This window comes from Megascapheus bottae, chromosome 25 (assembly GCF_031878675.1).
Source record: "Megascapheus bottae isolate mThoBot1 chromosome 25, mThoBot2.hap1, whole genome shotgun sequence".
NCBI lineage: Eukaryota > Metazoa > Chordata > Mammalia > Rodentia > Geomyidae > Megascapheus > Megascapheus bottae.
Genome location: NC_143533.1, coordinates 9,344,161 through 9,474,245, shown reverse-complemented (window position 1 = coordinate 9,474,245; position 130,085 = coordinate 9,344,161). Strand labels below are relative to the sequence as shown.

Here is a 130,085-nt window from a genome sequence, read left to right as displayed (position 1 = left end):
CTGGTCCTGGGGCTTGAACTCAGGGCCTAGGCACTGTTCCTGAACCTTTTTGCTCACAGCCAGTGCTTTACCACTTGATCCACATCTACACTTCTGGCTGTTTTGGTGCTTAATTGAAGATAAGAGTCTCATGGCCTTTCCTGTCCAAGCTGGCTTTGAATCTCAATCCACATATCTCAGCTTTGTGAGTAGGTAGGATTATAGGCATGAGTTACCAGTGCCTGGCAGGGTTTTGTTTTGTATTTTGGAAGCAAATATCTTATGAAATACTAGGATGTTTGGGGAACCCTGTGTTTAATATAAAGCCTGTGATGTAAAAAAAAAAAAAAGGCGTTGAACAGATTTTCTGCTTTTATCCAACATCTTTTCAAGTGAAACCTGAATAATCCTTACTGACAAATTATTGTTTTGGAAAGGATAACTTTAGTTTATCCTTTAGTTTGAGAAGCCAGGAAGGATACAGAAAGATCCAGTTGGGAAGAGGTAGAACTACCTGCTAAGGCAGCATGAAGCTGCCTTATTTATATCATTGGTATTTCAAAAGAATTACTCTAATGGGACAATTAGAAACAAACTGGAAACTGGCTGGGTACCAGTGGCTCATGCCTGTAACCCTAGTTACTGAAGAGGCTGAGAATTGCAGTTCAAAGCCAGCTTGAACAGGAAGGTCTATGAGATTTTTATCTCCAATTAACCACCTAAAAATCAGAAGTGAAGCTATGATTCAAAGTGTTAGAATACTACTAGTGTTGAGCAAAAAAAAGCTCAGGAGGGCCAAGAGTTTGCCCAGTGGTAGAGTGCTTGCCTAGCATGCACAAATTCCTGGGTTCCATTCCTTGATACCGCATACATAGAAAAAAGCTAGAAGTGGTGCTGAGGCTCAAGTGGTAGAGCTCTAGCCTTGAGAAAGTGCTCAGGACCTGCCTGCTAACTACTCAAGAGGCTGAGATCTGAGGATCATGGTTCAAGCTTGCCCAGGCACTAAAACTGTGAGATTCTTATCTCCAATTAACCACTAGAAAACCAGAAGTGGTGCTGTGGCTCAAGGGGGTAAGGCAGTAAGTACCCTTGAGCTGAAGAGTTCAGGGACAGGACCCAGGCCCACAGTTGGAGCCCCATGACTGACAAAATAAAAGGGAGGGGGAAGGAAGAGGAGGAGAAACAATTGAAAATAGAATCTCTTCAGTAAATGCATCCAAACACCCCTTAAATGCTGAAACCAAGTCTTTTTTTTAGTCATCCACATCCCAACAAGCTACGGCTTTGGAAAAACAAGAGGTTTGTTTGAAAGATTTCCACTGGTTCATCTAGTCCTACTTAGTAAAGCACTTTTCAGTCTGCTCTGAGGAGCTGTCAAAATCTCGGTTGCTGGCATCCTGAGGAAATTCATGGTCTTAAGTATGTGTGTTCTGCTTTTTATAAAACAACTCTACCACACGGGAAATTGGACTCCTTCCAGGAGTTATGTGCATGACTTTAAAAAAAAGAGAGCAAGGGAGAGGAGGAAAAAAAGTGTTCTGTGTTATGAAAAAGATTAATTTCCCCTTTCTTTACTCCTTCATATTCAGTGTTTATTTGCATTGAAATACCTCCACTCATTGTACATTGATGTTCACTCAACTGTGAACTCTGCTTGTTGCATAGCATTAGTTCTCTAGCGCCTGATCACTCTGGATTCCCAGGGAAAATACACCAGATTCTTCTGGTGTTGTATTCGGCATTCTCTCTCTCTTTTTGTGTCTAGCCCCTGTAAGGAAAGAGGAAAGGATGCTAATGGAACTTCTCTAGATAACTCCTAGGCTCTTACAAATCTTACTGTTAATGAAAGCTTGTTGGGTTCACTGTGCAGTATATCAAACAAGAGTTGCTTGAAGTCTTTTGCTGCCCTCCCACGTGTGTGTGTGTGTGTGTGTGTGTGTGTGTGTGTGTGTGTGTGTGTGTGTGTGTGCGTGTGTGCGTGCACTCAAATATTAGTCCCAAAACTTAGTGCCTGCGTTTGCTGTCCTTTAGCTTTTCTCAATCAAAGCTGGTGCTCTACCACTTAAGACACAACTCAATTCCTGGCATTTTATTAGTTAAATGGAGGCAAGAGTCTTATGGACTTTCCTGCCCAGCTGGCTTCCTGCTGTGATTCTCAGATCTCAGCATCCTGAGTAGCTTGGATTACAGGTGTGAACCATACCAGTGCTTAGCATGTCTGTCTTTCTTTAATACCAGAATAAAACTGCAAAGGCAAGAAGTGAAAAGCTTAGGGAGGGGGGAAATTGTTTTTCTCTGCCTTTTATTTGAAGACAATGTGCTCACCAGAGGCTAGGTTGATTTTTCCACTTGGATAGATTGTGAATGTGCACCTAAAGAAAAACATGAGAAACTACAACAGATCAGGTTATGCAACCATTTTGTATGCCGTGATAAGAAAGTTTACAAAAACTTCACAAGTTTACAAGAACCCACCCACCTCAGCATCCAAAATATGCATCTGGAGCCACATGAATAAATGGCACCTTGGAGACTTCTCCTTTTCATGGTCAGGCTGTGAAAGCCTGCCTGTCTTCAGTTCACATGGTAGTGGTAATATAAGGTCTCTCTTCTATTTGCTGAGACACCAGGGAGGAAGTGTGGGAGAAGCTTGCGGGTAGATGGCCCTCAGTTTCTCAGTGATGAATAGCATAATTTAAAGTCTAGTGGAAATTCTTAGCAGTCTGGAGTAGCAAACATGCTCAGGAATCGCTGTACAACAAGTACTTCATTCTGACCCTGTAACTCTTAAGACTGTTTGGCCTGAGGAAGTTTTTATGTTTTGAAGTCAGTTTTCTGTTGCAGCCTTAATATCGATGCCCCTTTTTGGATAGTACCTTAAGGACTCAGTTTATTTGTGTTGCCAGGCAGGACTCAGTCTTCTTTATATAAATGTACAGTAGGACAGTGTGAAACTAGAGATTGTCAAGAGTTTATGAAGCCTTGGCCTTGCAATGAGGTATTTGGAATAAAGGCATTCGGGTATTTTTATTTGCTTGCTTGCTGTTTTGTTTCCTATACCCAACTAGGTGTTTTCTTTCTTTTCTTCCTCCCTTCCTTCCTTCCTTCCTCCCTCCCTCCCTCCCTCCCTCCCTCCCTCCCTCCCTTCCTTCCTTCCTTCCTTCCTTCCTTTCTTCCTTCCTTTCTTCCTTTTCTTTCCTTTCTTTTTGCCAGTCCTGGAGCTTGATCGCTGGATCTGGGCACTGTCCTCGGGCTTTCCTTAAGACTAGAGTGCTACCACTGGAACCACAGCACCACTTCTGGCTTTTCTCTATATATAGTCTGGAGGAATCGAATCCTGGTCTTCAAGCATGCTAGGTAAGCACTCTACCACTAGACCTAACTCCTGGCTCCTCTCTCTCTTCTTTTTAAACTAGAAGTTTACAGACTACCCCCCCCCCTTTTTTTTTAGGTGTGAAAAAGTTAACACTTTAAAGATTACTTTTGAGCCCAGGTGCTAATTGCACATGCCTATAATCCTCGTTATTCAGGAGGCTAAGATCTAAGGATCATATTTTGAAAGCCAGTCTAGGCAAGAAGATCTATGAGTCTCTTAACCCCAGTTAACCACCAAAAGAACAAAAAGCTGGAAGTGGAACTGTGGTTCAACTGGCAGAGCTCAAGGACAGCACCCAGACCCTGGGTTTAAGCCCAAGGCTAGCACAAAAAGAAAACAAACACAAAAACATTAATTTTGAAGTTAGATATGGTGGCCCAGTATGTCCAGTTAGCTACTCAAGAGGCAGAGACAGGAGGATGAGCATGGCTCAAGGCCAGCCTGGGCAAAGTCAGCAATACCCTATCTCAAAAACAGGCTTATGCCAGGCACAGTGGCTCATGCTTGTAATCCTAGCTACTCAGGAGGCTGAGATCTCAGGATAAAGATTCAAAGCCAGCCTGGGCATAAAAGGACCTGAGACTCTTATCTCCAATTAACCTATAGAAAACGGGAAGTGGGGCTTGGCTCAAGGGTAGGGTGGTGGCTTTGGTTGAAGAGCTCAGGGACAGTGCCCAGGCTGGTTCAAGCACCATGACCTTAAAAAAAAAAAAAGCTTATTCAGGAGGTACAGACCAGATGGAGATTTGGCTAGGTAGGACAATTAGAGGTTTTATCTGAAAGACAAACCCAAAACAAAAGGACTAGAGTAGGTATGAGGTCCAGAGTTCAATCTCTATTAGCACCAAATATACATAATTACATATAATTATAAAACAATGGATTTTTTGAGTTACAATCCTTAATCTAGTCATTTTATCTACTATCTCTACTAATCTGCATTTATGTGAATTTCATTTAATTCAGTAAAATATCTCTGCTACAGTTCCTAGCCAAGCCTGAGAACATGGAAGTTTTCTCTCTACCAGCTAAGAAACTAAGAACAACAAAAAGCATCTACTAAATGGAAAAAATCAGTGAAGTTTAGTTTGTTAGGCCTGAATGAGGAAAGGCAGGCCAGTGATGAGGAATTTTTTCCTTGAGGTTCAAATAGCACTTTTGCACCTGCTGGTCTCAGAATATGTTTAGAGGGAGGTGACACATCTCATAGGCTCTAGCAGTGCATGGAGAGCTTTCCTTCTTTTGAGAAAAAATAGAGTCACAGTGTCATCCTCTGATGCAAATGAGCTTGCATAAATGCCTGTCCACTTGTGTATATGCTCACAAACTGGCTTAGTTCATGGGATGAAGTGTGGTAAACACAGCAGATACTAGTTTTGAGTTGAGGTATGAGAGAGCCCACAAAATATCCTATGAAAGGAGCCTAGAACATGGATGGCATAGTGGTAGAGTGCTTGCCTAGCATGCATGAAGCCCTGGGCTCCATTCCTCAGTACCATATACACAGAGTAAGCTGGAAGTGGTGGTGTGGCTCAAGTGGTAGCGCTCTAGCCTTGAGAAAGCCCTGAGTTTAAGACTTAAGACTGGCCAAAAAACCTAGGAGAAAATATCCTAGCTTAGGATCAGGAAAATGGCAGAGTTTGGAGAATACTGAGGTTCTCATTTGGCATGGAAAGGCAATGAAATCTTAAGGGAAAGCAAATGTCATTACATAAGACTTGAAAAGAGCCTAGAGTTGTGTTGTCCACAGGACACATAATGGTTAGTTAAATTTCATGTTAACCATCTCTGAAGTGCTCTAAATGTCTTATGTGACTAGTGACATCTGAGTTGAACAGCAAGATAAAGACTTGTTTTTGGATCAAGAGTTGGCAAACATTGTCTATAAAGTCCAGATAGAAAATATTTTCAGTTTTACAAAGCATGTATACTGTCTTTTACACCCATTCAACTGTACTATTGTAGTACAGATGCCTTAGATAATGGAGATAAATGAGCTTGGATATAGTCTGTAGTTTTTCTCATTTTCCTTTTTTTTGGTTTTGTTTTGTTTTTGGGTTGGTCATAGAGCTTGAAATTCTGTTTTTTGAGTCACAATACTTGAGTTATAATTTTGAGTCATAATATTTTTTTCTTCTTTCTTTTTTTAGGGTGCTTGGGTCTGGGTGCTGTCCTTGAGCTTTGTTGCTTAAGGCTAGTGGTCCTCTGCTAGCCACAGCTCCACTTTTAGCTTTTGGTGATTGGAGATAAAGAGTCTCAGGGACTTTCCTGCTTAGGCTGGCCTTGAATCATGATCCTGAAATCTCAGCCTTCAGAGTAGCTACAGGGGTGAACCACTACATCAGTGCCTGGCCTGGCCTGTGTGTTTGTGTGTGTGTGTCCTGCACCCTGGGCTTTGTACTCCCTCTTGGCTAGTCACTTATAGCTGATGTGCTACCACTTGAGCCACAGATCTTCTTCTGGCTTTTTTTTTTTTTTGCCAGTCCTGGGCTTGAGCTCAGGGCCTGAGCACTGTCCTTGGACTTTCTCAAGGCTAGAGCTCTACCACTTGAGCCTCAGCACCATTTCCGGCTTTTTTCTATGTATTTGGTAGTGAGGAATCAAACCCAGGTCTTCGTGCATGCTACGCAAGCACTAGGCCAAACTCCTGGCCCTACTTCTGGTTTGTTAAGGGTTAATCAGAGGTGAGAGTCTTTTGGGGGCGGGGCAGGGAGAGCAGTTTTCAAATCTCAGTTCTCAGATCTCAGCCTCCTAAAAGTGCTAGGATTATAGCTGTAATTGTTTTTTTGAAATTAATTTGAATCTTATTTATTCGTTTTGGATACTGGGTACAATCTCTTAGCGTCTTCATTCAAAGACGGTTTTCTACCACTTAAGCTACAGCTCCACTTCTGGTTTTTTGGTTTGTTTTTTGTTTTTTTTTGTTTTTTTGTTTTTTTTGCTGGTTAATTAAAGATAAGAGTCTTTTGGACTTTCCTGCCTGGCCTGTCTTCAATCCCCAAGCAATCCTCCCATCTCAGTATCTCAGTTTACTGATTACCTAGGAATACAGGTATGAGCCACCAGCACTGAGGTTGTTTTTTGTTGTTGCTGTTGTTTTTGTTTTTGCTGAAGGCTAGTACAGTACTCTACCACTCTGAGACACAGTGCCACTTCTGGCTTTCTGGTGGTTAACTAGAGATAGTCTCATGGATTATCCTGCTTCGGTTGGCTTGGAACCATGATCCTTATGTCTCAGCCTTCTGAGTAGCTATGATTATAGATCTGAGCTACCAACACCAGGCTTCAGCTTCATTTCTAACTTTAAAAAATACAAAACCTCACGCCAGGTGTTGTGGGCTTATGCCTGTAATCCTAGTTAGTCAGGAAGCTGAGATCTGAGGATTGTGGTTCCAAGCCAGCCTGGGCATAAAAGGACCCTGAGACTTTTATCTCCAATTAACCTCTAGAAAACTGGAAGTGGTGCTGTGGCTTAAGGAGTAGGGTGGTAGCCTTGAGCTAAAGAGCTCAGGGACAACACTCAAGCCCCACTACCGACACAGACACAGACACAGACACAGACACACACACACACACACACACACAATTTGGGCTGGGAATGTGGCTTAGTGATGGAATGCTTGCCTAGCATGCATGAAATCTTCCCTAGGTTTGATTCCTCAGAATCACAAACAGAAAAAGCCAGAAGTGACATTGTGGCTCAAGTGGAAGAACAATAGCCTCGAGCACAGAGAGGCTCAGGGACAGAGCCCAAACCCTGAATTCAAGCTCCAGGACCAGCAATGATAATCATCATATAATAATAATAATAATAATAATACAGAACCTACTTTTAGTTCAAGGGACATGCCAAAACAAGGAATGTGTCTGAGTTTTTCTCTGGGCCATACTTTGTCAATCCTTGGTCTACAGGTAAATCAAAATTTAAGATTCTTTTATTTTATAGTACATTTGATCACTTGAAAAATTTTAGTCATTTTTTTTTCCATTGTAGAGATATTTTTCCCCCTCTACTTTTGCTGTCTGTTTCTCTCCAGTGTGACAGTCAGGCTTCACCAATGTAAAGGGATTTTTAATTCTTAAGTCACACATAGATCTAAAATACTAAGCCCTCCTCTTTCTCTATTTTCACGGTAGCTAACTTTCTGTAACTTCATATAAAACACTGTCACCAAGAATCATTGCTGCACCTCTATTACCCCTAAACAATGAATATTGGCCACTGTATCTTTATTTCCTAGCCTTTTCACCCTTATTTTCATTTTTGTGGAGATGGATAGTAAAGGGATTTTATAACTCACTCTATCTCCACGTGGCATGCTATCTTGTGTAGCTCTCCTGAAAGATGCCTCAGGAAAACGGAAGAAAGGAGAGATAATGGAAAAGCCAAATAAAATGGTCAAGGACAGAGGAAGGACAAAATAGGAACTAAGTGGGGGAGCCTTGAGGATTATGGTAAGTTTTGTTTGTGCTAGGAGGTCATGAATGTGTTTCACAAGTGATTAGTGAAGATGATTCCTAAAACTTGGCCTGTGGGAGCTGGGCTACCAGGTGAATGAGACAGGGAAAGATACAAAAAAAGTTACTCTTCAGCCACAAAGTGGCGAGTTGGGAGGATAGAGTAAGATTTGTGGATAATAAAAAGCAACAAGGTTTAGCGAAATCGAACGGTGAAGTGAATAAGAACATATACAAAGATTAGACATGGTTACTTTGTAGAGGAAAACGTGGCAATCCTTTAAAAAAAAAGTCCTGGAGAACAAAGGGTAAAAAGCTAGCGGGGGGGGGGGGGTGAAGTAGGAGTTAAAAATCAATGAAAGTTCCCCAGACTGTGCTCGGTGCTCGGTTCTCGGTGAAGGTTCACGTTCAGATCTCCGGTGGGCCTTTTCTCTCCCCACGGTTGAAGGACACGTATAGAACTAGTGAATCTTCTTTATTTAAGGGCCATACTTCTCTAGAGACCTCTGTGCGAGAAGTCTGGTGCAGCGAAGGTTCTGTCCGCGAGGAGAGAGCGTTAGATTCGAACTGTCCAACCCACGTTTCTCATTTTTATCTCTTTTCCAACCGGCTCACCGGGTTTTCCTGCATTCCCCAAGCGACGATTCTAAGGACTCCGGGTAACCGCGCCGCCACTCGAGCCGTGTGTAGATTGGACTCTCCCGTCCGGGCTCCGGGTTTTCCCTGCGCTCACCCGCTCCACGCTCCACACCAGCCCTGGATCCAGATCCGAGATCCCTGCAATCCAGCATCCGGGTCTTCCAGGTAGCCCTGGTTGTCCCGGATCGCGGCGGTGGCGGCGGCGGCGGCGGCGGCGGCGGCGGCTGAGGGACCCGCGGCCCCGGACAAGGCGGCACCGGCCGGGCGGGGCGGAGCGGCGCGGGGAGGGGGGCGGAGAGCCGGAGCTGGGGTGGGGTGGGGGGGGGAGGGGCCGCAGGAACGGATGGCGGCCTGGGACCCCTAACAGCGGCGGCTTCTACGGCCCGGGGCCCCCGGGCGGGCGGAGGTGGCGGCTCCCGGGACCGGCCGCGCGGTGAGTGCGAAGCTTTGTGTGGAGCCGGAGCTGCGGGAGGGAGGGGGGCGGCGGCGCCGAGGAAGCCGGGGTGTGTGTGTGTGTGTGGGGAGGGAGGAGAGGGGAACGGGGGGGGGGGCCGGGGTAGCGGCGCCTGACGGAGGAAGTGGGGGTTGGGGGGGCCGGGGCGGAGCGAGGGGAAGGTGTGTATGGGGGGGAGGGGGTCGTTGGGTGGGTGGGGGAGGGGGCGTCGAGGGGAGCCGGGTGAAGTTCAAAGCGTGGCCGGGGCGGGTCGAAGGCACGGGGTAGAGCGGGGCGGGGGGGGGAGAACTGGGGGGGTGGGGGGTCTGGCAAGGTTGATTGTGTTTGTGTTTGGGGGGGGCCCAGGCCCAGAGAGTTTCTGAGGCGAGTCTGGATAGGTCGAGGGGCCCTGGGCGACCAGGGACCAGTCAGGGTTGGGGTGTGTGTGTGGGGGGGGATTCGGAGCGAAGGGTGGGAAGCGGGACCGTGTGCGCGGCCCGGGGTGGGGGGAGGGCGGAGGGAGCGGGGTGAGCCAGGTGGCTGGGAGCGTACCGTAGGTGGGTGGTGGGTGTGTGCCCCTTCCAGCCTCCGGGTCACGTTTACTACTGTCCTTGTCTTCAAGATGGAGGGATGTCCTGGGGTCTGACTTTTTTTAACTGTTCTCCTTGCAACACCCCCCCCCTCCACCACCACCACCCCTCTCCACTCACCCTCTCCCCGGGAAGCGTCTGTGACCCTGTCCTGTTTGGAAACCCCACGCTGCCCTCTTTTTCCCTTTATGTGTAATTACGGTTGGATCATCTCTTGTGCTTTGCTCAGATTCTCCTTCCTCCCTCTGGGGTTGAGGAGGAGGAGACACATCTGACCAATTAATGTGTGTTTGTGAAACAGGCAGCAGCAAACAGTCATTTCGGCTTCTAAGAATTAGGCTCACACAGGGTGGAGAGATCAGAGCCCTTCAGGGGGAATATTTCTGAACAAATCACAGATGATTAAATTCTCTTAAGGAAAGCTTCTTAACCTAAATGAGAGTGGGAAAGACTGGGGAGAAAGCCTGTCTGGTTTCCAGCCATGTGTCCAGAGCCCCCCCCCCCCCCCCCCCGGGGTAGAGGAGAGTCCCTAAAGCCCCAATAGGCCTCTCTGTGCTGTATTAGGCTTTGCTCTACAGCCTTGAGTTAATTTCACCCCTGCTGCTTTGTCTGGGGGGGGGGGGAGGGAGGGAGTGCTGGTTTAGGCTGTTGTGTGGAGATGACTGTTCTGCTGTCACACACAATAGTCGTGTCATTTTATCAGGAGTGCTACCCCAGGGCTGAGAACTGCTGCTGTAGAGATAAACCCGGTCTCTCTCACCCGCCTATTGTGTACACAGTGAAGGTCATAGGTTCAAGTCTTGTCTGAGAGCTTTGGATATGCTCCATCTCCCAGGCTCCTCAGTGTCATTTTCTTCCTTTTCCACACTGGTGGGGCTTGCCATTGGAGGAGGCCAGAAAGAAAGGCTCTTCTTTTTTGAGTGAGGAACAATGCAGAGCTCATTGGCACACATTTTTTTTTTTTTTCAGAAGAATAGGGGGTGCCAGCCATGTTGTGCCTGCCTCTTTGGTTAGCCTGTACTAAGTTGTGGAGGATTAGTGTCTGGGACAATCAACCCTGATGTTTTGTGTCAGATCTCTAAAGAAGACTGCAAATGGCGGGTTCTACACTTAAATCATCATATTAAAATTAAAATAAAAATAGAAATAGAACATGTATGTCATGATTTTTCTAATTGGCTTAAAAATACCGCTTAAACTCTGTGCAGAGCTCAGATAGGGAGTCAAGGACCAAGTGCCTTTTTTTTTTTTAATGGGGACTTCTTGGTCAATAATAATTGCACCAGAGAAAAAGCCACCCAATTTGCTTAACCAGACAAGCTGTGGAAACAAACCAACTTTCCTTTTATAATTTCACTCTGATGAAAGGAGACGACTTGCTCATTGTGTTAGGAAGAAATTTGCCAAAGGGATAAACATTAAAAAATCATTGAAGTCTTGGGGGTTCTTAATGAGAGAAGGAAGAAATCCTATCTTTTATATGCTTCAGAGAGTGCCCAAATAATATTTAGGTACTGTTTTTGTTTTTTAAAAAATTATGTAGGACATTAAAGAAAAGTTTTCTCTAAAAAGATTAGAAATAAAATGCATTGTAAGAGGAGACTTGTATATAATATACCATACACACAGTAGCCATCCAACCATTTTCCCTAGGGTATTGTTGAGTAGGAACTTTAACCTTTGGTTTTGGTAAAGGTCTTTCAGTGGCAATGAGTGACATGTGCTTCCTTCATTCATCTATTTCACTGAGTTTCTTAAAATAATGGTTTGTCACATAGGTGTTAAGCTTTTGATAGGAGAGAACAGATTATATCCCCCCCCTCCCCACAGTGGAACTGTCTTTAGGCTTACTGGGGGTGCTGTCTTTGGATTATCTGTGCTAGGTCCCTGAGTGAAGCCTTAGTTAAACTAAATCTAAAGCCTTTTGTTCTTGGGTTGTTGGCATTTGTATCTGAGTATTGTCAGGTGACTGTAAAGACACATGCCTCAGATTAAATTTGCCCTGATTAGATATAGTAGTTTCAAAGATGGGCCTCTTCAACTAGGAATCTTATGAGTCTTCTGATCATGACTTTATCTCTCAGAGATCATTTACATCCCCCCCACCCCCCAGTTTCTCAGTAAAATAATTCCTTGCCATAAGTCTAGATAGGTGGACAGATTACTACTTATTTTGTGTGAGGATATAGTAGAAGCATAATTTTGGCTCCTGGTTGTAATTATGTTGCAATTAGCATATAGCAACTAAATGACTGGAACAGGATAATTTGTTGAGGGGTTTACTGATTGCTCTGTCATGGAGAAGTGCCACTCCTTATTATATGACTCCCAACACTACTGCCTGAGACTAGGAACAGAAATAGTGGTTCTCTAGATGAGTTTCCACTCAGTCTCCCTTCCCCTAGTTCTTCTCTGCCAGATACTTTAATACTTCTGCCTCTCTGACCTGATCAAAAGGCAGCTAAATAATCGTTATTCCCATTGTGGAAAATTATCATGGAAGGAAGTATTGCCAAGCAGGCAGCCTTCTGTTGTGTGGTAAATTTTCTTTGCGGCAGCTTAATTTTCACTTCTGTTTGATTTTTTAGAAATCAGTTCCATTTTAAAAACAAAGAATGTCAAAAAAATTGCACAGAATGCAAAACGAGTGTATTAAATATGCCTTTACATTACCTCTCTTGTAAAAGTTGGTTGTGACAGGCAAAAATGAAGATGGGTGATGCTGATTGGTAGGTTGTGGGTCCACTTAGTGTCAGTGAAGGGCTCTTTACTAGAGAACAGGTAATTCACCAGAGCACCTGCCTAGCAAGGCATGTGGAATAGGCAGCAGCTGTGCAGCTGAAGAGGGATTATTGAGCAGGTGGTTGAAGAATCATATGCCACAGTGACAAGAAAATACTTGGTCCTCTGTGGTTTAGGTTCAGTTCATATGTGTGAAATGGCACTTTGTTTCACATTTTTTTTAATACTATTGTTGATACGTTGGTGAAATGATAATGGAATAAAGGAAAGAGAGTCTCTGTTTTAGATTACTAAGTATTATGCCCTCTCTAGACATGGTCTTACATAGCCCTTTTGTATTTCTGGGAGTTCTGGCTTTCTGCCCTATGAATGGGAAAGAAATAGTGGTAATTCAGTGTTTCTAGATCTTGTTTATTAGAAAGGAATAGGAAGCAGAAAATTCTTTGCGTTCAGTGTGGTGAAACAGCTTCAGTCCACTGGTTGGATACCCAAGCTGGTTTTATGCAAAGGATGATGTTTTGTGTTAGTCTACCTGACATGCCTTACTGAAGAAATTTGCATGTGTTTTTATTTTATGAATGTAATTCTCTACATGAAGTCTGCATCTTTCACTTGTTATATTAATCAGTTTTTAGCTTTGCCCAGCTTCTATGTAACTTGTCCCCAACATTCTAGCATCACGTGTTAAAACTAAATCATTACCAGAGGCCAAATGATGTCAAGGAAATACTTGTATGAAATATTTTTCTATGTGTGTGTGTGTGTGCATGCATGCGTGCATGTGTATGCACATATGTGTGCCTGTCCTGGGGTTTGAAGTTGGGCTGGGTGCCATCCTAATCTGCTTTTGCTGATGCTATACCACGTGAGCCAGACTTTTTTTTTTGGTGGTGGGGGAGAAGGTAGTCCATTGGATTTCAAATCATGATCTTCAGATCTCAATCTTCTGAGTGGCTAGGATTCCAGGCTTGAGCCACTAGCTAATTTTTTTTTTTTGGTTAGTCCTGGGGCCTGAACTCTGTCCTTGGGCTTTCTCAAGGCTAGAGCTCTATCACTTGAGTCACAGCACCACTTCAGGCATATTCTCTCTCTCTCTCTCTCTCTCTCTCTCTCTCTCTCTCTCTCTCTCTCTCTCTCTCTCTCTCTCTCTCTCTCTCTGTGTGTGTGGCTTTTTTTTTTTAAGATAAATATTTAGGTCAGGCACCCTCTCTCATGCCTAAAGTCCTAGCTACTCAGGAGGCTGAGATCTGAGGATCACAACTAGAAGCCAGTTGAGGCAAGAAAGTAGATGACACTCCTGTCTGCAGTTAAGCAATGAAAAAGCTAAAAAAGCCAAAGCAGAGCTGTGGCTCAAGTGGTAGAGCACTAGCCTGAGCAAAAAAGCTCAAGGACAGTACCCAGGTCCTGAAATTCAAGCCCCAGGACTGGTACCAAAACAAACAAGGGTTCTATAACTTGGAAGAATGCTTTCTAATTTAAGGCTTGCTGAAAATTCACAGACTTTTCTTCTTTTCTTTAGATTATCATTTTCTGTTAAGAATATATATATATATATTTATATTTGAGTATATTTCTTTCCCATGTTCATACCATGTTAGTAGGTAGTTGAAGGTTTTTTCTTTTTTCTTTTTCCTTTTCTTTATGGGTCATGGGTCTTGAACTCGGCCTGGGCGCTGTCCCTGAGCTCTTCAACTCAAGGCTACTGCTTTACCCTTGTACCAAGCCCCATTTCCCATTTTCTAGAAGAGTCTCAGGTTCTTTTGTGCCGGGGGCTGGCTGTGGACGTGGACCTTGATTCTCAGACCTCACCCTCCTAAGTAGCTAGGATTACAGGCTTGAGCCACCGTGCCCAGCATCTTTTCCTTTTTCATCTACACTAGGTTTTGAACTCTCATGCTTGCTTGCTAGGCAGGTGCTTGAGCCACAACCCAACTCTCTCTCTTTTTTTTTTTTCTTTTAGTTATTTTTGAGGGATAAAGGCTTGAGGTTTTGCTTGAGCTATCCTGAATGACAAGCACACATGTCACCATACCCAGTGTATTGGCCAAGATAGGGTTATGATCTCTGCCTCTTAAGTAGCTAGGATTACAGGTGTGAACTACCTTGCCCAGCTCCCGTGTGCGTGCTCTCTCTCTCGCTCTCTCTCACCCTCTCTCCTCTCCTCTCCTCCTCTCTCCTCTCTCCTCTCTTTCTTCTCTCTCCTCTCTCCCCTCTCCTCCTCTCCTCCTCTCTCCTCTCTCCTCTCTCCTCTCCCCTCTCCCCTCTCCCCTCTCTCCTCTCCCCTCTCCTCTCTCGAAAAAGTCTTACTATGTAGTACTAAGCTGGCCTCAAAATTACAATCTAACTTTTGCTGGCATGTACCACCACATCTAGTCCTAAGCTTAAGTTTATGAGCAAGTACCTTGATATTTGTTTTCTGACCTTACTTGTGTCCTCTAATTTTCTGTATTAGGCTATTGGCAATGTAACAACAAACATACTCCCCTTTCTCTCTCCCTTTTTCTCCCTCCTCCCCCCTTCCCTTCCCTTTCCCTCTTTTCCTCCCCCCACATAATGGACTAAGGGAATTCTGGGGAAGACTAGTTGAAGAGAAAGTTACATTAGTTGTTTTGAAGTTTTGAGATTTAGCAGAGATTTGAGGGAGAGACAAACTGACTGAGCCTAGGACTCTTGGACACTGCTAAACAAGGACATTTGTAAAGATCTGCTTAGGTCTAGTTTGTAATGTGACTTCAGGTGGTAATAGTAATTAGTAACAGTTAATACTTTAGTATTCACCTTTTTTTTTTTTTTTTTTTGCCAGTCCTGGGGCTTGAACTCAGGGCCTGGGCACTATTCTTGGGCACATTTTGTTCAAGGCTAGCACCCTGCCACTTGAGCCACAGCACTAATTCCAGCTTTTTCTGAGTGTGTGGTACAGAGGAATCGAACCCAGGCACTCTACCATTAGGCTACACTCCCAGCCCTAGTATCCACTTTTGAGAAAGAAAAGAAACTTCATGATTTTATTCATATAAAGCTATCAAAGTTTTTTTTTCTAACTGTCCACAAATCATCATTCTTTTCTAGCATTCTCAACAGTTTGCTTCAGTTTGGCTCTGAAGACTTCTCTAGCAGCTTGAAAACACTCTTTAATTATTGTAGCTATTATAGTCCAGATCCTCCACCTCCCTCCCTTTCACCTCTTTCTGTCTTCTTCCCCCCCTCCCCTTGCTCTAGCAGCAGGAGTTGAACTACAGTCGCATGAACACAGTCAGATCTATGAATGAGCTTTATATCTTGTCAAGGCAGAACTCCAGATCCAGTAGGGCTGATTTTTCCATGGTTCTCTCGCTGTTTGTTCTTGGATCAGAGTCCCAGAAAGAAGAGATGGCAAATACCTATTAGGTCATATGTACCCCATCATTCAGGGGCAAAGCTAGAAGTCTCTTGTCTGTGAGAATTTCTCCTGCTTTCCCTTGCATGTGAGAGCTGTCTGGTGCCAGGCAAGCTTTGAAACTGTCCTCCCCTCTTTGTTTTTAAACTGTGCTCTGGTCATTAATTAATGTCTAGCCAACTTCCTTCTTGGATTTTTATTATTTCATTTTCAGAATTACTTGGCTTGCAGCAATATCTCTACTCCTTTAGCATCAGTCCTTTCTTGATGGTTGGCTTTACATTTGTGGTTCTTGTACAGTTATCTAGTCAGAAACACCAACTTTTCATGCACTTATTACCACACCTGTTTATTGGGGCTTCTCCTTAAGGAGACACATGTGATGTGCACACAGGCGACACATTTTGGTAGCTGCTAATTTAGAAAGTACCTCAAAAATATGTGCCAGATTACGTGTTTTTTTTTTTTTTTTTAAGTTGGTCATGGGGCTTGAACTCAGGGCCTCGGAGCTGTCCCTGGGCTCTTTTGCTCAAGGCTGGTGCTCTGAATCATAGCTCTACTTCCAGTTTTCTGGTGACTAATTGAAGTTGAGTTTCACAGGCTGATCGAAGTCAGCCCAGGCAGAAATGTCCTTGTGAGACTCTTATCTCTAATTGACCACTCAAAATCTGGAAGTGGCTCAAGTGGTAGAGCTGTAGCTTTGAACACAAAGAGGCTCAGGGACAGTGGCCCAGGCCCTGAGTTCCAGCCCCACAATCAACAACATAAAAAAGTCTCACATGCTGGGTACAGTAGCTCATGCCTGGAATCCTAGCTACTCAAGAGGCTGAGATCTGAGAATCAAGGTGCACAGCCAGCCCCCAGCACAAAAGAACCTGAGACTCTTCTAGAAAATGGGAAATGGGGCTTGGCACAAGGGTAGGGCAGTAGCCTTGAGCTGAAGAGCTCAGGGACAATGCCCAGGCCCCTAGAATAGAGTGGTAGCCTTGAGCTGAAGAGCTCAGGGACAGCACCCAGGCTGAGTTCAAGCCCTATGACCCCCCCCCCCCCCCAAAAAAATCCCAGATTTTCCTTCTCAGGCTGGCTTTGAATCATGATTCTCAGATCTCAACTTCCTGAGTAGTTACAGGGTTAGCTACCAGCACCTGTCAGGTTGTAGGTTTTTTTTTTTTTTTTTTTTTTTTTTTTGCCAGTCCTGGGCTTGAGCTCAGGGCCTGAGCACTGTCCTTGGACTTTCTCAAGGCTAGAGCTCTACCACTTGAGCCTCAGCACCACTTCCGGCTTTTTCTATATATGTGGTACCAAGGAATCGAACCCTGGTCTTCGTGCATGCTAGGCAAGCACTTTAACCACTAGGCCAAATTCCCGGCCTTTGTTTTTGTTTTTTTAAATACAGTTTTATTCTTATTACTAAGGTGTTATTCAGGAGCTGAGAATGTAGCTTAGTGATAGAGTGCTTGCTTACCATGCATGAAGCCCTAGAGTCAATTTTTCAGTACCACATAAGCAGAAAAAGCCAGAAGCAGCACTGTAGCTCAAGTGGTAGAGTGCTAGACTTGAACAAAAGAAGCTCAGAGACAGTGCCCAGGCCCTGAGTCCAAGCCCCAGCCCTGACACACCCACACACACACAAAAATAAATGTGTTGTTCAGAGAAGAGTTATCGTTTAAGTCAGGTATTGAGTACAGGCAATGCCTCACCTTCTTTCGCTTTCCCCAGTTCCCCCTCCCATCCCTGCCCACAAGTTACATAGATCATTTTCCACATAATGTAGACTGAATAGCATGCATTTGTTCCCAGGTTGTACTTTCACAATGACCCAATGTTATATAATCACATCACCAAGTGTATTACATTATAAACAAATGTTGCTTCTTTTTGTTGAGTTTGGGAGGGGTGTGTGTGTGTGTGTGTGTGTGTGTGTGTGTGTGTGTGTGTGTGTGTGGCGGGGGGAGAAGGGGGTCCTGGAGCATGAACTCAGGGCCTATGTGTGCTATCCCTGAGCTTTTGCGCTCAGGTCTAGTGTTCTACACTTGAACCACATGTCCACCTCTTGATTTTTGCTGGTAAATTCAAGATAAGAATCTGTAGACCTTCCTGCCTGGGCTGATTGAACTGCATCTCAGCTTCCTGACTAACTAGGGTTACTGATGTGAGCCAATAACAAGGCTTGAACTCAGGGCCTCAAGATCTCACTTGCCTTTCCCTGCTTACACCTGGTTTTCTACCACTTGAGCCAGTACTTTATTAATTGGAGCGAAGAGTCTCTCAAACAATTTCACCTGGACTGGATTAGAACCTTAATCCTCAAATTCTCAGATCTCAGTCTCCTGAGTAGCTAGCCAAGCTTTTCAACCTGAGCCACCAGAACCTTCCTGGGTGGTATTTGTCCTAACACTTCATTCTCTTCTCTTAGATGAATTTTGTTTACAAAACCCAGGACATGGTGGTGCACACTAAGCAAGTATTATGCTACTGAACTAAACCTAGCCTAGGAAATTTGTGTGTGTGTAGCTTAGTTATAATTAAGATATTGTCTGAACTAACACTATAAATTTTCAAAGCATAGAGAGAAAACAGAATTGAAAGGTATAACATTCAGGTTCTGGTCATTGCTATGCCTCTAGCTGTGTAACCTTATGAAAAACACTTCTCTGCTTTTACTTTTCTCACCTATATAATGAACACATTGGACAAGAAGATCTCTAAGGTTCTATTTATGTGTAGAATTTCTAGTAATATGGCTATTAATTACAATAAAAATATATGAAAAAAAGAATTTCTAGTAATATGGAAAGGTTATGTCAGTATTCAGGAAGGCACAAGAATGCATCTTTATTTCTCTGAGGTTTGATTCTGACTTGTCATTGATATTTTGGAAAGTTGGGCTTTTTATTAAGCTTCCTTTTTTGGCAGGCTTTATATCTTCAATCTTCAGGCAACATATATACATATATTTGTGTGTGTGTGTGTGTGTGATTAAGACATAGAAGTGAGAAAGTTGCAAATGAAGCAAAACAGCAATATAGAAACCTCAAACAAAGGTTTGTGAAAAAAATCATTTCTGGAAGAACTTAACATATATCAATATGAAGAAGCCAGATGCATGTGGTTCATGCCTATAATCCGAGCTGTTCAGGAGGCTGAGATAATGAGGCTCATGGTTGAAAGCCAACTTAAGCAGGAAAGGTGGTGCAACTCTGATTGCTCCTTAAGCTATGTGGCTCATGTGGAAGAGTGCTAGCCTTGAGCAAAAAAAGCCCAAGGACAGTATACAGGCCCTGAGTTCAAGCCCCAAGACTGCTACAAAGAAATCTAATAATTCCTTATATCCAAATGTTATTGAACTTAAATTGCAGAGGCTGGTTGGGTATTTTTCCATTTTCAGCCAATCAATGAAAACCCTGCCTTGAATTAACTTGTTGATGCAAACAATATTTTGTTCGGAAAATGAATTTATGGATTATTTTGTTTTTCATCCTAGGGCTCAAATCCAGTGTCTCTCAGGCATGCTGAAGAAGTGCTTTACCCACTAGCTATATATCTCCAAGCATTTATTTCTGCTTTTGTTGTTTATATGAAGGAGTGTGTATGCATGCACACACGCATTCACACGTGAACCAATATTGAGGCTGGAGTTCTAGTCTAAGAATTCAAGCTCTAGGCTGCTGCTCTACCATTTGAGCAATACCTTCACCTCGGAGATAATCTTCTCTCAAGGACTTTTCCTGCCAAGGCTGGCTTCAAATCTCCATCCTCAGATCTCAGCCTCTTAAGTATCTAGGATTGCAGATATGAGCTATCAGTGCCCAGATGTTTTATGTTTCATATTTTGGTGGAACGGGGGTTTGAGCTCAGGTACTTGCTTGTTAGGCGGGTCTACCACTTGAACCAAGCTTTTAACCCTTTTTTTTTTTAGGTAAGGTCTTGTGTTTTTGCCTGAGCTAGTCATGATCCTCCTGCCCTTTGCCTCCCAGGTAACTGAGATTATAGGCATAAAACATTGTGCCTGGCCCCATCCAACAGTTTTGTTTCTTGCCAGTCCTGGGGCTTGAACTCAGGGCCTGGGAACTGTCCTTGAGCTTTCTCAAGGCTAGCACTCTACCACTTGAGTCATAGCACCATTTCCATTTTTTTCTTTGTATGTGGTAGCAAGGAATTGAACTCAGGGCTTCATGTAAGCTAGACAAGCACTCTACTGCTGCTAGGTCACACTCCCTGTCCCACTCTACCACTTTGAGCCACAGTGCCACTTCTGATTTTTTGGTGGTAAATTGGAGATTAAGGGTTTTACAGACTTTCCTGTATGGGCTGTCTTTGAACCATGATCCTCAAATCTCAGCCTCCTGAGTAGCTAGGATTACAGACCTGAGCCATCAGTGCCTGGGATTTTTTTTTTTTTTTGTCAGTCATGGGGCTTGAATTCTGGGCTTGGTGCTGCCCCTGAGCTCTTCAGCTCAAGGCTGCCACCCTACCCCTTGAGCCACAGCCCCACTTCCCATATTTTAGTGGTTAATTGGAGATAAGAGTCTCACATTTAGTGCCCTGGCTAGCTTTGAACCACAATCCTCTGATCTCAGCCTCCTGAGTAGCTAGGATTATAGGCGTGAGCCACTGTGCCCAGCTTGTCCAACTTTTGATGTACTTTGGAATATGGGAAATATCATTCATTATTATTATTATTATTTTTTTTTTTTTTTTTTGCCAGTCCTGGGCTTGAGCTCAGGGCCTGAGCCCTGTCCTTGGACTTTCTCAAGGCTAGAGCTCTACCACTTGAGCCTCAGCACCACTTCCGGCTTTTCTATATATGTGGTACCAAGGAATCGAACCCGGGTCTTCATGCATGCTAGGCAAGCACTTTAACCACTAGGCCAAACTCCCGGCCCGTCATTCATTATTTTTGTTTGTTGCTGTTACTAGGGAATAAATTTATGCCCCACAGTTGCTAGGCAGATGTTCTACCACTCAAGCCTCACTTCTTAACCCCTTTGTGTGTTGAGTAGTTACAAGTTAGGGTTTTGTTTTATACCTGGCTGTGATCTTGTGCTTCTCTGCATTGCTCAGATAGCTGGTATGTGCCACCATATTCAGCCAATCTTTGAAATTGTCTCAGAGCGAGCTTTAAGCCTCAATCTCTCAATTTTCACCTTCCAAAGTAGCTTTTAGTGGGCACCAATGGTTCACTCCTGTAATCCTAGCTACTCAGGCGGCTCAAAGTCCTTGAGACTTTTAGAGAATTAACCACCAGAAAACCAGAAGTGATACTGTGGCTCAAAGTGTTAGAGCACTAGCTTTGGGCTGAATTGCTCAGGGACAGTGCCCAGGCCCGGAGTTCAAGCCCCATGATCCACCCCCCCTCCCACACCCTCCCCCTCCCCTCCCCCCAGCAAAAAAGGAGATACCATTACAATATTGAGCTGCTGTGCTCATTCAGTTTTATATTTGCATTTATAGCATCCATTGATTTGAAATAGGAAAATTTGGAGGATGGAACTGTCATTTGTTTTGGCTCCTAAGAAGTCTTCAGATTGCTTTTCTTTATTCCCAGCAACCTGCCACATATTATTAATTTTTAGGCAATCTAAACTTTATTTGGGAATACTGTTCTTGAATGTGAGATTTTTATAAAGATATATATATATATATATATATATATATATATATACTTTTTTTGAGATAAGTGTTAAAGAAAGTGTCATGTGGCTAGAGTAGGCCACATAGTCTTCGAAAACCAGACCATATCCTGAAATCCAGGTTCCCATTATATGGCATATTGTGTGCTTGTGCCTTTTTTTTTTTCCTGTACCAGTGTTAGGGCTTAAACTCAGGGCCTGGGCACTGTCCCTGAGCTGCTTTTTGCTCAAAACTGGCATTCTACCACTTGAGCCACAACTTGACTTCTGGCTTTTTTTTTTTTTGCCAGTCCTAGGACTTGAACTCAGGGCCTAAGCACTCTCCTTGGGCTTCTCAAAGCTAGAGTTCTACTACTTGAGTCACAGCACCATTTCTGGTTTTTCCTATGTATGTGGTACTGAGAAATCAAACCTGGGTCTTTGTGCATGCTAGCAAGCACTCTACCACTAGGCCAAACTCCTGACCTGTGTGTGTGTGTGTGTATACACATATAAATATATGTATACATATGTAAATATATATGTATATATACATATATTTTTTTTATTAAGTGTGTGTATAGAGTTTCCATGTAACAGTAGTTTAAGAATGCAATGCATTTTGATCTATGTCACCCCTTTTCAACATTTTCACACATCCCTCCAATATCCACCTGGTACTTCTCTCTTTTTTTGTAGCAGTTTATTGGACAAAATTAAAACCAATAGCAAGAAAAAACCTGTCAACCTCATGGAATTTGCATTTTAGAAGGAGATAGAAATAAAGAATAACTTTATAATGTTAAGAGGTTGATAAATGATACAAAGGGAAAAACAGCAGAGTAAGAAGGCATTAAAAGTGTAGAGGAGGGTAAGTATAGGAGATTGAGTGGGTACAGCTTTCAGTAAGATTGGTTGGTCCCAGTGTGATTCTGGCCAGTTAGGCACTCCCCCTGGAGTTTATATATGCTTTTCTGCCTAGCAGAGAGAAAAGGGCAGTGTCTGCAATTGTTCCCAGTACAGCTGACACTGAGGGGAAATAGCTCGTCATTGTGTTCTTTTCTCCTGGCTACTCTTCTAACTGGCATTCCTGGAAGTTAATCAGGGTGAAAATTGCAGTCAGTCATATCTGGAAGCTTCCCGAGTAGCTTGGGACTATGGGCATATGATCCTGCAGTGCAATCTCCATATTTCTATAAATAATAAATATTGTATTCTCCTATTACCATCTCCTTATTGAATTTTCTTAATAAGTATATCACACCTTTTGATTAGATCCATATTTATTATTTATTATATTGACTTAATATTTTTCATAGCCATTTGATACACTATTATGTTTTCGGGACAACTCTCATTTTTTTTTTTTTTTTTTTGCCAGTCCTGAGCTTGAGCTCAGGGCCTGAGCACTGTCCTTGGACTTTCTCAAGGCTAGAGCTCTACCACTTGAGCCTCAGCACCACTTCCGGCTTTTTTTCTACGTATGTGGTACCGAGGAATCGAACCTGGGTCTTCATGCATGCTAGGCAAGCACTTTAACCACTAGGCCAAACTCCCGGCCCCACAACTCTCATTTTTTTGTGTGTGTGTGTGTTCTTTTTTGTTTTTTAGTTGTGAGGCTGAGCGTTTTTGCTAGCACTTTGAGCAATGGCACCAGTTTTCTGGTGGTTAATTGGAGATAAGAGTCTCATGGACTTCAGTACTCATGCTGGCTTTGAACCTCAGATCTCAGCTTCTTGAGTAGCTAGGATTACAGGAATGAGCCACCAGCACCCAGTTCCCCCAGAATTTAATATCATTATTTTTTACTTATATCTTAGCATTAATCATTTCTTGAAGATTATCCAGTAGATCTGTAATTCTCACAATGAAGTTGAATATTGAGCAATAGATTTGTTAGTTAGTTTCTTCTGTTCTTTTTCTTCTCATTAGCTTTTCTTTCCCCTATCATTCTCTCTGTAATTTATGATTCTCATGATGTCACAGTTGTAGCTTAATGGTAGAGCCCAGGGCTCCATCCTTTTTTTTTCTGCCAGTCTTGGAGCTTAGGTCAGGACCTAGGCACTGTGCCTGAAGTCCAAATCTATCCATCTCTTAGCTGTTTCCATTTCACCTATGTACACTGAATATTGTGGCATTTCATCCACCATTTCTCTCTCTGTCTTGAAAAATCTTATGTACATCCTGGGTGGTGTGTGTGTGTGTGTGTATCAGCATCAGCCATAATATAACCACAATCCAATTCCAGATACAAAGCATTTCTAATGCAAAATTTCCCTGTACTTGTTAATATAACCTTCTGGACATGACCACTTTTTTTTTTCTTTTGTCAGGCCAAGGTTTGAACTCAGGGCCTGGGTACTGTTCCTGAGCTTTTTTGCTCAAGGATAGTGCCCTACCATTTTGAACCACAGTGCAACTTCTGGTTTTCTGGTTAATTGGAGATATGAGTTTCATTGACTTTACTGCCTGGATTGGTTTTGAATTGTGATTCTTAGATCTCAGCCTCCTGAATAGCTAGGATTAAAGGTGTGAGCTACCAGGGCCCAGCAAGATGCATTTATTGAGCTGTAACCCCTTCATAGGTTAAGAAGCATATCTGCACTTGTTGCTTCCCAAGAGTTGGTTATATTTGGGACACCTGGTTTGTAGACTAACCCTGTTCTGGAAGTCATTGTGTGTAGATGAGAATGAAAGCAAAGGCAGTATACTGGAGCATTTTTTTTTTTTCAGAAATGTGTCTAACCTTTCCTTAGACTTTGTAATAATTTATTGTTTTGACATAGGATCTCTGGGTTGGCTTGGAACTAGCTGTGTAGCAGGAGCTGGTGTGTGTGTGTGTGGGTGTGTGTGTGTGTGTGTGTGTGTGTGTGTGTGTGTGTGTGTGTGTGTGTAATGGGGCTTTAACTTGGCCTGGGCACTGTCCCTGAGCTCTTCAGCTCAAGACTACTGCCCTACTCTTGGGCCAAGCCCCACTTCCATTTTCTAGAGATTAATTGGATTTAAGAGTCTCAGGTCCTTTTGTGCCCAGGCTGGCTTTGAACCTTGATCCTCAGATCTCAGTCTCCTGAGTAGCTAGGATTACAGGTGTGAGCCACCACACCGGGCTTGGGTTATTTCTTTTGAGACAGAGTCTTATCGTGTAACACAGGCTGGCCTAGAACTTTCAATCCTTCCTCCTGCATGTACTGCCAGGCCAGGCAGAGAATTAGTTAAGTATATTAAGGATTTTTATGGCTAGTATAGACAGTGTCATTTATAAAGAATTTTCTTAGCTTATAGTATAGTAGTCTTTGTGTGAAATATCTGAAAGGGGAGATGAATATGAAAAATAATTCCTTGCATTTTCTGAAAAATGCTAAGTTTTTCCTTTACCTCAGTCTATGGACTTGACCATAGTTTAGAGATGACAGGTTGAGAAACAGAAGAGCTAATGCTTTGAAAGAGCAGGCAGGTTTCTTACACCTATTTATTCCTAGCTATCACCACTATTTACAGGAGGAATTCCTGATGTTTGAATTCAGGACCTTGTGCTTGCTAATAAGCAGATGTTCTATCACCTGAACTACATCCCCAGCCTTCCCTATTCACACCCCCCCATCTGTCTTTTTGTTAACATTTAGGAAAAAAAAAAACTTTATGAAGTTTACCTTTGGGGATAATAATTAAATTATAAAGGGCTGTTGTAACCCTCCAATTAGAAGAGGAAGAGGTAGAGCAGGGTTTTTTTTTGTTGTTGTTGTTGTTGTTGTTTAAAGCTATTTACTTTAGAAAATCGTTACCTTCTGATTCTCAGTCCACTTAGACACCTACCTTAGTAGGTTTTGTGTGGGGATCAGTTTCACCAAGTAAGTCCCTGTAGAGTTAGGACTGAAATATTTACCGACTCAGTATGCTGTTCTGCTAGAACAGAACAGTATTGATAAACTCCAAGGTTCTAAGCCTGAGTTGAGTAGCTTTGTACTAGTGGAAATGTCAGTTGCTTTTGTGAAATGAAACAGGTCAAGTCTCATAACCCTTGCCTGAAAGTAGCAGCCCTTTAAAGACCACACAACTATTATGCATGAGCTGTTGCATGTAAGGATGTGGAGGCAGAGATGCCACACTGTTCTTCCTCCATCAGTATATGACGTGTATGGTCAGATGAACCATGCTGAATTAGACTTGTTTTCAAATTGTCAGTTATTCTGTTTTTTATCTAATCTCATTGACAGTATAGGCAGAGAGTTATGGTACTTGGAAGAGATGACACAGTTCTTTTGTTACTGTAATTAATGTAATAAATTAAGGGAGAGGCCCAAAGGGAAGTTGATTGTTTCTTGTTAGAGCCCTAGGTGGAAACTCGATTGATTAGTGAGCTGCCAGGAAGTGTGGCAGGTTGAGAGGGAGATGCCTGTTCTTCCAGCTGGCTAAGCTCAGCGTCACTAAGGATGGTTTACATGTTGTACTACCTTCACCTGAGGCTACTGAAGTATGAAGAGATTTCAGGGCAGCATCTGGAATTCAGAGGAGATAATACAGTGTGGGGTTTTGTTGTGTCCCATTGGTTTATTTGCAGTACTTCTAGGACATCAAACCCCATTTCAATTTAACATAGTTTAGATTTGAAGGCCTGTCTTTTCAGATCCTAGGAAGATTGGAAGAACTGATAAGGAGGAGAGTCTATATGTTAAAACCTTGAGCATTTGGCTGGGAATATGGCTCTGGGTTCAATTCCTGGGTACCAAATACACAGAAAAAGTCTGAAGTGGTGCTGTGGCTCAAGTGGTAGAATGCTAGCCTTGAGAAAGCCCAAAGACAGTACCCAGGCCCCGAGTTAAGGACTGAGGACTGGCCAAAAGAAAAAGAAAAAGAAGCAGAAGCTCAGGGACAGTGCCCAGACCCTGAGTTAAAGCCTCGGGATCAGCATAAAACAAAACAAGACAAAAAATTGTTGTGTGTGTGTGCTCAGGTATGTCCCTGAGGTATTGATTGATTGATTGATTGATTGATTGCCAGTCCTGGGCTTGAGCTCAGGGCGTGAGCACTGTCCTTGGACTTTTTCAAGAGTAGAGCTCTACCACTTGAGCCTCAGTACCACTTCCGGCTTTTTTCTATATACGTGGTACCAGGGAATCGGACCCAGGTCTTCGGGCATGCTAGGCAAGCACTCTACCACTAGGCCAAACTCCCAGCCCCAGCCCTGAGCTTTTGTGCTCAAACTATGTAGTGCTCTATTATTTGAGCCACAACTCCACTTCTGACTTTTTGCTGGTTAACTGGAGATATGAGTCTCAAGAACTTTTCTGACCAGCTGACTTCAAAATGTTATGCTCAGCTCAGCCTCCTTAGTAACTATAATTACACGTGTGAGCCCCTGAGATTGGCTTTACTGCCCTTTGTACTTGTAAAAAGCATAGTTGTTAAACAGCCCTATTTAAGTTCAGATATCACAACATATAATGACATTTAGCTCATTTTTAAATTTTTGTATCTTTAGAATATGCTTAAATAAACATTCTTTCTCTGTTACAATGTGAAAATTAATATTTAATAAAGAATCTTGATTAATGTATGAAAACTTGAATCCAGGAATTACATCTCAAGCTGGGTGCTCATGGCTTATGCCTATAATCCTAACTACTGGAAGCTGAGATCTGAGGATCATGATTCAAAGCCAGCACAGGCACAAAAGTCCGTGAAACTCATCTCCAACTAAACACCAGAATACTGGAAGTGGGGATGTGGCTTAAGTGGTAGAGTGCTAGCCTTGAACTATAGAGCTCAAGAGTTCAGGCTGAGTTCAAGCCCCATGACTGACAAAAGAAAGAAAAAAGAGAGAGAAAGAAATTATATCTCTTAATTCAGATTTCGTGTTCTCTTTACCATGTAAACTTTCCTAGAATTATATATAGATTTCTATTCTCCCTTTCAGCATGTGGCTTTGAAAGTGACTACCTATCTAAACAGGCCTAATATGTGTATGACCTGAGGTTTTGCAAGCAGATTATTTATAATTACACGTAATTGTCTCTTGCCTAGGCCAAAGCCTTTTAAGATTTATTCAAAACCTATAAGATGAAAAGATGGATAATTTACAGTACAGTAGTACTACCTGGATAGTTACCAATTAAAGAAATTCTCTCTTTGAAACCTTCTAGGATGGATATACAGCTCTTATCTGGTTGGAAAGAAAGCTGCTAGTTTCATTGTTATGCCTGAATATAAGTAGGGCCCATGGCTGATTTTGCTCTTCTTTTCTCTTGATTTTCTAGGAGAGGCATTTGTGATAAATGCCTCAAAAGGGCCAGTAATCTGAAATGTGTAATTTATAAATGTGTCACTGTGGACCTAATCGTCCTGGAGCTGAATTTGGGTTCCACATAGTTAACTGGGATCTGAACTTGGGTGGTTATGATCTGGTACTTTTGAACGCTAACGAGTGGGTACAGAGTATGGAGCACAGTTGTCATGACCTGTTGTGGTCCTTTGGCCATATCCAGAGAGGAGTGCCTTCGTGATGAAGTGCAGTAACAAAGCACACATAGGACTGACACATTATAGTGGACAAGTGATTCTAGAGTTTAGAGGATGGTAGCTCTAAATAGGGAAGAGGAAAAGAAGAAAAGGGAGAAAATGACTCTTTAAAGAGGGTACATTCAAAGTATAAGTGCCTTCTAATGGTCTCCGTAAGATATTGGTTATCCTGATCCTGTACTTCCCCAGTTTATGCTTTTCATTTCCACCTAGTGTGAGTTATCTTACCTCCTGAGGTTGAGCATCTCTACAATGACCTGTCAGAGCCTTGCCTGCTGTGGGGAAGAAAGAAGTGGTTTGGCTGCCATAACCAGGCTGATTAAAGAATCCTTGGCAGTTTTACAGTTTATTCCACCAAAGTTATAGACTGATTAGTTTGGAAATAGTAATTTCTGATAAGTCATGGGTTAAAAAAATAGGACAACAGCTCTCTAAAAGGACATCACTAACTAGATACATTTTATTTGGCACATTTATCTTGGCACTTCAGATTTGAAGTCCTCTTCAACTTTTTTTTTTCCTTAGTCCTGGGGTTTGTACTCAGGGCTTGAGCACTATCCTTGGGCTTTCCTCAAGGCTAAGCTGTACCACTTGAGCCTTAGCACTACTTCCAGATTTTTCTGAGTACTTTATTGGAGATAAGAGTCTTAGGGACTTTCCTGCTCTGGCTGGCTTTGAACTGCAATCCTCAGATCTGAGCCTCCTGAGTAGCTAGGATTAATGGGCAAGAGCCACCAGTGCCTGACTTCCAGGACACTTTTGTTTAGTGGATTTTTACTTAAGATATGGATACTGGATATGAGCACAGACCATCAAGTGTTCTTTTTTTGTCTCCAACTCCCATTTTAGAAAAAGCAATCAATATGAGTGTGTGTGTGTGTTGTGTGTGTGTGTGTATGCATGCGTGCATATGCATGTGTGCACACACACATGCTTATATGCATACATGCTGGTCCTGAGCTTGAACTCAAGATGTTAGCACTATCCTTGAAGTTTTTCACTCAGGCTAGTGCTCTGCCACTTGAACCACAGCTTTACTTCTGGCTTTTTGGTGGTTAATTGGAAATAAGACTCTCAAAGACTATCTTGCCCAGACTGGCTTTGAACTGTGATCCTCAGATTTCATCTCCCTGAGTAGCTACTAGGGTTACAGGCACCCAGCAACATGAAATTATTTTAATAGCTTAATTACATGCTGATGATAGTACAGATTTGAGGATACTTAGAATAGTGTGGATTGTATACTAAACCGAGACATAATTGCAGAGATTACAGAGGTGATAAATTATGATTTGAGAAAGAACTATAATAATCCTATGTAGTAAAGATTCAACTTAACATTCCCTTCCTAGAAATGCTTTAAGTTCCTTAAAGAATTACTTTCCGGGCCGGGAGTTTGGCCTAGTGGTTAAAGTGCTTGCCTAGCATGCATGAAGACCCGGGTTCAATTCCTTGGTACCACATACATAGAAAAAAGCCGGAAGTGGTGCTGTGGCTCAAATGGTAGAGCTCTAGCCTTGAGAAAGTCCAAGGACAGTGCTCAGGCCCTCAGCTCAAGCCCAGGACTGGCCAAAAAAAAAAAAAAAAAAAGAGAATTACTTTCCATACCATGTTCCACTGCCTGATTCATGTTTTACATGCTGTATTCTAGCATTTAGTTCAGTTCTTGGCACATAGTACTCCATAAATTTAAAAAAATTCAAATCCCCTCTTTGTGGGGATTGTGGGTAATTGGGGTTTGAACTCATAGCCTAGGTACTGTGCCTTGGCTTTTTCATTCAAGGCTGGCACTCTACCACTTGAGGCAAAGCTTGAGTTCTGGCATTTTGGTAGTTAATTGGGGGAAAGAGTCTCAAGTACTTTTGTGCCTGGGCTGACTGCAAGCAGGCTTCAAATTGTGATCCTCAGATTTCAGCCTCTCTGACTAGCTAGGATTACAGGTATCAGCTCCCTTTCCCTCTTCAAATGGTTGTTCTTGGAATCTAGTTATTCTTGGCTTCTAAATGAGAATTCCAAACAATTCATTGTAAATTTAAGAATCTTGACCATCCTTCTGACTCTTCAGGGATTGGATTTCCTTATTTTTGTGGATAATGTTTTGTTTTGTTTTCTCACCAGTACTATGACTTGAAGTCAGGGCTTGGAACACTCACTTGGTTTTTTCACTCTCTCCCCTCCCCTCCCCTCCCACCCCTTTCACTGTCCTGGGCTTTGAACTCTGGGCCTGAGCACTGTTCCTGAGCTTCTTTTGCTCAAGCCTAACACTGTACTATTTGAGCTGCAGTGCCATCTCTGGGTTTTTCTGTTTATGTAATACTGAGGAATTGAACCTAGGGCTTTATGCTTGCTGAGCAAGCACTCTACTGCTAAGCCACATTCCCAGCCCTTTGGCCTTTTCACTCTTGACTGATGCTCTACCCTTTGAGTCACACCTCTGCTTCTGGCTTTTTGCTAGCTTTTTGGAGATTAAAAAAAAAAAACCAAACCCTTGCCCATTTGTCAGCCTGTACTGTCTTCAAATCTCCATTCTCAGATCTCAGCCTCCTGATTAAAGGCATGAGCCACCCAAGCCTGGCAGTGTCTTGTGTGTTTTTATTATTTTTTTCATAGTTCATACATCTTATTTCTCCCCCTACTTTTGCTCATCCTGTAAGGACGTTCTAGGTAGATTTGACATTTGCTAATAAATGGTAGTTGATTGTTCTATTGATAGTAAGTTTTATATTAACTTACGAATATATTTTCTCAGACCTACACTAAGAAGCAAATTAATGTACATACCTTCCTCTTTTAAATCCCAATTGTTAGCAAGGCATTCATCTATTCACTTTTACTCTTTTTGCCTTTGTACTCTGGTTTGTTGACACTTTTTTTTAGCCGGTGCTGGGCCTTGAACTCAGGACCTGGACACTGTCTTGGACTTTCTCAAGGCTAGAGCTCTACCACTGGAGCCACATCACCATTTCTGGCTTTTTTCTATGTATGTGGTACTGAGGGATCGAACCTGGGTCTTTGTGCATGCTAGGCAAGTACTCTTACCACTAGGCCAAACTCCTGGCCCTGTTGACACTGTTCTAAGGGAGTAGGTAAAAAGAATAATTTGTCTTGTTTGTCGTATCTTTAGCAATTACCTGTTAGCCACTTTTCCTGATACATTCTGGCACCACTGATTTGTTCTTTCAACTCTATTATCTTACAGAAGTTTATTTTCTAAATGAGTGTAGAAAGATAATATACAAAGGCAAAAAAGAAAGTAAAACCAGAACTCTTTGGCTTTATCTTAGATGCTGTATGTTGACTGTCTGGTCTTCCTTCTTTCTTTGTTTCTTCCTGGCTTATTTTTTATTTATTTTTGGCTCATCTTAGGGCTTAAGCTCTGGGCCTGAGCACTACTATTCCTGAGCTCCTTTTGCTCAAGGCTAGCATTTTACCACTATAACCACTGTGCCACGTCTGGCTTTTTTGGTGATTAATTGGAGATAAAAGTCTCAGTGACTTTCCTGCCCAGCATGGCTTCATACTGCAGTTCTCAAATCTCAGCCTCTTGAGAAGCCTACGATTATAGATGTGAGCCACTGGTACCCGGCTGTAAAGTTTTCTAGGCAATGTTTCCTAGGCCTTATGAGTCAGGAGCCAGGCCCTATAAATACTTCCTTGACTCTTTTTTTTTCCCCCAGTCCTGGGGCTTGAACTCAGGGCCTAAGCACTGTGCCTGGCCTTTCTCAAGGCCTAGTGCTCTACCACTTGAGCCACAGCTCCATTCCAGCTTTTTCTATGTATGTGGTGCCAAGGAATTGAACCTGGGTGCTAGTCAAGCACTAGGCCAAACCCCTGGCCCCTCCCTTGACTTTTTTTTTTTTTTTTTCTTTTTGCCAGTCCTGGGCCTGAGTTCAGGGCCAGAGCACTGTCCTTGGACTTTCCTCAAGGCTAGTGTTCTACCCTGAGCTACTGCACCACTTCTGGCTTTTTCTATGTATGTGGTACCGAGGAATCAAACCTGGGTCTTCGTGTATGCTAGGCAGACACTCTACCACTAGGCCAAACTCCCGGCCCCTCCTTGACTCCTTTTTAAGCTAGACTCTGTTCCATGTGATATAGAGCCCTGGTATTTGTACAGTGTCATTTATATAAAAAAGTGGAAAATTATCCTACATCTTGGGGGTAGGTTTTTGAGTTTTCTTTGATAGGGTAAACTGTTGTTTTCTCTATTTTAAGTTTTAGTAAAAAGTAAAAAAAAAGTCTATGCTAAACCCTACACCCCTGCTTTTCTGTTGTTGTTGTTAGTCATGGGTCTTGAACTCAGGGTCTGGGTACTGTCCTTGAGTTTTCTCAAGCCTAGAGCTCTACTACTTGAGGCAAAGCACCATTTCCAGCTTTTTTCTATGTATGTGGTATCAAGGAATTGAACCTGGGTATTTGTGCATACTAGGCAAGCACTCTACCTCTAGGCCAAACATCTGACCCATCCTTGGACACTTTTTGCTCAAGGCTAGAGGTCTGCCACTTGAGCCACAGCACCATTTCCAGCTTTTTCCTGTGTATGTAGTACTCAGGAATTGAACCCAGGCCTTTGGGCATGCTAGGCAAGCCCTCTACCACTGGACCATACTCCTGCCTGCCCCTGAACCCTGCCTTTTTGGTCATTATTTGTAGCCTGGAGTTTGATAAGTAGGTATAACTTCTCTTAAGAGATAGATTGAGTCCTTTCTGAGAATTCTCTCTCTAGTATCAGCCTTTGTCCCTGTCCTGAAATGGATTTTCACCAGTTCTTGCTTTTCTGTTTAACTTAATCCTAACTCTTTTGTCCTCAGTGTAAGAATTTTTACAGAGTTTGTACTGTTTTTAGTAGGGGAATGTTCTGTTAGTGGAGGGCTATTGAAGCTTTTGCTAGGTCACATTCTGAGTATCTGATAATTCCAGAAGCAGGGAGAAAAGAGTTGTGAGTAAAGTTGCGCTATAGTTTGAATCTGCCATATACCAAGGTCTCTACTGACTGAACCAGGATTGCCAGTTGGTAGTGATAATAGAAATCAAGTCTTTCAGAGTGGGGAAATTAACTTTCAAGGACTCCTACTTAAGACTCACCACCAAAATCTCTGGGCAGTTGGAACTACCCTCCCCGGGGGAGCTGGAGTGGGAATTAATTTTCCCCTGGATCCAATGTGACTATGTTAAAAATACAGTTGAACCTGTTTGTCTTGTCCACTGTGAGGTGATAGCCACACAGGAAGAGTCTGCTTTGTTGGGGAGTTTATTTCAGGCTGTCTCCTTGCCTGTATTGTTTCCTTTAACAGCTTTTTAAATTTTCTTTTTCCAGCAATGATGTTGTCCGCTGGGCATGTACTGACCAAGGTGGCAGGTCTGAGAACATAGCTGAAGCTGAAAATAGGAAAGCTGGGGGCAAGGAAGAGCCTTGAATCTTGAGGTGGGACGTTGACTCTAAGATGTCCTTGAGCAGTGGAGCCTCCGGAGGGAAAGGAGTGGATGCAAACCCGGTTGAGACATACGACAGTGGGGATGAATGGGACATTGGAGTAGGGAATCTCATCATTGACCTGGACGCCGATCTGGAAAAGGACCAGCAGAAACTGGAAATGTCAGGCTCAAAGGAGGTGGGGATACCGGCTCCCAATGCTGTGGCCACACTGCCAGACAACATCAAGTTTGTGACCCCAGTGCCAGGTCCTCAAGGGAAGGAAGGCAAATCAAAATCCAAAAGGAATAAGAGTGGCAAAGACACTAGCAAACCCACTCCAGGGACTTCCTTGTTCACTCCAAGTGAGGGGGCAGCTAGCAAGAAAGAGGTGCAGGGACGCTCAGGAGATGGTGCCAATGCAGGAGGCCTGGTGGCTACTATTGCTCCCAAGGGTGCAGAGAAGGCGGCTAAGACATCCCGCAGTGTAGCCGGCTCCAAAAAGGAAAAGGAGAACAGCTCTTCTAAGAGCAAGAAGGAGAGAAGCGAAGGAGTGGGGACTTGTTCAGAAAAGGATTCTGGGGTCCTCCAGCCAGTTTCTTTGGGAGGACGGGGTGGTCAGTATGACGCAAGTGCAGGGGTGGATGCAGGAGCTGTGGAGCCGCTTGGGAGTATAGCTATTGAGCCTGGAGCAGCGCTCAATCCTTTGGGAGCTAAACCGGAGCAAGAGGAAGGGGAGAATGAGTGTCGCCCGCTAAAGAAAGTCAAGTCTGAAAAGGTAAGAGGCGGCCAGATCTGGCTGCCCATTGCTAGTCAGAACTGCCCTGGACCCACTGCCAAATGCTGTGCTCACTGTGGGAGGCTCATTACTTTGTGGGTAATGACCGGTTATAAGGTCAGAGCAGCTGGTAATGATAATGTAGTTTTGTTCCAAATTAGAGGATTCCCTACAGACTCATTTGCAGCAAGCCTGGACATTTTGGCATAGGATATCCCTTGTTGGGGGCAGTTACTTGGTAGAATGAATGTTCTTCTACTTTGTTATTGACCCACCTTAGACACTGATTGCTGGAGGCTGGTATCAAGTATCTTTACATGGTTTCCAGCCTGGCTGACATTTCATCATCAGAATTATAAGAGTTGATAAGTTCAATAGGCTTTTTTTTTTTTTTTTGGAGTACATGTTGAGTGCTGTTCTTAATGGGATAAATGGTACTGCTGAGTCACTAGAAGAATAAAGGGTTAATTTACCAAGTGTTTATTGGTGGCTCCCAAAGAGCAAAGGGATATGGTTACAGAGCTGGTAAATAAGGGGTAGGAGGTACTAACTACACTGTGAAGTACTCAGGTCGTAGTTGCTTTTGTGACTATGAAAGTTTGGCCTAGAAAGATTCTTTGGCCCATGAAAGTGTAGCTCTTTGCCAGCTATCTCCTGCAACTGTTGGAAATCAAAGTCTCCTGGTGGCTTTATAGCTGCCAAATAGTGTAATGATACCCTGTCTTCTGCTTGACGAGGAAGCATTGGTGCCTGTAGCTCCAGGAAAGGTCAGGACCAAGTCCCTCCTCTGGGAAGATAATCTTCACTGATGTCGCAGGAAATGGAACTTGCAGGGCTTTAAGCAGAGTAGGTGTGAGTCTAGGGTCAGCTCAGGTTGCCTTAAATTCAACAGCTTGCCCTGTGATGAACTGTTTAGTAGCTCTTGATGTTTCTGCTCTGCCTACCCAGTGCATTTAGCTGATCTTAGCAGATGTAGTCAGAATAAATTGATTTCTCTGTAATTACATCAGCTGCAGCAGGGAATACTTATTTCCATATGTAAGTGTTAATAAATAAAGGCTGAATGTGTATGTCTGGGTGGTGGTACCCTCGCAGTGCCTGGATTTTAGAGGTAGCTCATGCTTTCATTGCTGTAGGTATTTTGGTCTTTGCCTCTGGCACATCTGTAGCTTTTAGCAACATCTGGGCATCTCTGGGTAACAGGGCTATGAATTTCTTCCAGTAATAACACAATGGCTCATTCCTGTTTACCAGTGGCAGCTGCCAGAGAGCTGTCTGTGTTCCGGCGGCAGATGCTGTAGTCCACCTCAGTAGAGTCAGGTTCCAGCTGGTTACGGGCATGGTTCATTCTGTGCTGGCTGTGATTTGCCATTTTCTCTGGGGTGCAGATGGATAATACTCTTTTAAAGAGGCCTAGGAGTACCAGGAGTTCTTGATTCTGTTCCAGATTCATTAGATTGTTCTCTACATCTGGCTTCTGGAAACTTTTGCCATATATTCATGTTCATAACCATTGTTCTTCCTGTGCTAAAAAGCACATCAGACAGTAGTCTTCATTTTCTTTTCTCTTTAGACTACTTAAGTTGTAATCTGCTAAGCCCAGTTGTAGCCTGTGGGTGAAAGGATTAGCTTTAGCTTAGCTTCATATTGGATTTAAGTCTAAATGTCCATGATTATCTCAAACAAGGAAGCAAGTGGAACCTATTTTCTCCCCCATAGGTGCAGAGACTAGTTGGGTAGCTGCCCTTCAGTTTATAAGTGGGCTGAAAGATGCAGAACATTTAGCTAAGAATATACCTTAGTGCTAGGAAGTTTTTCCTCTTAATCATATAGCTTTGCTTTACGTTTTACCTACTGGAAAGACAAAGCTATAGGATTTAGCTACTGGAAAGACAGAAAATGAAGCAATGAAAGGGAAGATAAAAGAAAAAAAACGAAGTATCTGGGAAGTGCTTTGAGAAGCAGAAGGTTTACTGTGCAGTAAGATCAGCAAGGGCCTGATTTCTAAAAAAAAATTAATTTTTAAATTCCTTTTCTGTGCCTGAATCCCTTTGGACACACTGATTCTAGGGTGCATTACCATATTGTCTTATATGTAAGTAAATGTTTGGAAGTTGCTAGGAGATGAAAATACTGTGTAGGGAAAAAACATTTGTGGAATGAAAGGAGAGCAAGAGGTAAGATGAAAGAAAGGAAAAGGACTGTGGGGAATGTGGCTCAGTGGTGGGATTCTTGCTTAGCATGTATGAGTCCTTCAGTTCCCAGCAAAATGTTCCCTTCACCCCATTAAAAAAAAAAAAGGAGAAAAAGGAAAAGGAGACTTGGAGTGGAGTTGTAGCTTTGAGAAACAAGGGCTCCCCCAGAGTGCTGGACGTAGTTCTTAGTCCTCGTTGATGGTTAGTTTTATAGTTTTTTTTTAAATCTTAAAATTTTTCTCTGAAATGTGGGCTTGCCTTTAGCCTAACTGGTTTGGAATGTTCCTTTGTAAGGACAAGCCACAGAACCAGAACAGCAAAGCAGATGTTTTGATGCAATCTGGAGTTGTATACTCTAAACTAGGAGAACCTCATAAAATTCGGAAAGTGTCTTAAGAAGAGTGTTCTGAGCCCTCCCTGGCAAATAGGGAAGAGGACTTGTTACAAGTTGAGTACTAGCTAATGAAGGAAATTTGAATATTCAAATTAATATCTCAGGAGCCTTCTCTTTCATCCCAATAAGCAAGCATCACAGACTGTGGCTGAGATTTTCTGTCAAGCTGAGGATGTGGATTTCTCTTCATGGAATCTACTTTAATTCCACCACACTTCTCTGGCAGGGCTCACTGTGCTGTCTAAATTCTAGGGAAGACCAGAGATGGCTGTTAGCAACTGTTCCTGCTCGGAATTGTTGAACACTCCTGCCTCATACTTTCTGCCAAGGGAAGAAATGGGGGAGGGGATATTGGGAGAGGAATAAACAAGACAGAGCACTCAGGCTCCTGCCTGCTTGCTCCCTTGCCTTTGGTTTGATTGATAGGTTGTTAGGGATAGAAGGAGAGAGGAGGAGGGAAGGAGTCTGTCTTGAGTCTCCCAAGCACAGTGCTTTTTGTTGTTGATCTGGCAGACAAGGGGGAGAAAAAGGAATTTACAAACCACAGACTATGGTGATCTGTCTGTGCAGACTCTGTCAAGGCTTCTATCTAGGAGTTTAAAGAAACCTTCCCCCCTTCCCCTCCAAATCACATAAGGTAGGCTGTAATGGTTAAAGGGTCTAGAATTTTGCAATCCCAAACTTGCTTCTTTTAGTAACTATTTTTATTTTTTATTTCACTGTTTTTGTTTTTAACATTGTTGAAAATCAGCTTCTACTCTTTCAAGGTGCTGCATCTATTTACCCTATTAGTTTAGGATGTAAAAAAGAAACTATGAAGCGTGCTCTTTGGTCTTTTTCTTTTTGGTCACATATGCTATCATATCTGTGTTTTAAGGCATCTTCTTTTGCCCTTTCGTGTTGTAATCCTTCATTGCCCAACCAAGGTCAAACCTTTTTTTATTCTTTCTCATCTAAGGCTTTCTTAACACCTTCTGCAGCTATTGGCACTGCAGTCAGCCTTGCCTCCTGAAGCCAGATGCCCTCAAGCATTTTCCTTCTTGGAAAAATAAAGTTACTACATATATGGGGACAGAGTTAAACATTCTCTTAACTTTAAGCTTAATTTATTTTTTCATTCTGTAGCTGTGTTTTCTTTCTAGGTGCTGTAATTGAAGGAGTGCCTAGAGAACCAATATCTTGTCCATTTTCCTCATTTTATACAAAAAGAAGCTAAACCTGGGGAAGTTATGTGATTTGCTAAGCGTTAGGTAGACAAGGCTGAGCATAGAAAAGTCAGGATTTTGGACACCAATTTCTTACGTCATATTGTTACTCTGTTTCCTACGAGTCTTTGTCACAAAGAATTCTTACATGTCCTACCTTAAAGAACATAGAAACATTGACTCTAAATGCCCTTATACCATAAAACTGCTTGCTTTTATGCCAGTACCGGAGCTAGAACTCAAGGCCTGAGCATGGTCCCTACCTTAAGACTACTTAATCTAGTTACCAGTGGCATATGCCTATAATCCTAGTTTCTCAGGAGGCAAAGATCTGAGGATCGTATGTTCAAAGCCAGCCCAGGCATAAAAGTCTAAGAAACTCTTTATCTCCAATTAAAAGTTGTAAATGGCACAGTGGATCAAAGTGGCAAAGCACTAGTCTTGAGCACAAGTGCTCAGGGATAGTGTTCAGGCCCTGAGTTCAAGCCCCAGAACCACCACCAAAAACTACTTATACTTGGCTTTCATAGTGACTTTAGCATTATTAACACACAGATGGCAAATAAATTTTGCGTGCGTGCGTGTGTGTGTGTGTGTGTGTGTTAGTACTGAAGTTTGAATTTCAGGCTTCATTCTTGTTAGGCAATCACTGTATCACTGTACCCTGAGCCATGCCGAGCCCTGGTTTTTGTTGTTGTTGTTTGTTTGTTTGTTTTTTTGAGATGAAGTCTAGTGAAATTTTCTCCCCAGGCTGACTTTGAACATTGATTCTTCACATCTCCATCTCCTAAGCAGCTAGAATTGCAAATTTGAGCCACCAGAGCTCAGCTTGGGACAGATGATATTAGCAAAGAATGGCCATTTACAGCTGGAGCAGTACTTACCTTGTATACAGAGAAGGAAAATTATTTTTAAAGTTTATGTGTACTTAATTTCTTGAAGGGCATGTATGTGTTGGAATATATTTCATTCAACCAAACTTTCACTATTATCACTAAGGTTTTGCTTGGTCTTTATATTAAGTTGGTATACAGCAATTGCATATTTATGAACTGTAATGATCATTTGATACATAGGTGTAATTGAATGATCAGAGCCAAATAATTACTTTTTTTTCTTTTTGCAAATTCTGGGGCTTGAACTCAGGGCCTGAGCATTCTCTTGGGACTTTCTCAAGGCCTGGTGCTCTACCACTTGAGCCACACCACCACTTCCGGCTTTTTCTATGTATGTGGTACCAAGGAATCGAACCCAGGTCTTCGTGCAAGCTAGACAAGCACTCTACCACTAGGTCAAACTCCCGGCCCCGGTAATTAAGTTTTTTATTTCCTTAAACATTTATCATTGGGAACCTTTGAAATCTTAACAGGTTTTTAAATAAAATGTGTAATAAATTGCTGTGTGCTGTAGTAACCCTACTATATTAGAACTGAGAACTTATTCCTCCTACATAACTATAGGTGTTATATATAACTACTACACCTAGTGCTTCTCATTAAATAGATATGCAGATATATTGTGCAGTCATTTTTTTTTTTGGTCAGTTGTGGGACTTGAACTCAGAGCCTGGGCACTTTCCCTGAGCTCTCTTTCCTCAAGCCCAGCTCTCTACCACTTTGAGTCACAAGAGCACTTATGGTTCTCTGGTGGTTAATTGGAGATAAGAGTCTCATGGACATTCGTGCCTGGGCTGGCTTTAAACTGTGGTCCTCAGATCTCAGCTTTCTGATTACCTAGGATTACAGGCATGAAACACCAGTGCCCAGCTGTGGATATTTTACTGAGTGAATTTACCATTGGGTATTGTCACTTTTCATTCTACATATTAAATGAATGTAGCTTAGATTCTAGGTGCAATACTTGGTGTTGGATTAAGAAAAATAGGAGTTTGGCCTAGTAGTAGAGTGCTTGCCTAGCATGCAGGAAGACTGTGATTTGATTCCTTGGTACCACATACATAGAAAAAGCCAGAAGTGGTGTTGTGGCTCAAGAGGTAGGGCTCTGGCTTTGAGAATGCCTGAGGACAGTACTTAGGCCCTGAGTTCAAGTCTCAGGACTGGCAAAAAAAAAAAAAAAGAGATGACTCCCCCCCCCCTTTCTTTTTTTTTTCTGTGCTGGTCCCAGATCAGGTCCTCCGTGCTGTCCTTGAGTGTTTGTGTTCAAGAATAGCCTTCTATCATTTGAGCCACAGCTCTACTTCTGGCCTTTTTGGAGGTTAATTGGAGATAAAAGTGTCACAGACTTTCCTGGCTGTACTAGCTTCAAACCATATCCCTCAGATCTCAGCTTCCTGAGTAGCTAGGATTATGGGCAGGAACCATCAGTGCCAAGTTATCCCTTCATTTTTGAGAGCTTATAATCTACTAACAACCTGAATAAAAGCACCTAAAAGTGAGTTCCATAATAATATGTGTGTTTTTGTTTTTGTTTAAATACAAGTCCTTGGGACCTACCCTAGATGTGCTAAATAAGTTTTAGGGATATGAGCCCTGAACTCCATACATTAAAGTTTGAGAACTCTTGTGAGCTTTTTGTATAAGGTATATGTTGGGAGACACTTCTACTTTTAAATATAAACCTGTACAATTCTAGTTTCCTTCCTTTTTTTCTATCTTTCTTTTTTTTCTTGCGAGTCCTGGGGCTTGAACTTTGCCTGGGCACTGTCCTTGAGCTTTCTCAAAGCTAGTGCTTTTACCACTTGAGCCACAGCACCACTTCCAACTATTTCTGTGTATGTGGTAGGAAGGAATTGAACTTAGGCCTTCATACATGCTAGGCAAGCACTCTATCTCTAGACCATACTCCTGGCCCATCCAATGTCATATGTTTCTTATGTTTGATTTAGTTGTCAAGATTGTACTCTGACCAGGAGCCAGTGATTTAAACCTATACTGTAATCTTAGCTACTCAGGAGGCAGAGATCTGATGACTGGATTTCAAAGCCAGCCTGGGAAGAAAAGTCCTGCTTACTCTTCAATTAACTAGCAAAAAGCTGGAACTAGAGGTGTGGCTCAAGTTGTAGAGTTCCAGCTATAAGCAGAAAAAATGAGGGAAGAACATGAGACCCTGAGTTCAAGCCCCAGTACTAGCATGTAAACACAAAAGTGGAGTGTACTCTATAGCCAGACTACCTAGGTTTGTAAACAGCTCTTCCATTTAGTAAATGACCATGATAAGTTACTTCACTGGTCTGCCTTAAGTTTTCTTATTCTCAAAAGAGAGAAATAATAGTATGTATATAAGGTTGTTGCAAGATTAAATTAATTGAGATAAAATCTTGCTGCCTAGTATTAGGAAGCACTTAGAAAATAATAGACATGTACAATTTATGTGAAATAGGTCTCAATCTGAGGCAATAATGATACTAATGACATATAACAACATTTCACTGGATAGGAAGCTTATCTGGTATGAGCAGGCAAACATGTTGACTAAGACTTTTAGCACTAAGCTCAAATGAGGTCTCACTCCTAGGCTGGGAAATTTGCATGCCAGTGCTAGTGTACTTAATGTCTTGGTAATTATAGTTGGAGGTGAAGAAGGTACCAGAGACCACAAATAGGCTTCAAAGGATATTGAGATGCCTCATTGAATTTCAGATTTTTTATGAACTTTTTTGGACATATCCCCCAGACTGGGGTTGAATATGTTGGGTGGATGTTGCTATGGGTTTGCCATCATATGCAATTTTCCTGGATGCTTGAAAAGCAGTAAGTGTTTTTATTTCTACACGAGAGCATGGAAAATTCTAAGTCCTAGTCCTTAATTTTCCTCCCCCAGTGTGAACTTGTATTTCTGCCATTTGGATATAAGAGCTTTTACCATCAGAGCTTATCCAGGATGGCAGCGGGGCTTGGGCTTTCAGGCTGGAGATGGCAGTAACTCACACAGCTGAGATCCTGCCACTGCTGATTGTCTGAGCACTTCTCTCTGTGGTTTTCACTCTTCAAGCCATGCTTGAGTAACCTGCCTCCAGAGCTGCTGACAGAGCTGTGTTCAGAGGCCTTGGAAATTACACTGTTTATTTCCTTATCATTCCCTGACCTGCAGTGCAGAAGCCTTCTGGTGCTGGAACAAGGCAGAAAAAAATCCAGACGGCTCCTAGCCAGCATGTGTCAAGAGCTACAAAGAAGGAAATTGGACTTACTCACTTAAAGACCATGGGGTTAGGCTTTGATTTTTGGTTCCTGCAGAGAGTTATTTATGTGTGTGAGCGTGTTTTATCTCTATGTATTCGTATAGAATGAGTCTGTGCATGCTAAAGCTTTAGAGGAAGAGCATCTGAAAGTAGAGAGCAGAGGGAAGATTGCTTTTCTCTTCATTTAATTTCCCAGTTGTGCCATTGGGATGAGCTTCGGAGGCATTAGCATCAGGAAGGTGCCAGACCATATTCATATTTTAAAATATATTTCTCTTGGTACAGTTTAGTCATGGTTGAGAGCACCCACACAAGAAGCTTCTCTGGCTGGCTGAGGAGACATTTTTAACAAATCCTTTTCCCTGAAGTTGTTTGCCCTAGATGACACTGGCATAATTAATACTTAAGCTGACTAGGAGAGGATGGACTTTGGATGAACTATGGGTACAAGAAGTAGTTCTTTTGAGATGAAAGAGAAAGACAAGAATTTAGAGCATTTTTGATATTTTCTATTTATAGGATGACATTTTTATATTTTAAGGCCTATCTTCATTTTAGGGGTTGGTAATACAAACAACCTATTTCCTCCTTGGCACTGGTAATTTACACCTGTAGTCCTGGCTACTCAGGAGGCTGAAATCTGAGGACTGAGGTTTAAAGCCAGTCGGTTCACAAAAGTCTGTGAGACTCTAATCTCCAGTTAACCAGCAAAAGGCCAGAAGTGGAGCTTTGAGGTGCAAGGTCATTGCAATTAAAAAGACTATAGACTTTGAAGAGTTTACCCCCTGAAGTCTTTAGACAAATAATTTATTATAAGTTAATAGCCTATGTCTTACTGATTTCCAGGAAGGCTTGAAGGAGGAATTGATTCAGAGCATTTAAGAGTCATTGAGGTTTAGGGTTTTTTTTTTTTTTTGCCAGTCCTGGGCTTGAGCTCAGGGCTTGAGCACTGTCCTTGGACTTTCTCAAGGCTAGAGCTCTACCATTTGAGCCACAGCACCACTTCCGGCTTTTTTCTATGTATGTGGTACCAAGGAATCGAACCCCGGTCTTCGTGCATGCTAGGCAGGCACTTTAACCACTAGGCCAAACTCCCGGCCCTGTTTTGTTTTTGTTTTTTTTTTTTTTTTAAATTGGTTGGTTGGCTTACTGGCTGGTTGACTTAGGTGTGTGTTTGTGTGTGTGTGTATTTTAAATTCTTTTTGATAGCAGGCTCATATCAGTTTGAAAAAGCCTTGGCTCCTGCTAAACTAGCTTCTATTAAGATTTGTTTCTTTTTTGTTTAACCAGCTCCTTCTGATTTTCCTAAGGTTTGAAATGGAGATAACATGATTGTTTTAGTTAGAAAGTATGTGTCTTTTTTTGCTAGTCTTTAAAGTATAGACTTTAGCCTTTTGAAGGATTAGCACAGGTATACGAAACAATTAGGAAAAGAATGAGGATTGAGATACTTTTTGTGAATTTATTCCTAGCTGCAAGAAAGGGTAAAACAAGACAGTTTTTAAAAGACAGATTCTATCCCTGGAGCCAAATCTCTAGCTCAGTTTGATTATTTCGAGATGAAAGTCTCACTTTTTATCCAAGCCTGTACCTGGACAGTGATTCTTTTTCTCAATTGGGATGACAGGTGCATACTAGTATACCCAGCTTTTGTTGAGAGAGGGAATCTTGTGACCTATTTTTTTTTGGGGGGGGGGGATTCGGGGAGTCTGGCCCATCTTGCAACAGCGGTCCTCTTTTTGGGAAAACCTTGAACTCAGAGCCTAGACACTGTGTTCAAGGCTAGCTGGCAGTCTACCACTTGAGCCACTGTAATCCTCAGATCTAGAATTACAGATATGAGCCACTGGCACCCAGCCTGCACTCCTTTTAATTTTACCATCCCATCATACCACTTCTGGCTATTGGTTGAGAAAAGATCTTGTGAACTTTTTATATGGGCTTACCTTGAATCTCTGTCCTCTCTGCCTTCCTACTAGCCAGGATTAGAAGTATGAGCCACTGAGTCCAGCTGCCCAGCAAAGGAAATTGCCTGCTTTTTGCCATTTCCAGATGGAGCTATGCACAATATTTTAGAAGTCATACATATCTTAAAGCATACTCAATATTCTCCAGCTGTCCATTCTACCATATATTGGATGCTTACGTTAGGGTTAGTCATTTAGGAGTACCATTATAGTAAACCTGAGTTCTCAATTTCTTCTTGATTAGGATAATTTTTGTAATCCATCCAGTTAAAAGCCTTTAAAATGTAGCATCCATATCAACATTAAGGTTTCAGTCTCAAAATAATATCTTAGAATTTGGGGTCAAATTTGAAGAAAAGTCTTAAAAATACATCTGTTTGGGCTGGGAGCATAGCCTAGTAGTAGAGTGCTAACAGAGCATGCACAAAGCCTTGGGTTTCATTCCTAGGTACCACATACCAGAAAAAGCTAGAAGTGACCCTGTGGTTCAAGTGGCACTTGAACCTTTGCATGAAGCAAAAAGTGTCCAAGGACAGTGCTCAGGCCCTGAGTTCCCAAGTATGGCAAAACAACAACAACAACAACAACAACAACAAAAAGTACATCACATCTATTTGCCATATATTGGTATTGTGATTTTGTAAATGTAGGTTAATAGGGGGTATATAATAAGAACTTACCACTAATCTCAAAACAGGATCTTTTTCTCATTAGCTTGTTGAATGTATGTTTGTCCTTATTGGATAAAGGTATCAATGATTTTCTGGAAATTTGTGATATTCCAGAATAAATGGCTGCTGCTATGCATAGAAAGATCTTATTCTTCAGTCTGCTTCTGGACACATCCAGTGAAGTATGCGTTTTAGGAAAAGAGAACATTACTTCACAAAGATAGTAGAAATCTCTTGTGTTTTAGTTTTCTTTTTTTTTTCCTTGAAGTCCCATAGAAAATGTCTTGAAGTTAAAAATATTCCCAACTTGTATTTAAGTCTCATATCTCATACTTAAGGAAGATTAAAGAACTCTGTTATCAGAGATGAACACATCCTTGAATGTGAATTTTAAAGTATTGTAAAATTTGGGGTGTATTTGGAGTGAATTAATATCCTCACATAAAATTTTAAATAGGAGTTTTCATAGTAGTACACATATTACTTATACTCAAAGATTTGTGCTACTTTGTACTTCAGTTTTGTTTGTTTGTTCTTATTGTTGTTGTTGTTTTTGCCAGTCCTGGGGCCTGAACTCAAGGCCTGGGCACTGTTCCTGAGCTTGGTTTTGTTCAAGACTTTGGAGTAGCTCAGATACAAATGCCACTGAGTATGAGGACAAAAAATTGGCAAATATGAGGAAAAAGTTCTCATATGGTGACTACACATTTCTATACACCATTTCACACTAGGTCTTAATTCCTTCACTATGCAAATTTCTAAACATCTGGTAGAGTGTCTGTTTTAGACAAAATATGCCATAAGGCATTTTTCATTTTGATTATACATATGTGCTTGCATGTAGAATATAGGGATTTGAAGTCAAACAAGCTGATTGCTTAATACAATTCAGAAAGAGACTGAGAAATGTTATCTCTTTTCTGTTTCTTTCTCTCTTTGTGCCAGTCTGGGGGCTTGAACTCAAGACCTAGGTGTTGTCTCTGAGCTTTTGTACTCAAGGCTAGCACTCTACCACTTGAGCCATAGCTCCATTTCTGGCTTTTTGGTGGTTAATTTGAGATAAGAGTCCCATGGACTTTTCCTGCTAGGGCTGGCTTCAAACTGCAATCCTCAGATCTCAGCCTCCTGAGTAGTTAGGACTACAGGTATAAGCCACAAGCACCTGGCTTCTTTCCTATCTCTTATAGAAATCAGGATCTATGCCTCAGAAGTACCTAAATGACACTTGTTCGAGACTAATATACTGGCTCATTTTTTTTTTCTTTAGTATTGAGATAAGCCACTATTTCTTCAGTGGCAGTCTCATCTAAAACCTAGTCTATGTTGCTAGTCCTGGGGCTTGAACTAAGGGCCCAGGCACTGTTGCTGAGCTTTCTCAAGGCTAGTGCTCTACCACTTGAGCCACAGCATCACTTCTGGCTTTTTCTGTGTATGTGGTACTGAGGAATTGAATCCAGAGCAAGGAAATGCACCAAGGGATATTGAAATAATAGTGTAAAGCAGTAACTGGAACTCCTTGTGTTGGAGAGGAAGGACACTGGTTACAGCCTTAGGTATAATCTGGGAATGATGAGGACTATCTAGGACATACAGGAGCTTATTTTCTCTGTTCATTTTGGCTATTAGAGAGTTTGTGTGTGTAAAAAGTCAGTGACCTTTGGGGCTTAGTAATTTTTTGTTGTGGAGGCATTTGTTATGTATTGTAGGGTATTTAGCATGTTCTCTATTTTTACCCACTAAGTGCTAATAACATCCCCAGACTCTTAAGTTGAGACAACCAGAAATATCCCACATTGCCCTTGGAGAGCAGAATCTGTGAGAACTAACTGGCTAGATTATATTTTTGTTGTCGTTATTGTTTTTTGTTTGTTTGGTGGGGGGAGGGGTGTGCACATGTGCATGTACCTGTGCCTGTCCTAGAGCTTGGACTCGGGATCTAAGTGCTGTCCCTGAGCTTTTCTGCTTAAGGTTAGTGCTCTAGTGCTTGAGCCCCACCTTCAGTTCTGCCCTTTTCTTAGTTAAGTAGAGGTAATCATGGATTTTACTGCTGGGGCTGTCTTTACAAGATCTTCAGATCTCAGCCCTCTGAGTAGCTAGGATTACAGGTGTGAGTCATTGGCACCCAGCTTATAGCACTTTTTCTTGATGTAGCTGTAGATGATTATGTTCGGTTTATGAAAATTAAGAGGGTTACATATATGATATATTCAATTGTCTGTCACAAATGTAATGTTTTCATAGAAAATTAAAGGCAGTAGGAAATCAGGCTCTTTGACCTACAACTATGTTTAAGTTTTTATCTTCACTAAATCCCTAAGAAACAAAGCTTGTGGTATGATAGAAAGGTAGCATAAAAAATGATTTGATTATCTCACTTCACGTTTTTTTCCCACCCCCTAATTTATAGGGCATATAGTTCAACTAAAGAAAATTTCTCTTACAAGATTTCAGAAATAATTTATAAACTTATGAATTCACATATGAATTTTCAGCCAAACACTATCTTCCTTTCCAGCTTCTTGGCTATGGTGATCACAAAGGAAAGAGAATCACCTGATTTTCATTGAGTCAACTCACATCTTCCTTTATTGATGACCACTGGTTACTTCTGAAAGGGTTTTACTTTTGCCTTTAATATAAAACCTCTCAATTTGTCTTTACATTTGTTGGTGTTGAGTCTTTCTATATTAGATGATGTTGACTGCTTCCTGAGAATATAATTCACAGAGAAGTTTCGGGCAGGGGCCAGGCTGAAAGCAATAGGTTAAGTAACCTACTTCAGGATGTGGAGAGGAGTCCAAGAAAAGGTACTTACTATTTTGACGTTTGTAAGATCCGGTAAATAGGGGCAGGCTTTGGGCCAAGCAGTCTTTGAGGTGGTAACCGGCTCATAAACAAGGGTGGGCATGTGCCAACAAAGTATCTCATCGTGGCTCTAAAATTGGCTAAAGAAAGAAATGTGTAGAAGGCTGTGCAAGCAAAAGGATTGTTTTTGGCTTTGGCTGTTGTATGGCTGGAAGTTGTGTGAAATAAGGAGAGAATTTGGTCTGGATTTTGCCTTGAGAGAGGAAGGATTTTTTTCTTTTGTTCTCTTCCCCTCACTCCCGCTTAGAACTAACATTTAAAGATACAGGAGGGTTGGGGCTATGGCCTACTGGTAGAGTGCTTGCTTAGCATTCATGAAGCCCTGGGTTTGATTCCTCAGTACCACATATACAGAAAAACAGCCAGAAGTAGTGCTGTGGCTCAAGTGGTAGAACTAGCCTTGAAAAAGCTCAAGGACAGTACCCAGGCTCTGAGTTCTAACCCTAGGACTACCCCCCCCCCCAAAAAAAAAAAGGTACAAGAAGTAGTTAGATTTTGGGTCTTTTTTCTCTTAGCTTTTCAGGACAACCATTTCATGTTCTGATCTGTTAAAGCTAAAGCTAGAAGGTTAACTAGGTAGACTCAAGGCTTATAATCTTGAAATATTCATAAGTGTTTAGGTCTTACTAAAATTTTTATTCTCAACTGTGTGTGTGTGTGTGTGTGTGTGTTGTAGGTAGTATGATTTTTTTCTTTTTTTTTTGGCCAGTCATGGGACTTGAACTCTGGGCCTGGACAGTGTCCGTGAGCTCTTCAGCTCAAGGCTACCACCGTACCCCTTGAACCTTAGCACCACTTCTCGTTTTCTGGTAGTTAATTGGAGATAAGAGTTTCATGGGATTTAGTGCCCGGGCTGACTTTGAACCGTGATCCTCAGATCTCAGCCTCCTGAACATCACAGAAGGATCACAGGTGTGAGCCACCAATGCCTGGCCTTTTTCTTTGGGAGTGGGGAGAGGGAGGGACAGTGCTGGGCCTTGAACTCAGGGCCTGGGCACTGTCCCTGAGCTTCTGTTGGTCAAGGTAACACTCTACCACTTGAACCACAATGTCACCTCTAGCTTTTTCTGTTTTTATGGTGCTGAGGAATCCAACCTAGAGCTTCATGATTGACTAGGCAAACATTCTATCACTAAGCCACATTCCCAGCCCCACTCTACTTTTTTTTTTTTTTTTTTTTTTTTGCCAGTCCTGGGCTTGAGCTCAGGGCCTGAGCACTGTCCTTGGACTTTCTCAAGACTAGAGCTCTACCACTTGAGCCTCAGCACCACTTCCGGCTTTTTTTTCTATGTATGTGGTACCGAGGAATCGAACCCGGATCTTCATGCATGCTAGGCAAGCACTTTAACCACTAGGCCAAATTCCCGGCCCCCTCACTCTACTTTTTGAGCCAGACTTTCACTTCTAGTTTTTTACTACTTAGAGAGATGAGTTCCTAACTTTTCTGGCTGGCTTTTTGTTGTTGTCTGTTGGTCTGGGGACTTGAACTCAGGGCCTGATTCCTGTCTGTTTTGCCCAAGGCTATTCCTCTATCACTTAGAGCCTCAGCTCAAATAAGAATCTCTAGGACTCTTCTGCCTGGGCTAGCTTGGAACCATCCTCAGATCTCAGCCTCTTGAGTAGCTAGGATTACAGGTGTGAGCCACTAGCACGTGGGCTCATTATTTTTGATGGTGTTGAGATTTGAACTCAAGTCGTTGTACTTGTTAGGCTGGCATTCTATCACTTGAGCTATGCCTCCCTCCATCCCTGCTTTTTGTTAAATGAAATCTATTGAACTTTTCTGCCTTAGGCTGACCCAATCTCCGTTTCCTGAGTAGGTAGGATTATAGTTTTAGGCTACCATCTGCAGGCTTGTCCCTCGTTATTTACTCGTCTGACAGGTGCCACGGTTTGCTCCGTAAGAGTTGTGGCCTGGAGATGGTTTCTTAATCCATGAATAGGAGTACCAAGCTCCAGTTATATTATCTAGGCTCTGGCCTCTGGCATTTAGCCTACTAACTGTAAGGCATCTGGTGTTTCTAGACAAAAGCCTGTTTTGTTAGGGAGAAGATTGGGGCAAAGTACAAGCATTGTTATCTCTGCTGCCCTCAGGGTAAACTGTCTTCTTTGCTTGTTGGGTAAGCTTTGACCACATGAGTTGGCTGCAGCCTGTCTGCTTAGTCTTAGGTTTATTATAGGATTTACCATTCTAGCTTCTAAATCTTTAAGACAGACCATTTAAATTTTGTTTAAAAAAATAGTTGCTCTCATTGTAAAGAATTTGAAAAATGAAGAAAAGTAAAAGGAAAGCAAAAACCTACTTTATGCTTCCATATTCTTTCTTAAGGGAAGAATGTCTTTAATGTGGAACTGGCTGAGATTATTGGTTCAAGACTGGTTTGGGCATGCATGATCTATATAATTTATGAATCTCAACACTCTGCCTTCAATCAAGCTTAATCTTCCCATTAAGAGAATTGACCTGGTTTGACCTTGCTTGGCTATTACATTTGATGAAATCACTCTGGAGTATGAAAACTCATTTTGTATATTTAAGTTTCTTATAATTGTCTTAAACCAAATTCTTAGTCATTGGTGATTTCTTAGAAATCTGGGTGTTTTTTAGTAAGGGGATGTAGAGGGTTTGTGTTTTGTGTTTTGTGTGTGTGTGTGTGTGTGTGTGTGTGTGTGTGTGTGTGTGTGTCTGTCTGTCTGTCTGTCTGTCTGTCTGTGTGTGTGTGTGTGTGTGTCTGTCTGTGTGTGTGTGTGTGTGTGTGTGTGTGTACACGCACGCATGCACTGGTCCTGAGGCTTGAACTCAGGACTTGGGTGTTGTCCCTGAGCCTTGTTGCTCAAGGCTAGCATTTTACCACTCGAACCACAGTTCCACTTCTGGCATTTCTGGTAGTCAATTGGAGATTACTGTCACGAACTTTCTGCTTGGGCTGGCTTGGAACTTCAGTGTTCACATCTGAGCCTCCTGAGTAGCTAGGACTGCACTGGTTATTTTGAGATAGAGTCTTTCTCTAAGTCCAGGCTGGCCTGTGATCCATTTTTGCTTTTTTGAGTCAGTAGGGAAAATACCTTTGAGCCCAGGCATAGTCATGATACAATCTTATTGGCTGTTTCCCTTGTCTCCATTTTCTAAGTAACCGCATTAGAGGCTTGAGCCACCATGCCCATCTCCATTTTTTTTTGCCAGGCCAGGGGCTTGAACTCAGGGCCTGAACACGGTCCTTGGGCATTCCTCAAGGCTAACGTTCTACCACTTGAACCATAGCACCATTTCCAGCTTTTTCTGTGTATATGGTATGGGGGAATTGAACCCAGGTCTTCATGCATGCTAGGCATGCACTTTACCACTAGGCCAAACTTCCAGCCCTCTATTTTATATCTGTGTAATTTTGGACACTTATTCTCTGTGCTTTCATTCATGCTTTTCTGCTTGTTATATATTTACTGAAAATTCAGTTTGCCAGGTTTTTAAAGGATATATAGATTAAAAGACTGATTTTTATCCTAAGATACTAGTTTACAGTCTATTCCAACAACACCTTGTTTTTGTTTTTGCCAGTCCTGGGGCTTGAACTCAGGGCCTGGGCTCTGTCCCTCAGCCTTTCTGTGTTCAAAGCTAGTGCTCTACCACTTGAGCCACAGTACCACTTCTGACTGTTTATGTAGTACTGAGGAATTGAATCCAGGGCTTCATGCATGCTAGGAAAGCACTTACCATTAAGCTACATTCCCAACCCCTATAGCATATTTTTATTAGCCAACCTTCTCAGGTTGGAAGTCTCTGGACTTCCATGTGAAATTAAACACTTTTCTCTCAATGTTAGAAGGTATTATAGCATCATACAAACTTGAGTTTAAATCCTGACTCTAAATAGCACTGTGACCTTGAGCACATTACTTAGCTTTTCTTAGCCTTGGTTATCTTAGCTACAAAATAAAGCCAATAAAGCTGAAAACTATAGAGCAGAAATGAAGAAGAATGTCATTCTGAAGATGATATTATATAGTCATAGCCACAATATAAAGCATATTATTATTTGCTAATACTCTGCTAGGTATGTTCCTCATTAAAAGCAGTCATCTTAGGACAGGTATAGTAGTATATACCTGTCATCTACCTACCCTGTAAATGATCAGGAAGATTACTTGAGCCCAGAAAATTGAGGCCAGCCTGGGCAACATAGCACATTTTAAAAAGAAAGAGAGAAAAGATAGTCTAATTTATAGTAGGGATTCATTACACAAGAAGTTAGTATTTTCATGTGTTTCTTAAACCCAACGTAACATGTTTCATTTTCTGATGGCATTGATGTTTAAACTGAGACCCTTGTGCTAGGCCAGGCAGACATTCTACCACTTGAGCCATTCTTCCAATCTTTTTGACTTTAATGTATTTTTCTTTCTCAGGTAATGTTTTAGATTTATTCAGGTTAGCCTCAGACAGTGAGCCTCCTGCCTCTCCTTCCCCTATAATTAGAAATACAGATTAGTGCCAGTATGCCTACTTGTTGTTTCTTGCCTAGATTGACCTGGAACCATGATTTTTCCATCTAGACTTTCTCTGTAGCTCAGGACTTGGCATTTTAAGCACATAAGCCATGTCTTATTTTGGTGACTGATAGTGTGTTGACTACTCAATAAACAGCTGTTGAGTCTGATTTTATTTAGTGTGATTTGAGGAAATGCCATGAAGTATTTCTTTGGAGTAATATTCTCTACTATCTTGACCGTAATTCCTTTGGGATTTGAAGGTTTTCTATTTCCTATTACAGCACACGTACCCCTGGAGAGAGATAATACTTGGAGCTATTATCCACAGTGTCTTATGGGAAATTGTTGTTTATCAGGTGCTTTCTAGTCTGAGAAAGACGTTGTAGGATGAGATTTGAATAGGAAAAAAAAAGTGGGGGAGGGAGGGAGAAGAGAAGAGAACTAAACATGGTATCATTAAGGGAACCAAATTGCTATTTTCCATTTGCCTCAGAATTCCTTTTTTTTTTTTTTGCCAGTGTGAGGGCTTGAACTCAAGGCCTGAGCGCTGCCCCTGTGCTTTCTCAAGGCTAGAACTCTACCACTTGTGCCACACCACCACTTTCCTGCTTTTTCTGTGCATGTGGTACTAAGGAATCGAACTCGGGTCTTTGTTTATGCTAGGCAAGCACTCTTATCATTAGGCCAAACTCCTGGCCCCCCTTGTTAACAGCTATATATTGAGAACTGAGAAATATTATTCTAGACCTGATTCCCAATTTTGGCTGTTTTGTAAATGAATGGCAACTCTCATCCTGACCTCTACTTAGAATTGTTGAACAATAAATGATAAACCTTGAAAGCACTAAGTGTAAAATGTATTATGACAGATTTTAATGCATGACATTAGAAAACCTACATAACTTTATGAACTAGAAGACATGGAAAAAAGTTATTTTCTAGGAAATGATGCTGTGGCTCAAGAGGTAGGCTAGTAGCTTTGAGCTTAAGAGCTCAGTTACAACACCCAGGCTCAGAGTTCAAGTCCACAACTGACAAAAACAAAAAAGTTATTTTCTAGGCCTTTGTGAGTGCTGAAGTTTTGAGATTCTATTTCCTTTCTCCTTACATACATACTATGCCTTTACTTGGGACTTAGACAAGTTTCATCTCAAATCAACAGCCATAATGTTTTAAACTGTCCAGTGGTACTTTCTGAACCCTCATGGGCTCTTCAGGTCATTTAGAGAAAAGCCTATTGTCTACAAGGTTCTCCGTGATCTGCACCACAGTACTCGTGATACTTCTGTGGTCTTATCTCCTAGTTTTCACCTCTCTTCTCTTCATCATGCTTCTACATTACCACCCTCACTTCTCCCTGCCCCATTTTTTTTTCAAACCCCTACTCTCCTTTTTTTTTGCCAGTCCTGGTGCTTGAACTCAGGGCCTGGGCACTGTCCTTGGACACTTTTTTTTTTTTTTTGCTCAAGGCTAGCACCCTCCCATAAGCCACAGCGCTACTTCCAGCTTTTTCTCTGTATGTCGTTCTGAAGAATCAAACCCAGGGCTTCATGCATGTTAGGGGAGCACTCCTTCTAGTTTATAATATCTGTATTTGTATTCATTGTCTGATTGTACCTGCTAGAATATAAGCTGTACTAATGCAGAATTTTGTGTTTTATGTTGACCATCTCTGTTTTCCAAGTACCTATCATTAATATGCATTAATTAACATGAACGAGGGAGACACATTAAACGGCGTGGAGTTTTTAATCTCTGGATTGTAAATCATACTTTCTCCTTGCTATCAAGCTCTTAAGTTGTTGATGTGCTACATATTTCATTCATGGATATTGGACCGTGGCAAGATTCCTCCTTCACTATTGTGAGAGGACTGTGTACGTAGGGGTTTTATCATTCTGATTAGCAAATGGTAAGAAATTAAGACTGACAATTTATCAAGATTAAATGAAACTAGAAGCTCATTCTTTCTTGAAATCTTTGATGTTCTCTGGCTATTGCTTTGCAACCAGATCTACTTGGATTAAAGACTGGAGAGAGATTGGTATGAGAAGACTATCCAGAGTATGTGTTTGGTGTATGTGTGTACACTTACAGGTACATCCTGTTCCTAGGACTTGCACTCAGGGCTTTACTGCTGGTTTTTTGGTAGTTAGGAGATAACAGTCTCATGGATTTTTCCATGCTAGCTTCAAACTGCAGTCCCCAGTACTAAGTCTGGATCCAGATGTTAAAGTTGTTTTGTTTTTTTTTCCCCCCAGTCGTGGGGCTTGAACTCTGAGCCTGGGCTCTGTCCCTGAGTCTCTATGTGCTCAAGGCCTAGTGCTCTACCACTTGAGCCATAGTGCCACTTCCTGCCTTTTCTGTTTATGTGGTACTGAGAAATTGAACCCAGGGCATTCTACCACTAAGCCACCTTCCCAGCCTCTGTTTTTGTTTATTAGTGTGTGTGTGTGTGTGTGTGTGTGTGTGTGTGTGTGTGTGTGTGTGTGTGTTGTTTTCAGTATGGAGGTTTAAATTCAGGGGCTTATACTTACTAGACAGGTGCTCTGCACTTGAGTCAAACTTTCAGCAAGGTTTTGTCTTTAGTGGTTGGTTTTTTTTTTTTTTCTTTTTGACAGTGCTGTGGTAAGATTTTTACTTTTTTAATCCATTTATCAACGGGCACTGGTGGCTCATGCGTGTAATCTTAGCTATTCAGGAGGCTGAGAGCTGAGGATCATGGTTTCAATCTAGCTCGGGCAAAAAGTCCACAAGACTCTTACCTTGAACTACCAGAATACTGGAAGTGGCACTGTAGCTAGCCTCAAGCATACACAAGAGACCTCAACCAACATCTGGGTGCAATAGCACATGCCTATCTCATCCCAGCGACGTGGGAAACTGAGATCAGATAGATCGCCATCCCAGGCCAGCTCAGGAAGAAAAATCCATGAAATTGCATCTCCACAGAACCAGCTGTGCATGATGACACACGCTTATCATCTAGCTTCAACAAGAAACATAAAATAAGCAGTTGAGGCACGTGAGTGGGCTGGAAATAAGACCCTGTCTTCTTAAAAATAACAGGTGCAAAAAAGGACCAGAGGTATGGCTTAGTAATAGGGTGCCTGCCTGATAGCAAGTATGTCCCCTGAATTAAAATCCTAAACTACCAAGACAAAATCAGATTTTAGGTTTATAGTCTAATGTCCTGTACAACCCCCCCTCCACACACCCATACACACTTTGATCCTTCTACCTATACCTCCTATCTAACTGGTACCAAGCACCATGCCCATTTTTCATATTGAGGTGCAATCACATAAACTTTTTTTTCCCCACTGGGTCCTGGAGCATGGCCCAGTGGTGGAGTGCTTGCCTAGCATGCATAAAGCCCTGGGTTTGATTCCTTGGTGCCACATACACAGAGAAAACTGGAAGTGGTCTGTGGCTCAAGTGGCAGAGCGCTAGCCTTGAGCAAAAAGTGTTCAAGAACAGTGACCAGGCCCTGAGTTCAAGCCCCAGCACGAGCAAAAAAAAAACCTTTTCCCCCCAGGTCTGACATCCAGCTAAAATCCTCCCAATCTCTACTTGCTGAGTGGCTGGGATTATAGGTGTAAGCCACCATGCCTGGCCCCAGGTGAATAATTTTTGACAAATGAATGCACTACCCAAACCAGATATAGAACATGTAACACCCCCCTAGAATGTTTCTTTCTCTTCCTTTGCAATCAGCCCCTCCACTATTGTCATCCTGATTTGATCAAATTTGATCTCCAGCACTATAGATTTGTTTTGCTATTGTCTGTTGTACATAGAAGGAATCATGCAGGCCGGCCATGGTTGTCCTTCACTGTAATTCCAGTCCTGGAGGCTCCTGTGTATGGCCTCATTACTGTCATTTAGTTCTAGGAATTGGTTTTACATTTCTTAGGATTTTCTACACCGCATAGTTCTTATATTCTGGATATTTGAAAGGCTCGTCTTTGAAGGCCTCCTGCGTACACGCTGCAATGATGTAATGGAAATGTAAGCCATGAGTTTGAAGTGGATGAATATGGCTTACTGACCATGTGGAACTGGCAGATCAAATAGCAAACAAGATGGTTTTGTCCTCTGGGCTTTCGAAAATTTAGACAAGAGCTGTGATGCTCTAGAGAATTATAAATTTGACTGTAGTCAAAAGAGACACTTTCCTAAAACCACATTACTTAAGAGTTCAATAATCTTACCTCTAGTAATTTTATAAAGCCCTCTACCATTTCATTCATTGGATATTCAGTGGGTGCCTGTTAAGTACATGCACTATTTTGGCCCTTGAGATAAACCTATAAGCAAAATAGAAGTCCCTTTTTATGGTATGGACCTATAATCTAAGTGACTTTGGAGGCGGAAGCCAGAGGATCTTGAATTTGTAAAGACTACCTTGCAGCTTGAATTCAGGTACTGTCTTTTGATCAGGCTTAATGTTGTGCCTCTTTTGCTTTTTTTTTTGTGTGTGTGTGTGGGGGGGTGGTAATGGGGCTTGAACTTGACCTGGGGGCTTTCCTTGAGTTCTTCAGCTCAAGGCTACAGCCGCACCCCTGCTTTGGTTTTTTGAGTCAGAGTTTACCAGGAAACAAACTAGCCTCAAATTTGTAAACCTTCTGCCTTAGCCTCTCAGTTGCTAAGATTTATAGGTATATACTACCATGCCTAACTAATGACCTCTTTTATGAATTTATTTGACAGCTGTGTACCTTCTTTAATGAAGATCTGTTAGGTGTCTTATATTTGTTTGTTTTGTCAGTTGTGGGAATTGAACTCTGGGCCTGGGAGCTGTCCCTTAGCTCTTCAGCTCAAGGCTACTGCTCTACACCTTGAGCTATAGCACCACTTCTGGTTTTCTGGTGGTTAATTAGAGATACTCATGGACTTTAGTGCACTAGTGCACAGGCTGGCTTTGAACCTTACTCCTCAGATCTCAGCCTCCTGAGTAGCTGGGATTACAGGCGTGAGCCTGTTTATTTTGTGTTTGTTAGTTCTGGGACTTGAACTCAGTGCTTTTGGCTCATGGCTGGCACTTTAACCACTTCAGCCACACTTCTACTTCTGACTTTTTCTTAATTAATTGTCCATAAGTCTTGTGGACTTTCCTGCCCAGACTGGCTTTGGATCAAAATCTTCACATCTCAGCCTCCTGAGTAGCTAGGATTATAGGTGTGAATTATTGTACCACTAGTGCCTGTCGTTTTTCTTTTCCATGTAGCTTGCTGGGCTGAACCCATGATGTCCCATATACTAAGCTCCCTATTCCTTTACCACCTATATCCTGAGCCTCCAGTTTCATTTTGTGGATTGCTGTTTTAATAACTCTCGTGGATTCTTTGTTAATATTATTAATCTCTTAGTAACAGCACTTAACTAAATTCTAGGCACTATTTTGGGTTCTTCATATTTATTAATTTGCTTAACCACCAGACAGTCGAGTATTATCCATTTCATGGATAAGGAAAACCAATAAAAGCTTAAGTAAATGCTCAGTTTTCCAAATCTAATTAGAAACCTAAAAGAAACATTTCTCTTTCTCTCCTAGGCACTAATATATTGGTCTTTGTTACAATGCCAGTGTAGTTAGTTTATAACTTCAAGACATGTTGACTGACTGATTTTCATATTTTAATATTTGTTTCCCTTCCAACTTTAACTTCTTTACTGATGTTGTAACATAGGCTTATTTAGGCTTTTTTTTTTTTTTTTTTGTAGGTCATGGGATTCAAACTAGGCCTGGGCATTGTCCCTGAGCTCTTCAGCTCAAGGCTACCACCCTACCCTGGAGCCAAGCCCCACTTCCCATTTCCTAGAGGTTAATTGGAAATAGTCTCAGGTCCTTTTGTTCTGGCTTTGAATCTTGATCCTCAGATCTCAGCCTCTTGAGTAGCTAGGATTACAAGCTTGAGCCACCGTGCCGACTAGATTTTTTTCATAGTGAATAAATTCATAGTTCTCTGTTACTACTTGACATAAATTGTTGTGTTTTTGTTTTTTGTTTTTCTCGGTCCTGGGGCTTGAACTCAGGGCCTGAGCACTGTTCTTGGGCATTCTCAAGGCTAGAGCTCTGCCACTTGAGCTACAGCATCATTTACGGCTTTTTCTATGTATTTGGTACCAAGGAATCAAACTTGGGTTGTTGTACATGCTAGGTAAACACTCTACCCCTAGACCAAACTCCCAGCCCTTGTTTGTCTGTTTGTTTTTGTCTTTTCTTTTTTGGTACTGAAGATCGAACCTGTTTGTCTTTTCTGTTCTTTTTTTCTTTCTTTTTTTTTTTTTTTTTGTGCCAGTCCTGGGGCTTGGGCTCAGGGCCTGAGCATTGTCCTTGGGCTTTTTCCTCAAAGCTAGCACTCTGCCACTTGAGCCACAGCACCACTTCTGGCTTTTTCTATGTATGTGGTACTGAGGAATCGAACCCGGGTCTTTGTGCATGCTAGGCAAGCACTGTACCACTAGGCAAAACTCCCTGCCTCTGTCCTTTCTTTTTCGTTACTGTAGATTGAACACAGGATGATGTTATACTTGCCAAACAGCTGCTTTGCCACTGAATTACATTCCAGTCCGCTTGATACAAGTATTATATCCTGCTTTTTTTTGGGGGGTGGTGGTGGTGAGGGGAGAACCAAGTTCTAGTACTTGAACTCATGGTTTGGGTGCTGTTCCTGAACTTTTATTGCTCGAGACTAGTGCTCTACCACTTGAGAAATATCTCAACTTCCTTATATACTGCTTTTTGAAAGGATGTAACACAGTATGTAACAAATGAGATATACATAGGATTAATATTAAAGCTCAAAATCTTCAAGGTGGAAACAGGATAATCATACCCCTAGGCTCTCTTAATAATCATTTAGTATTAATTTATAGTTCTTGACATATCTCAAGATTCATTTATCTGAAGTTACCTGATTTGATATGTAAGGTATTATTCTAAATGCTAAACTTTCTGCCACTGAACAAACCTGAAGTAGAGGGGTTTGGTGGTGTGTGTGTGTGTGTGTGTATGTGTTTGTTTTACCAGTTCTGAGGCTTGAACTCTGGCCTTGGGTGAGGTCCTTGAGATTCTGTGCTCAAGACTAGCGCTTTACCACTTGCACCCCAGTGCCACTTCTGGTTTTTTAGGGGGAGCTTATTGGAGATAAGAGTCTCACAGACTTCCCTGCCTGGGCTGGCTTTGAACTGTGATCCTAAGCTTTCAGCCTCCTGAGTTGCTGGGATTATAGGTTTGAACCAGCTGAAATAGTTTTGTTTTTGTTTTCTATATAACCTTTAGCAATTGTCAGGAATATACAAAGCAATTTTGATTAGCGTGGAGAAATAGATATTAATAGAATTAAAGAAATATCTCTGTACAAATTTTCTGTTCTATTCCTTTCTCTGAATATCCACTCAAAATTGTGAGACTGTAGAAGTGGTTAGACACAGGTTTTGAAGTTTTGATGGTTTTGCCTTTTAAACAATGTCTAAAAAGAAATGTACTCACTTTGTTACATATATGTAACTGTAACTCCTCTGTACATCACCTTGACAATAAAATTAAATAAAAAAGAAATATTTATTTTTAAGGAGTTGTACAAAGGGATTACAATTTTATTAATGAGGTTATGAGTATAATGCCTCCTGGGCATTTTTACCCCTTTCTTTGCTTTTCTCCATTTCCCCCTCCCATCCCTAACCACAAGTTACATAGTTCATTTTTAATATAGTGTTTGTTGAATACAGTGACTGCATTTGCTCACCCTCTTCCTTCCATTCCTGTGCCCCACCCATCACTCATCCACCAAAAAAAAAAAAAAAAAAAAAAAATCAAAAACAAAGTAAAACCAAACAACAACATAAGAAAAGGTTTCCATTTCTTGGAAATAGTTTTGATAAATAGTACTTTAGACATTAAGAGGAGTTACTTTTGGATTCTTTTCTTTCATATACCTTCCTTGGGCTTGAACTCAGGGCTTGGGCATTGTCCCTGAACTTATATTTCTTAAGGCTGGCACTCTACCACTTAAATCACAGTACCACTTCTGGCTTTTTCTGTGTATGTGGTACTAAGGACTTGAACCCAGGGCTTCATGCATGTTAGGCAGACACTCTACCACTGAGCTACTTTCCCAGACCCTTAGTTGTATTTTACATATGAGAGAAAGCATGTGCAATTTATCTCTCTGAGCTTGGTTTACTTAACCTGATTTGTTCTGGGTCCACCCATTTCATTTCAAATGACATATTCTTTCTGATAGATGAGTGAAATTCCATTGTATATATGAACCACAACTTATTAATCCACTCATCTGTTCTAGAGCATCTGAGCTCTTTTCATAACTTGGTTATTGCGAATAATGCAGCAATCAGCATGGATGTGCAAGTATCTTTATGGTATTTTGACTTGTGATGATCTGGGTAGATGTCCAGGAGTGGTATGACTTGGCTCACAGGGTAGTTCTACGTTCAAAAAAATTTTTTTTCGGTCATGGGACTTGAACTCTGGGCCTGGGCACTGTCCCTGAGCTCTAGCTCAAGGCTACCACCCCTTGAGAGTCTCATGTTCTTTAGTACCTGGGCTAGCTTTGAACAGCGATCCTCAGATCTCAGCCTCCTGAGTAGCTAGGATTACAGGCATGAGATGGTGCCTGGCTCTATGCTCAATATTTTGAGGGATCTCCAGACCCCCCTCCAGAGTGGTTATACTAGAACAGAATAGACCACCATCAAAATGACAACTAGCAAAGGTTCATTGATAAGGTGATTTTTTATTTTAATTATTTATTTTATTGGTGCTTGTCCTGGGGCTTGAACTTTTGTTGTCCCTGAACTTTTGTGATAGGACTCTGAGAAGCTAGGATTATAGGCATGAGCCACCAGTGCCCAGTTTCTATGTGATTCTTATCATTGCTTTTTAAGAAAATTGAGAGAGGAACAATGTCAGTATTAAACATCTGTAAATATTGAACTGAGTTTTATATAAATTTCCCCCTAAAATTCACCAAGTATTTTAGTTTTAGCAATAAGTACGTAACCTGACACTGACCTGCACATTCATTCAAAAGAACTTCTTCAGGATTATGCTAGAATTTGAACTCAGGATTTCATTTATCTAGCCAAGGTCTCAATCTTTTTTTTTTTTTTTTAAAGTGGTACTAGGGTTTGAATTCAGTGCTGTATGTTTGCTAGGCAGGCACTCTACTTGATCCATCTCTCCAACCCCCAAATGGACTTTTTATTTGCGATATTTTAAGTGTACCTTCTGGAAAAAATAAGCCTTACTAGACAGTGTTTAACATTGTAATAGTTAGAAAAACATAAACTCACCTTTTCTAAGTCTGATATAGGCATTGTTTTTCTTTTTCTTTTCTTTTTTTTTTTTTTGCCAGTCCTGGGCTTGGGCTCAGGGCCTGAGCACTGTCCTTGGACTTTCTCAAGGCTAGAGCTCTACCACTTGAGCCTCTGCACCACTTCTGGCTTTTTTCTATGTATGTGGTACCAGAGAATCGAACCCCGGTCTTCATGCATGCTAGGCAAGCACTTTAACCACTAGGCCAAACTCCCAGCCTAGGCATTGTTTTTCTTCCTCATCTTTTTTTTTCGTGTGTGTGTATGTGTGTGTGTATGTGTGTGTGTTGGTGTGTGGGTGTGTGGGTGTGGGTGTGTGTGGTCAGTCCTGGGACTTGACCTCAGGGTATGGGCAATGCTCCTGAGCTTTCTGCTCAAAGCTAGTACTCTACCACTTGAGCCACAGCTCCACTTCTGGACTTTTGGTGGTGAATTGGAGATAAAAGTCTCAAGGGACTTTCTTCCCAGGCTAGCTTTGAACTATGATCCTTGGATCTCAATCTCCTGAGTAATTAGGATTACAGGCGTGAGCCACCAGCCACTGGCATATCTTTCTCTTTTTCTTCCAAACTGGTTTTCTTTTCTCCTCAATTCTACTTGAAATATTCATTCTTTAGACTTACATGCTATTAAGTCAGATTGACCTGCCTGAAAAATGTAAACATATCTAATCGACTGGTTTACTCATTTACATATTCATTGACAATTTTTGAGAACTAGCGATTTGCTAAGCATTGTGCCAAGTAATTTCCATGATTAAATAGCTTTCTAAAAGATAGTCATAATTAGAACATTACTTCCAATAAAAATTAATATTAAACCTTACCAATTAACTATTCCAGCTATTTCCTCTCTTTTCTTTTTTCTTCCCTCTTATTTCAGACTAATAAATGATTATCTTTGTACAGTTTTTTTTTTTTGCTATAATTAAAAAACTACAGACTGGGCAATTAAGAATAAAGGTTTAGCCGGGCAGTAGTGACTCATGCCTGTAATCCTAGCTGTTTAGAAGGCTGAGATCAGAGGATCACAGTTCAAAGCCAGCCCAGGCACCAGAGTTCATGAGAAGACTCATCTCTAATGAACCACCAGAAAACTGGATGTTGTGTTGTGGCTCAAAGTGGTAGAGTGCTAGCCTTGAGCTGAAGAGCCCAGGGTTAGGGCCCAAGTCCAAGTTCAAGCCCTAGGACTGACTGAAAAAAAAATAAAGTTTAGTCTGGGCATCGTAGTACATGGTAGTAATCTCAGCTTCTCTAGAGGTGGAGATAGGAGGATAATGGTTTGAAGCCAGCAAAATGTCATTAGGACCCCATCTCAACCAACTAGTCAGTAATGATCGTGTAGAGGCACTTCCATCAGAGCAGAAAAGAAGGACTCAGTTGGTAGAGTCCCTGCCCAGCAAATGAGAAGCAATGAGTTCAAACCCCAGTATTACTGACACAAAAAGAAGAAAAGTTTAATTCATGATTCTCGAGGCTGGTAGTACTGCTTGCTAGGGGTGACTCTTCAGAGTCCCAAGGTGCTCAGAGTATCACATGACTAGACAGAGCAAACAGAGAGACCTTGATTTAATAACAAAGCCACTCCCATGATAAGCCATTAATCCACGGAAGGATTAATGTGTTTATTCAAGGAGAGCCCTCTTAACCCAGCCACCTCCCAAAGGTCCTGCCTCTGCTGCTTTGGGAGACAAATTTTTGACACATGAAATCTGAGGTACATATTCAGCCATAGCACTGATTTTGTTAGCTTGTTTAGAACAAAAAATGTGTTGCTAATCCTAAAATTATAACCTCTCCTTTACATTTGGCCTCAAATCCTAGATTGTTAAATGAGGAAAATGACTTAGAAATAATTAGCCTAACCTTCCCATTTTCCATGTTCAGGAGCTGAGTTAAAAATAGGAAAGTGATTTGTCTAGAGTCACAAAAATAGTGGCAGAGCTAAAATTCTATTGTAGTTTATCCTTTTTCCTTCCACTGTGGGCAGAAACAATCATACTTAAATACAGCTTTAGGATTTATATCAATGCTTAGGATTTTATACTTGAACATTTCTTCCAAAATGATGGGATTTTTTGTTGTTGTTTTTGTGCCAGTCCTGGAGTTGAAGAGACTGCCTGGCTAGCTACAATTTATGATCTTCATATCTCAGCCTCCTGAGTAGCCAGCCCTGGCAGGAGATTATTTTTGTATAGTTTTTGAATATCATTCCTATTATATAACTCCTAATATATAACTCCTCTGGGTTCAACTGTATTGCTTTCCAAACTGGGATCTAGTGTTAGATGCCTAAAATGTCCCCAAATTGAAAGTTTGAGACTCTCTTTTTTGATTCCATCCCAACTATAATTTTTTTATATAGTGTTGGAACAGATTGGGGCGAGGCCTCTGAAATGAACAAATCCAGTTTTCTTATTGTGCAAATGATCACTTGGAATGGATGGTTCTATGGAGTCATAGGTTCTGGTCCCAGGTATATAATGAAGTAACTGTGTAGCTGGGCAAGTCAGCACATAATTTCCATTCTGAGTTCTTTATTTTTTCCTGAGTAAAAGGGACAGACACTTTACATTCTAACCCTAAATCAGAACTGTGATCTTCAGATCTCAGCCTCCTAGGTAGTTAGGATTAGAGGCATGAGCCACTGGCTCCTGTCTCTTTTTCTTTGTGTGCATGTGTGCCAATCCTGGGGCTTAAACTCAATATCTGGGCACTGGCCTTTAGTTGTTTTGCTTAAGGCTAGTGCTTTACCGCTTGAGTCACAGTTCTACCTGTGGCTATTTTGGTGCTCAGTTGAAATCTATCCTCATGAGCTTTCCTTCTCTGGTTGGCTTTGAACTGTGAACCTCAGATCTCTGTCTCCTGAGTAGCTAGGATTACAGGTATGAACCTCCAGCTCTGGCTGTTTCTTTTTTTAATTTTTTTTTTTTTTTTGCAAGCACTCTACCACTAGGCCAAACTCCTGGCTTTTTTTTTTTTTTTTTTTTGGTGCTGATGCTGTAGCTTGAACTCCTTTGTGGCTCAAGGCTGGTACTCTACCACTTGAGTCACAGCACACTTCCAGCCTTTTCTGGAGATATTAGAGATAAAAGTCTCAGGACTTTGCTGCCTAGGCTGATTTTGAACCATTATCCTCAGATCACAGCCTCCTGAGAACCTAGGAGAATCTAGGTGCTCAGCTCTGTTTTTTGTTTTTTGTTTTTTCTTTAAAGTCCATGCCAGAGTGAAGAATGAAATAACACTTGAAAATTCACTTTACACTGTGTGCTAAGGTTGAAACACATACTCCTTCTTTAGAGTATCAAATCCTAGAGGGGAAAATAAGAAACTCTTAGACATAGATCCCTCAGTGGAGCAAAAAGTTATTCAGACAAATGCCTAAAATATCCCAAAATCACTAACAATATTGCACTGATGATGGTGATAAGAAGAATGATAGTAAACATGTAATGTGTGTCAAGTACAATGCTAAGTGCTTTAAATATATTGTATGTATTAATTGAATTAATAAATATAGAATGCAATATTGCCTCTGGTACACAGTAAGAGCTAGATCTATAACAACTGCTATTGTCATCTTATTGTTATGGTAATAAATCTTCATAACAAGGCCATAAGTTAGGTGCTATTATTATCCATTTTGCAAATAGAGAAGCTGAATGCCAGAGCGATTAAGCTAGGAAAATAGAACAGGATTCAAATTTCTAGTCGTGTATAATTGAGTCTTTATTTGGTTAGAAATGCTTAGAGATATTGGTAGTTGTGTAGCCATGTCCTTGTGAGGAGGAAACATGTAGGCTAAGCCTGAAAGATAGGCTAGCCAAGTAAAAATTGGGACAGGGTGTGGAGAGGCAATGCAGACAAAGGCTGAAAGGGGAAATGGATTTGATTACAGTTCAACTCAGAAGTTTCACCAGCTCTGTGAATCCTTCCCTGAGTCCTTTTCTGAACATTTCCTTGAGAGCCACACATATTTAACATTGTCCCACCCCCCCCACACCACACAATTCATTTTATACAACACCACATATTTGCTTTATTCATTTCTCTCTGCCACAATGGGAAATGAAGCTCCATGAAAAGGGTTATTGTTTAATTAATTAATTAAGTCAGAACCTTTCTTAAGGCTATGGGACTTTTTCCAGCATATTTGGAAAAAAAAAAAATCTCTATTCCAAGAGGTTGTGGCTCTATACCAGGACATACATTTTATCTAAAAAGGCATGACCTAGATTTCAGCTTCCTTTGCTAAAAAGCCATTCCATAGCAATTATGGATAGTACATTCATAGCCAGGTTATGCATAGGTACCGAGTAAATATTTGTAGAATGACACAATAAAGTGAGAGAGAAGAATGGCTGTGTGACAGAGAAAGTAGGCAGAAGCCAAACCCAGGAAGGCCTTACCCCATTTCTCCTAAATAGCTCAGTGAAGTGGGAAGTTCCCTGGAATACTTTTCATTGAATTATTAACTATATTTTCAATAATTGGTTCAAGTAAATCTGTAGTAGAAGAAGTCATAGACCAATTTAGCTTTCCAGCTTCTCTTGTTTAGTGCTTGCCTTCCAAGGGTCTGTCACCTGCCTATCATCCTTATCTAGCTGGCATTTCTTTTTGCCTACCTATGTCACTTTCACATACTTTGTCCAGCACTGTACTAGGAATTTGGAATTACCAATAGATAAAAACAAGAGTTATTACAGAAAACCTGCAACTTGTGGTCCTTGTGATTGAATGCTGAGGAGGGAAATGAGGGCATCTGAACATTATTTTGCTTAGGGACTTCTGAATGAGTGAGCCAAGACTACTTCATTTTTTAAAATCAACTGTTGCTCTCATCCATCATCACAAAAGACCCCCAACCTCTGATAAGCTGTAGCATTCACTAAGGAGATGACAGCTGGAATCTTGGTATTTGAGCTTTTGTTTCTCTTTTGTGCTATTTCCGAGCATTCAAGGCCATATTTGAGAATTGACTCTCTCTCAGAGGTTTTTGTTAGCCATTTTTATCTTACGCCTTTCTCTTCTATGATTGCATAAGGGTATAGCTTGATTAGAAGGAAACTGCAAGGGTTTATTGATAGAGTTGTCCTACCATGCCCTAGGCCTAGTACATACATGCTTCTGATAAATCACTGCTCTTAGTATTTAGTGCTTCTCATCCTGTATTGTGTGTGCAAAGCACAGAATCTGCCCAAGGGACTCAATAACTAAATGACCTCCTTGATCTGTTGGTTTTCTCCCTTCCTCACCTTTGTTGGTGGCTACTGGGAAAAATGTGGGAGACTCAAAAAAAAAAAAAAAAAAAAACCCTGTAAGCAAGAGGAAATCTATCTAGCTTTATTACTGCCTGGAAAGTGGCCTGGTAGTGTAGATGCAGAGATTTGATGCCTTGTGCTGCTGCCATAAATAACTTGCTCTCATTGAGGTGAAGATGAAGTATTTACACACGGTTGTATAAGGTCCTTTTCTTTTTGCCCTGATGCTGTTGCTCTATCTTTTGCTGTTTCATTAATTGCTTAGCAGTTACGGATACAATTAAAATGAGCTATGTCTGCAGCCTCCAAGGTTTGCTGTCAGTGCCCTCTCTCTAGATCTTCACCTTGCTAGGGATGGGTGAACATCTAATTTTGAAGCAAGGCAAGGGAAAGACCTGTGACTGCAGTTAAATGAATTTCAGCAAAAGCAACAGCTTGCAGAGTTGGATTTTTTTTTGTTGATACTCGAATCATTTTACCAAACTAAACCCTAGGCCCTTGTGCTGTTCATTAATGGGGCTTGCATTCAGCAGCAGAGGGTATAGAGAATACTAAAGTGTTTTTTGTTGGTGATATAGGAAGTTCTTTTCATTTCTAAGCAGGAAAGAACATGAAAGAAACAACAATCTCAATATGTAGAAGAATCAGAATTTGGTGATAGATACCTATAATCCCAGCACTAGGAAAGTTTAGTTAGGAAAATTTCCGGTTTGAGGCCAGCCTGGATTTCAAGGCCAGACTAAGCTACATGTCAACATTTGTCTCAAAAACTTAAAATAGGCAGTAGGGAAACAAAGAGAAAAACAGGAAGGGGTATCAGTGTTCAAGAAAGAACGTACCCACTATCTAATGAATGTAACTGCAACCCCTCTATACGTCACCCTGACAATAAAATACAATTTTTAGAAAATTAAATAAATAAATGGATTTCTATGGACATTAAGAACCTAAAAAAGCCATGTGCCAGTGGCTCACTACTGTAATCCTAGCTACTCAGAAGATAGATCTGAGGCTCATGGTTCAAAGCCAGCCCACACAGAAAAGTCAATGAGACTCTTACCTCCAATAAACTACTCAGAAAAGGCCAGAAGTGGTGCTATGGCTCAAGTGGTAGATCACTAGCTGTGAGCACAAAGAGGCTCAGACCCTGAGTTCAAACCCCAAGACTAGCACCCCCACCCACCACCATCCACCCAAAAAATCTAGGTATACTGGAAGGCAAGATTACAAAACTTAGGACCCAGGATATGCTAATGCTGAATTCAGTCTGGAAACCACAATTACTTCTGGCCTAGGGATAATTCCTACACATAGCTAAGACTCAATGATGTAATTTTTCTGGCAGTTAGTTCCTTTTATGATGTGGTAAATTCCAAAGAGGTTTTTTTTTGGGGGGGGGGGGATTGTTTTGGTCAGCTTTTAAAACCTTTTAAAACTCACCTATTGAAATTATAATCTGAATTTCTTCAACCTGAAGCCATACTCTGGCCGTATTTTTTTTTTTTTTTTGAGAATTCTCATGATTTGGCGGGCTATATATTTATTAGGGTGTTTGATTCTAATGTGCAAATAAATTTAAAAGACTTTACATTTATGGTTAAACAACTGATCTGATATTAGTTATAGGGCAGGATGATAGATCCTAAACTTTTCATAAAGTAGGGGAAGTATGCAACCTGCTTTTCTTCCTTTTTTTTTTTTTTTGGTCAGTCATGAGCCTTTTACTCTTGGGCTCTTCAGCTCAAGACTACGATCCTACCCCTTTGAGCCACAGTGCCACTTCCAGTTTTCTGGTGGTTAATTGGAGATAAGAGTCTCTCAGGCTTTATAGTACCTGGGCTGCCTTTGAACTGTAATCCTCAGATCTCAGCCTCCTGAGTAGTTAGGATTACGGGCATGAGCTACCACGCCCAGCTTGACCTTTTGTTTTGTGCTATTATTGGGGTTTTAACTCAGGGCCTCCCTGGTTTTTCTGCTCATAGTTGGTGCTTTTATCTTGAACTTTAATCCGACTTGATTACTCTTTATTTTCCTCACTTCCAGAATACCTCATTCCCCTCCCCCCCTTAATATCTGCTTCAACTCAGTCTCTGTTCTTGCTCTTCAGTCTCCAAGCACTAAGTGCCTCAAGGCTCAATTCCCAAACTAAATCTCTCACACCCACTCCCTTTATTACCAGCTGTGCTCTAATTTGTGAAAGAGGACCTGCTGACTTCAAACTTAATAGTAGTCTCATACATGCAACTGCTTATTTGACTTTTCCATGTAGATATCCCCTAGATATTATAAACTTAAAGTGTTCAAAGCCAGACACAGCCAGTGCTGGTGGTTCATGCCTGTAATCCTAGCTACTCAGGAGGCTGAGATCTGAGGACCATGATTCAAACCCAGCCCAGGCAGAGAAGTCCCTGTAACTCTTCTTGCCAATACGCTAGTAGGAAAATGACAGAAGTGAGCCGGGCTCAGTGGCTTACACCTGTGATCCTAGTTACTCTGGAGGCTGAGATCTGAGGATCAAGGTTCAAAGCCAGCCTAGGCACAAAAGGACCTGAGACACTTGTCTCCAATTAACGTCTAGAAAACTGGAACTGTGGCTTGGCTCAAGGGTAGGGCAGTAGCAGGGACAACACCTAGGCCCAGGGGTAGGGTGGTAGCCTTGAGCTGAAGAGCTCAGGGACAGAGTCCAGGTCCAGAGTTCAAGCCCCCAAACTGGGAGAATCCCTGATTTTCTCCAAAACTCAATCCTTCCTCGATCTGTTCTTCTTACTCCTTAAGCTGAGGAGTTATCCTTGTCTTCATTTTCTTCCTCCCCATATTCAGTCCACCAACAAAACCCACTATACTCATCAACTCCATTGCTACCAATCCTGGCTAAAGCATTGTTTAAACACTTTTGCATTAGTATCTATAGCCCCTAAATAGTCTTCTTGTCTGTAGTGACCTATCTTTCTCAATATAACAGGACAATGATGTTTTTCAAGTTTCTTAGATTATTTTCTCTACTTAAAGCCCTTTATCAGCTAGAAAGACCCAAAATTCTTAGTCACATCATCTATCCCTTATTTCTATTCTGACCTTATTTTCTTACTCCTTAGCCTCTCCTCTCCTATTACATAGGCTGGTTAATATTTCTTAAACATTCAAGACATCCTTCTATATATTCTTTGTATGTGCTGTTTTTCATCTGCCTGCACTGTCTACCCTTCACTTACTTTATGGCTTCAATAACAGTGCCTTGCAGAGACATATGGGAGCCTGATGAAAAAGGAAAACTCAATAATATTGACTAAATCTATATTTAAATTTTGATGTGTTGTTATTGTGGATTTATATGTTCTTATCTTTAAAACTGTTACATAGGGGGTTGGGAGTGTGGTCTACTGGTAAAGTGCCTGCCTAGCATGCATGAAACCCTGGATTCAATTCCTCAGTACCACATATACAGAAAAAGCCAGAAGTGGTGCTGTGGCTCAATTGGTAGAGTGCTAGCCTTGAGAAAGCACAAGGACAGTGTCTGAGTTCAAGCCCCAGGACTGGCAAAACACAGCACAACTATTACATAGAGTTTGAGTAGCCAGGACTGAGTTATGGGACTTGAACTCAGAGCCTGGGCCTTGTCCCTGAACTCTTCATTTTTTGTTTTTGTTTTGCTCAGGGCTAATACTGTGCCACTTTGAGCCACAGTGTCACTACTGGTTTTTGAGTGGTTATTGGAGGTAAGAATCTCACAGTCTTTTCTGCCCAAGCTGGCTTTGAACTGCAATCCTCAGATCTCAGCCTCCTGAGTAGCTAGATTACAGGTGTGAACCACTGGTACCTAGCAACATAGAGATACTTTTGATTGCTGAATGTTTTGCTTTCTCTCCCCCCCCCCCCGCCCCGTTAAATTTTGCACTAGAGTGACTGCCTCACTCGCCTAATTTACCTGAGCCTATTCAGGGAGTTCTTCACTGTACATAATTGTGGGGGGGGGTGGGTGGGGAAACTGAATGGGAAGAAAAGTCCAAGACACTGTCTCCAATTAACCAGAAATAACTCTATGTTGGTGATGTGACTCAAGTGATAGAGTCATGAGTGGAAAAGCCAAATGGCTCGAAGCCCTGGAATATGGCTCAGTAGTAGAACACTAGCCTTCAGTGAGTGTTTTATGTCCAGGGTCCCTAGCACTTCAGAAAGAATGAAAGAGATGAGGGAAGGAGAGAAGGAAAGATCTAAAATGAATACTTGTACTGTAGGCATATTAGATGCTGTCCCACATGTACATGTTTCCTAATATTCATTCTCAAATAAGTGACTAGCTACAAAAAGGGAAAGGCAAATGTCCTCCCCCCTCCCCTTCTTTCTCTCCCTCTCTCTCTCTTTTGGCCCCAGTCCTGGGCCTTGAACTCAGGGCCTGGGTACTGTCCCTGAGCTTTTTTGCTGAAGGCTAACACTCTAGCACTTGAGCCACAGCTCTACTTCTAGCTTTTTGCTGCCTATTAGAGATAAGAGTCTCACAGACATTCCTGCCTTCAAATCTCAATCCTCAGATCTCAGCCTCCTGAGTAGCTAGGATTATAGGCATGAGCCACCAGGGCCCTGCATGTGACAGTCTCTTCTTTCTTTTGTCAGTACTGGAGGTTGAACTCGGGGACTCATTCTCTCTCTCTCTCTCTCTCTCTCTCTCTCTCTCTCTCTCTCTCTCTCTCTCTCTCTCTCTCTGTCTGTCTGTCTCTCTCTCTCTCTCTCTCTCTCTCTCTCTCTCTCTCTCTCTCTCTCTCTGTCTCTCTCTCTCTGTCTCTCTCTCTCTCTCTCTCTCTCTCTCTCTCTCTCTTCAAGTCTGGTGCTTTACCACTTGGGCATCCTTACTATGGCTTTTTGCTGGTTGAGTAAAAAAATCTCTCAAATGTATCTGCCTGAGCTGGCTTCAAATGGCATTCCCCAGATCTCAGCCTCTAGAATATCTAGGATTACAAGTCTGAACCACCTGAACTGTTTTATTATTGTTTTTGTACTATTAGAGAATCTAAACCTGCTTTGCACAGGCTAGACAAGTGTCTACTACTGAGCTTTATCCCCAGCTCTTTCTCAGGCATAAAAGTGCAATTAAGTGAATGTTTCAGCTACCTAAATAGGGGAGGCAGTTTAACTCTGTCAGAATTTTTCAGGATTTCTTCTCCCTCTCTCCACCCCTTCTCTTTTCTTTCTTTCTCTTTTCTCTCACCCTCCCCCCCCCCTCTCTTTTCTTTCTTTCATTCGGATTTGGTACCAGTTCTGGAGCTTGAACTCAGGGCCTGAGCTTCTTTTCCTCAAGGCCAGAACTTTTACCACTTGAGCCACAGCACCACTTCTGGCTTTTTCTGTGTATGTGGTACTAAGGAATCAAACCTAGGGCTTCATGCATGCTAGGCAAGCACAGTACCACTAATCCACATTCCCAGCCCCTCTTTTCAGAATTTCTTTTCTTTTTTCTTTTTTTTCCCCTTTTTGTCAGTCTTGATCTTTGAGCCTGGCCATTGTCCTTAAGCTCTTCAGCTCTAGGCTACCACCCTACCCGCCTTGTCCACAGTGCCACTTCTAGTGATTAACTGCAGTCTCACAGACTTTAGTGCCTGGGCTGGCTTTGAACTGTGATCCTCAGATCTCAGCCTCCTAAGTAGCTAGGATTACAGGCGTGAGCCACGTGTTTGGCGTCAGTTTTCAGAATTTCTTTACTGGGTTTGTTTGCGAAGGTAGCTTTTCTGTTCGAGCCTAGAGTAGAAAGAGTACAAGGATTGTGGAAGATGCTCCTGCCTTAGGTGTATATATTCTATCTTCAAATAAGGATGATCTTGAAAAGTCACAAGACAGATATAGAATTTATTTATTTATTTTATACCAATCCTGGGCCTTGACCTCAGGGCCTGAGCACTATCCTCGGGCTTTCTTAAGGCTAGAGCTCTACCACTTGAGCCACTGCACTATTTCTGTTTTTTTCTATATATGTGGTACTGAGGAATGGAACCTGGGTCTTTGTGCATGCTAGGCAAGCACTCTACCACTAGCCACTGGCCATGGTCTCAGCCTTGCATTTGTCTTTATTATCATTTGATCTCCAATTTACCTTCACCTTTTACTTTTTTTTTTTTTTGCCAGTCCTGGGCTCGAGCTCAGGGCCTGAGCACTGTCCTTGGACTTTCTCAAGGCTAGAGCTCTACCACTTGAGCCTCATCACCACTTTCGGCTTTCTCTATATATGTGGTACCGAGGAATCGAACCCGGGTCTTCGTGCATGCTAGGCAAGCACTTTAACCACTAGGCCAAACTCCCGGCCCCCACCTTTTATTTTTCTGCTTGAAATCTTTTTATCCCTCATCCATTCTTAAACCAAAGCCGCCCTCTTTTCCCTTCTAAAATAGTTGATGCACATTCTGTGCATGCGTGCCTATGTGTATGAGAGAGAGAGAGACAGAGAGAGAGAGAGCGAACACAAGAGTGAGAGTGCGGTTGGTCCAGGGGCATGGATGCTCTCTGTGAGGTTTTGTGGTGAAGACTAGACTAGCTCTACCACTTGAGCCACAACTCCCACTTCCAACTTAATCCTCAGGTCTCACTCTCCTGAGTAGGCAGGCTTACAGGCGTGATATACTGGTGCCCAGCCCAGTCCTAAGGGCTTAAGCTCTGGGCCTGGGTGCTGTCTCTGAGGCCTTTTGCTCAAGGCTAGCACTCTACCACTTTCCTCCTCCTCCTTTTTTTTTTGCCAGTCCTGAGGCTGAACTCAGAGCCTGAGCACTGTCCTTGGGCCTCTCAAGGCTAGAGCTTTACCACTTGAGCCACAGCACTACTTTGGCTTTTCTATGTATGTGGTACTGAGGAATCGAACTTGGGTCTTTGTGCATGCTAGGCAAGCACTCTATCACTAGGCCAAACTCCTGGCCCACTACTTCCTATTTTCTGGAGGTTCATTGTGGAGATAAGATTCTCAGGGGTACTTTTCAGATTGGTCTGGCTTTGAACCACAATCTTCAGATCTCAGTCTCCTGAGTAGCTAGGATTACAGGGGTCCAGCTACAAAAACATTCTTTTATGTGAAACTTTTCTTTAATACAGAGTAAATAGTACACAGTTTAAACTTTTTTTTTTTATGGAGGCAGACTTAGACATATAAGAGGTTTTAGAGATTTGGTTAAAATCTATACTTTTAGAAACTTCTTAATGGTATTCATAGATAAGTATCACAGAGAGTGACAATGAAAACTGAGACTAATGAATGCTGATTAAAAAAAATTAGATGAGATGCCAGGTGCAATAGCTCACACCTGTAAGGATTGAGGTTCAAAGCCAGCCCAGACACTAAAGAATCTGAGACTCTTATCTCCAATTAACAACTAGAAAATGGGAAGTGGGGCTGTAGTTTAAGGAGTAGGGCAGTAGCCTTGAGCTGAAGAGCTCAGGGACAGCGCCCAGGCCCAGAGTTGAAGCCCCATGACCAAAAAAAAAAAAAAAAAAATTAGATGTAGTTGATCATATCAATTGTGATAAAAGCCAGAACATTATAGTTTGCTAGAAAATAGAAGAGCTGATTTAGACTGGCCAGTCAGGAGACACTGAAAAAAGAAAGAAAATATAAACTGCATATCACTCCATTTAATTTAAAAACATAAATCTTTGCTGGCTGCTACTTGCTGTTTAAAAATCTCAACTCCAAATAGTAACCCTATTGTATATCACCTTTATAATTACAATACAAACAAAAAACTCAACTCCTTGTTTCTGCCAGTTGTTTACACCTGAAATCCTCAGGATCCTGAGCATCCCATTTCAAAGCCAGCCTGGGCAGGAAAGGCTGTGAGACTCTTTATCTCTAATTAAGCTCCCCAAAAGCTGGAAGTAAGCTATGCCTCGTGTGGCAGAGCACTAGCCTTAAGCAGAAAAGCTCAGGGACAGCACCCTGAGCTGAGCTTCAGAATCTTGAGTTTAAGCCCCAGGACTGGCATCAAAAAAAATAAGAGGGTCGGGCGGGAAGAAAGGGAAGGTAACTCCTAACCTGTATGCTAAGAAATCTTAAGTTTTTTGTTGTCTTTTCTTAAAAGAGACTGAGACTGATAGTTTTGAGATTTTAACTGTTTATGGGTTAAATATATAAAGTTAGGCATGTGGGTGGGAGAGGGTCTTCTGGAATTAAACCAGTTTGTATGTGTATATATCATGGTATTTTTTGTTGTTATTGCTTGTGTTGATATTGGGGCTTGAACTCAGGGCCTGTTGCTATTACTCAGCATTTCTGCTGTGTACTGGTGCTTTACCACTTAAATCATATTATCACTTTGGCTTTTTGCTTATTGACTGGAGATGAGTCTTGAGAATTTGTCCTCAGTGTCTCTATACAGAAGATTATATGAATGAGCATTGTGGGGTGTGTGTGTGTGTGTGTGTGTGTGTGTGTGTGTGTGTGTGTGTGTGTGTGTGTGTTTAATTTTATTGTTAAGGTGATGTACAGAGGGGTTACAGTTACATACATAAGGTAGTGAGTACATTTCTGGTTTTTTGGGGTTTTTTTGCCAGTCCTAGGCTTGGGCTCAGGGCCTGAGCATTGTCCCTGGATTTTCTCAAGGCTAGGGCTCTACCACTTGAGCCACAGCACCACTTCTGGCTTTTTGCTATGTATGTGGTACTGAGGAATCGAACCCGGGTCTTCATGCATGCTTGGCAAGCACTCTACCACTAGGCCAAACTCCTGGCCCCCCAGTCTGTGTTTTTGAATTATCATTATTTCTCAGAAAAGATACCTCTAAAAGTGAAGACAAAATAGTATCAGTATACATTGATACACAAATTAACATGTTGAAGGGAAAAGGATTTAAAGATAACAAAAGCTAAGTGCTGGTATCCCACACCTGGTAACAGGTGTGAGCCACTTAGGAAGCTGAGGTCTGAGGATCATAGGCAGGTAAGGAGACTCTTATTTCCAGTTAACCACCAGAAAATTGGAAGTGGCACTGTGGCTCAAAGTGGTAGAGTGCTAGCCTTTATTTAGCACAAAAACTCAGAGACAGCACCCAGACCCTGAGTTCAAGCTCTAGGGTCTGCAATAAAATTTAAAATAGTCTGAGGATCCAGCCACATTCATTTCTGTATTTAAACTGAAAGGGTTGAGGTCAGATGTGATGCCTGTAGTCCCAGCTATGTAGTACGTAGAGATAAGAAGGATTGAAGTTTGAGGCCAGCCTGAGCCAAAGGTTAGCAAGATTCCCTTTCAACCAGTAAGCCAAGCATGGTTTGTACATCTGTGATCCCAGCTGTTTGGGAGACATAGGAAGAAGGATCATGGTCTTAGTTGAGTCTGGGAGTCTCAGACCCTATCTGAGAAAAATCCTTAAAAGTAAAACATAGGTTGGGGCATAATTCACATTGTCGATCACCAATCTAGCAAGCACAATGCCTGGAGTGTATTACCACCAAAACAACAACAACAAAAAGATTGCTACTTGTTGTCTGGTCATATTAATACTTTTGTGGTGGATCTCCTTAACTATTACATTTGGTGCAAACACACTTTTAAAAACAGGAGGTGCCCAGAGGGTTTGATATCATAAATATGCATATTAAGGATGGAGTATGGTTCTGCCTTTAAGTACTTTACCACCAGCTTATTTTTAGAAGAAAAAGAAAAAACAGGGCCGGGAGTTTGGCCTAGTGGTAGAGTGCTTGCCTGGCATGCACGAAGACCCAGGTTCGATCCCTCGGTACCACATACATAGAAAAAAGCCAGAAGTGGTGCTGAGGCTTCAGTGGTAGAGCTCTAGCCTTGAGAAAGTCCAAGGACAGTGCTCAGGCCCTGAGCTCAAGCCAGGACTGGCAAAAATAAATAAATAACCAGATTGATACAGATCTCAGCCCCCAAACCCGACAGCTATGGGGACACGGGATTGCTTATTTTATTAGGAGAATATTTTATTATGTGGACTTGAAGTTCAAAACTGGAAATGAAGGTAGGGTTCAGGTGGTAGAGCACCTGCCTATTAAGCATAAGTCCTAGAGTTCAAAGCCCAGTACTAATACAAAAGTAGAAGCAGGGCATGGTAGCTCACACCTGTAATCCTAACTACTGAGATCTGAAGGTCAAGGTGCAAAACCAGCCCAGGCACTAAAAAGTCTATAAGACTCTTGGGGCTGGGAATTTGGCCTAGTGGTTAAAGTGCTTGCCTAGCATGCACGAAGACCCGGGTTCGATTCCTTGGTACCACATATATATAGAAAAAACCGGAAGTGGTGCTGAGGCTCAAGTGATAAGAGTTCTAGCCTTGAGAAAGTCCAAGGACAGTGCTCAGGCCCTGAGCCCAAGCCCAGGACTGGCAAAAAAAAAAAAAAAAAAAAAAAAAAAAGTCTGTAAGACTCTTATCTCCAATTAATCACCAGAAAGCCAGGAGTGGCTCTGTGGCTCAAGGGGTAGGGCGGTAGCCTTGAGCTGAAGAGCTGAAGTTTGTTTGGTAGTACCAGGGCTTGAACTCAGACGGGATCTTACGAGCCTGTGGTGGTCTCAAACCCAGTATGTAATCCTGACTGCCCTCAAACTCAAGATCCTTCTGCCTTAGCCTCCCAAGTGCTAGGATTATAGATGCTTACCACAATGTCTAGCATTGGTTCTTAAACTCTAGAAGGTCACCCAATTAGAATGAACCAAAGGAATTTTGTTAGTATTCTTAGAACCTCTTTCTAGGGGTTTGGAATAAACTTGTAAAGCCTTCAATTGTAGTTACTTTGCCACCTAGGAGGGTAAAGTTGGATGAAAATATAGACAAGACAAAGCAATACCAAGAGAAGGGGCCTATGCCAGGCCATGCCTGATTTGGACTTTTTTAGTTACATGAGACCCACTAACTTCTCTAAGTAAATGTGGCTTGTAACTAAAAGAATCCAAATATAACCTCCTTAGGGATCATCATAGATCCAACTAATTCATTTCTTAAGTCTGAAGAAAGCAAGGCACTGGTGGCTCATACCTATAATCTCTGGAGGCTGAGACAGATGATTGCAATTCAAGGCAAGCAATTCAAAGCAACCTTGGACAGAAAAGTCCATGATACTCTTCCATCTCCAATTTGACTAGCAAAACAGCACATGACTGGAGGCATGACTCAAGTGGTAGTTCAAGCCCCCAGGATCAGCATGCATATGCACAGGTGTGTACACACACCAAGTTGGGAGAAATGAAGTGACGTGCCTGAGGTCACACAACTAGAATAGTGGAAAACCGAAACTATACCTGGACCTGTCACTTCCCTTATAAGCTTATTCCTTCAACATAATATAAATACATTTGGGGTAAAGTCTGTGAAGATCTGATTGAAGACGCCAGTTAAGATGAACTAGTGGAAATCAACCCTATTCCCCCACAAAGTATCATTTGGTATTAGTAACTGCTATTTGTAGAAAACTGACCTAAGTAGCTCCTGATTTTCCTAAGGCTTTGAGTAAGGTGTTCTTAGACCTGTAGATTGTTATGATTGATAATGTAGTCATAACTTATTAATGAATTGGTCGATCACATGTGGCAGGCTGTTTGAGTATTGCACATTGCCTTAGCCCCCTAAGCTTGTAGAATCAGCATATTCATTTTCCCATGGATGTGTCTAGTAATATGAAATGAAATACTCACCTCAAGTATATGCCAAGCTCTTTCCCCCCTTAGGGGCTTGCATTGCTGTTCCCTCTGCCAGTACTGTGTTGATTCTTCATCTGAGTAGCTCCCTCTCATCTTTCAGGTCGTAGTTTGAATCCAGTCACACACGTTCATTTTTGAATAACTTCCCCCCTCCCCCCTTTTCCTCTCTTTCTTCTATGTACCCAACCTGAAACTTGGAGATCTTCCTGTCTCAGCCTCTTAAGAAGTGCACCACTATGCACAGAAGAGTTTCAAGGTTGTATGCATTTTGCCATTTGTTTTTCTTTACCACTCTCCAGTCAGTGCTTATTTTGTTAGGGAGCTTCACATAGGAGGAGCTCATTGTTAAATGACTGGATTCTTTTTATCCAGGATCTGGCAGTAAGAATTTTGAGTCCTTCCCTAGCTTTGGACCAAAGTATCTTTATCTCCTTTGGGCCTCCACTGACTGAACTGTGGCACAAACCTTGAAGAGAGGAAACTAGAAGCTGTACCTTACTACCATGCCCACAGCTGTGTCAGTCAGCTTTGAGTTGATGTTTTATTGTCTCTATTCTTCAGCTTGTCATGCCTTGTTTTTTCTCCTCTCTGTGAATTCTCACCTTCCCACTTGACTCTGACTCAGATTCCTCACACTAAAAGGATATCTCAGAGAAGTGAGGTGGCCCTGAGAGCAGGGGAGGAAGGATGGAATGACAAGGGCCACCAGAAATCTCTTTCAGAACTCTCATCTCTCTGAGGTCATAGTTTGGTGTCGAGAATGAGAGGACCTTTGAATGGCTCTTTTACTTGCTCAGTGCCCTCAGCTCGAGTGCTTAGCTGGCAGGCAGGCACCTTTTCCTTCTCAGTTACTGTCAGAGCAACATGAAGGTCAGGCACAGAGAGACAAATGAGAACAGCTCAGGGAAAGGAGGTTACCACGGTAACAAGCAGACAGGACTGTTATTTGGAAACAGGCCTAATCTTTCTCCTCCTCCCCCCTCCTTCTCAGCACTGGAAGATGGGTATTGTTTAGCTGACCTGTATCCTTGGGGTGGGAACCATAATCCCTTTCTGACAGTTCCCAGTGACACTGCAGTGAACTGCTTTGCATTTTAATTTGATAAGCAAGAGCCACAGTTTTCTCAGAAGTGCTAGAAACATGGCTTGTTTTCTGGCATTATTCCAAACAGGATTCTGATTGCCACCGAGAGAGGTTTGGGACTACTGCTTATTTCTCAACAAAGATTTCATGTATTTGCATATGCATGAAACATACTTATTGGTTCTAGTCATCTAGAATCAGATGAACACAGGACATCCTGAGGTATAAATACGAGTGTACACACACACACACACACACACACAAATACAAACTTCCTCCCTCCTCTCCTTACAATAATCATTGAGATACTACTCAACCACCAAGCTGTTCTGGGCCAACCCTGTTGCTCAGCCAGCAACCTGTGCAATAGATGTTTACTGGCTTCTGTTCCCTCTTCTGTGTGTGTGTGTGTGTGTGTGTGTGTGTGTGTGTGTGTGTGTGTGTGTGTGTGTGTGTGTGTATGCGTATGCGTATGCGTATGCGTATGCGTGTATGCACTTAGGCTTGAACTAAAAGCCTCAAGCTCTTAGCTATTTACTCATGGTTGGAGTTCCACTATTTGAGTCACACCTCCTATTTCTTAGTTTGTCTCTATTTGGCTACTAAAAATAATACTATCATCATGCCTGCAATCCTAGCTCCTGGAGGCTGAGATCTAAGCTTTGTCCTTTCAAATCAGCCCAGGCAGGGAAGTTTATGAGACTGTTATCTCCAGTTTGCCACCAAAAAGTTCCAAATGGAGCTGTGGCTCAAGTGTTAGAATGAAAACCTTGAGCAAAAAATCTCAGGCACAGTGTCCATGTCCTGAGTTCAAGTCCCAGGATCTGCACAAAACAAAACATATTGAGGGCTGGAGGCTTTGTCTCTACATAACCTAGATAGCTTTTGCCCTGAATTCATACCCCCAAAAGGGAATTTAAAAAAACACTCCTGGGGCCGGGAGTTTGGCCTAGTGGTTAAAATGCTTGCCTAGCATGCATGAAGACCCGGGTTCGATTCCTCGGTACCCCACATACATAGCAAAAAGCCAGAAGTGGTGCTGAGGCTCAAGTGGTAGAGCTCTAGCCTTGAGAAAGTCCAAGGACAGTGCTCAGGCCCTGAGCTCAAGCCCAGGACTGGCAAAAAAAAAAAAAAAAAAAAAAAAAAAACACTCCTGAAGTAAACTATGTTGGAATCTTTATGTATCTATCTCGTCATCTTCTTGATATATTCTAGAAATGAAACTTTAGGATCAAAGCACATGTATACTTTACATTTTGATAAATATTACCAAACTATATTCTGGAAAAGACATCAAATAATAGATCCATGCATGCGCCCCCCCCCCCTTTTCCCCCAAGTTCTGGGGCTTGAACTCGGGGCCTAAGCACTGTCCTTGGACTTTCTCAAAGCTAGAGCTGTACCACATGAGCCACAATACCACTTCCAGCTTTTTCTGCGTATGTGGTACCAAGGAATCAAAGCCGGGGCTTTGTGCATGCTAGGCAAGCACTCTACCACTAGACCGTGCTCCTGGCCTCGTAATTTTTATTTTTGTTGGTCACAGGACTTGAGCATGGAGCCTAGCTCTATCCCTGACCTTCTTTGTTCAAGGCTAGTGTTTGGAGCCACAGTGCCACTTCCAGGTTTCTGATAATTGGAGATGAGTCTCATGGAGTTTCCTGCCAGGGCTGGCTTCAAACCATGATCATCAGATCTCTTAGCTTCCTGAGTAACTAGGATTACAGGAGTGAGCCACCAGCACCCCAGCTTCTCCCTTTTCTTACTGTACTTACAGCCTTCTTTTTCTTTTTCTTTTTCTTTTTTTTTTGGCCTGTCCTGGGGCTTGAACTCAGGGCCTGAGCACTGTCATTGGGCAATCCTCAAGGATAGTGCTCTACCACTTTGAGCCATAGCACCACTTCCGGCTTTTTCTATGTATGTGGTACTGAGGAATTGAACCTCGGTCTTCGTGCATGCTAGGCATGCACTTGACCCCAACATCCTTTTTCATGGTTCCTGGCAACTGAGAAAAGTTACAAAGGGGACAAGGTGGGGAATTGGGGATATATATAGCTCAAAGTTTCATCTGAAGCACAGATCTGGATGAAAAGGGGTTTAGGGGAGACTAGTTGCAAAGAAAAAACATTAAAAACATGTTATGGGCTTGGAATATGGCTTAGTGGTAGAGTACTTGCCTACCATGCATGAAGCCCTGGGTTCAATTCCTCAGTATTACATTAACAGAAATGCCAGAAGTGGCGCTGTGGCTTAAGTGGTAGAGTACTAACCTTGAGCAAAAGAAAGCTCCAGGGATAGTGCCCAGACCCTAAAGCCAAGCCCATCACACACACCCACACTTCTCTCAGCAGCCTCCCTCTGAACCAAACTTAAACCTTTTTCCCTCCTTCCCTCCTTCTTTCCTTCTCCTCTTCCTCTTCTCCCCCCCCCCCCCCCCATTTCTTTCAGTAATAGAGTACCATCCACTAAATCTCACCTTCAGATACTTTTAATTCTGTTTGTTGTTTTTCTGTGTCAGGGCCTGTCTTGCTTATACTAGACACACATTCTTCCACATACCCCACCCCTACCCTACCCCAAGACCGAGTTGTTGGTTTTATTTCCTTCACATTTGTTTGTGTTTTTGTTGTTGTTATTGTCATTGTTGAGACTAGAGTTTTTGTTTTGTTCTTAGATGTTTCGAGTAGTGCCTGGAATGTTTTGGGTTCTCCATATTTATGGGATAAATCACCTTCTGAACCAGATATTCTGATCCTACCTGGCCACTTTCCTCATCACCTGCATATCTGATTCCTCACGAAGTGAAATTGCTTATAGGTGCTGCTGGTCTCTTAAGTCCTTCCTGTCACCTCTTGTAACTCTTTATTTTGGAGGAGTTGATAGTGAGGTTTGGACACAGAGCTCCATACTTGCTCGGCTTGCTTAGTCAACTGGCATTCCACTAGCTATACTTCTAACTCTGCTTTTTGTTACTTATTTTTGAGATTTGATTTCATGGACTTAACCTTCCTGGGTTAGTGATCCTCCAGACAAGCCGCCAGCTCCACTCCTTGTCACTTTTCATTATTTACTGTGTTTACTTGTTTATTTCAAGGAACTTTTCTATTTCCTTTGGTTTTGATTTTTCTTTTTCCCGTCCCGTGGCTTGAATTCAGAGCCTAAGCACTGTTCTTGGGCTTTTTCCTCAAGGCTAGTACTCTGTCACTTGCTCCTCAGCATCACTTCCAGCTTTTTTATGTTTGTGGTTCCGAGGAATCAAACCATGGTCTTCATGCATGCTAGGCAAGCACTCTACCACTAGGCGAAACTCCTGGCCCTCCTTTAGTCTTTTTGAGCAAAAGGTCTTATTATGTAGCCTGGGCTGGTTTGGAACTAGTTCAGTATTCCAAGTGATGGGAATAAGTGTATATACGACTGTGCGCAGCTCTCAATTGCTGCAGTTTCCTTCCTGGCCTTCTTCCTAGCCTTCTTCCTTCCATTAGTTTTGCCTTTAAATCAATACATTTGATTACCTCCTCCCTCCCCCAAGAGCTGGGAGTCAGAGGGTTGGGGGAGGGAAAAGGGGACAAAAATGTGAGAGGGGGTGTCAATGTGTGAGAAGTGATGTACCCTCTGTCTGGCAAATGTGTGACCCCTTTATACATTACAATAAAGAAAAAAAAATCATGCCTAAGACATGGTAGATATTCAGTCAGTTTAAAAAAAAAAAAAAGAGGGGCTGGGAGTTTGGCCTAGTTGTAGAGTGCTTGCCTAGCATGCACGAAGACCCAGTTTCAATTCCTCGGTACCACATACATAGAAAAAAGCTGGAAGTGGTGCTGTGGCTGAAGTGGTAGAGCTCTAGCCTTGAGAAAGTCCAAGGACGGTGCTCAGGTCCTAAGCTCAAGCCTAGGACTAGGGGGAAAAAAAAAGGCACAAAGTGGGTAGGAATGTGGCTTAGTGGTAGATTGTTTTTAGCATGAAGGAGGCCCTGGATTCAATTTCTTGGTACCATATAAACAACAGTAAATTAGCTTAAAAAGAAAAAAAGGGCAAACAAGGATGGCTCAGAGCTGGTGATGTGGTCTAGTGGTAAAGTGCTTGCCTAGCATACAAGAAGCCCTGGATTGGATTCCTTGGTACCACATACATAGAAAAACCTGGAAGTGATTCTCTGGCTGGAGTAGTAGAGCTCTAGCCTTGAGAAAGTTCAAGAACAGTGCTCAGGCCCTAAGTTCAAGCCCCAGGACAGGCAAAAAAAAAAATAAGGCAAGGAAAAAAAGGTAAGATTACCAGCTGTTTGTCAGTTGGAATGGAGATCAAACTGCCTTTGGTCCATTCTTATTGAACATTTTATGATAACATCAATGACTAGAATTAAAAAATATATATGAACTTGTTCGTGGTAGAGGTCCACACTTTTTCACATGTATTACAAACCTGGCTCAAGCTGGTTTAAGCCATCAAATTTGTACATTCCTAGGAATGGATTTTATTAGCATCAAATAAGGACTCAAAGATTGTCATTGGGATCCTGTCATTGTCCACATTCCTGTTCTGTTTTTTCCTGACCTGGCTTTATCCTCATGAAAAATTTCTTCATGTGTCAGTCAAAGTCTGACAGCTGTAGATTTAATTAGTCCTTCTAACTGAGAGGGTAAAGGAAGAAAGACTCTGTAGCCTGGGAAGAATCTATTCCAGATACTTAGGCATCCTGTAGTGATTAATAGAAAAGGAGTTCCCGCTGAAAAGAAAGATTCTTCCACCCGATAAAAAGTCAAACTTGCATCACTGTGAACACTGCAACAGTGAGACAGCTCTGGTACTGAATGTATGAATGCAAGTTCACATGGTGAAGCCCCTTTGAACATGAAGCTTAACAGAAAGTGAATAATTGGAAGGTGAGATAAGTCCTCCCTGGATGTGTGTACTCGCAGAGGGAAGAGGACCAACAAAGAGGGTGGTGAAGGAGGATGAATATAGTCAAAATACTTCAGTATCCACACAAACATGGAACAGTGAAGCTTGAGATTATTTTGGAAAGAGGGAAGGGGGAGGGTAAGGGACAGTGACAGAGAGGCTGAATCTGATCTTAGTATATCATATGCATTTATGGCCATGTCAGAATGAAACCCCCTTATAAAATATTGACACTCAAATAATAAAGCCAGCGGCTCATACCTGTAATTCTAGCTCAGAAGGCTGAGATCTGAGGGTTGTGGTTCAAAGCCATAATGGATAGGAAAGTCCTTGAAACTTAACTCCAATTAACTACACCAAAAAAGCTGGAAGCAGAACTATGGTTCAATTAGTAGAACCTAGCCTTGAGTGAAAAAGCTCAGGAACCATGCCCAGGTTCTGAGTTCAAGTCCAAGGACTAACACACGCAAAAGTTTACAGTGTGCTCTAGGTGAGGCTCCAATGGTAGTACTTGTCTAATGTGCATGAAGCCCTGGGTTTGATTCCTTGGTATCACATACATAGAAAAAGCTGGAAGTGGTATTGTGGCTCAAGTGGTAGAGAGCTAGCCTTGAGTAAGCCCAAGATAGTACTCAGAGCCCGAGTTCAAGCCCCAGGAGTAGGGGGGAAAAAAAGTGAAGACATGCAGTATTTGACTTCTTGAGCTTCTGATTTTCAGCTCTATCCATTTCCTGCAAATGACATCATTTCATTTTTTCGTTATGGCTATGTACTTCATGCACTTGGTTGAGTCACCCCTTTAGCTGTTGTAAACAAAGCTTCAATAAGTTTAAATAGTCCATGGTCTTTCTTGCGTGTTAAATTCCTTCAAACATATGCCCAAGAGTGGTATGGCAGAGTCTAAGGGTAGATCTACAGTATGGAGAAGCCTCCATACTTTTTCAGTACTGATGGGACTGGTTTACACTCCTGACCACTATATCCTCACTAGCACTTTCTGTTTGTTTTCTTGATAATAGCCATTCTAGCTAGAGTGAGATAGAATCCTGTAGTTTTGATTCACATTTCCTGTATAGCTAAGGATTTTGAACCTTTCTACATATGTTTTTTAGCCATTTGTATTTCTTCTGATAAATGGTTGTTATACTGTGCTAAGTGGGGCTTGAACTCTGGGCCCCGGCACTGCCCCTAAGCTCTTCAGCTCAAGGCTACCGTCCTACCCCTGAGCCACAGCCCCATTTCCAGTTTTCTAGTGATTAATTGGAGATAAGAGTCTCACTTTTTTTTTGGGGGGGGGGTGCGTCATGGGGCTTGAACTCAGCCTGGGCTGTCCCTGAGCTCTTCAGCTCAAGGCTACTGCCCTACCCTTGAGCCAAGCCTCACTTCCCATTTCCTAGAAGATAATTGGAGATGAGAGTCTCAAGTCCTTTTGTGCCTGGGTTGGTTTTGAACCTTGATCCTCATATCTCAGCCTCCTGAGTAGTTAGGATTACGGGCGTGAGCCATCATGCCTAGCTTAGTTAAGTAGTTTTTAACTTCCATACTATGATGCTGTGATTTTTTTTTCTTTGGGGGGGGTAGGCACGGGAGAAGTCCATTAATGGGGTTTGAACTCTGCGATGGGCACTGTCCCTTAGCTCTTCAGCTCAAGGCTAGCACTCTACCACTTTGAGCCACAGCATCACTTCCAGTTTTCTGGTCGATAATTGGAGGTAAGAGTCTCACAGACTTTCATACCTAGACTGGCTTTGAACCCCAGTCCTCAGATCTCAACCTCCTGAGTAGCTAGGATTACAGGCATGGGTCACTGGCACCTGGCTTGATGCTAGATTTTGTGCAGGGTTTTTGACAGAGGTATACTATGTAAAGTACTCTATCAGAACACAAATTTGCTGCTTTGCTTTCTTTTAGATAGAATGACTTCATCAAAATTATTTCTCCTCAAACCTATTAGTGTTATATGCAAGCTAGACAACTGATTCTCCTAGAACCCTCTAGAATACAAAATCACCTAGGAAACACTTGAGCACTGAATCCTAACTGAGATGATGGCCATTTTCTGCTTGATTCAAAGGTTGCTAAGGTGTCCTGATCAAGAGCTAACCCACCTTACACCTATCATAATACTTTGAAGTTTTATTCCTATACTTTTCACTTAAATGGCAAGAGCAAGAATACTTTCTGTAAGAAATGATGACTCCTGGTTAATTGAGGGCCTATTTTAAATTTTCTTTTAGATAATGGCAGTTTCTAAACTCCTTCATCCTAATTGCAGAAACAATTTATTTGCACTTGGCAACTGCAAAACAAATAGGTTTTTTTTTTTTTTTGGTCATGGGGCTTGAACTCTGGGTGTAGGCACTGTTCCTGAGCTCTTTGGCTCAAGGCTACCACCCTGCCACTTGAGCCACAGTGCTACTTCTGATTTTCTAGAGGTCATTTGGAGATGAGTCTCATCATCTTTAGTGCCTAAGCTGGCTTTGAACCTTGATCCTCAGATCTTAGCATGTTGAATAGCTAGAATTACAGGCGTGAGCCAGGGAACCAGGCAGCTCTGGGGTTTTAACTTAGGGTCTTTATGCTTGCTAGGCAGATACTCTGCCACTTTAGCCACACCCTTAGCCTTTTTTATTTTAGCTATTTTTTGAATGTCTTGCTTTTATTTCCCAGAGCCAGCCTGAACTGCCTTTCTTCCAACCTCTATCTCTCAAGTAGCTGAGCCTTTACTACTCAGTTGCTGAAATTTTTTAATGTCTAGCTTTTTAACATCCCTGACATAAAATATTTAGTCTTACAAAATCTTAGCAGAAGTACACTTGCCTATACCATTTAAAATCTCCACTTTATTTTTGCTTATCCTTCCAAAATAGTTTTGTGGTAAAAACTATTATTCATTTTAGGAGTCGGGACTAATATTTGCTTCTAGAGAGGCTGTTATCGTCTTCAAACACAGATCTTAAAACTTGATTGGTTCTCAAAATATGATCCACAGTTACTATGTATTTCTGAAACTTTTTCAGGAGTCCTTCAAGGTTAAGCTATTTTCATAATAAGACATTTTGCCTTTTATACTGTGTTAACATTTACATTGCTAATGCAAAAATGATAGTGTGGAAAATCAAAGCAGTAGCACCAAATTATACTTGTAGTAGGATCACATTCTTTTCCACCACTATATATCAAATGAATAATTTTTTTATTTAAGAACTAGTTGTTTTGTTTTCCCCCAGTCATAGGGCTTGAACTCTGTGCAGCATTATCCCTGAGCTCTTTAGGTCAAGGCTAGCGCTCTACCACTTGAGCCACAGTGGCACTTCTGACAAGTTTTTTTTGTTGTTCTTTTTGTACAACTACTTTAGCCAGGGACCTGGAGAGTGTTCCTGGGCACTCTACCATTTGAATCACAGCTCCCCTTCAGCTTCAATTGGAAATGAATTTCATGGACTTTCTCCCCCCCCCCCCCAGGCTGGCTTTGAACTGCTATCCTCAGAGCTCAGCCCTCTGAGTACCTAGGATTACAGGTATGAGCCATTGGTGCCTTGTCTGTCTGCTTCCTTTCCTTTCCTTTCCTTTCCTTTCCTTTCCTTTCTTTTCCTTTCCTTTCCTTCCTTTATTCTTCTTCTTCTTTTTTTTTTTTTTTTTTGGTACTGGGACTTGCTAGGCAAGCGCTCTGCCACTGAGGTACATCCCAGCCCCACATATGTAGTGAAATTTATTTTATTGCTGGGTACCAGTGACTAATCTCTAATCACCAAAAAGCCAGCAGTGGAGCTGTGGCTGTAGTGGTAGAACATAACTTTGAGCAGAAAAGCTCAGAGACAGCATATAGGCCCTAAATTCAAGCCCCAGGTATGACTAAATAATAATAATAATTTTATTAGATCTCAGCGTTTAAGTACATATGCCCATTTATGTTCTTTTAAATATAGCGTTCAACACTTTTGCTGCATGTCAAAGTGTCTCACTTGTGGGTTGAAAATGTGGCTTAGTGGTAGAATGCTTGCCTAGCTAGCATGCATGAAGCCCTAGGTTCAATTCCTCAGTACCACATACACAGAAAAGGCCAGAAGTGGTGCTGTGACTTAAGTGATAGAGTACTAGTCTTGAGCAAAAAAGCTCAGGGCCAGTGTCCAGGAACTGAGTTCAAACCCCAGGACTGGCAAAAGAACAAAAAAAAAAGCACTTGTGTGATTGAATTACAAGCTAAACTTTTAATTGTTAGTTTCTTTTTTTTTTTTCCCTTGAAAGAACAACTGAGAGATTATAGTTGATTGTTTAGTAGACATTTCCTCAAAAATGAATGAAATTAGCCTATTTCTCTAAGGAAAACAATTGACAGTATTTATTATAATGACAAAACTTGAGCTCTTGAGTTAAAATATAATCTTGAAGAACTTGTATATGTTTCTCTTTGAACTTGACAGCTTCACTTTTCTTAGACTTTTAAAATTAGATCAGACAATATTAATATATTTCATTAGCTATTTCCTTTTTCTTTTTCTTTTTTATTTTTTTGCCAGTCCTGGGCTTGAGCTCAGAGCCCAAGCAGTGTCCTTGGACTTTCTCAAGGCTAGAGCTCTACCATTTGAGCCTCAGCACCACTTCCGGCTTTTTTCTATGTATGTAGAATCAAACCCAGGCCTTCATGCATGCAAGGCAAGCACTCTACCACTAGGCCAAACTCCCGGCCCCTCATTAGCTATTTCTATGTTATTTTTATATTAGTGAAATGTATATTTGATAGAACTGTATAACTCATAGTCAGGATTTCCCAAAAGATATTTAAAAATTTTACATGACGCAAAATAACATCCATAATGCAAGATAGCCTATGAACCGTCACAACAATTCAGTCAACACACAGAATAGTTCCATCTAGTATAAGGATCTTTTGTGTTGTCATTTCATAGCTTCATTTATCTCTTTCCACCCAACCTCACCTCTCCCCAGTCTGTAGCTACTGCTAGTTTATTTTCTTGTCTGTTTACTTTGCAGTATTGGGAATGAAACTGCAGGTTCCTACTTTTTAAGAGTATAATAGATTTCCCCAAATCAAAAAATTTAAGAATGTGTTTAGAGCAGGAGAAATCATGGCATTTCACCTCTGTAAGCTATAAAAGAGCAAGATGTAGTTTGTGAGATTTCAGTAGAATTGTCATGTCTGCTCATATGAAAATCAATATGAATGATGATTGTTTGGTGTTGTTAGGTTGAGGGTTAAATTGTATGTGTGAGCTAACCTAGAAGTCACTGTGTAAGACCTTTCTTTTGCTGGGCAGATAAAACATACCTGTAATCCTAGGATTTGGGAAGCTAATGAGGATGGAGAACTAGACTGCCTTGATATATGGTGAGATCAAGGCAAACCTAGGCTATAGAGACAGTCAAAACAAAAACATAAATAACAAAATAATAATAATATAAAAAGATCCTCTTTAACTCTGACAACTGTGATTCTGAATGATTCAGGAGGGAAATTGTTTTAGATCTCTGTTGTGTTGGCCTTGTTACTCTACCACTTTGAGCCACAGCTACACTTCCAGTTTCTTGTGATTAATTAGAGATAAAGTCTCAGGGACTTTCTTGCCCTTGCTGGCTTCAAATCATGATCCTCAGATCTCAGCTTCCTGAGGAGCTAGGATTACAGTTGTGAGCCACTGGCGCAGAACTAGCCTAATTTTGTGGGTTATTTTATATTTTTATTAGTTTTTTGTTCATTTTTCTGCTTTGCGAGTAGAAATAGCACACTTCAGCCATGACTCCTTAGGAAATGAACACATGAAAGGAGGACAAAGAGGTGTGCTCAGGACACAGTAGTAGTTATGGCCAAAGAATAGATTTTTCTCACATTATTATTATTTTTTAAATAATATAGAAGTGGGAGGTACGATTCACCTTCTGTGGTCAAAATGAAGTTGGCTTTAGAGGTGATACTTAGATGTTAGTCATCACTCATCAGGTAATAGCTTTGCTGAGGGAAAATGTGAACTTTAGGTAGAATGAAAAGGTTTAGGAAGAATACAACAGACCTTTGCCACTGCTGTGGAAATGGACATTGTTGCGATATATATTGATTTTGCTTAATGAAAATATTCAGTTTCAAGCATAATTCATCCGTTCCTAACATTAAGAATTTAGACAGGCTTGAATATTAGAATTGTTTGAGCAGCTGCTATTTCTTTCTCCTTACCAAAAGAGGTCTACGGGGTTTTGAACCTGAGAGTGTAGAGAGATCACTGCAAAGCTCCCATGGCATGTCTACAGTTCGCCTGTCGTCACTTCAGTGCACTTAGCTTTTCTAGGGCACACTGGAATGGCCTTCACTGTTGACCTTGATCAAGTACCCATAGATTCACATTAAGTGTTAAATGGAATAAATCTTCTATGAATAATAGAACATATCACTTCTGAGACTTGCTGGAAGTCCCAGTGTGGCACCAGTGACCATGTGTCTCCCCTTCTCCCTTTTGTCCTTCCTTGCCTCCTGCTACAAGATTCGAGACAGGGTCTCACTATATTGCCCATACTGAGCTCAAGCTCGAGATCATTGTGCTTCACTTTCTTTTTTATTGCCAGCCCTGGGGCTTGACGTCATGGATCTGGGTACTGTTCTTGAATACTAGTCTTGCTCAAGACTAGCACTCTACCCACTAGGCCAAACTCCCGGCCCCCTTATTTTTATTTTTGAGTGCTGAGTTTTGAATTCAATACTTGGTAGGCAAACACTATGCCATTTTAGCCGTATCTCTAGCCCTTTGTGCTTTAGATTATTTTTCAGATAGCCTTTCTTTTTGTCTTGAATGGCCTACAACTGTGATCCTCAGATCTATGCCTCCTATATAACTGTTGACCACACTGGCTTGTACTTCAAGATGGAGGAGGGAGCTCATTTTGCTCGCACGTGTGTGTGTGTGTGTGTGTGTCTGTGTGTGCGCTGGTCCTAGGGGATGAACTCAGGGTCTGGGTGCTTTTGAGCTTCTTTTGCTCAAGGCTAGCTGAGCAAGCAAAATGCCCTGAATTCAAACTCAGGTACGATCAAAAAAAAGAAAAAGATTCTTATATATTTTCTAAATTCACAGACAATAGTTTTGAAAATTCCATACATGTCTTAGGAAACATATTAGGTAGATAAGTTATATTGAAAGAAAGATTGATCAGCCAGGTGCTGGTGGCTTATGCCTGTAATCCTAGCTACTGAGGAGGCTGAGATCTGAGGATCAGACTTGAGGGCACTGAAGTTCCAGAGACTCTTATCTCCAATTAATCACGAGAAAACAAGAATTGGGGCTGTGGCTCGGGGGCAGGGAGTAGCCTTGAGCTGAAGAGCTCAGAAACAGCACCCAGGCCCAGAGTTCAAGCCCCATAACCCACAAAAAATAAATAAATCAAGTTGCTTACTGAGATACCAATTTATCAATTGAGTCTCCAAGAAAGGCCATGGGCTTCAGAATCTGATTAAATCTTATCTCCAGTATAGATACATTTAATTATAATTCTGAATCTCTGAGCTTTTCCTTAGGCACACCCCACACCTCTTTTCTGATTTTTATTTTCCAGAAGAGTATAAATGAAGTAGTATTTGTTCCTATATAAAATCCTATAAAACCACCTAGGTTATTAGATGAATATCACGGATCTGTTTATAATCTATTGTGGCTTAATGTAGATTATAGATGTGACCAAATGGTAGTTTGAAGAGCCAGAGCTGTACTTAAAATACTATTGTGCTTCTCTATGATCTCTCTCTAGCTTTCTTTTCTTTTTTGGTAGTGAAAGTGACTGAAAAATTTATTATGAAAAGAATATATGTTCAGTTAACAGACCATCTCTAGAGTGTGACCTCTTGAGATTTCTGTTGCAAACTAGAGGGAAACTATAAATACTTCAAAATCCAAACAGAAATGTCTTCACTTTTCCACACACAAGTAAATAATGACATGAAGTCATCCTCCTGCAAAAGAAATCCTGAACTCTTTTTGGTAGTATTGTTAGTCTATATATGTTAATCAGTTCCTCGTGTGTTAGTGAGTTAGGTTAGCAGCCATTGGTTCTTCAGATAATTCGTAGCAAGGTTTAAATAGCATGTTACTTAAAGGCAATAGTATATTTGCCATTTACATTTGTATGTTACATTTTATATTGAAGGGGCTTTTATCTAGAACATATTAGCAGGAAAGGATGCCCTTTTCAGAGAAGAGCCTTCCTTGTCGGCTCAAAAGTTAGGAGAGAGACTGAGAGATGTCTCCCTGGGGACTTGCCTTCTGTGTCTGGAATCGCTGTCTCAGTTATGGGAACAGATTGGCAACAGTGCATGTGCAAGCATGGCCGTCAACGTCACACGAGTAACCTGGATGGCTTAGGTCAGTTTCTTTGTATAAGAAAGAAGCCCTTGAAGTGATTTATCTTGCTAGTGGAAAAAAAGTACAGAACAAGGAACAAACCACAGTAAAAGAAAGGCCTGCAGTAGGTGGGTGCCCTGGCTCACACCTATAATCCTAGCTATGCAAGAGGCTGAGGCCTGAAATGTCACAGTTCAAAACCAACCAAGGTAGAAAAGTCTACAATGTTCTATCTCCAGCTGAAATAGCAAAATGGTGAACTAGAGATTTGGCTCAAGCGGTAGAATGTAAACAAAGCTCAGCAAGAGTGCCAGTTTAAGTCCTGGTACTGAAAAAAAAAAAATGCATATACTGGCTGTGAATTGCTTCTGACTCAATTCTATCCCAAGGAAGCCAAGAGTCCAAGAGTAAAGATGGTCTGTATTGTCTTTCTCTAATTTTCCCTTTTTCTTTTTTTTATTTTTTGCTAGTTCTTGGGCTTGAACTCAGGGCCTGGGAACTGTACCTGAGCTTCTTTTGCTCAAGGCTAGCACTCCACCACTGAGTCACAGCACCATTTCCACCTTTTTCTGTATATGTGGTACTGAAGAACTAAACCTAGGGCTTTGACCATGCTAGGCAAGCACTCTACCACTAAGTCACCTTCCCAGCCCCTCAAGAGTTTCTTATAATGTTCCTGAATGAGTTTAAGAACTACAGCCATGTTCAGATACTGCAGAGGAAAAATAGGAAGATTGCAGTTTACATTTTCTGGGTTTATAGCCTTCAAATTTATACATGAAAATTTTTCAAGAGTCTTTAAAAATCTACTACATCCTAAGAAGGTTGCCAATTTAAATGATTAATTCCCCATTTTCAAAAAAGCAAAGCATGACTTGGGCAGAAAATTTATTACACAGGCTCCTACTTCTATTCTACTCCAAGTTAGAGTGAGAGGGAGGGAGGGAGGGTGTGTGTGCACGCGCGCGCGTGTGTGTGTGTGTGTGTGTGTGTGTGTGTGTGTGTGTACGTGCATGTGCGTGGAATAGGGATAATATTACAGCAACTATTCAGGGACCAGAGTTAATCAAAATCAGTCTGTGGTGTCTCACATTGTTAATCTGCATCATCGATTACTTTATAGGCCAAAAAGTCAGAGCCAATTGCCAGGAATGGAAGCAGTACTAGAAAAGCTTCTAGCTCTTCAGCTAGAAGCTTCAGCTGCCACCCTACTGAGCCACAGCCCCACTTCTCATTTTCTAGTGGTTAATTGGAGATAGTCTCAAGGTCTTTAGTGCCCTGGGCTGGCTTTGAATCAGATCTCAGCCTCCTGAATAGCTAAGATTACAGGCGTGAGCCTCCACACCCAGCATCTCTGATGCTTTAACTGTTTTTATCGGCATATATACGGGTCTGTTGTGTCTTCGGATGGCTGTGGATTGACTCCTGGATAGTAATAGCACCTACTATTTCTTAAAGATCAATCTGTTGTCAGAGTCCTACTCCAAAATGCCATTCTCATTAACCACTCACTCTCTGAGGATCAGAAAATCCTGTCAGATTGCTCCCAGCTTTCCTATATCTTTTAAGTACATTTTGTAGCTAACATTGAATTAAAGCACCTTAGGTCATTAGAAATCATGGTAATGATAAATCTGAATGTTCCTTTGTCCCCACTTATATTTATATAATGTGATTAATATACTTACTGGTTGTTTGCTGGGTGCTGGTGGCTCAGGCCTATAATCCTAGCTACTAGGCAACAGAGATGTGAGGATTATGGTTCGAATTCAACCTGAACAGAAATGTCTGTGCAACACTTTTCTGCAACTTACCACCAAAAAGCTGAAGGTGGAGCTCCAGTTCAGGCCTCCAAACCAGCACCAACACACACAAACACACACCCACACACGCACACGCATACATACACATTCTAGATTGGTAAGAAGCATTAAAGGTTAGAGCAAAAAGCTCAGAAAATTAGCCCCAATTCTCTTTTACTAGAGAATTTTAATGAGGCAAGAAAAAATATTGCCAGGACCCAGTGGCTTATACCCGTATTCCTAGGTATGCAGAAGGCTGAGGTCTGAGGATGGGTTCAAAGCCAGCCCTGGCAGGAAAGCCCTTGGGAGTCTTATCTCCAATTACCCTCCAGAAAACTGGAAGGGGAGCTGTGGCTTAAAATGGCAGAGTGCTATCCTTGTGCAAAAGAGCTTAGGGACAGTGCCCAGGTCCAGAGTTTAAGCCCCAAAACTGATACCTCCCCCCACCCCCCAAAAAAGCAAAAACAACACAAAAAAAGGAGTCTAAAAAAAAAAACACCTCTAGCCAAGCAGAATTTATGAGAATTTATGAAGAACAATTCCTTGTAGGCATAGAACTACTCTTAGCACAAAGTGCTCTCATCTAAACCTCTACACTTGTAGTGGAATCATGAGCTAGAACTTGAAGAGGACATACATCTCTAGTGTACTCCACAGCAAAGAATATAGGGCTAGATTAACTATTTTTAATATATTTAGTATTTTAAATACTTAGATGTTTCCTTTAAGTGATCCTGTAGCTCAGCTACTACTTTCTCTTCCTCCACAGATGGAGTCCCCTGTGTCCACACCAGCGGTGCTACCACTGCACCTTTTGGTGCCAGTAGTCAATAATGACATCTCATCCCCCTGTGAGCAGATCATGGTTCGAACCCGATCAGTTGGGGTCAACACATGTGATGTGGCTCTAGCCACAGAGCCTGAGTGCTTGGGCCCCTGTGAACCTGGAACCAGTGTCAACCTCGAAGGCATCGTGTGGCAGGAAACAGAAGATGGTAAGTGCTATCCATTCCCCTCCCATCTCAAATTGCTGTAGCAGAAGGGCCAGTAAGGGCTTACTGGTACAAATACTGCCAAATATTTGTATGGAGTCTTAGGTCCACATCTTACCCAGAGGATAGCAGCACACTCCTTAGCAAATTCTCCCTCTCCGAAAGAGTGTCAGTGCCAGTGTTTTACACCTAGAAGCCTCCTTTTACTGGTTGTATCATTGGATCTGTCACTTGGCACAGGCTTGCTAAGCCAGGTCAATAGGGAAATGGTTACATGGTCTTGTTTTCAGGCTTCCATTAACTAAACAGTTGACTTGCTGTAGGTTGTTGCTGCCCAAGGCTATCTTCCTAGCTTCTCCTAAGTTCTATTGATGACTGAAAACAGATCTCTTGTTAGAAGTTCATAAACCATAACAAATGTAGAATAAAAGTGCAGAGGTATTTAACCAAGCAATTCAGATCCCCTGGTGACATCGGATGGCAATAGGAATCTCCAGCATATTCTCTTACTTAAGAATCCAAGTCTTCATCAACAATATATGTGATAGGAGATGCTGGGTCTTAGATCCTATCATGTTTCTGCGTCAGTAGCCAGATTTTCAAAGCATCCTCACTCCAAGGAGTTTAGAGGCCCAGAGGAGCACACAGCTAATTATCTCTGATTATCACAGAGCTAACTAGTCAGTCTGCCTATAGAAATGTCAGACAATTTAGAGCTCAGTAGTAAAAGCACCTTCCCAGCAAGTACAAGGCTGTGATTTCAAATCCCTGTACAACAAAAGAAAAAGATGAAGAAGAAAGAGAAACAGAAAAAAAAAATAGAAAAATCTAGGCATTTTATTCTAGTTATTCTGCCAGAATTCTGTTCCCTTGAATATTTTGTTCAGAATTGCAAGTTCTCTATGCAGTGGGCGCTGATGTATTCCAGGTAAAGAATTCTGTATTCTTAATTGTCTCATTAGGAATATAGTAAATCTTCAGCTTTCAAGAATATTGCTGATGAGGTTTTACTGTGTGCCTGAGACCATAATTAAAAAGAAAGAAAAGAAAAAAGACCATCTATGTACTATTAAGCAAACTTGAAGGACCCTTGCCTAAATATATTGAATATATCAATTTCCTCCCTGCCATAGGGATAGGAAAAAGTTTCTTTTCTTTTTTACTCTGAAAGGTATTCTTATTGTTTAGTTGTCACTGCCAACCAATTACTACATTCCTCAATTAGATACTGTTCTGTGTGTGTGTGTGTGTGTGTGTGTGTGTGTGTGTGTGTGTGTACATACATGTGCCTGCTAATACTGGGGCTTGAACTCAGGCCCTGGGTGCTCTTCCTTAGCTTTTTTGGTCAAAAAAAGTGGTAGCACTCTACCACTTGAGCCATGCTTACTTTTTGCTGGTTCATTAGACATGAGAGTCTCAGGAACTGGTGGCTTCAAACGTCAGTCCTAAGATCTCAGCCTCTGGAGTCGTTGTGTGTCACTGGCTTTAGGTATTCTTTAATTTATCCTACCCTTTCTTCCCCTCTCCTCTCTCCATTCCTTCTTCTTTTTTTGTTTTTTTTTTTTTTTTTCCAGTCCTGGGCTTGAGCTCAGGGCCTGAGCAATGTCCTTGGACTTTCTCAAGGCGAGAGCTCTACCACTTGAGCCTCAGCGCCACTTTCGGCTTTTTTCTATGTATGTGGTACCAAGGAATCGAACCTGGGTCTTCATGCATGCTAGGCAAGCACTTTAACCACTAGGCCAAACTCCCGGCCCTCTCCATTCCTTCTTATCTTCCAGCTTTCCTGCCTTTGTTTCCCTTTCTCTTTTCCTTTTTTTTTTCTCCATTCTCTGCCCTCCTGTCTTCTCCCCTCTACCTCCCTGCTAAGATTAAAGGCATGAGCCACCATGCCCAGCTTTTCCACTGTTTTAGAAAGTCTTATGAGGCCAGAGCATGTGGCTTAATGATAGAGTGCTTGCCTAGTGTGTATAAAGCTCTAGGTTCAATTTAATTCCTCAGTACCTTATAAACAGAGTATTAGCTTTGGGCAAGAAAAAGTTCAGGGATAGTGCTTAGCCCCCAAGTTCAATCCCCAGAACTGGAAAAAAGAAGGAAAGGGAGGAAGGAAATCTTACCAGGGCCTGGGTGCTGTCTCTGAGCTGCCTTTGCTCAAGGCTAGGAAATCCTCCATTTTGGCTTCTTTGGTAGTTATTGGAGACAAGAGTCTCATATACTTTTGATACCCATATTGACCTCAAATTATGATCCTCAGATCCCAGCCTCCTTAGTAGCTACGGTTACAGGTATGAGCCACTGGCCTCAGGCTAGAGTCTCTACTTTGTCACTTAACGCTTCTAATGTGCTCTCAACTTGCCCCACACTAAGAAATTTAAAATATAAAAAATATATTTGACTCAGAAAAATAAGGGGTGTGGAGTTTGGCCTAGTGGTAGAATGCTTGCCTAGCATACACAGAGACCGGGGTTCAATTCCTCGGTACCACATACATAGAAGGAAAAAAAAAAGCCAGAAGTGTTGCTGTGGCTTAAGTGGTAGAGCTCTAGCCTTGAGAAAGCCCATGGGTGGTGCTGAGGTCCTGAGTTCAAGCCCCAGGACTGGCAAAAAAAAAAAAGATTGGTTTCATTTTTCTAAGTCTATAAGATTTGTAAATCTATTTTTATTTTATTTATTTATGTTCATTGTAGGACTGCAACTCAGGGACTAGGGACTGTCCCTGAGCTCTTCTGCTCAAGGCTAGCATTCTACCACTTTGAACCACAGTGCTACTTTCAGTTTTCTGGTGGTTAATTGGAGATAAGTCTCACAGACTTTTCTGCCTGGACTGACTTTGAATCGCAAGCCTCAGATCTCATCCTCCTTAGTAGCTAGGATTACAGGTGTGAACCACTCGCACCTGGTTGTAGTTTTATTTTCCTTGTTAGCCTTGGCCCTTGTACTCAGAGCCCACCTACTGTACCTGAGTATTTTTGCTAGCGCCCTACCATTTTGAGCCACAGTTTTCTGGTAGTTAATTGGAGAGAAAAGAGTTTCACACCTTTCCTGCACTGCGTGGCTTCAAACCTCAATCCTTAGATTTCATCCTCCTCAGTAGCTTGGATTACAGGTTTGAGCCACTGGTGCCAAGTTTGTTCTTTTCTTTTCTCTTTCTTTCTTTCTTTCTTTCTTTCTTTCTTTCTTTCTTTCTTTCTTTCTTTCTTTCTTTCTTTCTTTCTTTCTTTCTTTCTACCTTTCTTTCTTTCGCCAGTCCTGGGCTTGAGCTCTGGGCCTTTGTACTGTCCTTGGACTTTCTCAAGGCTAGAGCTCTAGCTTTTTTCTATGTAGGTACCTAGGAATCAAACCCGGGCCTTCATGCATGCTAGGCAAGCACTCTACCACTAGGCCAAACTCCCAACCCGATAGTTCTATTTTTAATACTAGATTTTCCCCTTCATATTTCAAGGCTTAGTTTTTTGCCCTTTTTTCTTCTCATTCCAAGCGGGGGGGGGGGGGGGGGGATCTGTTCTGTAGTGCTATACTCTACTTCTCTTTGCTTTCTGGCCATCCCAGAGAGTCTTACCTCAATTCTCAGTTGACAAAGGTCTTATGTACAGACATCATGGTTGGCACTTTCCTTTTCAAGTCACAGAAGATTTCTTTCAAAAATGACCCCCTAAAGATTATAGAATTCAGGGCCAGGAAAGCTCAGGGACAGCAACCAGGCCCTGAGTTTAAACCCCACAATAGATTAAAAAAAAAATGGGGCAAACACATATATGGGCCTAGTTTAAAAAAAGGAAGGAAGAAACAAAAACAGCCAGATACCAGCAGCTCACACCTGTAATCCTAGCATCAGGAAGCTGAGATCTGAGGATCATAGTTTGAAGTCATCCAAGGCAGGTAAGTCCATGGGACTCTTGTCCAGAAAATCAGAAGTGGATCAAAGTGGTAGAGCACTAGCCTTGAAAAAAACTGCTCAGGGACAGTGCTTAGGCCTATGATTGGGGGAGGCTTTATACCTGTGGTATCTGTACTCCAGAGGCTGAGCAAGGAGGGGAGAGGAAGGGAGGGAGGGAGGAAGGAAGGAAGGAAGGGAGGGAGGGAGGGAGGGAGGGAGGGAGGGGGGGGAGGGAGGGAGGGAGAGGGAGGGAGGGAGAGGGAGGGAAGGAGGGAGGGGGGAGGGGAGAGTAGATGGGAATATGGAGTGGAATAAATATAATATTACAACTAGTGGCTTATATTTTTGGAGAGTATATGTGTTTACATACTCTGAGATGGAAGGAACCGTAACCATAACTGGGAAAGTAGCTGGCATCAGAGTAGATCCATGGTGACTTCTGTGTACTCCTGCCCTGTTACTCAGGAAGACATTTGGCCCTGCTTCACACTCTGTGGTTGAGCTCTGCTCTTTGGTCTGTGGGTTTTCTTTTTCTCATTATCAGAGTAATAGGCAGTGGTTTTGCTTAACAGGAAGTTAGTTTGCCTGTGGTAGCTCTGCTGACAACCTGACCCAGTGATTCTTCATCTTCATCTGGTGCACAGTTGTCTGTGGGGTCTTTATCCCTCTCACTCAAGGGGAAAGGGAAGCTCTATTAATCTTTCTTCTTGAAAACGTTAACCTTGGTAGTTACTTTAGTTTATTGTGATTGATTCTGACGTTGCAGTGTATGAGTGAACTCTGAAATACGTAACTTTTTAATATTTGTCCTGGAAAAGTGGTATGATACCAGCTGCTGGCTTTTCTTTCTCCCAGGCTATAATTAACGCCCTTTCACTTCAGGCTTCCCTCAGGCAACACTCACCTGGAGAGAGAGATGGTTCATAGTGACCCCGCTTTCCCTACTCCCCAGAAACAGTTCTACCCAATAGCACAGTCATAAAAAGCCTAGCAGCCATTGTCTGGCACCACAACTCTTCATAGCAACAGACCACCACATGGCAACAGCCACCACACAAAGAAAACATTAGAGAAATCAATACATCCCCCTCTCCCCCCTCCTCCACCCAAAACAACAGCCAACACCTGGCAGCTTACTTACTCTCAGTGGATACTTTAGAGCCTGACATGTTTATTTATATCCTTGTAGAATATGTTATCTGTCCACTTTTCATATATTTAAATCCTGAAGCCCTAAGGAAAAATTTCAGTCACACACTTTTCTGGGTTTCATTTTACAAAGCAGTCTAATCTTCAAGGGAAAGAGATGCCCCCATTTTATTTATTCTCACCCACCTCTTCTCACCTCCTCCTTTCCACCTAGCAAAACATAGACCAGCAATACAGGTGGCCTGCCTGTGGGCTGGCAGATAAGTGAGTGAGCTTGTTTCCAAATAAGATTCTTTTGATGTAACAGAATCTGCTTAGACACAAACATGGTCCTTTTTTTTTTAAAAAAAAAACTAATGCCATCCTTTAACAAATCATGTACTCCCCGATACTTAACATTCAGCAGATGAGTGATGCCTTGGCATTAGAGTTCACGTATGCCATGGGGCTGATAACTAACCTTAGCTAATTTAGTTTGGACGTAGGATTCCAGGGGAGAAAGGCCGCATTTGAGAGTGTTGGGGTTTTCTTTCTTACACTGTTGCTTAGGTCATTTTCCTTGTCTGGGCATTAGTTTCCTTGTTTATAAAATAAGGAGGTTAGACTGTAGTCCTTCTATCTAGTTCTGATATGTGCACACTGGTCACGTGTGTAGGACAGAAGAGGGCATGTAATCTTTGTTGTCACTGGTTGTCATATGATCTGGAAGTCCTAGCCCTTTGGTCTCAGTGCTTGCATTGCTAAAAACAGGCCCTCGCCTTTCCCTGGTTGATAATGCTGCTACAACAATAGTGGGCAAAGCTATTAACCATGTTGGCAACTGGCCTTTTCTCCCCTGGAAGCAGTTTCAGACCAGTTCAGGCACATCTTTGGTCCCAGGCTTGTTGCTACTGAGACTGCCTTTGCTTCTTAATATCAGTAACTTCTCCCCCACCCCTTTCCTCTCCCTCTCCCTGTTCCCTTCCCTCCCTAACAACACCCCCCTGTTCTCTGCTTCTTCTGATACCTCATTATCACATCTCCCTTAGGCTTTCCAGAACAAAGAAATCACAGGGTATCAACTTTATAATTTAGGCAGCTGGAGATGATTTCCTCAGGGTAGGGTGGGTAGGTGGCTGGCTCCTCCTGGCATGCAGCAGCATTGCTAAATGGCATTGTATTTTGCCTGTCAGACTTCGGCTTTGTTAGGCCCATTCAGGGTTCTCTGTTTTTGAGTTAAATTATAGTGGCAACCTAGGCCCGTGTACTTTCAGAGGAGCAAGAATTAGGAAAAACATGGAAAATATGCCATTTAAAGGTTCTGCTAATTGCTTAAGGAATTTTTATTTAATCCACTATTCCTGTGCTTACCCCTGCCAAATCCTTTATTTCCTTTAGTCACTTCCTTTATAGCCTTCTCCATAGCAACAACTATATGATCAAAGGGCTGTGGTGAAAAAATGGAGTAAACTGCTCTTCCCAAGTTGCACTCTTATTTGCTTTGACAGGATATCTTTTAAAAAGAAGACTAAAGACTATCCAACAGCTTTCTACTTCGTTGAACTTATAATCAAACTTTTAACCCCAACCCAATTCAGTGAACAATCTGCCTGCTCATTTGAGTAATTACCTCTACCTTTTGAAAAATTTCCCAACTCATTCAACCTTTAGCTTTCTCCTTAGAACCAGATGATCTCTGTAGTCACATATCTCTATGCAGAAAGGACAGGTGAAGAAAGTGAACCTTCATCTCCTCCGTGTCTTACTGCATTTCATCCTAGACACCACTGATCTGAAGGTTGGGCAGATGTCTAAAGTGTAGAAATAGCCCACAGCTCAGCTGATTCTGGCACTACCCGCCTTGTCACCCCTTACCCCAGCAGTGATCTGTAGAAGTCATGAACCCACAGGTTTGGTTTCTTTCTATGTTAGTAGGTCTTGTTGAACAATATGTGAGTGAAGCATAAGTGTGCAGGTCACTGGATTCTCTAACTGCACACACGGCCTGTTTCAGAACCTAGAGGAATTAACAGAATGTCAGAGCCCTTCCATATTTCCCTTCCAATCACGTAGCCCACCCCTACCTCCCTCTGTTCTGATTGCTAACATAGGTTAATGTTACCTGTTTTGAACTTTATATCATTAGAATAGTATACACTTGTTTATATTGAGCTGCTCAACATACCATAGTCAGACCCTTCCATGTGGCAGATAGTTAGTGTTATTCTCATTACCTTATCATATGTCATTATGTGAATAAACTATTTACTCAGTTTTTTTTTTCTGTCTTTTTTTTTGGTGGGTTGTGGGGTTTGGACTCAGCCTTGGTGTTGTCCCTGAGCTCTTAAGTTCTTAAGGCTACCACCCTACCCTTGAGCCAAGCCCACTTCCTGTTTTCTAGAGATTAGTTGGAGATAAGAGTCTCAGGTCCTTTTGTGCCTGGGCTGGCTTTGAACCTTGATCCTCAGATCTCAGCCTCCTGAATAGCTAAGATTACAAGTATGAGCCACCATGCCCAGCTATTTATTCAGTTTTTGATATTTATCCAGTTTTGGGTCTAAATTTAAAAACTGCTACTGTTACAAGGTGATGGTAGTTTAAGCCTGTAATCCTAGCTACTCAGGAAGCTGAGATCTGAGTGAGAATCGCTATTCAGAGGCAGCCCAGGCAGAAAAGTCAGTGAAGTTCTTATCTCCAGTTTACATACACACACACACACACACACACACACACACACACGCACACGCACACGCACGCACGCATGCGCGCAGCTACTGGGAAAATTCATGAATATATCACTTGGGGATTATATGTTACTATTCTGTATTATTAGCATATAGCACATATATGGTATAGCAATATACTTATGATAGAATGTATATATGTGGCAGACACTGTTAGCTCATACCTGTAATCCTAGACTGAGATCTGAGGATAGCAGTTCAAAGCCAGCCAGAGCAGGAAAGTCTATGAGACACTTAACTCCAATAAACCATCAGAAAACTGGAGGTGGCACTATGGCTCAAAGTGGTAGAACACTAGTCTTGAGCAAAAAGGACTGGGCCTGAGTTCAAGCCCCTTGACCAAAAAACCCACATACATACATACATACATACATACATACATACATACATACATAGTGATGCTAGTGCCCAGTAAATAGTAGCTTTTATCAGAAATAATATATCACCCCCCAAAAAGAAAGAAATAGGGAAAACAATTTAGTAATCCATTAACAAGTCCTATCGAAGCAAATTCAGTGGAAAAGGAAAGACTATTTCAGTGTGGTATTGGGGAAACCTATACCAAACCACCCATTTGTATAGAAATATATAGAGGAACATATATATTCAAGATTAAATTTGCATTAAAAGGCAAAAAGCGTTAAAAGAGTCTGTGGTTTTTGTTTTAAATTCAACAAGTCAGGCACTGATGGCTCAAATCTGTAACCCTAGCAACTCAGGAGGCTGAGATCTGAGAATCATGGTTGGATACCAGCCTTAAGGCTCTTATCTCCAATTAATCACCAGAAAACCAGGAGTGTCACTGTGGCTCAAAGTGGTAGAATGCTAGCCCTGAGCAAAAAGAGCTCAAGAACTATGCCCAGGCCCAGAGTTCAAAACCCTAACTGACTCTCCTCCTCCCCCCCAAAAAATATAAATTTCAACATAATAAGTGACTATCCTAAATTTCTCTGAAAAAAAGTTAAGCGTGAAAATAAAGGAAGATGTTACAAAGAAAGAAATTGTTAGATTTCATTATTAAGCCCATATCATTAGCATACGTTTATATACAAGGGAGGTTTCATTGTGACATCCCCACACTTGTACACAATGAATTCCATTCACTCTCACCCCTAAAGAACATTTTAACTTTGTCTAAGGCTACTTGTGTTTGCTTTCAAATGGGCTCAGATGACAAATGCTACTCTGTCACATTATTGTCATTTGATACTAAATAGGGAACTTTGGTTACTAGGAATTGTGGGGTAGTTTGGCCCATGTGCTTTGTGTAGATAAGCTCATTTTTCAGGAAATTTCACTATAACTAAGCTATCCTCAGATAAAGTGTGTTGTAAGATCCTAGTTAATGATACGATCAGTAGATGTCATTTTATTGAGAATCAAAGGAGCACTTTTGACTACATTATAGTCTTAGTTCTAGTCTTTCCTAAAAAGGTGATTAGGGCCTTTTTTTTTTTTTTCTTTTTTCTTTTGGTAGTTGGTTGGTTGAGGCTGAACTCAGGGCCTGGGCACTGTCCCTGAGATCTTTTTGCTCAAGACTAGTGCTCTACCACTTTCAGCCACAGCACCACATTTTTTCAAATGGTTAATTGGAGGTAAAAGTCTCAGGGCACTTTTCTGCCTTGGCTGGCTTCAAACTGCGATCCTTAGATCTCAGCCTCCTGAGTGGCTAAGATTACAGTGAAAGCCACCAGCCTCTGAACCACTAGAAAACCAGAAGTCTAACCTCCTGGTAGCAGGTGCCTATTGCAATTCCTGGTTTCCTACTTTAAAATAATCAGGTTAAGCCAGACACCAGTGCCAGGTTCAGCTCCTGCTTAATGTGGGTATTTTCCAGCCAGATCCTCACTGGCCTTGGAGACAAAAGATTAGTGCAGGAGCTGTCAAAGGACTATACAAGGAGAAAATACCCAAGAAAACCTAAGGGTTTGGCAGTGATCGCTGGTAAAGAATGTGTGGGTAGAGCATTCTCACAGGTGTATTCAAGAACCCCCTGCTATAATTTTTTGTGAATTACTTCCCTCTTGGCAAGGAAGTAGAAGTTGTTTTGTTTCTGTTATGTGTATCACCTCACTGTTTCCTTAACTGCCGTCACGACTACCAGCCAACTCCGTGTACTAGAAATTCAGCTATTCCAAAGATTCACTTTGAACTCATAACATGAGGCAGCCCATTCCAGTTCACATTTTTCTCTCATTACACTGTATTAGCCAAAACATATTTATACAGAAAGTGAGCTGTCACTCTTCTAAGACTGAGTGACTGGCACAGTGTACTACTTGAAAGCCAGGGCTTCCATTTGGTTCCAGAGGCCAGCTGACAATGATACATACTGCAATAATTTTATTTTAAAACTGTCTTTGAAAACTTTGTAGAGGGGCTGGGAGTTTGGCCTAGTGGTAGAGTGCTTGCCTAGCCTGCACGAAGACCCGGGTTCGATTCCTCAGTACCACATACATAGAAAAAAAGCCAGAAATGGTGCTGAAGCTCAAGTGGTAGAGCTCTAGCCTCGAGAAAGTCCAAGGACAGTGGTTAGGCCCTGAGATCAAGCCCACGACTGGCAAAAAAAAAAACTTTGTAGTTAGCCGGGCACGGTGGCTCACACCTCTAATCCTAGCTACTCAGGAGGCTGAGATCTGAGGATCAAGGTTCAAAGCCAGCCTGGGCACAAAAGGACGAAAGTGGGACTTGGCTCGAAGGTAGGGTGGTAGCCTTGAGCTGAAGCACTCAGGGACAGTGCCCAGGCCAAGTTCAAGCCCCATGACCCAGAAAAATAAACAACAAAAAAAAACCTTTGTAGTCTTAGCCAAGCATGTATGCGTGTACCTGTGGCTCACACCCATAATCCTAGCTACTTACAAGGCTGAATTCTGACAATCACAGTAAAGACAGCCAGAGTAGGAAAGTCCAGTTACCTTCAATTAACCACTAGAAAGTCAGAAATAGAGCTGTGGTTCAAGTGGTAGAGCATTAGCCTTGAGCACAAAAGCTCAGGAGCAGAAAAAAAACAAATTAAAAGAAAAAAAACTTAGCTGGCACAGTGGCTCACACCTGTAATCCTAGCTATTCAGGAGGCTGAGATCTGAGGATCAAGGTTCAAAGCCAGCCTGGGGTACAAAAGGACCAGAGACTTATCTCCAATATCCTCTAGAAAATGGGAAGTGGGGCTTGGTTCAAGGGTAGGGTAGTAGCCATGAGCTGAAGAGTGCCCAAGCTGAGTTCAAGCCCCATGACACCCACTCCCCCTCCCCAAAAAAGACCAACTTGGTACTCATGCAGACATATTGGCACACATCCATGATACCGATATTCAGGGGGCTAAGACAGGATTTTGAGTTACAGGCCAGCCTGAATTACATGGCAAGAATTCAAAAAACAAAAGTTGTATGTGCATATAATCCCAGAACTCTGGAGTTTTGAGGTAGGCTAGTGTGGGCTTTATAGTGAAACCATGTACCAAACTTTTTAAAGACTCTTATGACTAGTTTTTAAAAGAGTCCCAGGCTGAGAATGTACTTTAGTGGTAGAATGCTAGCCTTGAGCAGAAGAAACTCAAGGACAGTGCCCAGGCCCTGAGTTCAAGCTCCAGGAGTAGCAAATAAGTAAATAATAAGAGTCCCTTATTAGCCAGGTACCAGTGGCTCACATCTGTAATCCTAGCTACTCAGGAGTCTGAGATCTAAGGATCATGGTTCAGAGCCAGTCTGGGCAGGAAAGTATGTGGAATCTTATCTCCAATTAACTACCAGAAAATTGGAAGTGGCACTGGCTCAAAGTGATAGACTGCTAGCCTCGAGCAAAACAACTCAGGGACAGCACCTAGGTCCCAAGTTCAAACTCCAGGACTAACCGAAAGAAAAAAAGAGTCCTTTACTGTCTTAGGCAGGCTAAAATATCCATTACCTACTTTATGCATCTTTATGATCTTCCAAATTAGTAGTGGTTAGTGTACCTTGTAATAATGTCATCTGCTGTCTTAGAGCTTTTTCCTTTTTCCTTCATTCTATAATGTAAATTTTCTGGATGTACAGATAAATTTATTCAGTGGCACACTTTGTTTTAGTAGCTCTTTGTAGATTTAGAAGCTACTAAGGTCTGTAAATTTATCAGTAAATTTAATTCTTAATAATGCCCAGAATTTCACACTCTACTAGACAGGTAGCCAGAAGGCTATAAAATTGGTAGCAGAGTCATCAAGGTGTTAATGATTTATAAATTACCTTTTTTTATTCTACTCTTAACTGCTGAAGGACACTTGACATAGATAAGCGTGTGGTTGCTTCAGCACCACCTAGAGGAATAATCTAGAAATATGCAAAATTTCTGACAGCTTCTGACAGTTTATCTCTGTTTCACTCTTTTTTTCTTTTTTTTCTGGTCGGTCATGGGTATTGAACTCGGGGCCTGGGCGTTGTCCCTAAGCTCCTCCGCTCAAGGCTACCCTCTACCACTTGAGCTACAGTACCACTTCCAGTTTTCTCGTAGTTAATTTGAGTCTGTCTCATGGACTTTAGTGCCCTGGCTAGCTTTGAACCATGATCCTCAGATGTCAGCCTGGTGAGTATCTAGGAGTACAGGTCAGGTGTGAACCACCAGTACCTAGCTTCACTCTTTCTTATTTATGTTACACTCATCCAAAACCCATTAAGACTTACTAAATCATGTATTCTTCCTCTGACTGTAACACTCCTCGACTCTAAGACTCCCTAACACTCTGTGGATAGCACAATAATGTAGTATTTGGTTGTTCTGTTTTGCCAGTCCTGGAGCTTGAACTCAGAACCTGGGCACTGTCCCTGAGCTTCTTTTTGCTCAAGACTAGAGCTCTACCACTTGAGCTGTAGCAACACCCTGAGGTTTTTTGTTTGTTTGTTTGTTTTTAGTTGGCTGTGGGGCTTAGACTCTTGGCCTGGTTGCTGTCCCTGAGCTCTTCAGCTCAAGGATATGGTCCTGCCCCTTGAGCCACAGCACCACTTCTGGTTTTCCAGTGCTCAGGCTGACTTTGAATCTTGATCCTCAGATCTCAGCCTCCTGAGTAGATTGGATTATAGGCATGAGTCACTGTGCCTGGCCCTTGAGTGGTTTATTAGAGGTATGAATTTCACTGATTTTTTTTTTTTTTTGGTAGTCCTGGGGCATGAATCAGGTCCTAGGCACTGAGCTTCTTTTCTTTTCTCAAGTCTAACACTTTACTGCTTGATTCACAGAACCATTTCCAAGTTTTTCTGTTTATGTGGTGCTGAGGAATTGAACCCAAGGCTTCATATATGCTAGGCAAGCAACTAAGCCACATTCCCAGTCCTCAAATCTTAGCCTCCTGAGTAGCTAAGATTATAGGCATGAGCTACCAACTCCAAATTCAATATATATCTTTAATGTCTAGATTCTGCAAATAAGCAAACACATGCAGTATTTTTTGTTTTCTGAGCTTGGCTTTTGTCAGTCAAACTGCTCATCTCCAGCTCTGTCTACTTTCTTTTTTTTTTTTTTTTTGGTCAGTCCTGGGGCTTGAACTCAGGGCCTAAGCACTGCCCGTGAGCTTTCCTCAATGTTAGCGCTCTAACTCAAGAGCTACAGCACCACTTCTGGCTTTTTTTTTTCTATGTATGTGGTCTATGTATGTGGTACCAAGGAAGTGAACCCAGGTCTTCGTGCATGCTAGGCCAAACTCCCAGAACCTCTGTCCACTTTCTTGTAAATTGTATACCTTTTTTTCCTATATGACTAATATTCCATGTTATATAGTGCCATATTTTACACATTTGTTGGTTCTTGGAATCATCCAAGGATAATTCCACCACTTGTGAACCAAGCTGACATAAGCCTGATTACACAGATGTCTTATGTGTTGATTTAGACCTCTTTGGATAATGCCTACAAGTGGTATGGCTGGGTTATTATACACATCTATTTTTAGGGCTTTTGTTTGTTTGATTTTTTTTTTTTTTGCCAGTCTTGAGGCTTGAACTCAAGGCCTGAGCACTGTCCTTGAGCTTTGCACTCTACCATTTGAGCCACAGTGCTACTTTCCACTTTTTCTGTGGTAATAAGAAATCAAACCCAGGGCTTGATGAGTACTAGACAAGCACTCTACCACTAAACCACCTCCCCAGCCCTGTTTTTAGTTTTTTTGAGGAACCTCCAGACTCATTTCCATAGTGGATGCACACACAGCTACTTCTAGGAGGCCTCAGGTTCTGGCCTTCTGGACCTTCCCAGAGGACTGCTTATATATCCTCACAACGTGGCAGCTGGCTTATCCAAGAGAGAGTCACGCATCATTGAGCCGTATATGATAGTGAAACCTCACCACTCAGGGTGGGGGAGGAGTATTGCAAGTCTAAGCATGACAGGCAAATGTTGCAAAATTAAAAAGATAAAATGTTTTTTGCAGAGCAATGATACATAATGAGTTAGGTGTTTTCTGTCTGTTTTGGGTATGTGCCAGTCCTGAGTGTGAAGTCAGGGCCTGAGTGCTCTCCCATCCACACTCCTGGCTTTTTTCGTGTTTAATTGGAGATGAGAGTCGCATACACTTTCCTGCCTAGGCTAGCCTTCAAAGTGTGATCCTCACATCTCAGCCTCCTAAGTAGCTAGTATTATTGATGTGAGCCACCAGTGCCCAGAGTGACCGCCTTTGACAGGATCTTTCTAGGTCCTATGTTGAAAAAAAGGCCAGAAAGGAATAAAGATGGGAACAACTTAAGGAGCAGTTAGACAGGTTGGGAGTTTGAGCCACCAAGATTTGATGACTGTTAGATGTCGGATATGACAGTATGAGAGGAGTCATAAAAACTCCCAAGATTCCTGAAGGATGGAAAAATGGCATTACGTGAATTAGGGGAAAAACTCAGAGTTGTTATTGTTGTTGGTAGACTTGAAGGGAAGATAGCTGTGGAGCGCAGTTTAAGTCATGTTAAGTTTAAGAGCTGTTTCAGCATCAAATGAAGATGCCATGCCTAGGGGCCAGGAATTTGACCTAGTGGTAGAGTGCTTGCCTAGCATGCACAAAGACCCAGGTTCGATTCCTCGGTACCATATACATAGAAAATCTGGAAGTGGTACTGTGGCTCAAGGGGTAGAGTGCTAGTCTTGAGGAAAAAAGCCCAAGGACAATGCTCAAGCCTTGAGTTCAAGCCCCAGGACTGGCAAAAAAAAAAAAAAAGTCATGTTTGCAATTGATATCTAAGTCTGGAGCTTGAAGGAAAAGTTGGGGCTGAAAATGGAAGCTTGAGTCATTAGCTGAACATGAAACATAGCAAAAAAACAATGAGGAGTAACTTAGACAAAGACAGGAAAACGGGGACAGAGGGTGTCCTTTGAAGCCAAGTGATGAAGTATTCTGAAGAGAGTGACTAGCTAGCTCAGAAGGAACACCCAGAATTCCAGAGAGAAAGTGGATGTCTGCGGAGAGTAAAACTGAGATAACATGTACTGGATCCGCCTCGACTACACAAGTGTGTTGGCATCGTGAGCTCCTCTGAAGCAGAGGAGGATGGCTTTGGGGTTGGGATTTCTCTGGATACTGGGGAGTATCCAACTGCTGCACACTAAAAAAAATCCTCTCTATCCTGCCTCAAAAAATGGATCACTTTTAAGAAGAGAGAAGTGAGAGCCCCCTATCATGGTTCATGCCTGTAATCCTGGTACTCGCAATCGGGGCTTGCCCTGACCCTGTCAGGTGTAGAACACTTGCCTTCAGTGACTTCAATTCCCAGCGGCACAAAAGAAAAGGAGATGAGGAGAGAAAGTTCTCCAACAAGAAACTCCTTGATAATGGTGGGTGACATTTTGATTAGGATCTTGGTAAAGAGAATCACTACCTAGAGAAGCACTATTTATTACTATTACAGTATTTTAAGCAGTATTGTTATCTCCAAATGTTATCAAAGGCTTTCCTTATTACAAATACTCTAAGAAATAAAGGTTTTCACAGAGAGGACCTATTTTTCTTCAGCTGACTTAATGCCCTAAAGCTAGCCTCTAATAGAGAAAGCGAGTCTGCTAAGTGTTATTTTTCTACTTTCCCTTCCTGTCCTGTTATTCTCCTAGTTGTCTCATTTTAGAACCTTGTCAGAAGAGTGTTACACTTGAACAAAATGTGTTTCCTCTGACATTTAAACATGCCTTCATTTTGTCTTTCCATATTAGAATTATTCCTCTTTCTCTCTTCCATTTCCAGCACTTGGACTTGATTTCGCTTTAGTTCATTCATTGTTGCTCAGGTTTACAGATTACGCTAGAGGAAGAAGCCACATTTATATAAACATGTGTGTCTGCCCACCTGTTTCAAGAGCAGCAGTAACATTCATCTTGTAATTGTGTGCCAGCCTTCCACATACAGCTGTGCCCATCCACCCTTATAAATGATGTGCCTGTCTCTGAGTCTTACTTTGTCTAGAATAAATGGCTACTGTTCCTGCTTAATTTGGTTGTTAGTAAGCAGAGCAGCAGCCCCTCATTGAGAGGGATGAGGGAAGATCCAGTTAAATTCATTTTGCTAATAGCCAGAAAAAAATTTCGCTTTATTGCTTTCTTAGGAGACATACCATTTCCTTAAGATGCCAGGGCCTTGAAAGAAATAAGGGTGTGTATGTGTGTGCCACCAGTGCCTCGCTTCCAGCAACTAAAAAATCAGATAGCACATTTCTATATAGCCTCGATATCCAAAAAGATATTGCCAAGGAAACGAGCATTTTTTAATGAAAACTTACCATACTTGTGGGATGTGCCTACCATTGGCTAGAAGACTTGAAATGCTCACACTAGGATTTCTGGGGGCAGGTCAGCAGTAGAGTGTCTGCTTTTCACTCAGCAGACCCTTGCTCTAGTCCTCAGCACCGAAGTGCTGAGATTTGCAAAGTTTTTCTATAAAAGAATAACCAGAAGCCAGACATGGTGTCCCACACCTGCAATTTCCAGCACTTGGAAGGCTGAAGTAGATAGAAGGGTCATGCATTGCAGGCAAGCTTGTGCTACGCAACCAGACCCTGTCTTAGTAAAATAACACAAAAGGGATCAGATACTGGCAGCTAACACGTATAATCCTAGCTACTCGAGAGGCTGACATCTGAGGATTGCAGTAGGAAGCCAGCTCAGACACAAAGTCCATGAGACTTTTGTTTTTTTTTTTTTTTTTTTTTTGCCAGTCCTGGGGCTTGTGCTCAGGGCCTGAGCACTGTCCTTGGGTTGTTTTTGTTTTTTTTTTTTTCAAAGTTAGCTCTCTATCATTTGAGCCACAGCACCACTTCTGGCTTTTTCTGTGTCTGTCGTACCAAGGAATCCATCCCAGGGCTTTACCACTTTACCACTAGGCCACGTTCTAGACCCCTTCATGATTCTCTTATCTCCAATTAATCAGTAAAAATTCAGAAGCAGAGCTGTGGTTCAAAGTGGTGGAGTGCTAGCCTCCAAAAAGCTAAGGGACAGTACCCACACCCTGAGTTCAAGCTCCAGAGCAGTCACAATAATAATAATAGTAATAAAATAATAATGGTAATAATAGTAATAATAATAATAAAACAAAGAGGGTGGCAGGTAATGTAGACTATACCGTTCATGTATTATTCTCAGTTGTATCCTCACCTCTGTCTTGTGTGAAAGTAGTCATGAACAAATTTGGTTATGTTCCAAATGAGCAGCAATATTTGATTATATAATTGGAAAAATTTTAAATAATGTTCTTTTTATTTTTGGGTAACATTAAAAAAATGTTGGCCATGTACCAACAATGGTTCATGACTGTAATTCTAGCTACCCGGTAAGCTAAAATCTGAGGATCATGGTTTCAAGCCAGTCTAGGCAGGAAATTCTGTGAGAATCTTTTTTTTTTTTTTTTTTTTTTTTTTGCCAGTCCTGGGCTTAAGCTCAGGGCCTGAGCACTGTCCTTGGACTTTCTCAAGGCTAGAATTCTTCCACTTGAGCCTCAGCACCACTTCTGGCTTTTTCTAAGTATATGGTAACAAGAAATCGAACCCGGGTCTCCGTGCATGCTAGGCAAGCACTTTACCACTAGGCCAAACTCCCAGTCCTTCTATGAGAATCTTATCTCTTAAACACCAAAAAGCCAAGAATGAAGCTGTGGTAAAAGTGGTAGAGCACTAGCCTTGAGCAAAAGATGCTCGCAGGAACAGCACTCAGATCCTGAGTTCAAGCTCTACCACTGTCACAAAATAAAATAAAATAAAAGGTTAAGCGGGGTGTAGGTGGCTCACGCCTGTAATCCTAGCTACTCAGGAGGCTGAGATCTGAGCATCACAGTTCAAAGCCAGTCTGGGTGCTAAAGTCTGTGAAACTCTTAATCTCCATTTAGCCACCAGAAAACCAGAGCTGCTATAGCTCCAGTAGTAGGGCAGTATCCTTGAGCTGAAGAGCTCAGGGACAGTGCCCAGGCCCAGAGTTCAAGCCCCATGACCAACAAAAAATAAAATTAAAGGTTAAAAATAACCTGACGGTGGGCCAGGAGTTTGGCCTAATGGTAGAGTGCCTGCCTAGCATGCACAAAGACCTGGGTTCGATTCCTGGGTACCACATACATAGAAAGGGCCGGAAGTGGTGCTGTGGCTCAAGTGGCAGAGCTCTAGCCTTAAGAAAGCCCAAGGACAGTGGCTCTGAGTTCAAGCCCTGGGACTGGCAAAAATAAATAAACAACCTGACAGGGCCAGAGCATGGCCTAGTGGTAGAGTACTTGCCTAGCATGGCACGAAGCCCTGGGTTCCATTCCTCCATACCACAAACACAGGAAAAAGCCACAAAAAGTGGTGCTATGGCTCAAGGGGTATAGCACTAGCCTTGAGAAAACCAAGGACAGTGCCCAGGCCCTGAGTTTAAGACCTAGGATGGTAGGGAGGGGGGAGACAAAAAAACTGGCGAGTCAGGTACCAGTAGCTTATTCCTATAATTCTAAGGATCATGGTCCAAAGCTAGCCCATTCAAGGAAGTCCATGAGTTTTTTGTTTTTTTTTTTGTTTTTAGTTGATTGTGGGACTTGAACTCTGGGCCTGGGTGCTGTCCCTGGCCTCTTCAGCTCAAGGCTACCACCCTACCCCTGGGGCCACAGCCCCATTTCGAGCTTTCTAATGGTTAATTGGAGATTAGCATCTCATGGACTTTTTAGTGCCCAGGTGGGCTTTGAACCATGATCTTCAGATCTCAGCCTCCTGAGTAGTTAGGATTACAGAAGCAAGCCACTGGCTGGCCATGAGATTCTTATCTCTAGTTAGCCAGCATAAAGCCAGAAGTGGAGTTGTGGCTCAAGCTTATAGGGAAAAGCTTAGGGACAGCTCCCAGGCACTGAGACATGAAGAGGAAGGAAGAAAAAAAAGGGAGGGAAGGAAAGGAAAAGAACTCTTTGTACATCTTGCCTTGCTAAGGCTCTTAGGTAGCACTGCACTCAGTTTCCATGGAAGTCTGCTCTGTTGGCTCCGGCAAGCCTCTGGCTCTAGCGGAAGTCAGAGTACTTAAATGAAGAATACTCTTTGTCCAAGGCCAACGGAGTTTATGTCTCATGTCTGTGTCCTCTTATTTTCCAGGGATGTTGGTGGTCAACGTGACGTGGAGAAATAAGACGTATGTAGGTACACTTCTTGACTGCACACGGCACGACTGGGCCCCCCCGAGGTGAGCGCTGGGGGCTATCTGCCTTTATCATCGTCAGCCTGCTACTGCTTAGAGTTGTACGTCCACCTCTTACAAATCTAATGTGGAGACAAGAGAAGGCACTATATTTTATTTAAAAAGGATCATTGAATTGTATGTTTAAATGTTTCCTGGGAGGCTCAAGGAATGAGAAGAAATCTGTTCAAAGGCCATGTCTAAAGTTACTCAATTCTGTCTTTCTCCTGTAGTCATTTCAAGTCTAAAGCCATGAAATCTTAACTTTGTATGAATAAGCTGGGGGTGTGACTCAAGCAATAGAGCAGCTGCCTTGCAAATGTGAAGCCCTGGGTTCAAGCCCCCTGACTACCCAAAAAGAGGCCCTTACAAGTGAACAAATATTCATTGATGTATATCTGTATGTTGGTCCTGGTGCCTGAATTCAAGGCCTGGGCTCTGTTCCTGAACTTTTTGTTTTTGTTTTTGTTTTTGTTTTTCCAGTCCTGGGCTTGAGCTCAGGGCCTGAGCACTGTCCTTGGACTTTCTCAAGGCTAGAGCTCTACCACTTAAGCCTCAGCACCATTTCTGGCTTTTTTCTATGCATGTGGTGCCGAGGAATCGAACCCGGGTCTTTATGCATGCTAGGCAAGCACTTTAACCACTAGGCCAAACTCCCCGTCCTGTTCCTGAACTTTTTTGCTCAAGGGTAGCATTCTACCACTTGAACCACAGTCCTACTTCCAACTTTTTGGTGGTTAATTGGAGATAAGCATTTGACAGACTTTCCTACCTGGCTTTGAGCTTTCAATCCTGAGATCTTGCATCTACAAGGCCCTGGGTTAGATTCCCTGATTACTGTTAACTGTATCTGATACTTAGAACTTACTTAGGGCACTCTCGAATGGATGGCTGAATACTTTGTCCTACTTTTACTATTTTTGTAAAATGTGCAGGGGGTGGGGGAGGGGTGGAAAATAAAAAACCACTGGTCTGAAAATACAGCTGGATTTTAGTCATGCCTTGTCACGAATCAACAGTTGTGAGCATGATCAAGTCACTTAGTATGCTTCGCTTCTATTTCCTTGATGATGGTTCTGTTTTGTTTGTTTGGTTTCTTGGTATGCCTCGCTACCCATGTACTCTACCACTTCAGCCGTAACTGCAGCCATCTTTAGTGTTCTCCGAAGCTGAGAACTCAAAGTTTATACCTATAATCTTAACTACCCAGGAGGCTGAAAGAAGAAAGATTGCTATTTTAGGGTAGCCCAAGCAAAAAAGTTTGAGATCCTGTGTTAAAAATAACTAGCAATGGCTGGGAGTTTGGCCTAGTGGTTGAGTGCTTGCCTAGCATGCATAAAGACCCAGGTTCGATTCCTTGGTACCACATACATAGAAAAAAGCCGGAAGTGGTGCTGAGGCTCAAGTGGTAGATCTCTAGCTTTGAGAAAGTCCAAGGACAGTGCTCAGGCCCTGAGCTCAAGCCCAGGACTGGCAAAAGGAAAAACAAAACAAAAAAAAAAACCTGGCAAAATAGACAGGGCTGAGCAGGCTCAGTGGCTCACGCCTATAATCCTAGCTACTCAGGAGGCTAAGATCTGAGGATCGCAGTTCAGAGCCAGTCCATGAAAGTCTCATCTCCCATTAACCACTAGAAAACTGGAAGTGGCACTGTGGCTCAAGGGATAAGGCGGTAGACTTGAGCTGAAGAACTCAGGCACAGCGCACAGGCCTAGAGTTCAAGCCCCACAACTGACCAAAAGAAAAAGACAGGGCTGGAGGCATAACTCAAGTGGTAGAAGGACAGCCAGCAAGTATGAGGCTCTGAATTGAAACTAGTACACCAAAACAAAATAAAATGCAGGTTAAGTCTTGTCTGAATTTATGATTGTTGTATATATCGAATTACAGGTCTGGGGGCTCCACTGGTAGAATGGCTTTTTTTTTTTAAATCATGCATGAGACCTTGGGTTCAGTTCCCCAGTAATATAAAGTAGAAAAACATCTGGGTGCTAGTGGCTCACACCTAATATTATTCTGGATACTCAGGAGGCTGAGATCTGAGGGTTGCATTTCAAAGCCAAACTAGGCAGGAAATTCCATGAGACTCTTACCTCCAATTAACCACAAAAAGAGCTGGTAGTGGAGGATGAAGGGAAAAGAAAATGGGGGTGGCGGGGGAGAGAAGGATGGGAAAAAAAGAGGAGGAGAGAGGGAGTGAACTGCAGGCCGGGTGCATTGTTTCACACCTGTAATTCCAGCGGTTCAGGAAGTGGAGTTCTGGAAGATTGTGGTTCGTGGGCAGCTCGCACAAAAATTTAATGGGTGTGCTTCTCCACAAATGAACCAAACTTAGTGGTTGACCTCTGGGATGTCAGCTACAGGAGGTATTGGTAGAAGATAATAGTCCAAGGCCAGCCCAGACAACTAAAGCAGAAAGGGTAAATAGCTCAGTTGGTGTAAAGCTGTTTCTCTTAATAGTCTCTTGTGTCTGTCCTTTGCCAAGGTTCTGTGACTCCCCCACCAGTGACTTAGAGATGCGCAATGGTCGCGGAAGAGGCAAACGCATGCGTCCCAACAGCAACACGCCCGTCAACGAGGCTGCCACAGCCTCCGACAGCAAAGGGACCACCAGCAGCAGCAAAACGCGAGCGGGAGCCAATAGCAAAGGCCGTCGGGGCAGCCAGAATTCTTCAGAGCACCGCCCACCTGCCAGCAACACCTCTGAAGATGTCAAGGCCAGCCCTTCCTCCGCGAATAAGCGGAAAAATAAGCCCCTTTCAGACATGGAGCTGAACTCTAGCTCAGAGGACTGCAAAGGGAGCAAGCGTGTCCGCACGAATTCCATGGGCTCCGCCACTGGCCCCCTCCCGGGGACCAAGGTGGAACCCACTGTCCTGGACAGAAACTGTCCATCCCCAGTCCTGATCGACTGTCCCCACCCAAACTGCAACAAGAAGTACAAGCACATCAACGGACTGAAGTACCACCAAGCCCACGCCCACACCGATGACGACAGCAAGCCAGAAGCGGACGGCGACAGTGAGTATGGAGAGGAACCCGGCCTCCACGCAGACCTCGGCAGCTGCAACGGTGCATCTGTCTCCCAGAAAGGATCCTTGTCCCCTGCCCGCTCAGCTACCCCCAAAGTCCGGCTCATAGAGCCTCACAGCCCTTCTCCTTCCAGCAAATTCAGCACAAAAAGCCTCTGTAAGAAAAAGTTGAGCGGGGAAGGAGACACAGACCTGGGCGCCTTATCCAACGATGGCTCCGACGACGGCCCCTCCGTAATGGACGAAACAAGCAACGATGCCTTTGAGTCTTTGGAAAGGAAGTGTCTGGAAAAAGAAAAATGTAAAAAGCCCTCTAGTTTGAAACCCGAAAAGATTCCCTCCAAGAGTCTCAAGTCAGCCCGGCCCATCGTCCCTGCCATCCCGCCCCAGCAAATCTACACCTTCCAGGCGGCCACGTTCACAGCTGCCAGCCCAGGCTCCTCCTCCGGCCTGACCACCACCGTGGTCCAAGCCATGCCCAACAGCCCCCAGCTGAAGCCCATTCAGCCCAAGCCCACCGTCATGGGGGAGCCTTTCACCGTCAACCCCGCCCTGACGCCCGCCAAGGACAAGAAGAAGAAAGACAAAAAAAAGAAGGAGTCATCGAAAGAACTGGAAAGCCCACTGACGCCCGGGAAGATGTGCCGAGCAGAAGAAGGCAAAAGCCCCTACAGGGAATCGTCGGGAGAGGGGATTAAAATGGAGGGGCTCCTGAATGGCTCCTCAGACCCCCACCAGAGCCGACTGGCCAGCATCAAGGCGGAAGCAGACAAGATCTACAGCTTCACGGACAATGCCCCCAGCCCTTCCATCGGAGGAGGCAGCAGCCGCCTAGAGAGCGGGACCCCGACCCAGCCCCTGACACCCTTACATGTGGTGACCCAGAACGGAGCCGAAGCCAGCTCGGTGAAAACCAACAGCCCCGCCTACTCCGACATCTCTGATGCCGGGGAGGACGGGGAGGGCAAATTGGACAGCGTCAAATCCAAGGATCCTGAGCAGCTTGTTAAGGAAGGAGCTAAGAAGACGCTTTTCCCCGCTCAGCCGCAGAGCAAAGACTCGCCGTATTACCAAGGCTTTGAGAGTTACTACTCTCCCAGTTACGCGCAGTCCAGCCCCGGGGCTCTGAACTCTGGCAGCCAGGCAGGAGTAGAGAGCCAGGCCCTAAAGACAAAAAAGGATGAGGAGCCTGAAAGCATAGAGGGGAAAGTGAAGAGCGATGCCTGCGAGGACAAAAAATCAGAGCTGAGCAGCTCCAGTCAGCAGCCGTCTGTCATCCAGCAGCGCCCCAACATGTACATGCAGTCCCTGTACTACAACCAGTATGCCTACGTGCCCCCGTATGGCTACAGCGACCAGAGCTACCACACCCACCTCCTGAGCACGAGCACCGCCTACCGACAGCAGTATGAAGAACAACAGAAACGCCAGAACCTGGAGCAGCAGCAGCAGCGGGGACTGGACAAGAAGGCAGATTTGGGCCTGAAGGAGCGAGAGGCAGCACTCAAGGAAGAATGGAAGCAAAAGCCGTCCATCCCACCAACTCTCACCAAGGCCCCCAGCCTTACAGACCTGGTGAAGTCAGGACCCAGCAAGGCCAAAGAGCCAGGGGCTGACCCTGCCAAGTCAGTCATCATTCCCAAGTTAGACGACTCGTCCAAACTTCCCAGCCAGGCCCCGGAAGGTCTCAAAGTGAAGCTCAGTGAAACCAGCCACCTAAGCAAGGAGTCCTCCGAAGCTAAGACAGGCACTGAGTGCAGTCGGCAGGCCGAGGTGGATCCAATCCTCTGGTATCGACAGGTAACGATTGCTGTGGTAGGACCTGGGGCTGCTGTTTGCTGAACTGTCTCCCTCATAAATCAGGGCTGTCTTCATGTAGAAATTGCAAGGAATTAATATTAATAGGGCAGTTATATAATTTTAAGAGTTCTTTGCCTTCATGAACTTCTTTAAAAACACTTTTAGCCAGGCACGGGTGGCTGTAATTCTGTAATTCTGGCTTCTTAAAAGGTGAAATCCAGAGGAACGCCATTCAAAGCCAGCCAAGACAGAAAAGACCATGAGACTACATCTCCAAAAGAACCAGTTAAAAGTTGATGTGGGGCCGGGAGTTTGGCCTAGTGGTAGAGTGCTTGCCTAGCATGCACAAAGACCTGGGTTCGATTCCTCGGTACCACATACATAGAAAAAAGCCAGAAGTGATGCTGAGGCTCAAGTGGTAGAGCTCTAGCCTTGAGAAAGTCCAAGGGCAGTGCTCAGGCCCTGAGCTCAAGCCCAGGACTGGCAAAAAAAAAAAAAAAAAAAAAAAAAGCTGGTGTGGAGCTATGGCTGAAGTGGTAGAACACCAGCCAAATGAGCAAACATAAGCATAAGACCCTGAAGTTTAAACTTCAGTGTGGGGGAAGGGTGTAAAAAAAAGGTGGGAAGGGAGGGAAGGAAAGAAAACAAAACAATTTTACTTCCATAAAAGCTGTTTTTTTTCTAGCCAAGTGCTGATGGCTCACACCTGTAATCCTAGCTACTCAGGAGGCTGAGATCTAAGAACCACAATTGGAAGGCAGCCAGGGCAGGAAAATCCACAGGCACATTCTATTCTCTCCAGCTAACGACCAAAACCCCACAAGTAGAGCTATGGCTTGAGTGATAGAGAGCTAGTTTTTGTTGTTTTGAGGGATGTTTTGGGTTTTTTGCGGGGTGGGGGGGGGCTCAAGAATAGACCCCTTTTCAGGCCCTAGGACTGGCACCATAGTTACAAACAAGAAAGGCTCAGATTAGCCAGGCACTAAGTAGCTGACACCTGTAATCCTAGCTGCTTAAGAGTATGGGATCTGAGGACTGAGGTTTGACGCCACCAAAATGTTCAAAGTGGAGATATGGCTCAAGGAACGGCTCTAGCCTTATGCAAGGAAAAAAAAAGCTCAGAGATAGTGCCTAGACCCAGAGTTCAAGTTCTAGCACTAACGCAAAAGAAGAAAAAAGGCCCACATAACTTAGCTTACTTTGTTCAAGGTTTGTTGAGAGTTTGCTGGGAAAGCTAGCCAGAATCCCCCAGTGTCCTGATTCCAAGTCCATTGTTCCATGCCCTCTTTGAGTCTCATGGAATGAATTCGTGGTGATTGCTTAGTTCCTTTTTGTTGTTGTTGGTCTTAGGGCTTGAACTCTAGGCCTGGGCGCTAGCCCAGAGCGCTTCAGCTCAAGGCTATCGCTCTACCCCTTGAGCCCCATCACCACTTCCAGTTTTCTGGTGGTTAATTAGAGATAACCAATTGGAGATAAACCAAGCTGTGTTTGAACTACGATCCTCAGATCTCAGCCTCCTGAATAGCTAGGATTACAAGTGTGAGCCACCGGCACCCAGCTTCAGTTCTTTCTTGTTCTGGTATTGTTAGAACCTGTACAGTTTCTTGATCTGCTCTGAGGTCTGTGAATGTCCTCCCTTCTCTTCTGATGCGACCGTCCTAGCCCTCCTGTGACCCGGAGCAGCGATGGCGCTGGAACATTAGGATGGCAAAAGCGCCTCCAGTCCCGCACGTGTGGTCCCAGCATGCTTGTTCCCACCCCGAGAAGCTGGGGTGGATTTTTTTGCGTGTGTTATGGGTCATAAACTCAAGGCCCTGAGCTTTCACACTCCAGGCAAGTGCTCTCTCCCTTGAGCCACAGCTCCACTTCCCGTTTCCCGATGGTTAATTGGAGGTGAGAGCCTCACAGACTTTCCTGCCCCAGCTGGCTTTGAACCATGATCCTCAGAGCTCGCCTCCTGTGTGGCTAGGATTGCAGATGCCCAGCCGTTGTTCTTTTCTCTCTCTGCGTGTGTTTGCTTGGGGGAGGGGGTGGGTGCTCTTGAAGCAGAATTCGATTGTACACAAGGGTCTGCGGGAGCCCGGGTGTCTAGTAATTGTTCCTGTTTTTCAAAGCCCAAGGTCCGGGTATATCTGTCTCTGTCACTTGTGTACAATAGTCAGCATTCGTTCTGTGGTTGTTGTAGGAGGCAGAGCCCAGGATGTGGACATACGTTTATCCTGCCAAGTACTCAGACATCAAGTCAGAGGACGAGCGGTGGAAAGAGGAGCGGGACCGCAAGTTGAAGGAGGAGAGAAGTCGGAGTAAGGACTCTGTCCCCAAGGAGGATGGGAAAGAAAGCACAAGTGGCGACTGCAAGCTGCCCACATCTGAGGAGTCCCGCCTGGGGAGCAAGGAGCCCCGACCAAGTGTCCACGTGCCCGTGTCCTCCCCGCTCCCCCAGCACCAGTCCTACATCCCTTACATGCACGGCTACTCCTACAGCCAGTCCTACGACCCCAACCACCCCAGCTACCGAGGCATGCCTGCCGTGATGATGCAGAACTACCCAGGTACCGCCCCTTGCACTGGGAGGGGAGATTGCAAATCCAGGGTTTTGTTGCACAGTGGGGCTGGGTCGGATGAACGGCCCTTCTTTGAATATGCACCACAGCTAACACATAGCTTCCCCCCACACATACACACGCATGCACGCATGCGCGCGCGCGCGCTTGGACCCAGGACCTGGACACTGCACCCGAGTCTTTTTGCTGAAGGCTAGCCTCTACCACTTGAGTCACAGGTCCACTTCCAGTTTTCAGTGGTTAACTGGAGATGAATCTCATGGACTTTCCTGCCCATTCTGGCTTGGAACCGAGGTCTCCAGATCTCAGCCTCTTGAGTAACTAGGATTACAGGCGTGAGCCAACCGTTTCCAGCCCATCCCTCCATTTTATATTTTATTTTTTAGCTTTTCAGCCTACATTTTGCAGTGTAAGGAATACAAAGGAAGTAGGGAAGGAAAAGACAAATTTCCTCCACTTAAGGATCTTACAACTTAATTATAGCAGAAGAGACACATGGAACAAATAAAACTGAAACAAGAACAGTGCGTGGATTTAGCTAGCTGTAAGATCATGCTCAGCTTATGAGGTCTGAACAGTTTGAAGTCGAATCCGGAGAATGTCTGGCTGGGTCCAGCTAGAGGAGGATGAGCTCTTTATGCTGCTGTCAGTGAGTTGCAGTGGGGGCAGAAAGGGGGATTTGCATGGTTTTTGTTGTTGTTTGTTTGTTTTTAAAAAAAAACTCAATAGAACAAAATGTTCTTCAGCTCTGCTGGCTGATGCCACGTGGTACTCTTCTGGAGCCAAAAGTGCACTTCTGTCTCATGTAGTTTTTATTTTCATGCATAATTATACATATTTATGTGGTATTGCAACATGTGCATAGCATGCTTGCATGGAAATCAGGATAAATATTTCCCTCTTTTTTTCTTCATTAATGTTTGGAGCCTTTGGGTTCCTGTACTTCTAAGTCATTTTTTTTTTTTGGCCAGTCCTGGGCTTGAGCTCAGGGCCTGAGCACTGTCCTTGGACTTTCTCAAGGCTAGAGCTCTACCACTTGAGCCTCAGCACCACTTCCAGCTTTTTTCTATGTATGTGGCATCGAGGAATTGAACCCAGGTCTTCAGGCATGCTAGGCAAGCACTCTACCACTACGCCAAACTCCCAGCCCCTACGTCTAAGTCTTTTAAAGTATCTCCAGGTTACGGTGGAACCCTAGAGCTCATTCTCCAGCCTCTAGTGATCACGAGGACTACATTGTGATCACCGTGGCACCCACTTCCTCCTCGCGCTCCCAGCCCTCTACAGCATCGACAGGACGAGTACTTCAAACAAGGAAACCATCACCAGTTGCCAGTAGCTCATCCCTATAGTCCTAGTTACTCAAGAAGCTGAGATCTGAGAACCACAGTTTGAAGCCAGCCTAGGCAGACAAATTGTTGAGTCTTATTTACAGTGAAACAGCAAAAAACTGCCAGTTGGAAGCATGGCTCAAGTATTAAGAGTGCCAGCTGTGAGGCTGGGAGCACGGCCTGTGGTGGAGTGCTTGCCTAGCATGCACAAAGCCTTGGGTTCCATTCCTTGGTGCCACATCCACAGAGAAAAGGCCAGTAGTGGTGTGTGGCTCACGTGGTAGAGCTCTAGCCTTGAGAAAGCCCAAGGACAGTGCCTACGCCCTGAGTTCAAGCCCCGGGACTGGCATAAAAAAAGTGCCAGCTGTGAGCAAGGAATGAGACTGTGAGGACTTGAGTTGAATCCCCAGTATCTGCTCTGGTCCAGACACCATTTGGGGCAATTGTGCACTTTTTTTCTCTCTTTTTGAGACAGAGTCTGGCTGTGTAACCCAGAATGGCCCTGAATTCACAGTATTCTTGCCTCAACATCGTGAGTGTTATAAGAATATGATACGAGGCCTCAGATTGTAAGAATACAATAGTAGGCCTGGCTTCACCTCATCTTTTAGTTATTCTGGTATTGATATTCTCATTTTGACAAAGCAAACTCAAAAGGGTTATTCATTTACTTAGGGTTCCCCAGTTGTCTCAGAGGTAAGGTTGAGCCCAAGGCCATCTGACCCCTAATCTGTGCCTGTAGGGCCAGTAGCTCCCCAGCAGTCTCTTCTGCCCTCTCCTCTCTGTAACTGGCTCTGTCTCCTCCCATAGGTTCCTACTTGCCTTCCAGCTACTCTTTCTCCCCGTATGGCAGCAAGGTCTCAGGTGGTGAAGATGTGGACAAGGCTCGAGCCAGCCCCAGCGTCGGCTGTAAATCAGGCTCCGAATCCAAAGCTCTGGACATCCTGCAGCAGCACGCCAGCCACTACAAGAGCAAATCCCCGACGGTAAGGAAGCTGTTGCAACTGCCTTTCACCCAGACACCCAGAAGACCAGACCCCGGGGTCCCGCCCCAACACCCTTTAGCTTGCATTTTTAGGGAATACTAATGTACAGCCCTGCACATGTCACTCACTTGCCTGTCTCACTAGAACGCTTTTGTGTCTCCTTTCCTTCACAGATAAGTGATAAAACATCTCAGGAGCGAGATCGGGGAGGCTGTGGGGTGGTTGGGGGCAGCGGCAGCTGTGGTGGCATCAGTGGATCTGGAGGGGGTGATCGGGGCGGGGACCGGCCTCGCACCTCCCCTTCCCAGCGCCTGATGTCCACGCACCACCACCACCACCACTTGGGGTACTCGCTACTCCCAGCACAGTACAACCTACCATACGCAGCAGGTGAGTCTCTCCCCGGCGCCGGCTTCTGCCTTTCCATGGCAGTACCCATTGCAGTCTCCTCTCCACTGGAGTCTTGGTTGGGTCTGGAGGCATAACTCAGGTGGTAAAGTACCAGCCAATGAGTGAAAGTATCAGACTGAGTTTCGGTCCCAGTCTCAGCCCAAAATAGCAGCTTTTCTCTGCCCAAGTTTCTAGTCCATCCAGAAGCCCAGCCTCCCGCAGCAGCCTTAAAGCACGCTCGCTCCCGCCACTTCGGGAACTCTCAGACTCCTCCAGAATTGTGCCTTGACTAAGGAACAGCTGCTCCTTCCACCAAGGAGAAACAAGCAGGTGCCACGCAGAACTGGAAGCCAGGTGCCAGGTGCCGGCGGCTGAAGCCTGTAAACCTAGCTACTCAGGGGCTTGAGAGCGGAAGATCATGGTTTCAAAGCCAGCCTGGGCAGATAAATCTGAGACTCTTTCCTCCACTGACCACCAAAGAGCTGGATGTGGGGATGTGGCTCCTGGATCTAATCAAGTAGCAGGGTTTGTTTTGTTTTGTTTGTTCCTGTCAGCACCTGAAATTCAATGGAGCTCAGAATCAAAGGGGGAGCCTCCTCCCCACACCTAACAGGGCGCAAGGGGAAGTGTGAATGTTTGCCCAGTGCCTCACTAACACATCTTCCTGTTCTCCTAGGGCTTTCTTCTACAGCTATTGTTGCCAGCCAGCAAGGCTCAACTCCCTCCCTCTACCCACCTCCCCGGAGGTGAAAACGGTAAGCAACTTCTGTGACTGAACAGGAATAGCATAGCCCCGGCTCCCAGAATACCTGTGGACCAGCGAGGGATCTAAGTGCAGGGCCTGGCGAGGTGAAGCACTGACCAAACCTCCCATCCAAACTACCGGGGACGCTGTGTGCGGGGGGTGCCCCGCGCTGACCCCCCTCACAGTTCCTTTCCTTAGAGCGCCATCTTGTGGTTGTGCAATTCCAGGTGGCGAACCTGACCCATGTTTCCCTTGCAGACAACCAAGTGCCCGGATTCAAGTCAGCATCAGAGGCCAGACTGGCTCACCCACGGAGGTGCTGGAGGTGCTGTTCAGACATCAGTTAAATGGTGTAGAGCGTCCTGTTGGCCGATTCCACCATGACCGAAGGCAGCCCCTTGACCACCTTGCCTCCGCCAGACCCCTGGACTCCCCGGTACTTGGCAAAAAATATTTATTCTCTCAGCCACAATCACGACTGTTGTGGCCTCTGTGGAGATGAAGGTTTGGGGAACAACTAGGGGAATATGGCCTCGTCCCAGAGAAGTCACTGCTCTTTTCTCCAAGCCCCTGGTCTGCTGTCAGGGTACCATCACTCCGCCCCAGCTCCAGGAGGGACCCCCCCACCCCCCAAGCACTGGGTAAAGCCTGAAGACAGCACAGCGGCCATATCCCTCTGTCATTAGCACCATCACCAGATTCTGCATCTCCCCAGTGGCTCCGGCCCTGGGAACTGACAGCGTGTTGGAGGAATTAGAATCTCAGGAAAGAAATCGGGGGCCATTTTCTCTCATTGTGAAGACAAGGTCTTCAGCCATGGAGACTTCGCCCTCTCCCATGAGCACATTGAGCTCAGCACCTAGTCTGGAAAGGAAGACCCAAGGCACCTGTCCTCCTCCCACAGCCTTGCGCTTCCTTTCAGGCACAGGTCAGGGGTTCCAGCCCAGCCCAGGGCTCCCCAGGGGTGCTGGAAGTAAGCTGGAGTGGAGACACAAATGGAGTGTGTAAAACTGAACCTGCTTCCCCACCAAGCCCTGCTGTTCTGTCCTCCCGGCTCCTTGCCCTCCCCCCATCTCCTCCCCCCTGCCCCCTCGGTGCCTTCCCTAAGGGCGTCCCCACATCCATCTCACCTCCTCTTTCCCAGCGCTTGGCTCTTCAGACTCAGGCAGTAAAAGAACTCCCTGGTGGAGGGGGCACCGTGGAGTCTGCCAGGTCACCTTAGGGCAAGGCCCGCAGGCAGGAGGGGGAGCACCCTGTCGTCCTCGGAGATGGCCAGTCTATCAGCCATCCGAACATCTTCCTCATTTAGCGCCAGAAATGTACACAGCCCAGTCCTTCCGTCTGCAAGTACATGCTCGGCATGTATTTCAACCCACAGCCTTCCCGTGTGCCGATGGCGTGTTTTTGTACCACACACACGTGTTTTAGGGGCCGGTCTCACGAGGTGGTGTTCCTTAGACCCTTCAATAACACATCGAGCGTTACTTATGGAGCCTAGAGTGGACTCGGTGAGCCACGCTTCTGAGGCAGAAAACGTTGCTCTGCTCTTAGAGATGTGTTAGAAAGCCGTGTGCACTGGGAGAGTGATTCCAAAAGTGAGCGTTCAAGAGCAGGAAGTGGCAAAGGGGGGATGGGGAGAAATAAGCACAGTGCGGGGAGAGGGGCGCTCCACCTCATTTGTCCAAGAGCCCTTCCAGCCCACAGGCCTTCCTCTACGTCTCCATGTTGTTTTTGTTCACGTTGGGTTCTGAGTCCTCCCGAAGCTCCCCTTCTCTTCAGCCGGTGGCAGGGCAGCTCGCTGCTCCTCCTCCATCATCCTTCCTGCCTCTTGCCAGCCAGCAGATGAAATGGTCACTGGCATGAGTTTGTTGGGGCAGTAGCTTTCCGGTGGCTTTTCCTTGGATGTAGCTGGGGTGGACATGTCCACCCCTCCTAACCCCAGGGTGACTGCCTCTAGGCCCAGTTAGACCCCCCCAGGCCCCATCTCCACGGCTGCTGTGTGTGTTGTGTGTGGCGCTGGCCCACAGCGTGCTCTGTACATATTGTAAAGAAAGTGTTGGAGTACTTTTTGTCACGGGGAAGGCACGGCCCCACATTCCTGCCATCTCCACTTCATTCTGGAACAGAGAGGAGGAACTTCCGTATTTGCAGGACACCTTGAGGTCTGCAGAAGGGAACAGCTGTTTCTTTTTATTATTATTCTTACTTTAAAAAGCATTTGGCTCATGGATCTTATATCCAACTCTCCCTTCGGAGAGTAGGAGCTGCCCACAGCAGGTAGCCACAATGGCAGAATGCCTTAGGCCCCTTCTCTCCACCCGGTCCCCAATCCATCCCTGAGAGTCATGAAGCAGCAGGAGCTGTGGAGAGGCCCAACAAGTGCCCAGTGAGGTTTGCTGTCTGCCTCCAGCTTCTCACACAGGAGAAAGACAATTCCAGGGGTGTCCTGGTGACCCCATGACCTGGATCCCCATTCCACTTGACAGGCAAAGACTGGATAAGGTTGCTGCTAAGGGCTTAGGCGCCAAACCGAGCCTCTCCCCGAGCCATGGCCCTCACAGCAATTTCGGGGGTCTCTGGGGGGGAGCTATAGGAAAGGAGGGCCTCATCCCTAGAGCTACTCTCTAGGAATCCCCTCTGCTTCTCCCTCATATATGGCGGGCCGGCTCCCTTCATCCCTTTCTCCACCTTACCCATGTGTGAAGTCTCCTCCCATCTTCTCCACACATCTCAAGGTCAAAGCATCACGTGTGGAAGGGTAAAGAGGGCGCACCAGAAAAGGGAATGGGCTTTTTGGATCTCCTCTCCAGCTAGGGGCTTGGAGGACTTGGCTTCAAGATTGGGGCTTAAGGATGCAGGACTAGAGAAGTGTGCACAGGCTTTAAGGCCCTCCTATGTCACTCACTACCCATATACCCTCTCACCATCCTTGTGTCTACTCTGATGCCCCCGATTCAACTGGGCAGCTAGTTGGCCCCATAATCTTGGGCCTGTCATTTATTACCAGGGCATCCCAGGAAGCTTTCCAGTGATCCCCTGCCTCAGGCCCCTCCCAGGGCCCTCCCGGCCCCTCCTGCCCCAGCCCACCCGCTTGCCTTGGTGCTCAGCCCTCCCACTGGGAGCAGGTTGGGGCAAGCTGGAGGCCCGGGCTGGAGGGGCACATGTTGCTGTTCATAGCTTTTGTTCCATTGGCGTTGCTCTGTTGGATTTGATTTCAGTCTTCCTGATTCTTTCCTTCTGTAAAGTGTACATTACCAAGTTCCTTGTTTTTTTTATATATATATAAATATATATATATATAAATATATATACAAACTGTACTCTTTTTGCCTTTGTACACTCAGGCAAGAAGAGAAAATAAATCTTTTTAAGAGACAATCACAAATCTGTGAGGGCTGCTGGTTATTTCTCCTGGAGCGTGCTGCTGGCTGTCTCCTCCCTTCTCCCCACCTTTCCTGGCTAATAGCACATGGCAGTGTCCAGACTACCTGCCCCGGGGCCCTTTGCTGCCCACATTTGTCTTCTGGCTTGGCCCCTGGGCTTAGGTGAGAAGCTTCATCCCATGCCCTGGCCTCTCCTCGGATCCCGTTCACCAGCGTGGCTTTGGAAGAGGCCCTGGCTGTCAACACCGACTGTGAAAGCATGCAGCTGAAAACACAGCCTTAGAGCTGCCTGGGCGTTCACACGTGCTATTTAGGAAAGAGTGGGAGACTCTTCCCCCGACTGCCACCTAGAGAGCAGACCATTCCTGCCTGCCTGGGGACCCCATCAGAAGAAGGGCGAAGGGTTTAGGAGTCGAGAGCATTAGGTCAACTTCAGAGCCCAGCCAAACCGTCACCCTTCCTTTCCCCCTCCTCCACCTTCTTCCTCCCGTCTTTTCCCTTTGTCTCTACTTCTTTTTCTTAATTGGCTTTGGAATTGAAGTATATTTTTAAATTATTTGTTGTATTTATTAAATAAAGTTTTTAATGTCCCTGTTCTTAAATTTAGACTTAGTTTGCCTTTCACATACCTCCCCAATACCTACCACCCTTAGAAATATTTTTTAACTGAAGTGTAGCCTTTGAGTCTTTAGAGTCTACCCTCTCCCCACTACCCCATGGACCCCCGACCCCTTCTCTCCCCCCCCCCCCCCCCCCCCCGCCTCTCTCTTTTTGGTGAAAGGAAAATCTTGACTTAGGCACCTGGGTTTTCTAATTCAGCCCTTCTAACTCTGGCTGTGTTGAGCAGGATCCGCCAGCAGATGGCAGCAGAATCTCCCGTGAATCTCCCGTGTTTTCTGGAGAAACAAAGTGAAGGATTTTTTTTTTTTTTTAATTCCTGTGTACTTGTAGATTTGTTGGGGTTTATATCTTATTTCTGATCTGCCTACCTACCACTCTTGAGCTGCCTCTAGAAAAGTCATCTCTCAGTATAGGGCATCTTCAAGCCATCCTGATTCAAGTGCACGTGTGAACGTCTAAACGTCGAGTCCTAGACTTTCTCTAAGCCTTGTGAGGAGTGGGGGTGCTGAGCTGCTGTGAATGATTACCAGGAGCCCGGGCTCCACAGAGAAACTGAAGAGGGAGTCAACAACTGTAAATCTCCAGGAAGCAGAACATACCGTCACTCCAGTAAAAGGCAGGAGCAAAGGGCAACTTTGACAAGAGACTGAGGAAAACAAAAGGGATTCCGTCTCCCGTAGTGATACCAAAGGTCCAGA

At 43.0% G+C, this 130,085-nt stretch overlaps 1 protein-coding gene across 2 annotated transcripts; it reads left to right on the top strand.

Moving 5' to 3' along the window:
• Positions 1-8,597: 8,597 nt before the first annotated feature.
• Znf609 (zinc finger protein 609) lies at positions 8,598-125,855 on the top strand. Of its 2 annotated transcripts, none has more exons than XM_090358197.1 (10): positions 8,598-8,617; positions 33,039-33,912; positions 94,954-95,179; positions 114,454-114,541; positions 117,021-119,367; positions 121,553-121,919; positions 124,073-124,248; positions 124,422-124,638; positions 125,315-125,393; positions 125,642-125,855. In XM_090358197.1, exons 2-9 carry the CDS (start codon positions 33,166-33,168, stop codon positions 125,386-125,388), a joined length of 4,242 nt encoding a protein of 1,413 aa, XP_090214323.1. In that variant the 5' UTR covers positions 8,598-8,617; positions 33,039-33,165; the 3' UTR covers positions 125,389-125,393; positions 125,642-125,855. The 2 variants fall into 2 exon arrangements, with proteins under 2 accessions (XP_090214323.1, XP_090214322.1); XM_090358196.1 differs by lacking the exon at positions 8,598-8,617 and adding an exon at positions 8,772-8,885.
• The last annotated feature ends 4,230 nt before the right edge of the window (positions 125,856-130,085 follow it).

Excerpts from the sequence above, each read along its gene's own strand:
- Znf609 (XM_090358197.1), top strand. The coding sequence starts at position 33,166 with ATGTCCTTGAGCAGTGGAGCCTCCGGAGGGAAAGGAGTGGATGCAAAC. Across the intron at positions 121,920-124,072 it reads GATGATGCAGAACTACCCAG|GTTCCTACTTGCCTTCCAGC; the intron begins GTACCGCCCCTT and ends CTCCTCCCATAG. Across the intron at positions 124,639-125,314 it reads CAACCTACCATACGCAGCAG|GGCTTTCTTCTACAGCTATT; the intron begins GTGAGTCTCTCC and ends CTGTTCTCCTAG.